Consider the following 144,179-nt stretch of genomic DNA (forward strand, 5'->3'; position numbering starts at 1 on the left):
TCTGCCTATACGGTTGTCCATAGCTTCAGGCCAGGGATAATTTCTAAAAATACATCATTAGGTGCTTTTGTCATTGTGTGAACATACAGTGCACTTACACAAACCTAGACAGTAACCTACTACACACCTAGGCTATATGGTAGTAATCTTATGGGACCACCATCATATGTTTGGTTAATCATTGACTGAAACGTTGTTATGTGGTACATGACTTTAGTTAGCAACACTGTTTTATGCACATAAAAAACATGTCTTCATTAGAAAAGAAGGTTTTATCTTTTTCAAAGTTACTTATCCTGTTTACTTATTTTAATTATGGGAGCAGCCTCTTTAATCTAAATGAATACACTAGGTACAATTTGATTTGACATTCGTTTCTACTTCCACAGGAATTCTCTCTCAATGGATAACCTTTTCTCATTTTTCCCAGATCAATCTCCATTCTCAGGTTGCTGGCTTCCATTATGACTTTACAGTGATAGAGGAAGGGCCAGGACTTCGGTCATGGGCTCCCTCAGCAATGCTGTAGGTCAGTGCTTCCTTTTCTCATCAGCCTCACTCTTTCCAGTGAGCTGAAAGGCTACAGCAGTCCTTAGGAATGAAGTAAATCCTGTTCTCCTCCTTCAGTGAGACAGCAGGGCAGATACTGCAGCACTGAGGGTTCCTGCAGCACTTGGTGGTGTCCTAGTGTCATTTGGCATTTTCTTTTCCAACTCTTCTCAACCTACTTGTGGGCTCAGAGAAATAGAAATAATGGGCTATCTGGCCAGTAAGTGTCTGCTCTGTAGTGAAGGAGGTAATTTATTCCTCTCTCATGACAACTCATTGTAAGAAAACAAGAGCAGGTAGGTGTGTGTGAAATTCTATTGCCTAGGTAAGCCTAGTGTCCAAAGGTCGAATTACCTTGAAGAGCTTCCAGGACTAAAATGGAGATAGGAATAAGAAAGCATTCATGGCCTCAGTTGGCCCGGGCACAAACCTTATCATTTCCCAAGGGCACTTTATGGAGGCCGCTCATTGGTCCATAGTTTCTCTTCTTCTCCTCAATCTGCTAAGAATTCAACTTTCATTTTCACTTGGCTCCTTGGGCTCTCTTCCTGAAGATCAGGACCCTGGTTTGCCGAGTGAATCCTGACCGTGTCTGCCGGCGGCCTGCCTTCACTCATCTCCAAGGAATCACAACTTCTCCATTGGTGTCTGAAGGTTTGTTGAGTAGTTCATAGAGGGCAGAGTTTGGGAGAGTTCAGAGGAAAGATCTGAATTTGCTTGGGTGAATTTAATTTGTGTTCAGGGAGCTGTTCCGAAGCAGGAGAAAGGTTCAGCTCACAGGCTTCCTGCAGAAAGTGCTGACTGAAGTACAGTTGGGATAATGTGGTCTTAAAAGAAGGGAAATTTGGGGCCAGCCCAGCTGGGTAGTGATTAAGTCACCCACTCCACTTTGGCAGGGTGCAGGCCTGCATGGCTCCTCGAGCCACACTGTGGTGGCATCGCACATAAAGTACAGGGATATTGGCACAGATGTTAGCTTAGGGCTACTCTACCTCACAAAAAGTAAAAATAAAAAAGGAAGAAAAGAAATGTGGAAAAGTGAAAAACTTTCTTTGTTTCATGGAGAGACTGTTATATCTCCAAGCTGAATTTATATGTCTCCTCCCCATTCTAAAGTTTTGAATTGTCCCTTGCGAAGGAGAACCAGACTCCTGGCTTTACCAGAGTTAGAAAGTCCCTTCCCCCAACAACAGGAGCACAGACAGAGGGATATTTGAATCCTAGTAGTTTAATGTCTATCAGTATAACAATCTAGTGTTTCCGTATGACTCTGTAGATAAATTCTCCTCACCTAGGCCTTTCTGTGCGTAGGAACCATGACAGAATGACACCTGGCATGGATTCACTTGTCCAGACACAGGAAATTGGTGCAGTTCCTTAAAAAATCACTAACCTTGCTCATTCTTCTCCATGAGCCACACCTGTCACAAAGAAACAAATCTCAGATTAGAGAGAGATCAGGAGTGAGAGGAAAATGAAGGTAGAATGTCCAGAAGTGGTATCTTTTCCAACTTTAATAAACAAAATGAGTTACTTGATTGATGTTAATGATATAAGAAGATGTCAGAAGAAGTAGTATGACAACAAGATCCTGAGACCCATGAGGGAAGGAAGTTAGAGTGTGGAAGTCTCTGTGTTCACTTTCACCTCCTAAAGAAGGTACGGCTACACCCATCTTACTCAGGCATACGGAGGACACCAGTCAAATCAGTTTTCTCCCTCTGAATTCCCCTCATGTGACCCAATGTTAGTTTATCAAAGTTGACTTTGGAGATTGTCACCTCTGCTGCACAATCTTGTCCCCCTCTCAGCCATAAGTCAGCTCCAGGCACCTGTCATCTGATCTGGTACAGTATGCCTCTGTCATGTGAGTTCTCCCGGGGATTTATGATTGATTTGTTACTTTTCTGCTCCAATGTTTCATTCGCTGGGATTATAAGGAGTTTATGTTAAACAGTGTTAGATGACTACCTGGCAAATTTGTCTTTGCATTTCATTTAGGAAAAGTGACTCCTTCCGTTTAACACCAGTAATTTGTGATTTCATCATGGTTACAGAAAGTTTTTAGTTTCAATGACAAAACAAGGAAATTCTGTCCATATCCTTGTTGTTTGGAATTTTACATATTTAATGTAATTTTTCACTTGTTCTTAGCTGGCTTCTGTGGAACATTTTGAGTTTGTATTCTAATCAGCTCAGATGTCAGAAGATCCATGTGTAAGGCGCAATCACCTGACACCTATGTCAGCCAACCGACCTGTGAATTCTATCAGGCAGACACCACTCATGTTCCCATATCTATCTCCCTGATTGCTGTGGAGCCCTTGGGACACTGCTTAGGCAGAGGTGGGGTCATCTTCCAAAGGAGAGGACTCCAGCTCCTCTGCACATTGCCCTTCTGTGTCCATCGTAGCAGCTTCTTTGTCATTAGCTCCTTGTAGCCCAATAGGAAAAGTATTTTCTAATCCCACAGAAGAAAGCAGGCTCTGCTCCTTCCTGCACTATAGGCTCTTGATGCATTGGTTAGATCTTCAGTGGGAAGAGAAATAATTTTAGACCTGCCCCCCATGTTTGCAACACAGCTTGAGTCATAAACAGATGTAGGCATTATCACGTAATATCTACCCCTGGTATAATGACTATCTCTGATCTTGCTATTCATCAGATTCTGATCTGAGCCGTAGTCCCTGCAGCCAGGGTCTAACTGCATATGACCTTTGGATTATTTTCAGTATCTGTACTATTAGCTGGATTACATTTCTGGTTCACCTTCAACCTCATTCTTTATCAGGTTTCCTTCATTTATGATGTATGTGGCACAGGTAGACACTTTCAGAAGGTCTAAATTTATCTCTATGCAACCTTCATAGCTTTTCCTTCCTTTGTGTGGAGCAAAGCGAAAATTTACTGGTTGCCTCATGCTGGAGATCTTTCTTTTACCATCAAACTTTGGAAACTATCAAGACAGTAATATCTACTGAGATCTTCTGTTTAATTGTTTATTGCCTCATAGCTCCTTTTGCCTGGAGCTCCTGACAGCACTCTTAATCCTAGCCAGTGGCCACAGGGCCATATTGAGTGCAGGGCAGAGAATAAGCATAATGGTGCTACATTCTGTGATCCTGCCTCTGACTGAGCACCAGCAACAGTTTGCAATCTGGATAACCATTTAGATCTATGTGACCTAATAAGACATAAGCTTCCAAGTTCACACAGCTTACCTGGGGGATACAGGATAGGAGTCACAGCATGCCTACATTGCTTCCTCAGGTGGGTCTCAGTGATGGATATTAGAGTGGTACAGGAAATGCTTTATCCCTCTCATCTCAGCTTTATGAAAAGCCAAACTAGGTGAACACATGTAAAGCTAGGTTAGATAAGCCTAGGACTACAAAGGACTGATTACCTTGTGAAAGCCCGTGAGCATAGCTTCCACACGCCTAAAACAGACATATTTGATTATAACAGTCACATTCCCTTTGTGAAAAAATGAGGTCTATGCTTACCACTGGCTTTTAAAGTCTATACAAAGTCTTCCCATACAAATCATTTTTTAGATCAGGCCACTTTTACGATCAAGGTAGCTGAACTTCCACTTTATTGTAACCCAGTAGATTTCCTAGAAAGAAAGAAATAAAAAAACTTACTAGGAGAAAACTACGCCAATATCATCTTTATAAGAAGAAAGAACTCAGGCCTGATGGAAACCCTTTGTTCCCACATACCAATTAAGTCGCAGTCCTATCCTTCTACCTTATCTCGTCTCTCACTCATTTGGTACTCTTCATTCCCTTCATCACCTTGTCCCTCAATGTGCATGCATCCTAACTGATCTCCTCAATTCCACTTTGGATCAATCTAACACTTCATACCCCAAGTGCAGAGCTAAATATGCTAACATAATTCATCATCAATGGTAATTTGTAGAATCATCTTGACAAAAATTTTGAGCCTTCTTTCTGAAGAATCAAATTCATTTCACCTGTGTTTTTACTGTTCCGCATACAACATGTGTGACCCTTTGAGGATATCCATACCATCTCCCTGTCTACCGTCCACATCCACACACACAATTAGGCTCCTATCAATGTCCTTGGCATCTTTCCAGGTCAAGTTGAAATCTCACCATTTATAAACACAAAGCTCCTCAGAAACAACCAGCTAGTGTGGCTTTCTTCACTTCCACAGGCCCGATTGCACGGGATATTAATTCAGTCTATGAAGTTTCCTCTGTTCGAGTTTGAAAAACTCGGTGAGGTAGGAGATGACAGACCTCTGAAGTAGGACCCCAAATAATAGGTTCATTCCAACTCTGTGAATTGAAGATAAATAACCTTTGTAAGTCACTTATTATCTCTATTTACACATCTGATAAAGGGTTTGATCTTCTCATGTACACACATACATTGTCACATGGTTATACGAGAAATCATCACAAATGTATAGCAAGTGATGGCAATGGTTACATTATAAATAACTTAGCCAGAGAAAGCTTTTCAGATATGACAACAGGTCTACAGAGAGTTCACTTAAGGATAAGCGTGAGTCACTCTGATATCAGGGGCAGCATTCCATGCTGAGAGAAGACAGCAAGTGTGAAACCCCAGAGGCATAAGTGGTTTGGGGCTCTTACCGTTGAGGATGTGCTTTTGGCCTGGGAAAGAACAAGCGGGATAGATGGTGTGTCACACAAGGATCTTGGTAGAAAAGTCTTCAGATCATCCTTTCATTCAGTGAAATTAAAGGAAAATACCAATCATTGCACAGATAAGGATGGAATTTCTCCTATGGTTTGAATAGGAGTAAAGTGTTTGAAATTACTATAAAAAGTCCTTTTTACCAGGTCAACAAGCTTCTTTGTTTCTCTACCTTTTCTTTTTGTCCTTCAATATTTTGGTCTTGGCCTGTCCTTGGTTTCTACATAATTAGTGTCATTTTATTCTTATCTTTCTTATTCTGCCCCTTTCACCTTTCGCAATCATGCAGGGATCTGTGAGTAGAGGAGCCTCAGAAGTCAGTCAAATAGGACAGGGGAGCATCTGTGATGGCTTCAGGAATCCTGGTGAACATAAAGGAGGAGGTGACCTGCCCCATCTGCCTGGAGCTCCTGACAGAACCCCTGAGCCTAGACTGTGGCCACAGCTTCTGCCAAGCCTGCATCACCACAAAGAACAAAGAGTCCAAGATTGACCAAGGAGGAGAGGGCAGCTGCCCCGTGTGCAGAATCACTTACCAACCTGTTAACATGCGGCCTAATCGGCATGTGGCCAACATAGTGGAGAGGCTCAAGGAGGTCAAATTGAGCCCAGAAGAGGGGCCAAAGAGAGATCTCTGTGTGCACCATGAAGAGAAACTCCAGCTCTTCTGTAAGGAGGATGGGAAGGTCATTTGCTGGCTTTGTGAGCGGTCTCAGGAGCACCGTCGTCACCATGTACTCCTCAGGGAGGAGGTTGACCAGGAATATCAGGTAAGAGACCAGGATGGAGAAAAGAGAGGGCAGAGAATGATACTTCATGGAAAATATCCACTTTGCAGTCTACTTTAATGACCTTGTCACGACAGCCCTGAGGCCTGTGATTTCTTTTCTTCCTATGTTCACCTTCTGAGGCCTGAAAGCCATTTCTGTGCATTCCTTCCAATTACAAAATGATAACCCTACAATACAGACTCTTAACCAGAAGTAGATATTTTTGTACCTTGTGCTAGTAGGTGGAGATTTGGTGCCCAAGAAGAGCTCTTATCATCTCTTTGAACAGGAGGGTTAACTGAGCAACTGGGTATATAAGGATATATGTTCTTTCCTTCCCTCGGGATCACGTTTCTTCTTCTAGGACAAAGAGAATCAGTATTCTCTTGGGAAGGGAATGCTGACTTCCACCACCTAAGTCTTAAAGAACACATTCACCACCTCAGGTTTTCTTCCAAGTCATAGATTCTAATCGCTATTCTCACAGTTCCTGTAAACTCTAGTTTCTCCGGAGAATAGCCTGATTTCATCCTCATTTATCCTATAATTTTATGTTGAGAAGCCCAGTGCTTGACTCTGGTTTGATTCCTCTCTTACAGAACAAGCTCCAGGCAACTCTGCAGGGGCTGAGGGCGAGGCAGCGGGAAGCTGAGGAGTTGGAAGCTGACATCAGAGAAAAGAGAACTGCCTGGAAGGTAGGAGGAAACACTTCCTGAGTGAGTTAGACTGAAATCTGGGCAGGACCTTTGGTGTTACTCAGAAGATGCTCCCTTCCTCTTTGTTCCTGACAGATGATATGTCCAAAATTCATTTGATTAGTCCTCTTCCTTATCCTTTCTGTGACAGGGTTGGGGGTTGAAAAGTGAACATATTCCAAATGGACATGGATACCAGGAGGGAGGTATTTACTTAGATGCACTCTCCGATGAGGATGGCTAGTGAATTCTGTTTTTTTCCTCATGGTTTTGAGCCTTTGACTCTTCTGGGGGATGACTTTTGGCAATGGCTCTTGGTTCTGTCCTCAGTGTTCAACTTTGGGCAGAGGCTAAGGGTGGGAGTCAGAACTAATGCAAGGAGGCTTGACTTTCCTGGAAAGCTGTGTGAAAACTCAGCCACACCCAGGTATCCACTTTGGCTCAGAGTTGACCTCAATAACACAGATTTTTGAGCATTATTTTGGAATATGCTGAAGAGAAAATATTAGGAAAAGTTGGCTTCTTCAAGCATTGCTCCCCTGCTTCTAAGTCACTTCCTTGTGAAAATTTCTTGAAGAAAATATTTCTTTTTTAGGCTCCCAGTCTCTGTCTGAGAACCTGAGTATATTTCTCTCTTTCTCATTCCTGAAGAATCAAATACAAAATGAGAGACAGAGTGTCCAGGCCGAGTTTAACCAAATGAGAGGCATCCTGGACTCTGAGGAGCAGAAGGAGCTACACAAGCTGGTGAGTGAGGAGGGAACTAGTCTACAGAACCTGGCTGAGTCTGAGAAGGAGCTGGTGGAGCAGAGGCAGTTGATGACAACTCTCATCTCAGATGTGGAGCATCGGTTGCAGGGGTCAACACTGGAGATGCTGCAGGTAAACTTGGGAAGAAACCTTGGTGTCTGAGATCTGAGAAGACTGAAGTTTTGTTTGCTTCTCCTCTGTATTGCTGTGTTCTTTCTGGTGGTGACATAAAGTTTCCTTGGGTCCTTCAGTACCCCATCCCTGTGTGTATTTAAGAAGTTATAGGAGTAATTGAAAGCTTGAATAACAAGGGAAAACATCAATTTTATTAATGTATCAGGTGCAGTGCGAAAATTTGACATTTGAAAGAAGATCATTTTTCTACAGTGATATTCCATAGGCCACTGTTATATGTGGTGTATGTGAGGCATTTATTAGGTACCTCTTTATGATCCAGCTTAGTCACAGATGAACAAATGCACTTTGAATTCCAAGAATTTTTTGTTGTTATTTTTTCCCCCATAGAATGAAGGTGAGTTTTTCCCACACTTTCTTTATTTTTTGAAAAAGATTTGTGAAGAATAGATCTTATTTATCTTTAAATATTCAATAGAATTCACAAGGTAGCTATCTCCCTCTGGGCTTGTCTTGTCGGAAAGCTGTAAAATATGTTTTTTCTTTATATTAAGTTTATTTTGACTTTTTACAGTTCTTGAGTCAGGTTTTGGTAAGGCATGTCTCTGTAAGACTTTGTCCATTCTGTCTAAGTTGTCTGGTTTGTATTCATATAGTTAATCATAATAATCCTTTATAAACTTTTTTATTTCAACAGCACTCACTGTAATATTCCCTCTTTTATTCCTGATTTTGGCGATTTGCTTTTTCAATTTTTTTCGTGGTGAGCTTAGTAAAGTTTGGTCAATTTTGTTGATTTTTTTCAATAACATACTTTATTATTTCATTGATTTATTATCTGTTTTTTCACCTTTCCATATCATTTACTTCTGCTCACATCTTTTAATCTCTTCGTTGTGTCCTCATGTGTGTATATGAAGGTGTGCATGTGTTTGTGTGCTGGGTTTCGTTTACTGCTCTTTTTTGAGTTTTTTTTTTTTTAAAGTGGATCCTAGGTAACTGATTTGAGACTGTGTTTTTTGGTATAGTGTTTAATTATAAATGCATTGCTTTAGTTGTATTTTATACATTTTGATTGTTTAGTTTTTATTTTCACTCAGTTCAACTTATTTTAAAATTTCCTTTGTTGTTTTTTCTGTTAACCCTTGGGATACTAGAAAGTATTTTGTCTAGAAAATTTTAGTGATTTCTTAATTTTTCTTCTGCTGTGGATTTCAAATTTAATTCCTCTGAAATCAGAGAACATATATTTTATTAATTCAATCTTTTAAATATATTGAACTTTTTTGTTCTTGTTCATGAAGAAAATTTGCCCTGAGGTATCATCTGTGCCAATTTTCCTCTATTTGTCATATGTACAATGCCACCACAGCATTTGATGAGCAGTGTGTAGGTTTGCTCCTGGAATATGTACTCATAAACCCCAGGGCTGCTAAAGCAGAGCACATGAACTTAACCACTACGCCACTGGGCTGGCCCTTATAGAGCTTTTCTATGAACTAAAATATTTTACATAGAATTTTTTCTGTGCAAATTTGATAGAATGTATATTCTGCATTCATTGGATGAGATGGTTTGAAAGACGTCAATTCCGGCAAGTTGGTTGATAGTATAGTCCATGTCTTCTAATTCTTCATGGTTTTTATACAAGCAATTCTCTCAGTTATGGAAGAGCAGTATTGATATCTCCACCTATTATTATTTAGTTGTCTGTTTTTCTTTTCAATTCTACTCTTTGTATTTTGAAGCTCTGTTGTTAGGTGTATGTATATTTGTTATTGTTATGTCTTCTTGACGCACTGATCTTTTATCATTATGAAATTCCCTTTCCATTGTCTCATAATATTTATTTTCTTAAAGTCTGTGTCATCTAATTTAATATACACATGAGCAATTTTATGATTACTACTTTATGGTATATATTTTTCTATATTTTTATCTTTTCCCTTATTCCTGCCTTTGAATCCAAAATATGTCTCTTGCAGATAGTAATAATTGAATCTTGCTTTTTATCCAATCCAGCAACATCTGCCTTTTAATTGGGGTATTCAGACAAAGATATTTAATGCAATTATTGATATTGTTGTATTTAAACTCTCCAGTTTGCTATTTGCTTTCTATATGTCTCCAGATTTTATTCTTCTCTTTCTGCTTAACTAGTTTCCTTCGTGTTACAAAAATGTTCTTAGTACAAAATCTAGCTTTTTCTTTTCTAATTGTACATTTTGGTGTTTTCCTTGTGTTTGCTTTAGTGCTTAGAATATGCATCCTATCCTATCATGATCTACTTCAGAGTAAAACAAACTTAGTTGCAGTAAAATATAGAAATTTGTCTCCCACACAGCTTCATTGACTTCCAGCAACAATGCAGTGATGCTGTTAATATGGGTACTTGATCCAGCGCAGAAAATGCCATGCAGATCTCAGAGTTTTTTGTAATAACTGAGAAGAGAAGGTCTCTTTGCTTCTGATGTTTATATCAGAGATGCATATATCCTTCATGAACTGAAAATAAAGTCAATATAGAGAGAATAAATAGAGTTTGGAGAAAGACATAGACCAGATCTTGATGGTGAGGTTTGAGCATCAAAATTAACCTTGAACTGCCCCCCAAAATCCATTTCTCTAGTTCATCTAGTTTTATTTGGTTTTTGCCATATTAAAACCAAAAAAACCCTAAAACGGAGAGCAAACCCATTTTCATGTCATGTGTAGACCCAGCCCTTGGCCTAGTTTTTGATGACATAGAGGAAGTAAGTCTGAGGTAAAAGAGACCAAATACATTGGTACATATCTGTTCAAACAAATAAAGCAATATCTGTGTGGCTGGCCCTATAGCCTAGTAGTTAAGTTTGGTGCACTCTGCATCAGCAGCCCAAGTTTGTGGGTTTGGATACTGGGCGTGGACTTACACCACTCATGAGCATCATGTCACAGCAACCTACTTACAAAATAGAGGAATATTGGCACAGATATTAGCTCCAGGCTAATCATCCTCAGCAAAAAACAAACAAACAAAATAAAACAGACAGACAAAAATATCTGTGATAATAAACAAGATCAGATGGCTACAGCTGCTAAGGATATGGATTAAACCAGCTTGGTAGAGGCTGATGTGTAGGGTAAAGATTGTAGTTTTTAAGACAGTGACCGAGTGGATATTGGTAACATCGTGGACAATGAGGTATAAGAGAGGAGACAATTTGGCTGAGGAATAGAAAGTTACCTATTGGATATCCTAACTCACTGGTTCCTGTGGCTTTTTTACTACTGAATGTATTAACTTGCATTTCAGAGGCAAAATTGAGTAAAAATAAACAGTTGGAATCATCTGCAAATGTGTGTGTTGAAGTGAAGGGAGTAGATGAGGTCACTTTTAGATAGTGTATAAAATGAGAAAAGAGAGATCTGAGAAATGCCTGTCTTAATACATTTATTTTCTTCCTCCCTCAGCAAAAACCATGCAAACCTCTTGAGGAATATTAAGATTATTTATCATAATATTTACCATCTTTGGACCTCCAAAGCCCTACATAATGCTTAGCAATTAGTAATATATCACTTTAAATTTCCATTGAATAAATGAAAACCCTATGAATTATTCAAGTAATCTCATGAGGAGCCTTATGCATTTAGGAAGAAAATTTTGGATCTCTTGTTTTCCTCCTAATGTGTCTTAGCTCCATAATCTGGAAACCTCGTGCTGCACTTCCATCAGGGTAAATCTGTTTCTACCTTTCAGGAAATCTGACAACCTCTCAAGAGCCTTCAGGAATGATTGCTCTGGGTTTTTCTTTACTTTTTGGCTCTCACATTGGGACCATCTCTACTCCCATCACATCAGGGATTGGTGGGGAAGTGATGAAGCTTTGTAAGTGGGGAGGGTATATCACTTCTTGATTCATATTTCCTCTTTTCTCCCTAGGATGTGAATGGCATCATGAAAAGGTATGTGAGAGAAACCAGACATGGTCCTTTCCTTATGTGTAGAGAGATTTAAAGCCATTAGAATTATCTGGTGGTCAATTAGGATTAAATATTGCTCAGGGTAAGAAAATTTCGGTGGAGTTTTATTTTAAATTTTTCTTCATAAGTCATGGCTTGAGTGTTCTCTAACTACTGAGAATGGACCAGATTCTCTGGAATTTAGGTGGTGGGAAGTGCAGAGTTTGGGTCAATAGCAGTGTTATGGACAAGGTATTGCAGTATCAAACCCCTGAGACTTCATAAATTTTTTCACCTTGCATCCCTATATCTAACTCAGGTTCCCTTATTTCATAGGCACTTGACATCTCCTGAGAAGGTCCTATCTTCTTTATCTTCCAAGCATCTAGATTAGGAGACACTTCTTTTATTTAAATTTCTGCCCTGGCAATTGAATAAACCAGGTCTTTCTATATGGTTTTGTTTAGATTTCCAAAAACAGACTTGAATCTCAAAGAATCTTTTGGCCCAGGTGCGAACAATTGATCTGTCTTTGTCATATACTTTGGAAGCCAGAATGGAAAGACAACAACCTTGTGTGTAATTTGCACACCTACGTGACAGCATCGAGCTCTTTCCAAACACATGAAATTCAGATGACTATCAGTTTGGTGTTCATAAAGTTGAGTGACCAAGTGTTTGGAACTGTTCCCTGAGAACATGAAATCTCAGATGCTATGCCGAGGCCCTCCCTACTGGGGAGCAGACCGTGAAGATCTTGGTCTCTAAACAGTATTCCCACACTTGATATGTTTCAAACACCCAGTAACCAGGTTCTGCAACGTCATTTTCTGGTCACGTCCTTGAGAAGCCACATCTGTGCAGTTGCCTTTCCACACATTAATCTTTTTTAAATAACAATATCTTGTTTTACCTGTTAAATCTATTCTTTCATATAATTTCACATCATTTCTAGGAAGTAGGGAGGGAGAGGCTAATGATATTATTTTGAAAGTAAGAATCTGTTCCTGAGAGGTCAAGATCTTTCCAAGGTCACACAGAGGGTAAATGAGAAGGTGGACATGAGCACAGTTCTTCTGGCTCCCAGGTCGGCACTCTACTATCTCCTTTCTCAGAGCTTTCAGGGAAGAAGGTTCAAATGAATCAGTGGGTGAAAAGATAGAAAGTTAATGGTTTTGGAGGGACAAAATGTCAGAGTTGTGTGGGTCAATTTTTGTCATCCCTAGGAGTGAGACCTTGACTCTGAGGCAGCCAAATCCTCTTCCTATGAAACAAAGGAGAGTGTCAGAGCTCCTGATCTGAGTGGGATGCTGCGACTGTTTAAAGGTGAGGAATGCTAGAGCAAGTGGGTGGCTGTTGGAATCTCGTGACAGCAGGGATAAATGGGGAAGACGGTACAATTTCTAGGAGTGGATAAAAGAGACAAACAAGGATGGATATCACATGCTGATTATGTGGTCAAATTTAATAGAGAGTGGACAAGTGTCTGGTTCATCCTCTCATTCACCAGTTCACTATCTTGACATAGTCTCCAACCCTTCCTTAATCTGGAGAGGAAATAGATTTCAGTGCAGACTCCTTACCTTATATTTAATATTATGGATTTTTGTCATTTCAGAGTTCACAGACAAGCAACGCTACTGGGGTAAGTAGAATTCACAGTATCCTCACGCTACCCTGTTCTCTTCATCTTTCAGAGCTGTGCATTTTCTAGCAGATCTCATGTTTAAGACCCATGTTTCCCCTCTAACACAGACATACACATTATGTTTCTGCAGTGTTATTTATCTCCCCAAGGAGAGAATAAAGTTCTTCCCAATTCCCACTCAAGTTATTTTCAACATCCCTCTCACAACATCATACATTTATGATGTGTGATAAAGCTACATCATATCTCTCACTCAACTCTAATTTTTCTACAGTTCGCATGAGACTGGATCCTGTCAACTCTAGGTTGTCAAATGTTTCCTTTTCTGAGGATTGGAGACAACTGAGACCAAACACAAATGTATATCAGCATGGAGATTATTATGATTATGGTGTTCTGGGTTCCCCAGATATCAGATCAGGGAAACATTACTGGGAGGTAGATGTGTCAGGGAAATCTGCGTGGATGCTGGGGGTATATAGTAGAATACTGCCTGAATTCAACTTGAGGGTTTCATTTAGACCAGGTGAAAATTATCAAAATGTTTACTCTAGATATCAACCTAAACATGGTTACTGGGTTATAGGGTTACGGAATCACTCTGAATATAATGCTTTTGAGAACTCTTCCTCCTCAGATCCCTTGATCTTAACCCTTTCCCTGACTGTTCCTCCCCTTCGTGTTGGAATTTTCCTAGACTACGAGGCTGGCACTGTCTCATTTTTCAATGTCACAAACCACGGGTTTCTCATCTATAAATTCTCTTCATGTCACTTTTCTCAGGGAATTTTTCCATATTTCAATCCTATGACATGTCCTGCCCCCATGACACTGTGCTTACCAAGCTCTTGAAGCTCCTTACACACTTACTCACTTTGTAGTGCCTCTTACCCTGGGTGCATTTAACACACAGCTAATTTGCAACATTCTCATCATCTTTTCCTCATTGCCTCCCTTTTTTCCATTTGAACATCCCTCATTCACCAATAGGATGTACAGTTTGCCTTGTGTCATATTTTTCCCAATATCATATTGGCATTAGGAGATAGTTTTATTTTATCATTGCCCTACTCTCAAGGCAAAAAGACTGAAGCCTCATAAAGAAAAATAAGTATTGAGGTAACACCTCTGCCAAATTTTTTCTGCCTCATTTCCTCTACCACTGACTGAGAAGATGAAGGAAGGCTTTTCAGTAATTTTTCTATATTATGGAAGACCTTGTATAGAAGTTATCCGCGAAAGAATGAGTCCTTAGTGGTATGTATGTTTACCCACAGTGCCCTTTATTCATGAAGGACATAAAGAGAAAATATCATAAATAATATGTACTAAGAGTGGAAGTTTTATGTCCAGAGTGTCTGTGTTCAAGTCTGTCTCTCCACATACTAGCAGTGTAACCTTGAATGATATACTTAAGTGCTGTGCTTATTTTCTTAGAATAATCTTTGTATAAGAACTGCACCATACTTAGGTCATTGTGAGTAGATAAATGTCATTAAGTATAAAGCACCTAAGTGTCTCAACTTAATAATTCATACTCGCTATACTAATTGCTGAAAAACGTGAGCTCTGTCAGTGTCTTATGAAACAGGTTTATGTTTACAGGGACAGCAGGATTCTTTTCACTGAAGTTTCATTTTTCAGGTCCCAGATACCACTGTATTGCTGTCAAGACTACTCCAACTCTGCCTGTGATACATAAGTGCAGTGTGTTCATGTGTGTGTGTGTTTGTGTGTATCACAATTAGAATTTTATTATAATTCTGGTGCTACTACATAATTGCCATTACCAAATGAACTAAAATTTATAGGATTTGGTTTCTTAATTATAAAAAAATATGAAATTTACTGAATGTAGTATTGTGAAAATTAAAAAACAATGTTTTCAGTAATTTCCATCATTTCTAGCACATAAGCAGTAATCTGATGTGGTGTCTATTATTTTTTGCCTCCTTCTCACTGTGACTGAAATGAAAGATTTTAAGAATTCATATTAGTTTACTTTAAACATTATTATCCTTGCCTTTTTTAAAGCAATACAATAACTTAAAGGATTACAATTTTTTAAATTTTAGCTTATTGTAAATAAATGTTTCTGTTTAGCCTCCCAGTCTTTCGTTTTTTTTTTTTTTTCTGAAGTACTTCTATGTCACCGAGTTGAATTTCAATTTGGGCTCTCTTTACCCAACTTGAAAAAGTTATTAGTCACAATGATACAGTAAGAGTCAGAAGTATAATTGTGGAATTTCTTAAGAGTGGTGTAGGTGTTTTGTGGGCTATGGTCAGCCTTACTTTTGCGGTGAAATGAAAGTTCTCAGACATGAAAAAGAAAGCCTGTTCTCCACCTTCTGTGAGATAGGAGAGGAATTATTTCTTCAGTGGATGTTCATTCAGCAAGTGGTTGGGACCCCCATGTCTTCTGGTATTTTTTATTCAAAACTCTTCCCTCAACCAAGTTCACAGTTAAAAAAAATAATAAGTGCACTGATTGGTCAAGTGGTATCTGCTCTCATCCCTGCTTGTCCCCAGGAATTCCCAACTTCCTCATCTTTGGATGACCTTTTGAAATGAAGAATTCCAAGGTGAATATGTCCAGTATTTTTTGTATGTGTGTGTTTGTCTGTATGTACACATCCATATCTCCATGCTCATCAACGGAATATTGAGGAAATTGATCTTCTAAATTTTCCCTCTGACCTCGGCAATCCTGTCACCCCATTGTTACAATGACTGAGGCTGTCACTAACTAGCTAAAATCTGTGCTCTTGAATTATGGAGAAATGAATCTACAGGGACATTCACATCTTCTCATTTAGTGGAATGTCCAGTCCTCCAGTTCAGGATGAAGTACCTAATTACAAGGAAATAAAGACCTGAATTTTCATATACAACCAAACAGATCTGCATACTGAGTGACTCTGCTTTTTAACAGAGGCTCATGGTCCTAAAATGAAGCCCTTTGGTAAAGAGAATATAGAAATTTTAAGTTGCTCCCAGTTACACTCTGTCTTCTCAGCAAACAACCAGAGAAGTTATCCTGGACTCAAAAATGTGGGTGGATACCACGTGTGGACTTGCAATGTGCAGATCCATTCTAGGGCTATTCTCTCCCCATCACCTCTGAACCACTGAGCATCACTCCTTCTGGTAATTCTGGGGCCTCAGGGCTGTGCTGGGCCATCAATGAAGCAGATGTCCATCCACAGTGAAAAGTTTGAGTGTACTGAGGAGAATCTCAGGGAATAAGGAAGATCCAACCTGCAGGATCATCCATAGACAATATGCATGCAGTAGAGTTAAGTAGCACGCAACTGTGACCAGTAGCCTCATCTGGAGACTTCACATCTTCAATGGAATAAACATGTAACCTGCACTCATTAACATGGGATTCCAGTGGCCTTATATATATATTTTTTGTTTATAATTACAAGTCAGCAATTTTTTTTTTTTTAAAGATTTTATTATTTCCTTTTTCTCCCCAAAGCCCCCCGGTACATAGTTGTATATTCTTCGTTGTGTGTTCTTCTAGTTGTGGCATGTGGGACGCTGCCTCAGCGTGGTCTGATGAGCAGTGCCATGTCCGCGCCCAGGATTCGAACCAACGAAACACTGGGCTGCCTGCAGCGGAGCGCGCGAACTTAACCACTCGGCCACGGGGCCAGCCCCAGTGGCCTTATATTTTGCTCGACGATGATGCTATGCAATCTCTTCATCCTGTGTTGCTCTCTGCACGGTGTCCAAATCTGGTTTGTTCTCACTCTCATCACCTACAGCTGGTACTCCCCTCTGCTGTGCTTTGTTCCCTCCCAGCTCAGGTAACTCTCATTTATTCCCAGGGGTGGGAAGTGAGGCAATTGTTTTTCTGCTCAGAAGCACTTTGAAACTAACCTGTACAAGTACATTCCTAGATACTGTAATAGTCAGGGTTCTCCAGAGAAACAGAATCAATATTATGTACGTGTAGACACATCGTTCAATAGATAGATCTTAAGGAATTAATTTATACATTTATGGTGGGTGAGAATCCAAAATCTGTAGGGAAGTATGGTAGGCTGGTGACCGAGGAAGGGTAGATATTGCAGCCCAAGTCATAAGGCAATCTAGAGACAGAATTCCTTTTTGAGGAGGTGGGGAGTCTTGTGTCTTTTTTCTTTTAAGACATCAATTGATTGGATGAGTCCCCCTTACCTTATGGTGGGCAATCTGCTTTATTCTATCTACTGGCTTAAATATGAATAGCATCTAGAAAATACCTTTACAGCAGCATATAGACTAGTGTTTGGCCAAATCTAGGTACTGTGGACTAGCCAATTTGACACATAAATTTATGTTCGCAGACACTAAGTGTTTTCAGTTAATACTGAGAATATCGGAGACTTGACAACATGAATATTATTATTTTCATGTTATGGGGTAAAAACTTCCTCCTAGTAGAGGAATAAATGGAAAGTATATTGCTCCTAAACTTTCTATTATGCCAAGTGGTCCTCTTTAACAAAATCATCAGTTTTATGGTATTTATATTTAATGTTGGTCATGAGTTAATTTTTGAGGTTTAATATATTGTAGGAGAGCTAAAATAAACTAATGTGTCAAAAGTGGCATCTGTGCCTTCAGAGGTGCTCTCAAAGGCCACAGGCATTCCTGTTCATTAAGTAACTCATGCTACTTTGCCCCAACAAGATATCTTATGGGTGATGCTGTAGCTATGGGGCCTGAAATCTGAAAATGTCAAGGCTATGTTGTGTTTGTTGCAGTTGAAGTGTTGTGTATTTGCCGTTTCCTCCCTGCGCTGAGCCTCCTGCTTCCCTTCTGAGTCATTAACTCTCAATTACCACTAGCTGGTGTCACAGGTGGAGGCAACTGCAGCAGCACGTGGTCTTCTGTGAAGCCCAGCCAAGGGTTTCCGGTTTGGGGAGCTATCCAGCCCCTTCCTGTCTCTGAATTGCTGTCTCCTTTCAAACAGAGGAAATTTACTCTTTGAAATAATTGAAGTGCAAATAAAAATAGTTAAAAAAATTACAGTAGAAAGAGAACATGATCATTTTACACACAAAATGGCAAAAGGCATCTATACCAACTAATGAAATTGTGAAGGAAAATTGATCAATTACTGACAACTAGACAATTTAATAATTGTTATACAATTCTAGCTAGTGATCTTTAGAATCTATGTTAAATGAATAATTTGAGTGACAAAAAAATGACTCCCTCTAAGGAGAAGTAGAAAACTCCACAGAACGAAAATAATGAGAAGATGGATATGCAAAAATATGAAATTATAAGTCTTCAATGTTCCTTTGACAGCCCAGCCTCTGGGTCATATCTGTAATCAGGGACAGCAGAGGACATCACTGCCTTCCCTCCTTCAGGAGAGAGAAGGAAATGAGGAGATTTGATGACCTTAAAGCCAAAGGGATCTGGGAAATCTGCCACATTTGCTTCTTGTACGTGGAAGTACTTAATGGTGTTTGTGAGTCTCCAGAGAAATTTCTAGTTCCCTCTTTGCCTATATAAAAAGGTCTTGATGATAAAACTCCTGCCCAGTTCTGCAATCTCTCCTCTCTTTACTCACCCCCCTTGAGCCCCATTCCCGGCCCTCCAGAAGCACCAACAGATCCCTGAACACAGCAAACTCCCTCATGCTGCTCCTGGGCCATGTCCGCCACCTAGAAGCAGAGCTTAACGGAGGACGTACCATCAAAGGAACATTGGTACTCTAGAAAAGACTTTCTAAAATTGGCAACATTTTAAAAAAACTTGAGATAATTGTAGATTCACAAACAGATGTAAGCAATAATAAAAAGAAGGCTTGAACAATTTCCCGCATTTTTCAGGTCCTTGATACACCTGCTAAGATTACGCCAGTTCTGCTTTTGATACACATAAACACACATATATCTCACAGCCGTATTTTTGTTTGTAGTGTTTTTAACAGCTTTAAGATAACAGAGGAGGACTAGCAACAGAAGTTAGCTCAGGGCTAATCTTCCTCAAAAAAATAAAATAAATAGAAAATAAATAAATAAAAAAGAGAGGTTTACAAAAGCAAAGATCTCTGTTTGTTTCTTGTACAAATCATTATTTCTCCATGCTGTTACTCTCGTGTTCTTCCTATTTTGTAGTTTTGATGTTCTACCATGCCAAGCTAAGCCAGAATAGCCTTTTATTTCAGATGCAGAAAACTGCTTCCTCCTTTCCTTCAGAGAAGCCTGAGACAGGAAACACGACTCTACCTCTTCATAATCACCCAAGCTACCAGTGACAGCAAGGAGAGATGAGACCTCTTATCTGGACTCATGATGGAGGGAAGAGATCTTAGGGGCTCTGCCAGGATAAGACCTTCTTGAAGATAATCTTTTCTACTACTAGTCCTGGTAAGTTCTAGCAAGGTGTTCACAATCTTCCTGATAAATTACCAGCCCTTTGGCCAGCCTGATAAGACAGGCTGGATGATCAGATGCTTTCCATCTCCGCAACTCTTCTCTGGTCACTTGTCTCTCTGGAGTTCCAGGCATAGGGAATTTGTTCTCCAATGAGGGCCACAGTTTACTCTTACTTCAGTAGTGTCCCATGACTTTCTGGTGAGAGGTCTTGCTTTAGAACTTGTTCTTCATAATCTCAGAAAGTCCTGGACAAGATGGTATATGTTAATTGTCTACTCAGTGACTAGTACAGGGCCCAGTAAAGAGGAGGCAATGAATTCAAATAAATTTTAATATGTTTGGTTAAATTCACAAGAGGAAAACCATACAACTGTGGAAAAATTTATCTTAACATTTACTGAACTTACATTAAATAATAAATACCTACAAAAGATTTCAGGGCTCAGGAGAGAAAGTAAACAAAGAGTAAAAGAGTAATGTAATATGCAAAAAGATGAAACTCACTATGGCACAAAAACACAACAAAGAGACAATAATAATAATAATGAACCAAATGGGTGATAATGGAGCAAAACATCTATGCACCCTAGGAAAGGGCTTTGCAATTTTAAACAGATTTCAGGATAGGTCTCAGTGTGGGAAGGTGAGTTAGAGAATACTCTTCAACAAAATGTTGTGTAAAAGGGTATTTTTATCCAGAGTGATTAAGGAACATAAAGGCAGCCAGTGTGGGGTGAGGAGGAGTAGGAGGTGGGGTGAGAAGAATGAGACCATAGCAGGGATGTGTAATGTGCACTCAGTAGGCCATGATAAAGATGGACTCACACTGAATAGCACGCCTTTGAGCAGAGATGTGACAAAATTGATGTATACGTTTAAAAATCATTCTGGCTGTTGCTGTGAACAGTGATGAGACATTACTGTGTGACCCCAATGGTAGTATTGGGGAGATCAGTGTGGAAACTGTTCCTGGAATATGCTTAAAAGACTTCATTGCATGAGACCTAATTTGAAGAGAATGCTATAGGATTTTGTGATGAACTAATTGTGAGAAAAAGGGACTAGACTGAGGTTAGCTATATGAAGATGGCCTCTGTTACCAAATGATTTCTTTGGAACTAATTTCCCTGGGAGCTAGAGTGCTTAGGGACACTGTCACTACTGTGGGGCAGATTAAAGCCTGTATGTTAAGGGATGGTTGAACAGGGCTCTCTCAGCACAGAGGAATGGGGGAGGAGTTGCAATGTTTCTGACTTTCCTCAGGTGTTGGATGCCAGGAACAGGTCCATCTTCCCATTGACAGTTCTTGACAGAGTAACAGGAGAAGTTACAAGGATGTTGGATAAACACCTAACAGGAGTTTTTATCTGCATTGTGAAGACCCTTTCATTTTTCTTGTCCTAATAAACAGATACAGAAAGCCTTTGTCTTCACAAAGGATGGAGTGAGATAAGGAACCTCAGGACCTGGTTGGTCCTTACCTTACTATAAAAATTTCTACATTGTACTATTTCCAAGGGGGAACATACATTTTGTCTCTGTGTCTGTCTGTGTGTCTTATATGAGAAGAATTTCAATCGTGTAATGCTTCTTCAATGATAGAATAAAAGTTAATGAATAAAGGAAAAGTAAGGACTTGTGTTATTTTCAGGGGAGCCATAAAAATGTACCACAAATGGGTGGCTTAAATAAAATTTATTTTCTCGTGACTCTGGAGGATAGAAATACGAGATGAAAGGTGTTGACCTAGTTGGTTCCCTCTGAGAGTTGAGTGGGTAGCATCTGTTCCATGTCTCTCTGCTAGCTCATGGTGGTTTAGTAGAAATCTTTGGTATTTCTCAATTTGTAGATGCAACACCCTGATCTCCGCTTGTGTCTTCACGTGGATTCACATGTGTGCATGTCTATCTGTGTCCAAATTTGCCTTTTTTATAAAGATACACTCATGTTGAATTTAGGCCCACCCTAAGGACTTCATTTTAACTTAATCATCTTCAAAGGCATGATTTTAAAATAAAGTTAGATAATCACACTCGGGAGTAGGACTTCAACAATTTTTTGCAGAGCACAATTCAACCTGGAGTAGCATTCTGTGTGTTTGAAACACGATAGACTTTATCTCTCCACTTTACGATATCCCTTATTTATTGAGATTTCTCTCCCATGACTGATGGATGCCTCATTTGAATTTATGTTCCTCAGATCTCTGTCTTGTGTGTGATCCTATGAGTATACTAACCTTCTTTCCCCTCAAGAAACATACACATTTAGGTGCCTATCAACATACTTGTCTTGTGTCCAGGCCAAGAAAAAATCTCAAATCTCTGAATACAAGACTCTCACAACCACTCAGTGAGTCTGGATCTCTGCACTTCTACATCCCCATAGCATTGGGTCTCAATCGAGTACTCGCTAACTTTACCTTTGTTTGTCTTTGTGAAAATCTGTGCAGTAGTGGAGAGAAATCTAAAGGAGGATCCAGAGGATGGTACATTCATCCCAACTCTATTGTAATAAAATGATCTCTATAAGTAGAATGATCTGTAAGCCATTCTACTTACTTACAATCAATCAATTCAAATAGAATCAATCTAGTCATTGATTCTATTTACACATCTGAAGAACGGGAGTACTCTTATTTGTCAAGGATATTTGTGTGAGGAATATATGGATGAAACTGATTTTTAAATTATAACTGTGATAAAACTATTACTGATAAATTACCTGCCTATTATTGTCCTTGCAATTTTTGTGGTTGTCTTTGGGGAATGAGTTTGAGGCAGGAGAAGGCTCTGTGTGTGGAGGTAAACATTTCTTGGCCTTTTGAAAATGGCTAATTGATGAAAGAAAAAAATGAGAAGCTAAGGAGAAAGGTATAATTATCTATGGAGAGATGAGAAGGTTCTAGCTTTGCACAGTCGTCAAACGTTGTGTTCCTGTGTATGATGCGCTGTTCCAGGTCCTGAGGATACATATTGAACAAAACCATTCCTGATCCGTGCACAGATTACATTTTAGGAAGAAGAGGCAGACATTTAATGAAAGATATTATATATTCTGTAGTAAAACAAAAGAGAGAGACAAATGGCAAATATACAGCAAGCAATAGTATAAGCAGTTTTGCTATAGGTGAGTTAACGTAGGTCTTTCTGATAAGAAGACTTGTAAGAAGAGACTGAAAGAGATGTGAGAGTGAGTTATGCTGACAACTGGGGAGAATCCTTCCATGCAGAGCAACAACCAAGTGCAAATGCTCTGAGAGAGCAGTCAGTATTGTTCTTTGAACATTGAGGATGTGTTTTCGTGATGGGAAAGAAAGGAAGGATAAATGCACGTTAGTAGGAGTACGCCAACTGAAGGTATAAAGACTCAAAAGACCATGTATTATGGTTCCTTTTTATGAACTGATAGGAAAATGCCAATATGGAAGATTAGTGGTTACCTGAAGCTCAGGTTCAGAATGGGAGTGACTCCTAACAAAATTAGGTTTGTTTTCAAGTGATGGAAATGTTCTAAAATGGCATTGTGATGATAGTTACACAGCTTCATAAATTGACTAGAAATTTTTGTATTGTATTCTTGAAACTAATGTATTTGATGTAAATATAACTCAATAAAACTGTTTTTAAAAGTGAGTCATATCAGGGGTTGGATCGTTCCATTTAGAGAGAAGAACAAGTGCGAAGGCCCAGGGGTCACAGTGAGTTTAGTGTATCTAACATGGAGCATATGGTTTGGGGTGGGGAAGAAAAGGCAGACATAGGAGTGTTGTACAAGGTTCTTGGAAGGAAAGGCCTCAATTTGTCCTTCTCTCCAGTAGGAGAAGAGAATCTAGCAATCACTGCCCTGGTTGGGTGATATTTGTCATACAACATAAACTGAGAGAAAAGTGTTTGATATGATGATAAAAAGCCCTTTTCATTGTCACTGACCTACTCCTCCTGTCTCTCTCTTCTCCTTTCTTTACTGAATAGTAATGTTTTGTCCTGTTCTAAATCTCTTCTCGATCAATGTCCTTCTATTCCTCTCTTTCTCATCCTGACCTCTTCAACATTCTCAGCCCTTCAGGGGACTGTGACCAAGAAGACCCTCAGGAGTCAGAACAGGAAGAAGTTAGGGGAGCATTGCAATGGATTTCTCAGCACAGGTAATTCTACAGAAGGAGGTGAGCTGCCCATCTGCCTGGAGCTCCTGACAGAACCCCTGAGCCTGGGCTGTGGCCACAGCTTCTGCCAAGCCAGTATCACTGCAAAGAAGGAGTCAGTGATCTGCCCAGGAGAGGTATACAGTTGTCCTGTGTGCCAGAGCAGAAACCAGCCTTGGAACCTCTGACCTAATCTGCACCTGGCCACCACAGTGGAGAGAATCAGGGAGGTGAGCATGAACCCACACAAGTGGCAGAATAGAGCTCTCTGTGAGCATGATGGAGAAAAACTCCATTTGTTCTGTAAGGACCATGAGAATGCCATTTGCGTGCTTTGTGTGATGCCTCTGGAGCACAACAGTCAGAAAGTTTTCTGCATGGAGGAGGTGGTCATGGAAATCCAAGTAGGCCCCAGGGTGGGAAAAATGGTATATAAAGTGATATGTTCATTTTTTTTGGTCCTAATTTATTACCCTTGTCATCATAGGACTGAGCCCTGCCAACCTTCCATACCCTTTGCTCAACTCTAAGGCTTGAAGGACATTTCTTTGCTTTCATTCATTTGCTTCATGAATAAGCCTAGACTACAAACTCTTAGCAAAGAGAATTTGGATGAGTGGAGAATTGCTTCCCAATGTAAGTTCTGATTTTCCCTCTGAGCAGAAATAGTTTTTGGATCATGGTTGTTTAGATGTGAGAAAACTGTCAATGAGAGGAAGGGACTTTCATGGCTTCAAGATCAGTTCTTCTAGGGAAAGAGAGATGCAGGCTATACTTGATGAAGGTATGGTAACTTGTATCTCCCAGGGTTAAGGAAGACATTCACCTCCTCAGATTTTTGTCTACATCCTAGATTCTACCTGCCAGTTTTATTTCTGTGAACTTCAGACTCTTGTGAGATGTGAGCCTGATTTCCTCCCTGTTCATCAGGTGGTGAGAAAGCTCATAACTTGACTCTGATGATTCCTTTCTCACAGAAGAAGCTCCAAGAAGCTGTGAAGAAGCTGAGGAAGGAGCAGCAGGAAGCTGAGAAGTTGGCAGCTCACATTATAGAAAAGATAGCTACCTGGAATGCAGGAAGAGCTTTTTCCTGAAGGGAGTCTTGAGACAGGAAACTGGGCAGCACCTTTGTCCAATCACAAAGAGGCCTCTTTTCCCTTGTTACCTGAGAATTAATGAGTTTAGAAGACATTTGATTAGTCCTCATTTCATTCCTTATTTGTTGGAGGTTGAGGGCTAAAGAATACTCATATCACAAGTGAATTGAAATATTTGGAGTTGAAGGCCCAGATGAAAGCAAGGTAAAAATGACTCCTGAATCCCATGTCGCAATTCCGTCATCAACTTTGAGCCTTGAATACTTCCAGAACACATATTGAGAAAGACCAAGTGTTCCCTTTTTAGGAAGTCTGGGTGGAGAGATTTAATACACAGTGTAGCGTGATCATCCAGGACACGTGTCTGCAACCCAAGCCTCCTGCAGGTATCACTTTGTGACTCAGGATTCGCCGTGATGAAGTAGACTTGAATATATCGCTTTGGGAGGAGCTCAAAGGAAAACAGCTGGAAAAAATGCTTTGCCAGGAAGTGCTCATGGATTTCACACCCTATTTTCTTTGAGAACCCACTGAGGGAAATACTTCTTGTCTTGACTCCCAGGCCCATACAAAGCAGTCCCTCAGCCAGACAGACTGAAGGCCACTTTCTCTTTTCCTCTCCAAAGAATCATATGTAGACTGAGAGACAGAGGATTCTGAAAGGTTTTATTGAAATGAGAGGCATCCTGGACAGTTTGGAACTGAGGTAGCTGCAAACAGCTGGAGGAAGATGAGGAGAGGGTGCTGGATAACTTGGTAGCAATTAAAGACCAGCTTGTTTAACAGAGTCTGTACATTAACGAGCTCATCTCAGAGCTGGAGTGTCAGATGTGGTGATCATCAACACACACACTGCTGGTGAGACTTGGGATGGAGCTCCTACCTACGAGATTTGGGGGAAAAGAGAGACAAAGTTTTCTTCCGTTTGAGTTCCTGCACTTTCTTGCTCCTGGTGGCATTCAAAGGTTCCTTTAGGCCTTCAGTTCCTCTTCCCTGTCATTCATTTCAAGGATCGTAGGGATAATTCAATGTAAAAATGTAAGAAAAATTTCCATTATTATTCATGTATAAAAGGCAGTGCAAAAATTTGGAGCAAAGATTCTTCGTTTCCATTAGCTAGAATTTGTAATGCCTCTCCTCACTAAGCCTAGCTAAAAGCAAACAACAGGAATCTTTGTTTATGTTTGATTTTTGCTGTTGTTGTTGAGGAGTGACAAATGTAAGGCTAGACTGTGTAATACCTGAGTGAGGGATGTGCATGTAGGAACATGTGTGTTTCTGTGTTTCTGTGTGTATATGTATATTTGTGTGTTTGTGATGGCTGGTTTGGGATGTGGGGGCAAATCTGTAGTCTTGATGGACGAATTGTACCTAGCATGAATGTTAAAGTGTTTTTTCTGTGGCATTGTTAGTTTAACCATGACCTTAAGCTATGAAATGTGTTGGGAAATTCAGGAACGTTCAAACTTTCTCTACTTAATTCTCATGATTATCCTTTGCTAGGTGAACAAGAATTTCTTTATTTACTTTTGTCCGAATAATGGGATAATCAAGGTCATCTGCTGGATCTTTAGCTTTGCCTTAATATATATATTCCTAGAGTTATAATTAACATGTTATGAAATCCACCCATGTTGAGTGCACAGTGGAAGGAATTTTAGTAAATATATTGAGTTGCTAAACCATGAACAAATTCAATTCAACATTTGTTGAAAAGAATCTCCCTTCCTCCACTGAATTATTTTGGCAACTTTGTCAAAAGACAATTTGCTCTGCATGTAAGGATTTTTTTTTCTGGATTGTGAATCTGTTACTTGGATCTATATGTCTATTCTGGCACTAATACTCTAAGCTTTCGATTACTGTGGTTTCATAGAATATTTTGAAATTGGGCAGGTTAAATGTTGAAAGTTTTTGAAAAAAAATTAAAACATTTCTCTCCTACTATTTCAGAGCAGTTCAATTCTAACTGGGTTATTTTCTATGGGGAGAATTTTAGCCATCCTTGAACCTGGGAACATATGGAGAATGCTAGCAGGTAGAGGCCAGAGATACTGCTAATTTTCCTACAATGCAAGGACAGAACACATGACAAAGAATTATCTGGGCCAGAATGCCAGTAGTGCCAAAGTTGAGAAACTTTGACCTGGGTCCTTTGAATTTCCCATGAAAATTTTGATGTAACTTGTTAAGTTTTATTAAAATGACTGCTGGAATTTTGATAGGTATTGGATGGAATTTAAAGGGAAATTTGAGAATTATTGTCATCATAACAATGTAAGATCTCCCCTTTTATTTAGATTTTCTTTAAACGCCATCAGCAAGATTTTGTAGTTCCAGCCCAAAAGTCTTTTACTTATTTTCTTCAATTTTTGAGTAGATTCTTTTTGACTCAATTATTTAAAAAGTCTTAATTTCTTATTGTATTTTTCATTATTAGTAATCAAAAATACTATAAATTTTTATATTGATCTTTTATCTCACAATATTCCTACACTCTTTTGCTAGTTTTAGTAGTTTCTGTGTGTGTGTGTGTGTGTGTGTGTGTGTGTGTTCTATTCATTGAGATTTTCTACATACTGGATCATGTCACCTGTAAATAAGTCCATTTTCACTTACTTTCCAAACTGGACAATTTAATTTCTTTAATTGCTCCCATTTCTTCTTTTCTTTTTTAGTTTTTTTCTTATCTGATCTACTAAATTCTTCCTATTTTCTGCTCTTCATCTTTCTCTATTTCATGTTTATGAGTGTGACATGTTTCCCATTCAAAACTGAATAGCCAGAAGTAATACTCAGTTGTCCAGTGATAACCAAGTAAAACCTGGGAATGACACTAACTCAGAAGATATATAAGCCCAGAAATAGTACAGAAATTTGACAATTTGAGTTCAGCAGACCACTTATTCCTGGAGCCAGATCGATTACTGGATGTTTCATTTATTTGCTTTGGTACAATCTACTTCCATCTCTCTCTGATAAAACCTGTTTAATTTTGTATTTGATCATTTGAAATAAACACAATGCTGAGTAATTTGTAAATGATTCCCTGTATTTGTTGACCTGCAAATGGATGATGGAAGTGAGGCAGCTCTCACACAATCACTTATTGTATAGTGGGACTGTTGATTTTGCATGTGGCTATTTAGTTTAGCCTTTAGTAATGACCCATAGGACTAAGAAATTCCAGTTAAAGTTGATAATAGAGGCTCATTCTTATTGCAACATAATCCAGCTTTTCAATTCCAAGCTAAAGTTAGTGCCAGAAAAGTCAAGAGGATGAAAGCACAGCATGAGTTATGACTGGGACTAATGAAGAGCCAGAGACTGAGAAAGCAGTCATACAAAGGTCTAATGGTAAACTTCTTACCTGATATAGGGCACAAGAATATCAATAATAATGTGTATTTGTTGGAATGCAAATTAGGGGAAAGGGGCAATAACCTGTTTTGAATTAACTGTAGGATAATGTCCACATGCTAACAAATAAGCTAAACACTTGGATACAAATCTGTAGGACTGGAAGGGATCTCTAGCTTTTGTAAATAGCTCATATATTTGGCCACAAACAAAGCCAAATCATGCAACATTTTAAGGAAGTAGTTGGGAAACAGAAATAACAATCATGGGAAATGAAGCCTGTGATTTTTCCATTCCTGAAGCAATTACAGACTTTAACATACAACCTGCAAGTCGGCACCTATTGGAAAGCTGTAGTCACATAATTGACATTCTCTATGATTTTCCTATGAGGGTGGGGGGCTGTGTACCCTTATTGACAAGAATAGATCTGGGGCAGCCATGTGGGCCAATCAAGAAACATTTTTAGTTTTGGCTCTTCTTCTTCAAATTGATATAATGTGTGATGGTCTTGTGGACTTTACCGTCCACGATCTTGAAAACTAGAAGTTCAGATGACAGTTTCTCTCTTGTCTGGACTATTTTTTGAGAATATTTGGAATGGATCATTTTATCATATATATATTGGTTGCCAGACCATGAGGAGCTACCTTTATAGTGATAAGGATGAAAATGAGAGAAATGCTGGTGCTGAAAGTAGATTTGAATAGTAGATGAGAGTTTAGATCTTCTACCCTAGAAAAGTGTTCTTGTTCAGTTCTTTTAGCAACTTTATTCATGTATATTACACTTAATTCATTTAAAATGTTTAATCCAATGATGTTTGGTATTTTCCATTATTAAAATATTAAAACAATTGTGACAAAACATGTAACATAAAATTTAGTACTTTAACCTTTTTAAAGTGTATACTTTAAGGACATCAATTATATTCACAGTGTTGTACACATATCTCCACTGTTTATTTCTATTTTTTTCATCAGCCCAAGTGGAAACTCTAACGGTTAGGCAATAACTCCCCTTTCCCCATTCTGCCTGACCCCACTTTCTGATAACTGCTAATCTAGTTTCTGCCTATATGAATTTCCTCCTCTCGGTACTTCTGTAAGCAGAATGACACAATATTGGTCCTTTTGTGTCTGGCTGATTTCATTTAGCATAATGTTTTTAAGCTTCATCCATGTTGTAGCATGTATCAGAGTTTCATTCCTTTTTTATGGCTAAATAATATTCCATTGTGTGTATACACTCCATTTTATCTATTCATCTGTTGATGGACATGGGTTGTTTCCACTTTTTGGCTATTGTGAGTAAGGCTGCAATGAACATTGGCATAAAAGTATCTGTTCGGGTTCCTGCTTTCAATTACCTTGAGTATATACCTGAGAGTGAAACTGCTGGATCATAATTTTAACTGTTCAGATTTTGCGGAACCCTCAAATTATTTTCTATATGACTACATCATTTTACACTCATACCAACAGTATACAAAGGTTCCAGGTTCTGCATATATTTGCCCATACTTATTAATTTCTGTGATATTTTTTGCCAGTTTAAAGAGTGTGAAGTGGTATCTCTTTGTGTTTTTGATTTGCATCTCCATTATGACCCATAACGTTGAGCATATTTTCATGAGTTTATTGGACATTTGTATATCTTTTTGGAGAAATATCTATTCAAATCCTTCCCCATTTCTTGAATTGGATGTTTTTGTTGTTGTTGTTGAGTTGTAGGAATGCTTTGTATATTCTGTATATTAATACCTTACCAGATATACGATTTGAAAATATGTTCTCCCTTTCTATGCATTATCTTTCTCACTCTTCACAGTGTCCTCTGATGCACAACAGTTTCTACATTTGGTGAGGTGCAATTTATTTTTCTTTTAATGCATGTGCTTTTTGTGTCATAGCCAGAAATTATTACCAAATTCAATATCATTAAGAGATTTCTCTATGTTCTCTTCTAACACCTTTAGATTTTAGCTTTACATCTTTACTGGATTTTAAATATTAATTTATGTGTGATGTAAGTCATCCATTAGTAATATTATTGTAACCATTGTAATATTGTTAGCACCGTTTTGGAAATAATTTGCTAAAAAATAGTAAAGAGGTGGCAATCAGCTAAGGGGTGGACTGCATGGGACGTTTGTGTTTGTGTCCAATTTCAATTCAAATGCCTTTTTTTTATATAACAATCTCTTGAATTACACTTGGTAGAACCATCTCTACCCTCAGTCCATGTACTTGGTTCGGGTTGATAAAATCAGTAGCATCCAGGATGTGTATGTCTCTCAATTCTATGTAAATCAGCATATTTGATTCCTATATGTTTACCAATGATGCAGTAATTATTTTAATTGTTTAATCATTGACCCAGTTCAGATCAGTGATATGTGCGCCTTAGAATTTTACTATCATGACTATAAAGAGAACTTCTCTTTTCTACGAGGTAGTATATAGAGATCGTCATTGAAACTAAGACATTCAAGTTGATGCTATATAGAGTTTTCAAAAAAAGACAACAGAGCAGGTAGAAAACAAAATTTTGAGAAGGAAGAGTAGATTCTGATGACAAGATTTTTGCTTAAACACATAGCTATGACTAAAGTTCTTCCTGCCCCCTGAATTTCTTCTTCTTTCTTTTAAATTTGTCATTTTTAGTTTAGTTTTTGACATACATAACCTCAAAAGAGCCTTGTGTAGAAAGTAAAATTTTTTCTGAAGATATAAAGCCAACTAGTAGCCAAGTCTTTGGTATAAAAGGGTTAGGCTGGAGAGGGGAAACCAACTATATTGGCACATTTCTGTTCAAAAAGATTAAGCAAATAATGGTTATGATGGGGAAAAGAAGATGACTAAAATACGTTGTGGCTATAGACTGGACTGCTTACTACAATATAGGGATTCCGGATAAGATACTATAATTTCTAAGATGGTGACTGAGGGGGTAATAGTAACATTCCAGACAATTGCATGTGAATAGTTTGGAAATATGATGTTACATTTTAGATTTTCTTAGGTGGTGGTCCATGTGGCTTATTTCATAGTTAAAAATTGATTAGATCACCTATAGGTAGTATGTAAGAGATGTAAAAAGTGAGGAGAGGGAGGCAAAGGGAAGATTTATTTGAAGTGCTTGTTTCCTTGTATCTGCAGCAAAACAATGTATACTTCTTGAGGACTATATGAATTATTCATCTTTCATTCCCCTTAACCTGGAATGATGTCTGGCAAATAGTAGATTTCACCTGTATTTGTCTCTAGAATAAATAAATACATAATGAGTTAAGGAGGTCTTCTCCTACATGTATTTAATACGTTAGTAGACCTCTTCTCTTCCTTTTAAACATATCCCATCTCCAGATATTTGAAGCATCTTTCTAACACCCTCACACGAGTCCTCAAGGGTGGTTGGTCTGAATCTTATCTCTACATTTTGTATCTCATATCCTGACCAGGTAGGGTCCATTTTTGTGTGAAGACAGAATTGTAGCCATGAGTGTTATGAGATCAATCAGAATTTTTTCAAACAAACCACAGGGCAGGGAAATTTGAGTATTACATTGTTTCTAATTGTTGATCACAGACCAAACTTGTCAATGGAAGGAAACTTGGGTGGTGGGAGGTCACAGAATTGAGGCCAATAAAAGCATTAGAAATGAGGGGTTACTCTATCAGAACCCCCACGAATTCACTTATTTTAGCCAAACTTCTGTCTCTGCCTCACCTCTTGTTTCCTATTTCTTAGGTACATGTATTATCACATCGAAGAACCTTTCCTTTTATATGTTAGCCCCCCAAATTTTTCACAAAAACAGCTCCTTTATACTTACTTTTCTTCCTGAAGATGGAAAAAATGAGATTTTTGAAGTTGACTTTCTTCGGATTTCTAAAAATTAGACTCAAATCTCTGGTAATAGTGGCTTTGTTCCTGGTGCCAATAATTAATCTCTTCATGCTTACACACTTTAGCATCTTGTAGGAAAAATGTTTTCTTATGGCAAAAGTTAACCACTCACCTGGCAGTATCAAGGTCTTCCCAAACTCATGAAATTCAGACCACTATTAATTTGGTCATCATGTCTTCTTCTTTTCCAAATATGTGTAACATTTCCCCAGGGAATGTGACCTGAAATGCTAATCTCTGGGCATCTGGACTGGGATAACAGGCTTTGGAGACCCTTCAGACTTTCAACACAGGAGCCCCACAGATGAAAACCTAAACTCCTCAGGAACCAGGTTCTGGAACTTCCCTACTACCATCTGCCTGGGACCTGGTTGAACCACTGAGATGGCAGTGACTTCTCCATGCAGCAAATACTTATTTTAGAGGCATGAAATACCTTTGAAAGGCAGAATTATTTCCTCTGATTTTATATTATTTTTAAGAGGTAGACAGTATGGCATAAATTTTTCCAGTTTATAAGGAAAGACGTCAGTTTCTTTGAGGTGAAGACCTTGCCAAGGTCATACAGAGGGTAAATGGAAAGGTAGACATGATCTTATTTCTTCTGGTTTCAGCATCAGTACTCTCACCTCCACGCTCCTCCAGGTCTTCAGTGAAGAGGATTTAAGTGCATCAGTGAAGTGACAGAGGAGGGAGACAGTGGTCTGTGAGAAACACAAGGTCAGAAGAGTGGCATGATCAATTTTTGTCTTCCTTAGGAGTGAGACCTGAACTTGAAAAAGACAAAAATAGTGTCCAAAAAACTGAAGCTTGCATTCTGTATTCAAGATCTGAGATGGATGCTGAAAGTGTTTAAAGGTGAGGAGAGCCAGAGGAAAGTTGTGGGCATAGGATTCTTGTAGTATCAGGGCAAAATGGGTGTTTGGATGTTGTTTCTAGATGAGGGTAAAAGAGAGGAGGTAGACCCGACAAGAAGAGAGAGATCCAGGGGCGGCCCCCTGCAGGCGGCCCAGTGTTTCGTCGGTTCGAATCCTGGGCGCGGACATGGCGCTGCTCATCAAACCACGCTGAGGCAGCATCCCACATGCCACAACTAGAAGAACCCACAACGAAGAATACACAACTATGTACCAGGGGGCTTTGGGGAGAAAAAGGAAAAAATAAAATCTTTAAAAAAAAAAAAAAAAAATCCGTGCTACAGATGTGATCAGATCTAAGGGGAAATGGCCAGGTTTCTGGTTTGTGCTCTCAATCACCAGTTCATAGCCCTCCCCTGTTCCCACTCTAGAGAGAGGATTGGTTTCAGGGTTTACTCCTTTGCTTCTAACAACATCATTGCAACTTTTGTCATTTCAGAGCTGAGAGAAGTCCAGTGCTACTAGAGTAAGAAGAAATTAGAGTCTTCGCATCTCCGTGTTCTGATTCCTTGTCTGAAGTTGCCATTACTAATAGGTCCCGTGATCTTAGCTTCAGATGTTCTCTGTTGGCCATTCCTCCCCAACATGTTGAGGTTTTGCTAGACTATGAAACAGGCTCTGTCTCATTTTTCAATGTCACAAACCATGTTTTACCCATCTACAAGTCTTCTAAATGTTATTTTTCTCAGACTGCTTATCCATATTTCAAACATTGGAAATGGGCAGCTCCCATGACTCTGTGGCTACTGAGTTCCTGAACCTTCTGCTTCTCTCATCCACTTCCTGTATTGCTCCTTGTTCTGGCTTTCATCTGTATACCTTTGTTCAAATGCACAAGTCACACCATCTCTTCCTTGTTGTCTTCCTTCTTTACTTTAGAACATTTACTCATACTTGGGATAGACAGTGTGCCTGGTTGGAGTTAGGAGAGGTGTTTATTTGCCATTTACCCTTTTTGTATTGTCGAGAAAGATGTCTAATCCCTGCTAATGATGGAATAGTATTGATATAACATGCCCCGCCCCCCCCCCAATTTCTCCATATTTACCTTTATCGCTGATCTGAAGAGACATGGAAAAGTCTGTCTGCCACCATGCACATTATCTAGGACAGTCCATAATCAATGTCCCTCCACATCAACAAATAAAAAGTCTTTGATTGTCCATTTGTTGCACAAGATACACTGGGTTCAGCAGAGAGTCAAAGAAAGGAACACATAAGCAGTATATGTACCCAGAGTAAAGATTTTATGTGCAGAGTGTTTCAATTCAGACCCTGTCTCTTCTTTTACAAGATGTGTAATGATGAATAAATTCAGAGTTTCTTTTTCATAAAATCAAATTGGGATTTAAAACTATGCCTAACTCTTAGATCCACATGTAAAACTAAGTGTCAGCGAAAAGCAGCTATTTAAGTGTCTTGCACAATATAATAAATATTTTGTCTCATGATTACTGAAAAGTAAAAGCATGTCAATGGCCTTTCTAACTGATATACATCCTTCAGAGGAACAAAAATTAATACTACTAAGGTCTCATTACTCAAGTTCACAGAATCTGCTGTCAAGACCACTCCAGTTCCAATCTTGTTCTATAGGACATTTTATACTGAGGTTAGGACTGTTATTAAGGCCTTTTATTGGAAATGATTTCGAAGGCTGAAAAAGTAGGGGTTTCCAAAAATCTATTCATCAGAGGGAACCATATGTAGGGACAGCTACCTTTAAAAGGGACAGGTTTTTGCTGTTCAGGGCTTTTCCTTGTGGTAAAACTCTTGAGTATACTCCACATATATAATCTTATGAACTTTTCTTTTTTAAACAGTTGCAAATTCAGGATGAAGAATAGACTTACCCAGGATAACAAAAGTACACATTTTCTTAAACATATGCATTATAAACTTGGGCAGCCTGTCACACAGAGCCAACATCAAGATAGAGAAGAGTCATAACTTGCCCTAGTGGAATGAAAAAGAAATTACTTGGTCTGGGAATGGTGTATACATACACATACACACACTCAGGTATATATACGATTATGTATAAAAATATACAGACATAGGATATGATTATCACAATTAATCTTCAAAAATGTGATATGAGGAAGGAATTCCTATGATGAAGTTGAAAGAATATAAAAACTTATGAGATATTCCCCAAGGTCCCATGGCTGAAGAGTAGAGGAGGCGGGATTAGAACCAGGTCTGAGTTTCTCCAGCTCATGTGCCTCCTCTGCAGTATACCCCACAAAGAAAAGTAGGAACCAGATTCCCTAAGATGTAGGGTAGGAGGGAGAACCTATAGGATGCTGATCTGCAGATGGATCTGGGAGCATCATGGGAAAATCTTGGGTGCCAGGAAACAGAGATTGATATGCTCAATCCATGTGGCTGTTAATGAAGGAGGAGCAGGTCGTGGTAATGGCTAAAAACAAGCTGGCTTCTTTCTGACCAGGGCACTCTTGCAGGTGACATGATGTAGAGGATAAACACTGGACAGTTAATAACCTGGAATTGAGCTCATTATCTAGTAATAATAGTTAAGAGCTGGACTTTGAATTTCATTCTCCAGTGATGTTGCTACTCAATGGCTCTTATTAAATTGAGCTTTACAGGATTCAGCTCATCATCAGAAATAAATATGCAAAGACTTATTTGATGGGCATATTGTGGGAATTAAATATTATAATGTTTGTAACAGCTCCCTCATTTCCTAGCACATAAACACTGGTCAAGATTAGTGTTGATTAGTTCTCTGTTATTTGAAATAATTAATTTTAAGAATGAATCTTAATCTGCCTTAAATATTAGTACTCTTGCTTAGCTTCGAAACACACTAACTTGATTAAAGAATCACAGATGATTACTTAGTTTCATATTTTTGAATAATAAATATTTTTTTAAATCTCCAAATGTCTCTATTTCAACTTACAGATAGTTATCTGAGTACACAGTTTTACTTTTTTCTCTAAATATTCTTTTTGACTTTGCTATTTAATAGTAAGTTGTCAATCAAACCGTCTTTTTTAAATTGTGGTAAAGACACTTAACATGAAATCTAGCCTTTTAACAAATTTTTAAGGAGTTGCTGTTCAAAAGATATCAAGTCTCAGTTAAGCGAGATAAAAAGTTCTAGAGATCTGCTGTACAACATTCTGCCTATCCAGTCATCCATCACTTAGGGACAGGGATACGTTCTAAAAATGCATCATCAGGTGGTTACATCATTTTGTGAACATCATGCAGTGTACTTATACAAAACTAGATGGTAGCCTACTAACACCTAAGACTTTATGGAACTAATCTTATGGGACCACCATCATGTATTTGGTTCATTATTGACTGAAGCGTTGTTATGCAGCACATGACTGTAGTAACAAACTGTGTTGTGCATATAATAAATATTTCTTCATTAGAAAAGGAAGTTTTATCTTCTTCAAAGGTACTTCTACTGTTTTTTATATTAATTACTAGAGCCACTTCTTTAATCTAAATGAATATACTAGACATAAGTTGATCTGACATATTTTTTTCTATTTCCACAGTAATTCTCTCTCAGTTGAAAACTTTTTCTCTGTTTGCCCATTCTTCAGGTTGCTGGTTCCCATTATGACTGCGGTGATAGAAGAAGGGTTAGGAGTTTGGTCATGGGCTCCCTCAGCAATGCTGTGGGTCCAGGTTTCTTTTTTCTGACCAGCCTCCCTCTTTCCAGTGAACTGAAACGCTACAGCAGTCGTCAGGAATGAATTAAAGCCTGTTCTCCTCCTGCAGTGAGAAAGTCAGGCAAACACTGCAGCACTGAGTGTTCCTGCAGTGCATGGTGGTGTCCTCCTGTCTTTTAGCATTTTTGTTTCCAACTCTTTACCAACCAACTTATGAGCTGAGAGGGGTAAAAATAATGTGCTCCTTGGCCAAAACGTGTCTGCTCTGGTCCCTGTTTCACAGGAAATTCTTCAGTTATCCATTCCAGGTTAGATATATGCTGTCTCTCTACACACACACACACACACACACACACACACACACAGTCCTCAGACTCTCATCCATGGGCATTGGAGACAATTGATTCTTATCCATAATCCTTCTAGCTTCTGCTTTCCTGTCATCCTGTTGCTACAGTGACTGAGGACATAACTCATTGAGGAAACCAGTTCAAGTTGTGAAACAACTTAAGGAGAAAAGTACCTGCATTAGCAAACACAAAGGACAACTTCAAGACACCCTTTTTATAACAGCATCTCCTGCCCCTAAATGAAGCCATTTCCTCGCAAAAGTATGAAGCCTATAAGTAGCTTCTTCTCAGCAACTGTCCTGAGAAAGTATTCTGGACTCAAAATAAAAAGTTTATAGGGAATCAATCATGGATTCTCTAATGAACAGGTCCTCTAAGTGGCAATTACTCTATATTGTATTCCTAGGAACTTAGGATTGTGTTACACCATGAATTTGGGAAATGGGTGTTTAAAATAAGAGTTTTCGGGGAGTTCATGGGAATCTCAGGGGATAAGCAGGCTTCACCCTGCATGTTCATCCGTGGACAATGAGCAGGCAATGGTATCTACAACAGTCACTAGTTGGTGAGCAGACATTTCTAAACCCTGAGGACCTGTGATCCTTTTTGGATTAGAGAATATGATTTGGACTCGATGATAGGAGATCCCAAAATTCATCTAATTTTCTCAAGGATGATGATGGAGGATCGATGGATTAGGATTCCTAATTTCTCTATATTGTTCATTCTTAGGTCTGCTTTTGATTTCATACCCTTTGCAACTCCACCATGTCTCCCAGTGCCAGGAACCTTGCCAGACCAGGTGACTTATCTAATCACCCAGGGGTAGAAAGTGAAGCATTCTTTATCTCCTCAGGGTAGTTTAGTTGGGGACATTGTTGAAGAGGGATATTAAAATTTAATTATCCAATTATTCACTGCCAGATTACAGAATATAATTGATTTTAAATTTTCTCCTTGTGTCCTATGACCCTGCTTAAATTACTTACTAATTCTAAAAGTTTCCTCTAAATCTATTTTGATACTCTACATAAACTGTTATGTCGTCTGCAAGTAGAGACCGTTTTATTTATTCTTTTCTGCTATTTATACCTTTATTTGTTTTTCTAGACCAAATTTATCGGCTAGGACATAAGTTGAATGATGAACATGAATGGTAAGTGGTGAATGTTTAACCTTGCCTCTCCTTCCTCGTGGGCCATATCTCCTGCCAAGGAACAGAGCTCAGCTGAGAGATCAGGGGTGATAGGAACATGTAGGAAGAATTTCCCTAAGGGATATCTTTGCAATGTTTAATGAAACAAAATGAGATACTTGATTGGTGTTAATAATATGAAAAGACATCAGAAGAAGTGACATGATAACAAGATCCTGAGACCAATGAGAAAAGGTTAAAGTAAGAGTGTCTCTTGATTTGACCCTCTCTCTTCCTCTGAAAAGCACAGTTCACTCCAGACTGACTCACTCAGATGATGGATCCCTGCCAAAGCTCTCTCATTTTTATCCTGACTTCCCCTTATCTGACTACATCTTACTGGATTAAGGTTGACTTTGGGTATTCTAATCTCTACAACATCCTCCTAGTACACTTCAAAATTCCAAGGCATTTTTAGGCACAGAGCTTTGGAAATAGCACAGTTCATCTGTGTCAGTATCATTATCATTATCACAGTTCACCTGTGCCACTTAAGACAGAGTTTTAGAATTTTACACTACTAAATACAGTAATACATAGTCTGGGTTTTCCAGAGAAACAGAACCAATATTATATATATATACATATACATATATATGTATATATTGGCTCACATTATTATGGAGGCTGAGAACTTCCTGAATCTGCTGTCATCAAGCTGGAGAACCAGGAAAACTGGTGGTATAATCAGTTTCTCTTTGAAGGCTTGATAAGCAGAGCAACCAGTTGTGCAAGTCCTAATCCAAGGGAGAGGAGGACCTAAGCCCCAGCTCAGACAGGCAGGCAGAAAAGGAAAAGGGGCAGATTCTTTTTTGCTCCTCCATTTTTTTCTATTCTGGCCTGCAACAAATTTGATGATGCCCACGCAAAATGTGGAGGAAAATGTAGTTTACTGAGTCAACAGGTTTGAATGTCTATCTCCTCTGGAAATATCCGAATGGACACACCCAGAAATAAACCAGTTTAATCTGGGGACCTCATGGCTAGTCCATTTGACTTGGAAAATTAGCCATCATGATTATGCTCTGCCTTTATTTTTCATATGCTATAATAAAGAGGTTATATGTTAAATAGTATTGGATACCAATGCCAAAAAATGACACTTCATAGCGTTTCATCTTCCCAGTCTAGGAAAAGTGTCATTCCAGCCATATTGAATCCACATTCTGAAAGTCAGCATCACTGTGCTTTGACTGTGATAAGCCCTCTCAGTTACCACCTGAGGCAATTTCAGATTTAGATAGCCATTCCCTCTCACATGACCTCATGGGATATAAACTGGCCAGATTCACTTAGCTTAGCTACTGGATGCAGGACAGGTAGAGAGCATGTCTATATGGCTCCCTCAGGTGAGCTTTCATTTTGGTACTCACCATGGTAAAGGAGGTTCTTCATTCCCACCTCATGACAGCTCACTTGTAAAGAAATAAGACAAGGTGGTTTTGTGAAATTCCATTGCCTAGGGAAGCCTAGTGCTCCAAAGGACGAATTATCTTGAAGAGCCAGAAAGAGCTTCCAGGACTAGAACTGAGACAGGAATAAGAATATAGCCACTCACCCATTTGGCCCAGGTGCAAACCTTGTCACTGCCCAGGGGCTTCATATGGAGGCCTCTAATTGTTCCATAGTTTCTATTGTCCTTTTCTGCCCTCCTTCAAGAATTTAACTTTCATTTTCACTTGCCTCCCCTGGATCACTTTGTGAAGATCAGGCCCTTGGTTTTTTGGGTGAATCCTGACCACATCTGCTACCGGCCTGCCTTCAAATCTCCAAGGAGACAGGGCTGCTCCGTTGGTGTATGAAGGTGAGTTGACTAGTTTGTAGAGGATGGAGATTGTGAGACTTCAGAGGAAAGAACTGAATTTGCTTGAGTGAGTTTAACTTGTGTTCAGGAAGCTGTTCTGAAGGCGGAAAAAGGCCCAGCTCACAGGTTTCCTGCTGAGAGTGCTGACTGAAGTGCAATCTGGGGGAGGGGTATTCTTAAAAGAAGGGAGGTTTGGAGAAGAGAAATTCTTTGTTTCTTTCATGGAGAGACTGTTATTTCTCCAAGCTCAGTTTATCTCTGTCTCCTCCTCGTTCTAGACTTTGGAAGTGTCCCTTGCTAAGCACAGCCAGACTCCTGGCTTTACCAGAGGTAGAAAGTCCCTTCCCCCAACAACAGGAGCACAGGCAAAGGGATCTTTGCATACTAGTGGTTTAATGCCTATCAGTGGAACAATCTAGTATTTCTGCATGACTCTGTAGATAAATTCTCATCACTTAGGTCTGTCTGTGCATAGGAACCATGACGAGTTACACCTGGCACCTCTTCACTTGTCTAGACACAGGAAATTGGTGAAGTTCCTTAAAATATTACTAAACTTTCTCATCCTTCTCTATCGGCCATATGTGCCACTAAGACACCAAATTCAGATGAGAGATCAGGAGCAAGAGGAGCGTGTAGGAAGAATGTCCAGTAGAGGTAACTTTTCTAACTTTAATAACAAAATGAGTAGCGTGATTGACGTTAATGATATAAACAGGGTTCAGAAGAAGAAGTATGCTAACAAGATCTTGAGACCCATGAGGGAAGGAAGTTAGAGTAAGGAATCCTCTGTATGTACTCTCCCTTGCTATAGAGTGTACAGCTGTACCCACCTTACTCAGGCATATGCAGGACACCAGTCAAATCTCTTTTCTCACTCTGACTTCCTCTCATGTGACCCAATCTTACGTTATCAAAGTTGACTTTGGAGATTATCTACTCTGCTACATATTCTTGCCCTCCGCTCAGCCATAAGTTAGTGTCAGGCACCTGACTTCTGAGCTCTTACAGTATGCCTCTGTCATGCCAGTTATCTCAGGAATTTAGAATTGAGTTTTTACTTTTCTCCTTCAGTGTTTTCTACGATTATAAGGAGTTTCTATTAAATAGTATTAGATGACTACCTGGCAAATAAAACATAGCATAATTTTGCTTCCCATTTTATTTAGGAAAAGTGACTCCTTCCATTTAACATCAGTAATTTGTGGATTCATCATGCTTAAAGAAACCATTTTTCTTTTCAGTGACAAACTAAGAAAGTTCTGTCCATATCCTTATTGTTTAGACTTTTACATGGTTAATGTCTTTAATGTCTCTTTTTACTTGTTCTTAGCTGGCATCTGTGGAACATTTTAAGCTCATATGTCAGAAAACCAGTGTGTGAGGTGCAATCACCTGACACCTATGTCAGCCAACTGACCTGGGAGTTCTATGAGGCAGACACCACTCATGTTCCCATATCTATCTCCCTGATTGCTGTGGAGCCCTTGGGACACTGCTTAGGTAGAGGTGGGGTCATTCTCCCTGTGAGAGGACTCTGTCTCTTCTGCCCCTGCCCTTCTGTGTCCAGTCTGGCAGCAGCTATTTTGACATAAGCTCCTTAGACCCCAAGTATCAAAATAATTTTCTAATCCTATGGCAGAAAGTATACCCTGCTCTTACCTGGATCAGAAAGTCTTGATGCATTGGTTAGATCTTGAACAGGATGAGAAATAATTTTAGTCCCCACCCCCCGGTTTGTGTCACAGCTTGACTCATAAAGAGAAGTAGGTATTATCATGTAATGTCTACCTCTGGTATAAAATCTACCTCTGATCTTGCTATTCATCAGAACCTGTTCTGGGCCATGGTCTCTGCAGCCAGGGGCTAACTGCATATGACCTTGGGACTATTTTCAGTATCTGTACGATTAGCTGGATTATAGTTCTACTTCACCTTCAGCCTCATTTTTACCAGGTTCCCTCATATATGAGGAACATGGCACAAAACATCTTTAGAAGGTCTAAATTCATCTCCATGCAGCCTTTATAGTTTTTCACTCCCTCTCAGAGCAAAGGTAAAATTTATTTGTTATCTCATGCTGGAGATCTTTCTTTTACCCTCAAACTTTGGAAAATACCAAGACATTAACATGTATTGAAATCCTCCCTTTTGTTTTTATTGCCTCATAGCCCCACTTGCCTGGAGCTCCAGAAAGAACTCTTCATACTAGACTGTGACCACAAAGCCATATTGAGTCCAGGGCAGAGAATAAGCATCACGCTGCTACCATTCTTTGATCCCCCGTCTGACTGACCACGAGCAGCAGTTTGCAATCTGGATGGTCATTTCCAAATATAAGACGTAATAAGACATAAACTGCCAGGTTCATGTAGCTTAGCAGGGGAATACTGGAAAGGAGACACAGCATGCCAGCATGGCTGACTCTGGTGAGTTCTCAGTGATAGATCTACAGTGGTACAGGAAACACTTATCCCTGTCATTTCAGCTTTATAAGAAGCCAAACTAGGTGAATGCATGTAAAACTACCATACATTAGATAAACCTATTGCTACAAAGAACTGATTACCTTGTGAAAATCCATGAACACTCCTTCCATTGGCCTCAGTTAAACACATCCTCTCAGCAATACTCAAGGATTGTTGATCTGGGTCTTATGTCTATATTTTCACGCCCATATTCTGACCATCTATTTATTCACATCAAATCAAAGGGTCCTGGGGGTGTTAGGAGGAAGGTGGGTAAAACTTTGTTGGGTAGGAGGGCTTATCACTCCTTAGAGAGTTGCCACAAAATATATGACATGAGTACTTAAATTTGAATTTCAGATAAACAACACACCATTTCTTAGTAGAAGGCTATCTTAAGTATTGCAGGGTGCATGCTTATACTGAAAAAAAAAATGTTATGTATCCAAAATTAAAATTTATCAATTTTTATTTTGTAAATCTAGCAATTCTATACTTGATACCTTTTCCTTCTTCTCCCAAGCATGTGATTAACATCATAAGAAGGTATGTGTGTGAGACCGGGTACTGTCAGTTTTGTGTGAAGACACAATTGTAGCCAGGAGTGTTATGAGATCAATCAGAATTTTTTAAAAAATCACAGAGCTGGGAAATTTGAGTATTACATTGTTTCAAATTGCTGAGCACAGACAAGAGTTGTCAATGGTAGGGAATTCGGGTGGTGGGAGCTCAGAGTCACAGAATTAGGGTCAATAGAAGCATAAGAAATGAAATGCTGCTGTATCAGAACTCCGTAACTTCACTCGTCTTAGCCAAACCTCAGTCTCTGCCTCAGCTCTTGTTTCCATATTTCTTAGGTACATGTCTTATCACAGGGAACAACCTGTCCTCTTTCTATCCCAGGGCCCCAAATTATTCACAAGGATAGCTCCTTTATATTCACTTTTCTTCCTGAGAATAGAAAAAATCAGATTTTTGGAGGGTTTTTTTTGGATTTCCAAAAATTAGACTCAAGTGTCTGGGATTAGCGGATTTTGACTTGGTGCTGATATTAATCTCTTCTTGCTCACGTACTTTAGCATCTTGTAGGAAAAATAGTTTTCTTATGTAAAAGTTGACTACCTATCTGGCAGTATCAAAGACTTCCCAAAAATGTGAAATTCAGACCACTATTAATTGAGTCATCATAACTTCCACTTTTCCAAATGAATGTAACGTGTCCTTTGAGAATGTGCCCTCAGATGGGAATCTCTGGGCATTCATACTGGGATAACAGTCTTTGGAGACCCTTCAGAGTTTCAACAGTGGAGTCCCACACATGATAACATTAACTCCCCAATAGCCAGGTTCTGAAGCTGCTCTACTGACCATCTTCCTGGGACCTCACATGTCTGGCCTCACCCTAGTCAAGCCACTGAGAGGGCAGTGATTTCTCCATGTATCAAATACTTTAGTTAGAGGCATCAGATACCTTTTAAAGGTACCATTATTTGATCTAATTTTATACTATTTTTAAAAGGTAGAGAGTATGGGGTTAACTTTTCCATTTTAGAAGGAATAGCCTGGAGTTTCTTTGAGGTGAAGATGTTCCCAAGATCACACAGAGGGTGAATGGAAAGGTAGACAAGAGTAGATTTCTACTCGGTACAGTGCCAGGGCTCTCCCTTCTTCCCCCTTAAAGATCCTCCATGAAGAGGATTTAAGTGCATCAATGAAGTGATAGGTGAGGGAGGCAGTGGTCTTGGAGACATAGAAGTTTGGAAGTGTGCAATGATCGATGTTTTTGTCCTCTCCAGGAGTGAGACCTGAACCTTGAAAGAGCCAAAAATGGTTTCCAAGACACTGAAGCATGCATTCCGAGTTCCAGATCTGACTGGGATGTTGCAAGTTCTTAAAGGTGATAAGAGCCAGGGGAATGGTGTGGGTGTGGGATTCTTGTAGTGTAAGAGTGAAATATGGAGGAGTGGATGTTGTTTCTAGAAGCGGGTGAAAAAGAAGTCGGACTGAGAAGAAAGAGAGCCACCCTGTGCTGAAGATGTGATCAGATGTAGTAGAGAATGTCCAGGTTTCTGCTTCGTCTTCTCATTTTCAAGTTCATAGCCTCACAGGGCTCCACTTCCCTGGACCCCCTCTAGAAAGAGGATAGGTATCAGTGTTTACTCCTTTGGTTCTGACAGCATCATTGCAAGTTTTGTCTTTTCAGAGCTGACAGAGGGCCAATGCTACTGAGATAAGAATAAATTTAGGTCTTCAAATCTCCATGTTCCGATCCCTTTTCAGAAGTTGTGGTTACTAATAGGCCTCATGATCTTAGCTTCATGCATTCTTCTCCAAACATACATAATACAACAATCCTTAAGTGTCCTACTCATCTCTGACCCCTGAACACTAGTTCCTCCTACTCAGCTCCCAGCGGTCATCCTCCCAATGTCAAAAGACATACCCATTTTCCATCCCTCACCTGACCCTGTAATTTTTCCTGCAGCCAATGTGATGCTAAATCCAGTCAATGCTCTTTGAAGTATTGTCCTATCTGTGGATCAGACAAGTCAGAGTTGTGCACACTTTTACATTGAGGAATATATATCCATGTGATATTTCTGCATTTGACATCTTGGACTGCTAGTGTTTCTCCTCGGGGAAATATTGCTGGAAAGCAGATGTGTCTAGGAAGATTGCCTGCGTCGTGAGGGTATACCATAAAGCAAGAAACCTCAGTAGATATTAGATCTCTCGGTTTGGTTTTGACCCAAATGTAAATTAGACAAATGTTTAATCCAGATACAGACTCTATATGGCTACTGGGTTATAGGGTTACAGATTTAATTTGGGTACAATGCCTTTGTGGACTCTTCCACCTCAGACCTCAAGGTCTTGACTAGTTCCATAGCTGTTCTTCCCCATCAGGTTAGGGTTTTCCCAGACTATGAAGCAGAAATTGTCTCATGATTTTTTTTTTGTTTTGAGGAAGATTTGCCCTGAGCTAACATCTGCCAGCAATCTTCCTCTTTAATGAGGAAGATTGGCCCTGAGCCAACATCTGTTTTCATCTGCTTCCACCTTACATGTAAGATGCATGCCACAGCATGGCCTAACAAGGAATGCACAGATCTGCACCCCAGATCCGAGTCAGTGAACCTCGCACCACAGAAGTGGAGAATGCCAACACAAGCACTATGCCACCAGGCCGGTTCCCTAGACATTGTTTAATTTTTCCATGTCACAAACCATGGGTCACTCATCTAGTCCTCTAAATGTCACTTTTATCAGATTGCTTATCTATTATTTCAATACTTGGAACTTTCCAGCTCCTGTCACTTGGTTCAAACACAGCTTCTGAAACTTCATCTTCTCTCATTTGCTTCTTGTAGTGCCCCTTGCCCCGGGTTTCATCTCTACACCTGAACTCAGCTCCACAATTTCCACCATATCTTCTTTCGTGTCTCCGTTCTTTACTAGAGAACTTTTACACATCCTTGGGATGTAAGAGTGTCTGTTTTGAGTTAGGAGAGATGCTTATTTACCATTTATCCTTTTGTATAGTCTCAAAGAAAGATGTCTACTCCCTTAAGATGGTACAGTATTGATATAATATGTTGGCTCTGCCATTTCTCCATATTTCCCTTTATCACTGATCTGAAGAGACATGGCAAAGCCTGTCTGCCTCCATCCTTGTTATCTGCAACAGTCCATAAACACCCTCCACCCATCATCACCAACTAAGGAGTCTTTGACTGTATGTCCATAAGGTGCCCAGGATACATGGGATTCATCAGGGAGTCAAGGAAAGGAAAATGTAAACAATATAAGTATGCAGAGTGAAGATTATCCTGTCTCTTGTTTTACAAGATGTATAATGATGAATAAATTCAGGGTTCCTTTTTCCTAAAATACAAATTGGGATTCATAACTATATTTAACTCTTAGATCCTTGTGTAAAACTCAGTGCCTCTCAATGTAAGGAAGCTATTTAAGTGTCCTGCACGGTATAATAAATACTTTCTCTGATGATTACTGAAAAGTACACGCTGTGTCAATATCCCCTGCCACAGACTTGTGTCCTTCAGAGGAACCATAGTTGATACTACTGAAGTCTCATTTCTCAAGTTTCTGTACTCCACGGTCAAGACCACTCCAGTTCCAGTCTTCTGCTATAGAACTTTTTACACCAAGGCTGGGATGGTTTTTAAGGCATTTCATTGGAAACAGGTCTGAAAACTGCTAGATCAGGGGCTTCCCAAAATCTGTCCAGCAGAAGGAGCCATATCTAGGGACAGCTACTTTTATAAGGGACAGGCTTCTGATGTTTAGTCTGTTTCCCTGTGGTACAACACATGAGTATACACCATGTAGAAAATCTTATGCACTTTTCTTCTCTTTTTTAACCAGCTTCAAATGAGCATGAGGGATAGACTTACCCAGGATAGCAAAGCTACACATTTTCTTAGAGGATATGCGTTATAAACTAGGGAAGCCTGCTGCCCAGCACCCACATCAAGATATAGAAGTGTAATAACCTGACCCAGTGGAATAAAATAGAAAATACTTGGTCTGGGAATGGTATACACACTCATGCACACACACATACATAAGTATATATATATGATTGTCTATATAAATATATATATATATATATATATACACATAGGATATCATTATCACAGTTAACCTCATAATTGTCAAGTGAAGAAGGGATTCCTATCAGGTAGTTGAAAGAATAGATAAACTTATGAGATATTTCCCATGGTCCCACAGTTAAAGAGTGGACAAGGCAGGATTAGAACTAGATCTGGGTTCCTCAAGTACACGTGCCCTTGCTGTAGTATACTCCCCCAAAGAAATATAGAAACCAGATTCCCTATGATGTAGGGTAGGAGGAAGAATGCAGGGGATCCAGATCTGCAGAAGTTGCTGGGGGCATCATAGGAAAATCTCAGATGACAGGAAATAGAATGTTTGTAGTAGCCTCCTCATTCCTAGCACATAAGCACTGATCCAGATTAGTGTTGATTAAACTTTTTCTGTGAATTGCAATAATTAATGTTAAGAAGAAATTAAACCTCTTTATACATTACTACCTTTGCTGAGCTTTGAAACAGACTAGCCTGATTAAAGAATCACAGATTATTTCTTAATTTCATATTTTTGCATAATAAATATTTGTTTTAATCTTCAAATATCTCTATTTGAACTTACAGATAATTATCTGAGTACATAATTCTAATTTTTTTCTGTAAAGATTCTTTTTCACTTTGCTATATAATAGTCTGCTATCAGTCAAACTGTATTTTTTTAATTGTGGTAAGGACATTTAACACGAGATTAACATAAGTTTTTATCAGTTTGCTGTTCAATAGATTTAAAGTTTCAGTTAGCAAGATAAATAAGTCTTAGGGATCTACTCTACAACATTCTGCCTATACGGTTGTCCATAGCTTCAGGCCAGGCATAATTTCTAAAAATACATCATTAGATGCTTTTGTCATTGTGTGAATATACAGTGCACTTACACAAACCTAGATAGTAACCTACTACACACCTAGGCTCTATGGTAGTAATCTTATGGGACCACCATCATATGTTTGGTTAATCATTGACTGAAACGTTGTTATATGGTACATGACTTTAGTTAACAATACTGTTTTGTGCACATAATAAACTTTTCTTCACTAGAAAAGGTTTTATCATTTTCAAAGTTACTTAGCCTGTTTTTATCTTAATTACTGGAACAGCCTCTTTAATCTAAATGACTATACTAGGTACAAGTTGATTTGATATTCTTTTCTACTTCCACAGTAATTTTCTATCAATGGAGAACCTTTTCTGTATTTACCAAGATCAATCTTCATTCTCAGGTTGCTGATTCCCATTATTACTACAGTGATAGAGGAAGGGTCAGAACTTTGGTCATGGGCTCTGTCAGCAATGGTCAAGGTCAATGTTTCCCTTTCCTGGTCAGCCACACTCTTTCAAGTGAGCTGAAAGGCTACAGCAGTCCTCAGGAATGAAGGAAAGCCTGTTATCCTGCAGTGGGACAGCAGGGCAGATGCTGCAGCACCGAGTGTTCCTGAAGTACAGGCTGGTGTCCCCGTGTCTTTTGGCATTTTTATTTCCAACTCTTTACCAACTTACTTAAAGGTAAGAGAAATAGAAATAATGGGCTACTTCGCCAATAATTGTCTGCTCTGTAGCAAAGGAGGTAGTGTATTCCCCTCTCATGACAGCTCATTTGTAAGAGCAGGTGTGTGTGTGTGAAATTCGATTGCCTAAGTAAGCCTAGTGCTCCAAAGATAGAATTACCTTGAAGAGCTTCGCGGACTAGAACTGAGAGAGGAATGAGAAAGCACTCATGGACTCATTTGGCTCAGGCACAAACCTCGTCATTTCCCAAGGGCCCTGTATGGAGGCCTCTCATTGGTCCATAGCTTCTCTTCTCCTTTTAAGTGCACTCTGCTAAGAATTTAACTTTCATTTTCGCTTGGCTCCTTGGGCTCTCTTCCTGAAGATCAGGACCCTGGTTTGCCGAGTGAATCCTGACCGTGTCTGCCGGTGGCCTGCCTTCACTCACCTCCGAGGAATCAGAACTTCTCCATTGGTGTCTGAAGGTTTGTTGAGTAGTTTGTAGAAGGCAGAGTTGGGGTGAGTTCAGAGTAAAAATCTAAATTTGCTTGGGTGAGTTTAATTTACGTACAGGGAGCTGTTCTGAAGCAGGATGAAGATCCAGGTCACAGGCTTCCTGCTGAAAGTGCTGACTGAAGTACAGTCTGGGATAAATGTGCCCTTAAAAGAAGGGAAATTTGGGGCCCGCCCAGTTACATAGTGGGTAAGTTCACCCACTCCACTTTATCAGCCTGGCGTTTGCAGTTTGGGATCCTGGGTGTGGACCTAGCACAGCTCCTCAAGCCACGCTGTGGTGGCATCCCACATAAAGTAGAGGAAGATTGGCACAGATGTTAGCTCAGTGACACTCTTCCTCAAGCAAAAAGAGGAGGGTTGGCAACAGATGTTGGCTCAGGGCCTATCTTCCTCACCAAAAACAAAAAAAAGGAAGAAGGGGAATTTGTAAAAGTGAAAAACTTTCTTTGTTTCATGGAGAGACTGTTATTTCTCCAAGCTGAATTTATCTCTGTCTCCTCCCTGTTCTATAGTTTTGAATTGTACCTTGCTAAGGAGAGGCAGACTCCTGGCTTTACCAGAAGCAGAAAGTCCCTTCCCCCAACAACAGGAGCAGGCAGAGGGATCTTTGCATCCTAGCAGTTTAATGTCTATCAGTGGAGCAATCTAGTATTTCTGCATGACTCTATAGATAAATTCTCAGCTAGGCCTGTCTGTGCGTAGGAACCATGACAGAGTGACACCTGGCATGGATTCACTTGTCCAGACACAGGAAATTGGTGCAGTTCCTTTAAAAATCACTAACCTTGCTCACCTTCTCCATGAGCCACATGTGTCACAAAGAAACAAAACTCAGATGAGAGATCAGGAGCAAGAGGAAAATGTAGGTAAAATGTCCAGAAGTAGTATCTTTTCCAACTTTAATAAACAAAAGGAGTTACTTGATTGATGTTAATGATATAAGAAGATGTCAGAAGAAGTAGTATGACAACAAGATCCTGAGACCCATGAGGGAAGGAAGTTAGAGTGTGGAAGTCTCTGTGTTCACTTTCACCTCCTGAAGAAGATACATCTACACCCATCTTTCTCAGGCATACGGAGGACACCAGTCAAATCCCTTTTCTCCCTCTGACTTCCCATCATGTGACCCAATCTTAATTTATCCAAGTTGACTTTGGAGATTGTCACCTCTTCTGCACATTCTTGGCCCCGCATCAGCCATAAGTCAGTGTCAGGCAACTGTCTTCTGATCTTGTACAGTACACCTTTGTCATGCCAGTTATCATGGGAATTTAGGATTGATTTGTTACTTTTCTGCTCCAATGTTTAATTTGTTGGGATTACAAGAAGTTTATATTGACCAGTATTAGATGACTACTTGGCAAATAAAACATAGCAGTTTTATCTTTACATTTCATTTAGGAAAAGTGACTCTTTCCATTTAACATCAGTAATTTGCAGTTTCATCATGGTTACAGAAACAGTTTTTAGTTTCAGTGACAAAACAAGGAAATTCTGTCCATATCCTTATTGTTTGGAATTTTACATAGTTAATGTCTTTTTTCACTTGTTCTTAGCTGGCGTCTGTGGAACATTTTGAGTTTGTATTCTAATGAGCTCAGATGTCAGAAGACTGATGTGTAAGGTACAATCACCTGACACCTATATCAGCCAACCGACCTGGGAGTTCTATCAGTCAGACACCACTCATGTTCCCATATCTATCTCCCTGATTGCTGTTGAGCCCTTGGGACACTGCTTAGGTAGAGGTGGGGTCATCTTCCAAGGGAGAGGACTCTAGCTCCTCTGCACATTGCCCTTCTGTGTCCATTGTGGCAGCTGCCTTGACGTTAGCTCCTTGTAGCCCATTATGAAAATAATTTTCTAATCCCACTGTGGAGAGCATGCTCTGCTCCTTCCTGCACTATAGGCTCTTGATGCATTGGTTAGATCTTGAACAGGATGAGAAATAATTTTAGGCCTGCCCCCCATGTTTGCAACACAGCTTGAGTCATAAACAGGTGTAGGCATTATCATGTAATATCTACCCCTGGTGTGATAACTATCTCTGATCTTGCTATTCATCAAATTCTGATCTAAGCCATGGTCTCTGCAGCCAGGGTCTAACCGCATAAGACCTTTGAACTATTTTCAGTATCTGTACTATTAGCTGTATTATACTTCTACTTCACCTTCAGCCTCATTCTTTATCAGGTTCCCTTCATGTATGATGTGTGTTGCACAAGTAGATACGTTCAGAATGTCTAACTTTGTCTCCATGCAGCCTTTATAGCTTTTCCCTCCCTTGTGCATAGCAAAGGGAAAATTTATTGGTTGTCTCATGCAGGAGAGTTTTCTTTTACCGTCAAACTTTGGAAACTATCAAGATGTTAATATCTACTGAGATCTCCTCTTCATTGTTTATTGCCTCATAGCTCCATTTGCCTGGAGCTCCTGACAGAATTCCTAATCCTAGACGGTGGCCACAGGGCCATATTGAGCGCAGGGCAGAGAATAAGCATAACAGTGCTGCCATTCTGTGATCCCCCCTCTGACTGATTAGCAGCAGCAGTTTGCAATCTGGATGACCATTTCCATCTATGTGACCTAATAATACATAAATTGCCAGGTTCACATAGATTACCTGGGGGATACCGGACAGCAGTCACAGCATGCCTACATGGCTGCCTCTGGTGAGTTCTCAGTGATGGATATTAGAGTGGTACAGGAAGTGCTTTATCTCTGTCATCTCAGCTTTATAAGAAGCCAAACTAGGTGAATGTCTGTAAAACTAGGTTAGATAAGCCTAGGACTACAAAGCACTGATTACCTTGTGACAGCCCATGAGCATAGCTTCCAGAGCCCTAAAAGAGACATATTTGATTATAAGAGTCACATTCACTTGTGAAAAATGAAGTCTGTGCTTACCACTGGCTTTTAAGGTCTATATAAAGTCTTCCTAGTAGAAATTATTTTATACATCGGGCCATATACTTAAGGTCTTCCCAGCACAAATCACTTTATACACTGAGCCATTTATACCATCAAGGCAGCTGAACTTCCACTTTATTGTAACCCAGTAGGTTTCCTAGAAAGAAAGAAATAAAAAAAACTTACTAGGAGAAGTGTAAGCCAATATCATCTTTATAAGAAGAAAGAACTTGAACCTGATGGAAACCCTTTGTTCCCACATATCCAAATAAGTCGCAGTCCTATCCTTCTACCTTATCTTGTCTCTCACTCATTTGGTACTCTTCATTCCCTTCATCACCTTGTCCCTCAATGTGCATGCCTGCTAACTGATCTCCTCACTTCCACTTTGGATCGATCTAACATTTCACACCCCAAGTGCAGAGCTAAATATGCTAACATAATTCATCATCAATGATAATTTGTTGATTTATGTTGACAAAGATTTTGAGCCTTCTTTCTGAAGATTCAAATTCATTTCACCTGTGTTTTTATTGTTGCAGGTACAACATGTGTGACCCTTTGAGGATATCCATACCATCTCCCTCTCTACTATCCACATCCACACACACATTTAGGTTCTTATCAATGTCCTTGGCATATTTCCAGGTCAAGTTGAAAATCTCTCCATTTATAAACACAAGGCTCCCCAGAAACTCCAAACTAGTCTGCATTTCTTCACTTCCACAGGCCCCATTCTGGGTTTTAATTGAATCCGTGAAGTTTCCTTTGTTCGAGTTTGAAAAACTCTGTGGAGTAGGAGGAGCCAGACCTCTGAAGTAGGACCCCAAAGATTAGGTTCATTCCAACTCTGTGAATTGAAGATAAGTAACCTTTGTGAGTCACTCATTATCTCTATTTACACATCTGATAAAGGGTTTGATCTTCTCATGTACACATATACATTGTCATATGATTATATGAAAAATCACAAATGTATAGCAAGTGATGGCAATGGTTACATTATAAATAAGTTAGAGCAAGTTTTTCAGATATGAGAACAGGTCTAGAGAGAGTTCACTTAAGGATAAGTGAGAGTCATACTGATATCAGGGGCAGCATTCCATGCTGAGAGAAGACAGCAAGTGTGAAACCCCAGAGGCATAAGTGGTTTGGGGCTCTTACCGTTGAGGATGTGCTTTTGGCCTGGGAAAGAACAAGCGGGATAGATGGTGTGTCACACAAGGATCTTGGTAGAAAAGTCTTCAGATCATCCTTTCATTCAGTGAAAGTAAAGGAAAATACCAATCATTGCACAGATAAGGAGGGAATTTCTCCTATGGTTTGAATAGGAGTAAAGTGTTTGAAATTACTATAAAAAGTCCTTTTTACCAGGTCAACAAGCTTCTTTGTTTCTCTACCTTTTCTTTTTGTCCTTCAATATTTTGGTCTTGGCTTGTCCTTGGTTTCTATACAGCTGGTATCATTTTATTCTTAACTTTGTATTTTTGTCCCTTTCCACATTCCCAATCATGCAGAGATCTGTGAGTAGAGGAGCCTCAGAAGTCAGTCAAATAGGACAGGGGAGCATCTGTGATGGCTTCAGGAATCCTGGTGAACATAAAGGAGGAGGTGACCTGCCCCATCTGCCTGGAGCTCCTGACAGAACCCCTGAGCCTAGAATGTGGCCACAGCTTCTGCCAAGCCTGCATCACTGCAAAGAACAAAGAGTCCAAGATCGACCAAGGAGGAGAGGGCAGCTGCCCCGTGTGCAGAATCACTTACCAACCTGTTAACATGCGGCCTAATCGGCATGTGGCCAACATAGTGGAGAGGCTCAAGGAGGTCAAGTTGAGCCCAGAAGAGGGGCAGAAGAGAGATCTCTGTGTGCACCATGAAGAGAAACTCCGGCTCTTCTGTAAGAAGGATGGGAAGGTCATTTGCTGGCTTTGTGAGCGGTCTCAGGAGCACCGTCGTCACCAAACATTTCTCATGGACGAGGTTGCCCAGGAATATCAGGTAAGAGACCAGAATGGAGAAAAGAGAGGGCAGAGAGTGATACTTCATGAGAAATCTCCACACTTTGTATTCCACTTTAATGACCTTGTCACTATAGCCCTGAGGCCTGTGATGTCTTTTCTTCCTAAACTCACCTTCTGAGGCCTGAAAGCCATTTCTGTGCATTCCTTCCAATTACAAAAGGATAAGCCTACAATACAGACTCTTAACCAGAAGTAGATATATTTGTACCTTGTGCTAGTAGGTGGAGATTCGGTGCCCAATAATAGCTCTCATTATCCCTTTGATAGGACGGTTAACAGAGGAACTGGGTGGATTGAGATATAAGTTCTTTCCTTCCCTTAGGGTCAAGTTTCTTCTTCTAGGACAAAGAGAATCAATCTTCTCTTGGAAAGGGAATGCTGACTTCCACCACCTGAGTCTTAAAGAACACATTCACCACCTCAGGTTTTCTTCCAAGTCATAGATTCTAAACAGCTGTTCTCACAGTTCCTGTAAACTCTAGTCTCTCTGGGGAACAGCCTGATTTCTTCCCCATTTATCCTATGATTTTATGCTGAGAAAGCCCAGTGCTTGACTCTGCTTTGGTTCCTCTCTTACAGAAGAAGCTTCAGGAAACTCTGCAGAGGCTAAGGGCGGCGCAGCGGGAAGCTGAGGAGTTGGAAGCTGACATCAGAGAAAAGAGAACTTCCTGGAAGGTAAGAGGAGACACTTCCTGAGGGAGTTAGAGTGAAATCTGGGCAGGACCTTGGGTGTCACTCCCAAGACACTCCCTTCCACTTTGTTTCCTGACAGATGATATGTCCAAAATTCATTTGATTAGTCCTCTTTATCCTTTCTGTGACAGGGTTGGGGGTTGAAAAGTGAACATGTCCCTAATGGACATGGATACCAGGAGGGAGGTATTTACTTAGATGGACTCTCCAATCAGGATGGCGAGTGAATTCTGTTTCTTTCCTGTCATGGTTTTGAGCCTTTGACTCTTCTGGGGGATGACTTTTGGCAATGGCTCTTGGTTCTGTCCTCAGTGTTCAACTTTGGGCAGAGTCTAGGGGTGGGAGTCAGGAGTAATGCAAGGAGGTTTGACTTTCCTGGACAGCTGTGTGAAAACTCAGCCACACCCAGGTATCCACTTTGGCTCAGAGTTGACCTCAATAACGCAGATTTGTGAGCATTATTTTGGAATATGCTGAAGAAAAAATATTAGGAAAATCAGCTTCTTCGAGCATTGCTCCCCTGCTTCTAAGTCACTTCCTTGTGAAAATTTCCCAAAGAAAATATTTCTTTTTTTGGCTCCCAATCTTTACCTAAGAGCCTGAGTATATTTCTCTCTTTCTCATTTCTGAAGAATCAAATACAAAACGAGAGACAAAGTGTCCAGGCTGAGTTTAACCAAATGAGAGGCATCCTGGACTCTGAGGAGAAGAAGGAGCTGCAAAAGCTGACGAGTGAGGAGGGAACTATTCTACAGAACCTGGCTAAGTCTGAGAAGGAGCTGGTGGAGCAGAGGCAGTTGATGACAACTCTCATCTCAGATGTGGAACGTCGGTTGCAGGGGTCAACACTGGAGATGCTGCAGGTAAGAATTGGGAAGAAGCCCTGGCCTCTGACATCTGGGAAGAATGAAGCCTAGTTTCCTTCTCCTCTCTATTGTTGTGTTCTTTCTGGTGATGTCATGAAGGTTCCTTGGGCCCTTCAGTATCCCTTCCCTGTTTGTATTTTAGAAGTTATAGGAGTAATTGAATGCTTGAATAACAGGGAAAAACATAATTTTTATTAATTTATCAGGTGCAGTGCAAACATTTTTCATTTGAAAGAAGATACTTCTTTTCCAGTGATATTCCATAGGCCCCTATTATCTGTGGTCTATATGAGGCATTTTTTAGGTGCCTCTTTATGAGCCAGCTTAGTTGCAGATGAACAAATGCACTTCGGATTCCAGGAGTTTTGTTTTTTCTCTCATAGAATGAGTTGAGTTTCTCCCACTTTTTCTTTATTTTTTGAAAAAAATTGTGAAGAACGGACCTTATTTATCTTTAAATATTCAATAGAAGTCACCAGGTAAGCTATCTCCCTTGGGCTTGTCTTTTTGGAAAGCTGTAAAATATGATTTTTCTATACATTAAGTTTATTTAGATTTTTTACAGTTCTTGAGTCAGGTTTTGGTAACTCATATCTCTGTAAGACTTTTTCCATTCTGTCTAAGTTGTCTGCTTTGTATTAATATAGTTAATCATAATAATCCTTTATAAACCTTCTGATTTCAACAGCACTCACCATAATGTTCCCTCTTTTATTCCTGATTTTGGTGATTTGTTTTTCACTTTTATTTTTGTGGTGAGTTTAGTAATGTTTGCTCAATTTTGTTGATGTTTTTCAAGAACAAACTTTATTATTTCATGATTTTTTATCTATTTTTTTAACCTTTAGATAGCATTTATTTCTGCTCCCATCTTTAATCTCTTCATTGTGTGTTTGTGTGTATATATGAAGGTATGCCTGTGTGTGTGTGTTGGGTTTAGTTTGCTGTTCCTTTTCTGTTTTTTTTTAAAGTGGATCTTAGATCAGTGATTTGAAACTGTCTTTTTTGATATAGTGTTTAACTATAAACGCAGTGCTCTAGTTGTATTTTATACATTTTGATTATTTAGTTTTTATTTTCACTCAGTTCAACTTTGTTGTTTTTCTGTTAACCCTTGGGACGCTTGAAAGTGTTTTGTTTAGAAAATATTTAGTGATTTCTTAATTTTTCTTCTACTGTGGATTTCAAATTTAATTCCTCAGAAATCAGAGAACATATATTTTATTACTTCAATCTTTTAAATATATTGAACTATTTTATTGTTGTTGTTAGTGAGGAAGATTGGCTTTGAGCTAGCATCTGTGCCAATATTCCTCTGTTGTTTGTATGTGGAACGCCACTACAGCATGGCTTGATGAGTTGTCTGTAGGTTCATGCCCGGAATCCAAACTTGTGAACCCCAGGACTGCTGAAGCAGAGCACGTGAACTTAACCACTATGCCACTGGGCCAGCCCATATAGAGCTTTTTTATGACTTAAAATATTGTATGTAGAATTTTTTCTATGTGAATTTGAGAGAATGTATATTCTGCCTTCATTGCGTGAAATAGTTTGAAAGATGTCAATTCCAGTAAGTTGGTTGAGACTATAGTCTGTGTCTTCTAATTTTTCATAGTTTTTATACAAGCAATTCTCTTAGGTATTGAGAAGGAGAAGTATTGAAATCTCTATCTGTTATTATTTAATTGTCTGTTTTTCTTTTCTATTTCATTTTGTGTATTTTGAAGCTCTGTTGTTCGGTGTATGCACATTTATTATTGTTATGTCTTCTTGATGCACTTGACCTTTTATCATTATGAAATTCCCTTCTCATTGTCTCATAATATTTACTTTCTTAAAGTCTATTTAGTCTAATTTAATATACACACAAGCAATTTTATGGTTACTACTTTATGGTATATATTTTACTATATTTTTACATTTTCCCTTATTCCTGTCTTTGAATCCAAAATATGTCTCTTGCAGATAGCAATAATTGAATCTTGCTTTTGATCCAGTCCTACAACCTCTGCCTTTTCATTGGAGTATTCAGACCAGGATATTTAATGCAATTATTGATACTGTTGTGTTTAAAGTCTGGAGTTTGCTATTTGCTTTCTATGTGTCTCCAGATTTTATTCTTCCCTCTCTCCTTAACTTGTTTCCTTTGTGCATTTTTTTGGTATTTTCCTAGTGTTTGCTTTGGTGCTTATAATATGCATCCTATCCTATCATGACATACTTCAGAGTAAAACAAACTTAGTTGCAGTAAAATATAGGAATTTGCCTCCCACACAGCTTAATTGCCTTCTAGCAACAATGCAGTGATGCTGTTAGTATGGGTACCTGATCCAGCTCAGAAAATGCCATGCAGATCTCAGAGTTTTTTGCGATAACTGGGAAGAGAAGGTATCTTTTCTTCTGACGTTTATATCAGAGATGAATATTTCCTTCATGAACTGAAAATAAAGTCAATATAAAGAGAATAAATAGAGCTTAGAGAAAGACATAGACTAGATCCTGATGACGACATTTGAGCTTCAAAATTAACTTTGTCTAAATCTATAACTGCCCCCCAAAATCCCTTTCTCTAGTTCATCTAGTTTTATTTGGCTTTTGTCATATTACAACAAAAAAACCCTAACACAGAGACCAAAACCATTTTCATGGCATGTGTAGACCCAGACCTTGGCCTAGTTTTTGATGACATAGAGGAAGTAAGCCTTAGGTAAAAGAGACCAAATACATTGGTACATATCTGTTCAAATAAATAAAGCAATATCTGTGTGGCTGGCCCTGTAGCCGAGTAGTTAAGTTTGGTGCACACTGCATCGGCAGCCCAGATTTGTGGGATTGGACCCTGGGCATGGACCTATACCACTCATCAGCATGCTGTGGCAGCAACCCACATAGAAAATAGAGGAAATTGGCACAGATGTTAATTCAGAGTTAATCTTCCTCAGCAAACAAACAACAAAAACAGACAAAAATATCTGTGATAATAAGGAAGATTAGATGGCTAGAACTCCTAAGGATGTGTATTAAACCAGCTTGGTGGAGACTGATGTGCAGGGTAAATATTGTAGTTTTTACCACAGTGACCAAGTGTATATTAGTAACATTATGGACAATGACGTATAAGAGAGGAGACAATTTGGCTGATGAATAGAAAGTTACCTATTAGATATCCTAAGTCACTGTCTCCTGTGGCTTTTTTCTACTGACTATATTAACCCGCATTTCAGAGGCAAAATTGAGTAAGAATAAACAGTTGGGAATCAACTGCACATGTGTGTGTTGAATTGAAGGGAGTAGATGAGGTCACTTTTAGATCGTGTATAAAATGAGAAAAGAGTCATTTGAGAAATGCCTGCAGTAATACATTTGTTTTCTTGTCCCCTCAGCAAAATCCATGCAAACTTCTTGAGGAATATTATGATTATTTATCATAATATATATCATCGTTGATCCTCAAAACCCTGCATAACACTTGACAATTATATCACTTTACATTTCCATTGAATAAATGGAAAAACGATGGATTATTCAAATCATCTCATGAGGAGCCTTATGCATTTAGGAAGAAAATTATGGATCTCTTGCTTTCCTCATAAATATGTCTCATCTCCAGAATCTGGAAACCTCATGCTGCACTTCCACCAGGGTAAAACCAGATTCTAACTTTAAGGAAATGTGACAGCCTCTCAAGAGCCTTCAGGAATGATTGCTCTGGGTGTTTTCTTCACTTTTTGGCCCTCACATTGGGACCATCTCTATTCCCACCACATCAAGTGTTGGTGGAGATGTGATGAAGATTTGTAAGTGGGGAGAGTGTATCACTTCTTGACTCATGTTTCCTCTTTTCTCCCTAGGATGTGAGTGGCATCATGAAAAGGTATGTGAGGGAGACCAGAGATGGTCCTTTCTTGCTGTGAAGAGAGGTTTAAAACCATTAGAATTATCTGATGTTCAAATAGGATTACATAATGCTCAGGGAAAGAAAATTTGGGTGGAGTTTTATTGTAAATTTCTGTTCGTAAATCATGGCTTGAGTGTTCTCTAACTACTGAGAATGTACCAGATCCTGTGGTAGGGAATTTAGGTGGTGAGAAGTTGCAGAGTTTGGGTCAGTAGTAGTGTTACGGAGAAGGTATTGCAGTATGAGACCCCTGTGACTTTCTAAATTTTTCACCTTGCATGTATGTATCTCACTCAGGTTCCCATATTTCCTAGACACTTGACCTCTCCTGAGAAACTCCTGTCTTCCCTATTTTCCAAGCACCTAGAATAGGAGACACCTCTTTTATATTTAAAATTCTGCCCTTGGAATTAAAGAGACCAAATCCTTCTATATGGTTCTGTTTAGATTTCCAAAAACAGATTTGAATCTCAAAGAATCTTTTGGCCCGGGTGCAAACAATTGATCTGTCTTGGTCCCATACTTTGGAAGCCAGATGGAAAGGCATCATCCTCGTGTGTAAATTTGCACACCTACATGGCAGCATCAGGCTCTTTCCAGACATATGAAATTTAGACCACTATTAGTTTGATGTTCATTTAGTTTGGTTTCCAAGTGTTTGTAATTGTTCCCTGAGAACCTGAAATCTCAGATGCCATTCCAAGGGCCTCCATACTAGGGAGCAGACCATGAAGATCTTCGTCTCTAGACAGCATTCCCCCACTTGATACGTTTCAAGCACCCAGTAACCATGTTCTGCAACCTCATTTTCTGGGCATGTCCTTGGGAAGCCACATCCATGCAGTTGCTTTTCCACACATTAATCTTTTTTAAGTAACAATATTTTTTTTTGTCTGTTAGATCTATTCATTCATATCATTTCATATCATTTCTAGGAAGTAGGGAGGGAGAGGTTAATGATATTATTTGAAAGGAAGAATCTGTTCCTGAGAGGTCAAGATCTTCCCAAGGTCACACAGAGAGTAAATGAGAAGGTGCACATAACACATTTTTTCTGCTTCCCAGGTCGGTACTCTACTATCTCCTTTCTCAGACCCTCAGGAAAGAAGGTTCAAGTGAATCAGTGGGTAAAAAGATAGGAAGTCAATGGTTTTAGAGGGACAAAATGTCAGAGATGTGTGTGTCAACTTTTGTCATCCCTAGGAGTGAGACCTTGACTCTGAGGAAGCCAAAACCTCTTCCTATGAAACAAAGGAGAGTGTTCCGAGCTCCTGATCCAAGAGGAATCTTGAGAGTGTTTAATGGTGAGGAATGCTAGAGCAAGTGGGTGGCTGTGGGAATCTTGTGACAGCAGGGATAAATGGGGAAGACGGTACAATTTCTAGGTGTGGATAGAAGAGACAAACAAGGATGGATATCATGTGCTGATTATATGGTCAAATTTAATGGAGAGTGGCCAAGTGTTTGGTTCATCCTCTCATTCATCAGTTCACTATCTTAACATAGTCCTCAATCCTTCCCTTAACGTGGAGAGGAGATAGTTTTCAGTGCTGAATCCTTTCCTTATATTTAATATTACTGATTTTTGTAATTTCAGAGCTCACAGACATGCGGCGCTACTGGGGTAAGTAGAATTCACAGTATCATCATGCTACCCTGTTCTCTTCATTTTCAGACTGTGCATTTTCTAGTAGATCTCATGTTTAACAGCCACATTTCCCCTCTAACACAGACATATATATTATGTTTCTGCAGTGTTATATATCTCCCCAAGGAGAAAACAAAGTTCTTCCCAATTCCCACTCAAGTTATTTTCAAGATCCCTCTCACAGTGTCATACATTTATGACGTATGATAAAGCTACATCATATGTCTAACTCAACTTTGTAATTTTTCTACAGTTCACATGACACTGGATCCTGTCAAGTCTAAATCAACTGTTTCCATTTCTGCGTACCGGGGACAAGTGAAACCAAACATACAAGCGCATTGGGGTTACAATTATGATCCTTATGGTTTTCAAGTGACACCAACGGAAAATACATATGAGAACGGAAATGATGATGATTGTGGTTTTCTGGGCTCCCTGGTTATCAATTCAGGGAAACATTACTGGGAGGTAGATGTGTCAGGGAAAACTGCCTGGATCCTGGGGGTATACAGTAGAATATATTCTGGATTCAACTTGAAGGTTTCATCTAAACAAGGTAAAAATTATCAAAATAGTTACACTAGATATCAACCTAAACATGGTTACTGGGTTATAGGGTTACGGAATCACTCTGAATATAATGCTTTTGAGAACTCTTCCTCCTCAGATCCCTTGATCTTAACCCTTTCCCTGACTGTTCCTCCCCTTCGTGTTGGAATTTTCCTAGACTATAAGGCTGGCACTGTCTCATTTTTCAATGTCACAAACTACGGGTTTCTCATCTATAAATTCTCTTCATGTCATTTTTCTCAGGAAGTTTTCCCATATTTCAATTGTATGACATGTGGTGCCCCCATGACTGTGTGCTTGCCAAGCTCTTGAACCTTCTTACAATGTCACTCAGGTTGTAGTGCCTCTTGGTTTGGGTGCATCTAAGACATTCATCTTATTTGCTCTGTTCTCATCATCTTTTCCTCACTGCCTTCCTTTTGTCCATTTGAACGTGCCTCCTTCACCAATAGGATGTACAGTTTGCATTGTATCTTATTTTTCCCAATATCATGTTGGCACTAGGAGATAGTTTTAACTCATTTTAATACTCTCAAGGAAAAATGACTGATGCCTCCTAAAGAAAAATAAGTATTGAGTAATACCTCTGACAAATTTGACTGCTTAACTTCCTCTACCACTGATTGAGAAGATGTGGGAAAGCTTTTCAACAATTTTGACATTATCAAAGACCTTGCATATGAGTTATCTGCAAAAGAATGAGTCCGTAGTGATGTGTTGGTTTACCCACGGTGCCCCTTGTTCATCAAGGACATAAGGAGAAAATATAATAAATACTATGTACTAAGAGTGGAAGTTTTATGTCCAGAGTGTCTGAGTTCAAGTCCTGTCTCTCCATATACTAGCAGTGTAAACTTAAATGATATACTTAAGTCCTGTGTTTATTTTCTTAGAATAATCTTGATATAAGAACTGCACCATACTTAGGTCATTGTGAGTAGATAAATGTCATTAAGTATAAAGCACTTGTGTGTCTATCTTAATAATTAATACTTGCTATATTAATTGCTGAAAATTATGGGCTCTGTCAGTGTCTCATGAAACAGGTTTGTGTTTTCAGGGACACTAGGATTCTTTTCACCGAAGTCTCGTTTTTCAGGTCCCAGATACCAGTGTATTGCTGTCAAGACTACTCCAGCTCTGCCTGTGATACATAAGCGTATGTGTGGGTGTGTTTGTATCACAGTTAGAATTTTATCATAATTCTGGTGTTACTACATAATGGCCGTTATCAAGTAAACTAAAATCTATAGGATTCTGTTTCTTAGTTGTAAAAAAATATGAACTTTACTGAATGCAATATTATAAAAATTAAAGAAATGAATGTTTTCAGTAACTTCCAGCATTTCCAGTACATAATCAATAATCCAACATGGTGTCTATCATTTTTGCCACCTTCTCACTGTAACTGTAATGAATGATTTTAAGAACTCATATTAGTTTACTTTCAACATTATTATCCTTGACTTTTTTAACGAAATACAGTAACTTAAAGGATTATAATTGTTTTAAATTTTAGCTTATTTTAAATAAGTGTTTCTACTTAGCCTCATGGTCTTTCTTTCATTTCTTTTTTTCTGCATTAATTCTGTGTTACAGAATCGAATTTCAATTTGGGCTCTCTTTACCCAACTTTAAAAAGTTATTATTCACAATGATACAGTAAGAGTGAGATGTACAATTGTGGAATTTCTTAAGATAGGTGTAGATATTTTCTGTACCCTGGTCAGCCTTAATTTTGCAGTGAAGTGAAAGTTCACAGGATTATGGGGAAAGCCTGTTCTCCACCTTCAGTGAGATAGGAGGGGAATTATTTCTGCAATGGAAGTTCATTCAGGACGTGTTGGGAACCCCCATGTGTTTTGATATTTTTATTCAAAACTCTTCCCCCAACAAAGTTCAGAGTTTAAAAAAAAACCAAGGAGTGCACTGATTGGTCAAGTGGTATCTGCTCTCATCCCTGCTTGTCCCCAGGAATTCCCAACTTCCTCATCTTTGGATGACCTTTTGAGATAAGCAATTCCAAGGTGAATACGTCCAGTATATGTTTGTGTATGTGTTTCTCTGTATGTACACATCCATATCTCCGTGCTCATCACCAGAATATTGAGGATGTTGATCTTCTAAATTTTCCCTTTGACCTTTGCTATCCTGTCACCCCATTGTTACAATGACTGAGGCTGTCACTAGCTAGCTAATATCTGTGCTCTGCAATTATTGCAAAAGGAATCTACAGGGACATTCACATCTTCTCATTTACTGGAACGCCCAGTCCTCCAGTTCTGGATGAAGTAACTTCTTACAAGGAAATAAAGACCTGAATTGTCATATACAACCAAAAAGATCTGCATATTAAGTGGCTCTACTTTTTTTTTTTTTTAAGATTTTATTTTTCCTTTTTCTCCCCAAAGCCCCCTGGTACAAAATTGTGTATTTTTAGTTGTGGGTCCTTCTAGTTGTGGCATGTGGGACACCACCTCAGCATGGCTTGATGAGCAGTGCTATGTCCTCGCCCAGGATTCCAACCAGTGGAACCCTTGTCTGCCACGGTGGAGCACACTAACTTAACCACTCAGCCACAGAGCCGGCCCCTGAATGGCTCTACTTTTTAACAGAGGCTCATGGTCCTAAAATGAAGCCCTTTGGTGAAGAGAATATGGAAATTTTAAATTGCTCCCCGTTGCACTCTGTCTTCTCAGTAAACAACCAGAGAAGGTATCCTGGACTCAAAAAGTTGGGTGGGAATTAAGTGTGGACTTGCAATGTGCAGATCCATTCTAGGGCTATTCTCTCCCAATAACCTCTGAACCACTGAGCAACAATCACTCCATCTGGTAATTCTGTGCTGGGCCATCAATGAAGTAGATGTGCACCATAGTGAAAAGTTTGAGTGCACTGAGGAGAATCTCAGGAAATAAGGAAGCTTCAACCTGCAGGATCATCCATAGACAATATGCATGCAGGAGTATCAAGTAGCATGCAACTGTGGTCAGTAGCCTCTCAATCTGGGGACTTAACATCTTCATTGCAATAAACACATAACCTGTGTTCATTAACATGGGGTTCCAATGACCTTCTATTTCGCTCGATGATGATGCTATACAATCTCTTCATCCTGTGCTAATCTCTCCATGGTGTCCAAATCTGGGTTTGTTCTCACTCTCATCACCTACAGCTGGTACTCCCCTCTGCTGTGCTTTGTACCCTCCCAACTCAGGTAACTCTCATTTATTTCCTGGGGGTGGGAAGTGAGGCAATTGTTTTACTCCTCAGAAGCACTTTGAAACTAACCTGTACAAGTACATTCCTAGATACTGTAATAGTCAGGGTTCTTCAGAGAAACAGAATCAACAGTATGTACGTGTAGACAGACAGTTTAATAGATAGATCTTAAGGAATTGATTTATGCAGTTACGATGGGTGAGAATCCAAAATCTGTAGGGCAGTGTGGCAGGCTGGTGACCCAGGAAGGGTTGATATTGCAGCCCAAGTCCGAGGCAATCTAGAAACAGAATTCCTTTTTGGGGGGGTGGGGAGTCTTGTGTCTTTTATTCTTTTTTTTTTTTTTTTGAGGATGATTATCTCTGAGTGAACATCTGCCAATCCTCCTCATTTTGCTGAGGAAGACAAGCCCTGAGCTAACATCCGTGCACTCCTTCCTCTATTTTTTATATGTGGGACACCTACCACAGCATGGCTTGTCAAGCAGTGCCATGTCCGCACCCAGGATCCAAACCGGCGAACCCTGGGCTGCCAAAGCAGAATGTACGCACTTAACTGCTGCGCCACCAGGCCACCGCCTTTGTCTGTTGTTCTTTTAAGGCCGCCACTTGATTGGGTGAGGCCCACCCACACTATAGTGGGTAATATGCTTTATTCTGTCTACTGGTTTAAATATTAATAGCATCTAGAAAATGCCGTTACAGCAACATTTAGCCAAATCTAGGTACTGTCGACTAGCCAATTTGACACGAAAATTTATCTTCACAGACACGAAGTTCTTTCAGTTACTACTGAGAATATCAGACACTTGATAACGTTGCTCTTATTATTTTCATGTTATGGGTTAAAAACTTCCTCCTAGCAGATGAATAAATGGAAAGTATATTGCTCCTCAACATTCTATTATGCCAAGTGGTCCTCTTTAACAAAATCACCAATTTTATGGTATATATATTTAATGTTGGTCATGAGTTAATTTTTGAGGTTTAATATATTGTAGGAGACCTAAAGTAAACTAACATGTCAAAAGTGGCATCTGTGCCTTCAGAGGTGCTCTCAAAGGCCACAGGCCTTCCGGTTCATTTAGCAACTCATGCTACTTTGCCCCAACAACATATCTTATGGGTGGTGCCACAGCTATGGGGCCTGAAATCTGAAAATGTCAAGGCTGTGTTGTGTTTGTTGCAGTTGCAGTGTTGTATTTTTGCCATTTCCTCACTGCCCTGAGCCTCCTGCTTCCCTCTGAGTCATTAACTCTCAACTACCACTAGCCTGTGTCACAGGTGGAGGCAACTGCAGCAGCATGTGTTCTTCTGTGAAGCCCAGCCAAGGTTTTCTGGTTTGGGGAGCTACCAGCCCCTTCCAGTCTCCAAATTGCTGTCTCCTTTCACACATAGGAAATTTACTCTTTGAAATAATTGAAGAGCAAATAAAAATACTAAAGAAAAATTACAGTAGAAGGAGAACATGATCATTTTACACACAAAAAAGTCAAAGGGCATCTATACCAACTAATGAAATTGTGAAGGAAAAATGATTACTGACAACTAGAAAATTTAATAATTGTTATACAATTCTAGCTTGTGATCTTTAGAATCTATGTTAAATGAATAATTTGAGTGATAAAAAAAATGACTCCCTCTAAGGAGAAGTAGAAAACTCCATATGACCTAAATAATGAGAGGATATGCAAAATTATGAAATTATAAGTGTTCAATGTTCCTTTTGACAGCCCAGCGTCTGGGTCACATCTGTAATCAGGCACAGCAGAGGGCATCACTGCCTCCCTCCTTTGGGTGAGAGAAGGAAATGAGGAGACCTGATGATCTTAAAGCCAGAGGGATCTGGGAAAGCTGACACATTTGCTTCTTATACATGTAAATACTTAATGGTGTTTGTGATTCTCCAGAGAAATTTCTAGGGCCCTCCTTACCTATATAAAAGGGTCTTGATGAAGAAACTCCTGCCCAGTTCTACAATCTCTCCTCTCTTTACTCATTGCCTTTGAGCCCCATTCCCAGTCCTCCAGAAACACCAACAGATCCCTGAAAACACCAGACTCACTCATGCTTCTCCTGGGCCATGTCTGCCACCTCAAAGAAAAGCTCAACGGAGGATGCACAATCAAAGGGACACTTGTATCCCAGAGAAGACTTTCTAAAGTTGGCAACATTTTAAAAAAACTTGAGATAACTGTAGAGTCACAAACAGATGTAAGAAATAATTAAAGACAAGCCTTGAACAATTTCTTGCATTTTTCAGGTCCTTGATAGCCCTGCCAAGAGTACTCCAGGTCTGCTTTTGATACACATAGACACACATATATCTCACAGCCATATTTTGTTTTAGTGTTTTTAATAGCTTTGAGAGAATTGACATATAAAAATTGTAAATATTTAAAGTGTACAACTTGATGTTTAAATATATGTATAAATTGTAAAATGATACCCACAATCAAGCTAATTAACAAATCCGTTCTCTCTACATAGTTACAATTTTGTGAGACTGTGTGTGAATGTGTGTGTACATATGTATGTGTTTGTGTGTGGTGAGTTAATTGAAGATATATATTCTCTTAGCAAATTTTTGTTGTTCAAACAGTATTGTTAACTGTAGTCACCGTGTGTTTTTATCTGTTTGGGCTGCTATAACAACCTACCTCAGAATGAGTGGATTATAAACAATGATAATTTATTTCTCACAGTTCTAGAGGCTGAGGAAATCCAAGATCCTCTTGCCACGTTCTGCTTCTGTGGCCCAAGGTTCACCAGTTTGCATCTCGGGTGTGGACCTACTCACAGTTTGCAGGCCATGCTGTGGAAGGCGTCCACATATAAAACAGAGGGAGATGGGCATGGATGTTTGCTCAAGACCAGTCTCCCTCAGCAAAAGAAAAGGATGATTGGCACGGATGTTAGCTAAGGTCTAATCTTCCTCAAAGAAAGGATCATCATGCCGGTCTGGTGAAGGCCATCTTCCACGTTGTAGACTCCCAACTTCTCATAGTGACTTCACATGGTGGAAGGAGCCAGAGATGTCTCTGGGGTCTCTTTTATTAAGGCACTAATCCCATTCAGGACATAATCACCTCTCAAAGGCCCCGCCTCCTAAAACCATCACAATGGGCATTAGGATTTCGACATATGAATTTGGAACAGGGTTGGGGGGAGGGGGAGGACAAAAACATTCATATGATCACACCATGCTGTACATTAGAACTCCAGAATTTATTCATCTTGAATGACTGAAATTTTATACCCTTTGAGAAAGATCTCTTCAGACCACTATCCTACTTTCTACTTCTTTGAATTTGGCTATTTAGATTCTATAGATAAGTGAGAGCATGCAGTATTTCTTTCTGTATCACAGGGAGACTTTTGTTACAGGTCCAGCATTGCCACATACAGGCCCTTATCATGGAAATTAAGTTCTATGATATACACTTCCTCATGTGCAAAAAGCACATAATGAAAATTACCTGATGAGCTGTTGTGAAAGTGAGCAATAAAATATTTTTAATTACTGCTGCTGTTTCCTAACACGTAATGAGTGATCTAGAATGGTGTCTATTAGTTGTTTTTCCAGGTCCCTTTACCCATGACTTGAAATAAATTATTTAAAAATACATATATAAACATAAATTTTAATTTATTTAAATTTAAATTTAAATATTTAAAATAAATTATTTTAAAAATATTTAAAACTTAGTTTACTTTCAAACTAGTTTTGGTTTGCCTTAAGTCATAGAATACCTTGCTTAAGCAATGAAATATATTTTAAAAAATTTTATCTAATTGTAAAATAAATGATTCAGCATTGTAAAATATTTTCTATCATCTTCAGAGCTGCCTCACCTTATAATTATAATAGTTTATTTCACTGAATATACTAATTAAAAGTAGATTTAATATTCGTATCTATTTTGTCAGTAATTCTATTTCATTGGAAATCCTTTTCTCTGTCTTCCTAGCTTCAAAAAATTATTATTCATGGCAATATAGGAAGAGTCAAGAGTACTTTGTGGGATTTCTCAACAATGTTGTAGCCAAACTTTTGTCTCTCCTGGTCAGCCTCCCTCGTGCCAGTGAGCTGACAGACTACAGCAGTCGTCAGGAGTGAAGAAAAGCCCTTTGTCCTCCCTCAATGAGAAGGGAGGAATTGTTTCTGCAGTGCTTGTTCACGAAGGGCTTGGTGGGATCCCCAAACCCAACTCTTTAAAAATACAAACAGCTCATTCCTCTTGAGTAAATACTACAAGGTGATTTACTGGGTTTTAAGGTCAATGTGTATTTTGTGTCATAACAAGCTACCAGATTTCCTTCAAAGTAGTCGTTCCATTTTTCATTCTCAGATTTCAGAAAGAAGAGGATAGTGTGAAGCATGGTGGTTAATACAGAGACATACAGTAGACCTGACATTTGGTACGTTCTATTTTTGATCTGTTAATCATGTTGACAACTGGAGGGCTCACTGTCTGTGTTTTTATGTGATGTGCATGGAACAGAATAGGGGACTTGATTGGGAGGGCCAAAGGAGATGAGCTCCATTGTACAAAGCCCTCCCTTCTCTCTAATACTTTTTCCTTCTCATGCCTCCCACAAATCCCATACCTATCCTTTGTCAGGCATATTCCAGCGATATTTCAGGTTTCATCCAAGACTACCACAATAAAGTGAATATCACAATCAAGCGAATCACACAAATTTTTTGCAATGTCTATGTCCAAAAAACCAATGTACATAGCTTAATAAAATAACTTTATTTCTAAAAAATCCTTACCATCATCTAACCCCTCTGGAGGTTATAATATTTTTGCTGTTGGAGGGTCTTTTCTCAGTATTGATGTCTGCTGACAGATCAGGGTGCTGTTTACTGAAGGTTGTGCAGGCTGTGGTAATTTCTTAAAATGAGACAACAATGAAATTTGCCACATCAATTGACTCTTTCATGTGTGATATCTCTGTAGCATGTGATGCTATAAGATAGCATTTTATTCACTAGAAGAACTTCTTTCAAAATTAGTGTAATCCTCTAAAAGCCTGCTGCTGCTTTATCAACTCAGTGTACGTAATATTTGAAATGTTTTGTTGTCATTTCAACAATTTTCACAGCATCTTCACCTGGAGTATACTCCATCTCAAGAAAACAGTTTCTTTATTCCTCTGTAAGAAACACTTCCTCATCCCTTAAAGTTTTATCATGAGATGGCAAAAATTCTGTCACATCCACAGCTCCTGTTATAATTCGAGTTCTTTTGCTATTTCCACCACATCTGCAGTTACTTCCTCCACTGAAATCTTGAACCCCTCAAAGTCCTCCATGAGAGTTGGGATCAGCTTCCCTCAAACTCCTTTAATGTTGATGTTTTTAGCTCTTCCTGTGAATCGTCAATCTTCTTAATGGAATCTAGAATGGTGAATCCTTTACACGACTTTTTCCATTTAATTTGCAAAGATCCATAGTGGAGTCTTATCTACGGCAGCTATAGCCTTACAAAATGTATTTCTTAAATAATAAGGCTTGAAAGTTGAAATTGCTTCTTGATCCATAGGGTACAGAATGAACTTTGTGTTACCAGACACAAAAACATTAATCTTGCTGTGCATGTCTCAGAGCTCTTGGGTAACCAGGTGCATTGTAATGAGCAGTAACATTTTGAAAGCAATCCTTTTTCTGAGGAGTAGTTCTCAATAGTGAGCTTACAATACTCAGGAAACCATGTTGTAAACACATGGGCCATCATCTAGGCTTTGTAGTTCCATTTAAAGAGCATTGGCAGACTATATTTAGTGTAACTCTTAAGAGCCCTAGGGTTACCAGAATGGTAACTGAGCATTGGCTTCAGCTTAATGTCACTAGCTGCACTAACCTCTAACAAAGAGACAGCCTATCCTTTGAATCTGTGAAGCCAGGCATTGAATTCTCCTCTCTAGCTATGAAAGTCTCAGATGGCATCTTCTTCCAATATAAGGCTGTTTTGCCTTATGGAGATGACTTCTTTCCTTAAACCTCATGAATCAACTCTATTGTCTTCAAATTTTTCTTCTGCAGCTTCGTCACCTCCTTCAGCTTTCATATAACAGAAGAGAGTTAGGCTATTGCTCTGCATTAGGCTTTGGCTTACCATAATGTTGTGGCTGGTTTGAGCTTCTAACCAAACTAAAACTTTGTCTGTATCAGCAATAAGTCTGTTTTGCTTTCTTATAATTTTTGTGTTCACAGAGTAGCACTGTTAATTTCCTTCAAGAACTTTTCCTTTGCCTTCAACCTGGCTAACTGTTTAGTGAAATAGTCCTAGCTTTCATCCTATCTCAGCTTTTGACATGCCTTCCTCGGTAAGCTTAATCATTCCTTATATTTGATTTAAAGTGAGAGATGTGCAACACTTCCTTTCACTTGTACACTTAGAGGTAATTTGGGGGTTATTAATTGGCCTGCTTCCAATACTGTTGTGTCTCGTAGAATAGGAAGGACTGAGGAAAGGGAGATTGTTGAGAGAATGGCCAGTCAGCGGAGCAGTAAGAACACATGCAACATTTATAGATTAATTTCACTGTCTAATATGGGCTCAGATCATGGCACCCTAGAACAATTACAATAGTCATGTCACAGATCACTGATCACAGATCACCAGAACAAATATAATATCAGTGAAAAAGTTTGAAATATTATGAGAATTACCAAAATATGACACAGAGACACAAAGTGAGCAAATGCTGTTTGAAAAATCGTGCCAATAAACGTGCTCAATGCAGGATTACCACAAATATTCAATTTGTAAAAGAACACAATACCTGAAGCATAATAAAGAAAGGTATGCCTGTAGTCTTTTCTCCTTTTGAATCTCTGATATGGCCTCATGTCCTGGGCCCCAGAGAACTAATGTGTTCCCTACAGACTCTGTGAGATGTTTGCATGGCATTCAGGTGCTTCTAGAATGTGAAGAAAGAGGTCTGTTTGGCGGGACAGAATGTAAAAGCTAGCTGATCTGGATCCCTCTCTTTAGACCTGAAGAACTCCTTCTTCCAGAAATCCAACTCCAGTACACATCATGCATTTCTTAGGAGGTTGAGATAGGTCAATAGGGGTTGTAAAGCCATGGATCTATATATAATTTGAAAATTGCAGCTACATAGAGGCCCTGAAGTTTTTGAGTTTGTCTATGAAGAGATTATAAAAAAAATCATCTGGAAAATGTAGGAAGGAATAAGAGGTCTAAGCAGGGATATGTGGGCAGGGAGAGTGCCACTGAAGTCCTGGGAACCTCCTCTGAAACATTAGGTTTAAGGTGTAGAGAAACCAGGAAAGAAATCAGAGCTGTCAGGGTAAAAGAAAACATGTGCTGAAAGAAACCAGAAGGATCTATGATCCTCCCATGACCAAAAGTCTGTTCCAGAGATAACCACATTGCTATGGTCCAGGTTCTGGTTTATTCTATTCTGAAAGCCCAAGGAATAACAAATCTACTTTAGGGCCCTGTGTTTCCCTCCAGTCCCTATGTCTGTTGGAGAAGAATCTATTGAAATGTCTCCCACATTGGGCTCACAACTTTTTACTGTTTACCGTCTTGAAAAAACACAGGGTATTGGAAGTAATGTGGTTAAAGAGCAGTTGTGCGGATAGATGAAAAAACAGGTACTGAGTAAGTATCTGAGTAAATCTTAGGAAAAGAACAGACAAGATATGAAAAATTGTTGCTTAAAATTTGTCAAGGGAGTTCATAAAATGTGTTAATACTAATAGGAGAATTTTATTATGTATGACAGCAACTACGTTGACTGAAACAACAATAGAATATAACTATGATAATCACCAGTATGTTCAATGTATTTCAAATATCCACGCTGTAATATTTTATGTCTTTGCATTTAAATATCACTCCCTATATACAACTCTTTGTAATAGATCTGAGCCCAGAAGGAACAACACATAAAAGGTCACTTTCTGCCTTCAGACAACTTATTGTTGTTGGGCACAAGGCTGGATGAGGAGGGAGACTCATTGACAGATAATTTATGAGTTCTTCTTTAATTTCTTCAATGATTCATTGGTTGTTCAGTAGAGTGTTTAATCTCCACATCTTTGTACCTTTCACAGATTATTTTCTTGTACTTGATTTCTTGTTTCATAGCATTACGGTTGGAAAAGATGTTTGATATGATTTCAGTCCTCAAATTTATTTGAGGCTTGCCTTGTTTCCCAACAATATGGTCCATCCTTGAGAATGTTCCTTGCGCACTTGAGAAGAATGTGTAACCTGCTGTTTTGGGATTGAATCTTCTATATACATTTATTAAATCCATCTGGTCTAGTTTTTCATTTAAATCTACAATTTCTTTGTTGATATTCTCTCTGGATGATCTATCCATTGGTGTAAGTGGGGTGTTGAGATCCCCTACTATTATTGTGTTGTTGTTAATATTTCCTTTTAGGTTTGTTAACAGTTGCTTTATGTACTTTGGTGCTGCTCTGTTGGGTGCATAAGTACTTGTTAGTGTAATGTCTTCTTGGTGGAGTGTCCCTTTTATCCTTGTATACTGCCACTCTTTGTCTCTCTTTACCTCTTTTATCTTGAAGCCTACTTTGCTTATATAAATATGGTGACACCTGCTTCCTTTGTTTGCCATTAGCTTGGAGATTCATCTTCTATCCCTTCACTCTGAATCTGTGTTTGCTTTGGGGCTGAAATGTGTTTCCTGAAGACAGGATATTGTTGGGTCTTGTTTTTTAATCCATCCTGCCATTCTGTTTCTTTTGATGGAGAATTCAAATTTACATTTAGAGAGATTATTGATATATGAGGTCTTAACACTGCTGTTTTATCACTCATTTTCTGGTTCCTCTGCATTTCCTTTGTTTCCCATCCCTGGAATTTGAACTACAAATTTGGTCAGGTAGTGTTCTATGCTGAGTTTTCTCCTTATTTATCATTTGTGTATCTCTTCTAATTATTTGTTTAGTGGTTACCTTGTTGTTTGTATGAAAAGTGTCATAGATGAGATAGTTCATTTTCTGATAGCCCCTTATTTCCTTAGACTAAGTTGTTTCCATCCTTTTCCTCTCTTCCTGCTAAGTTGTTATTGTCACATCTTATTCCATCTTATGTTGTGAGTTTGTGGTTAAAATGACAAGATGATATTGATTTTTGATGTTTTCCCTCCCTTTATCTTTAATGTTATAATTATGCATTTGCTAACCTGTTCAGATAGAGAGTTGCGATTTTCTGATTTTATCTATCTACGGATCAACTTACTAAGGGCATGGAAAACCCTTTAGTTTTTTTATTTTGCAGGTATGAGGGCCTTCTTGAGGATTTCTGGTAGGGAGACCTTGTGGCAATGAACACCCTTAACTTTTGTTCATGTGGGAAGGGTTTTATTTCTCCATCATATTTGAAGGATATTTTCCCTGGGTAGAGGATTCTTGGCTGAAAGTCTTTGACTTTCATATTTTTGAATATATCATCCCACTCTCTCCTAGCCTGTAAGATTTCTGCTTAGAGATCTGCTTACAGCCAGGTTGGGGTTCCTTTGTAGGTTACTTTTTTCTTTCTTGCTGCCTTTAATATTTTTTCCTTGTCCTTGACTTTTGCCTGCTTTACTACTTTATGCCTTGGAGTTGGTCTTTCTACATTGATATAGTTTGGAGATCTATTGGTCTCTGTCACATGGATTTCCAGCTCTTTCCCCACATTTTGTAAGTTCTGAGCTATTATTTCTTTGAACAAGCTTTCTGCTCCATTCTTCTTCTCTTCTCACTGTTGGATAACTATAATTCTTATGTTTCATTTCCCTAATTGAGTTGTATATTTCTCAGAGAGTTTCTTCATTTCTTCCTAGTCTTAGATCTCTCTCCTCCTCTATCTGAAGCCTTTGTATATTTCTGGCCTCCATACTGCTAATTCTGTTCTGCATAACATCAGCTCTACTGTTCAGAGACTCCAGATTTTTTTAAACTCATTCATTGTGTTTTTTATCTCCAACATTTCTGACTGATTCTTTATAGTTTCAAGCTGTTTTGTGAAGTAACTCCTGAACTCGTTGAATTGTCTTTGTATATTTTCTTTTAACTTCTTGAGTTTTTTAAGGATAACTATTTTGACTTCTTTGCCATTTAGGTTATAGACTTCTGTGTCTTCAGGATTGATTTCTGGGTACTTGTCATTTTCCTTCTGTTCTGGAGATTTAATAAATTCTTCATGCTGCTTGATGAAGTGGATTTGTGCTTCCACATAGAGATAGAATTTGGTCAGAGCTTCCACTTGCTGTCATTTGGGAGAGGAGGCAGGAGCTATGTAACCTGCACCAACCAGGATCCCCATCAGCTGTACATATCTGAGCCAGGGCTTCTACTTGAGAAAGCAGCAGCCCTGTGGGGTCTCCCACCAACTGTGGGAACAATAACATGGGTGTCCTGAGCTATTGCTGCCTACTCTTACAGACCAATCTAAAAATGCCCACCCCCCCTTCTGGACCACAGTGCTGTTATGGGCTTTCATGGCAGCAGGGAACTTGTGCAACAAGACTCACAGCTCTGCCACAATCTGTTCTTAGGTTACATGAGCTTATGTACTTGGTGTATGGGGCCTTGCAGCTGGGTTTAAGCCATTGCCGCTCCCTGGGAACATGATGGAATTTTGGGCTCTCCCCCTAGTTAAGAGAGTGATCACATGGGGCCTCAGAGTTGTTTACACCTGCTTCCACAGGCCCAGAAGTCATACTCCTTCCTTCAGGGATGCTATGTTACTGTGGACATTAGAGGCTGCTGGGTGCACTTTCGCCTGGGCTCCAACTACACCCCCATCTGCTCCTAGGTTACACCAGCCTGCTCCCACAGTCCCATTGGGCTGTACTTTTCCCTTTGGGACCACAGCAGAACAATGGGCATTTAAGGCAGCTGGGGGTTTGTTCAACCTTACTTGTAGCTGGGCCATGGTCTGCTCTAAGGTTGCAGACTTTGTTCTTGGTAGGCAGGGCCTCCCCACTGGTCCAAGCCCGAGTCATGCCCTGGGGCTGTGGTGGGACTGTGGGCTTACCCACTGAACCAAAGAGCAATCACGGGGGGCTCAGGGCTCTGTTACCTGTTTCTATACTTGTGCCAAGATGCATGCCCACCCTTGGAGCTACAGCAGTGCTATGAACACTTCTGCCATGAGAGCAGTCACTCATGGGTACTTGACTGTCTGAGGGCTGGAGAGTTCTCACCTATCTCTGCCACTGCTCCTGGGGTAGTCCATCCACCTTCTTATGTATACAAGCATGGGTATCTCAACTGTCCTGAGGTGCTACATGGGTCTCCTCCATTGATCAATGAATGCCCATTTAATTGTAGTTCAAATGGAGAGAGACCAAGAGAACTGCTTGCTCCCCCATATTGCTCTCACATTTGCTTTTCACTGATGGTGTGGAAAGGACCAAATGTTTTCCAAAGGAAATGGGGAAAAGTGGACAAGTTTTGGAGATGAGAGTGTTACTCAGTGAAAGATTACACTGGAACAGCAGCACCATCTATCAAGCTCCAAATTCTCACCTTCCTCCTAGTTGCTCGGTAAATTGGAAATGACATGGTTTTACCACAATTAGTCCCTGTAAGCCTTCCTCTTCTGGCCTGCCTAGATAAGAGCAAAGCTGGTAATTAACTGATGCAATTCTAATATTCAATAACTTTGTGGAAATATTTTGTCAATAGGCTATTACTGAAGAAACTCTTTTTAATTTTATTTTTACCTTTCACCATGACAGCCACTTTACTCACTGTGCCAGCTCAAGTTTACAGGGCTTTATAACTGATTATCTTTTACATCACACTCTGTATTACAAGACTTCAGGCGCCAGCCCTTGCTAGATCATTTGTTTATCCCAAGAGATTTCCTTAGTATCTGAATATAGGATAAGCTTAACTAATAATTATAGGATTGAATTGAAATTCTGAATATTCAGGCAAGCCGTAGAATTCATCTTTGAATTTGACATCCTTCTTATTCAAATATTCTTGCTGGAGTAAACTGTGATAGGATAAGGATGGACTGATTGGGTGTCTAGCTGGTAAAGGCCCCAGAATATACTGAAACTTGAGTCTCCAATGTATCCTACCTGGTGCCCCCCTAATGTTACTCTTCTTGAGTTGCTCTTCTGCTTCTAAGAACTTAACTTTCACTTCTCATGCAGCTCCTGTGGGAGAACTGCTCTGTGGAGAGCAGGCATCTGCCTTGATGAGAGAATCTTGACCACAGCTGCACCTGATCTCCACTGAGTCAAGACTCCATCACTTCTCCTGAAGGTCTATAAGGAAGTTAGTGAGGGCAAAGGTCAAGAGGCTTTGGGAGGATCAGATTGAGTGTGTTTGGATGAGTTTAATTTGTGGTTGTGAAGTTACTATGAAATAACAAAAAGAACCAGCTCGTAAGTTTTCTGCTCAGGTGGCAGAAGAAGTGACATTGAGTCCTGGGGAGGAGTGACCTTTAAAAACGAGAGTTTTAGGGCTGGCCCGATCAGGCAGAAGTTAATTGTGCACGTTCCGCTTTGGCAGCCCTGGATTCACCAGTTCAGATCCAGGGCGCAGACATGCCATGGCTTGTCATTCCATTCTGTGGCAGGCTTCCCACATATAAAGTAGAGGAAGATGGGTACAGATGTTAGCTCAGGGCTAGTCTTCCTCAGCAAAATGAGGAGGACTGGCGACAGAAGTTACCTCAGGGCTAATCTTCCTAAAACAAAAATAAAGAAATAGAAAATAAATGAAAAAGAGAGGTTTATAAAAACAAAGATCTCTGTTTGCTTCTTGTAGGAATCATTATTTGTCCATACTGTTACTCTCATGTTCTTCCTATTTTGTAGTTTTGGCATTCTACCCTGCCAAGGTAAGCCAGAATAGTATTTTATTTCAGATGCAGAAAACTGCTTCCTCCTTTCCTTCAGAGAAGCCTGTGACAGGGAACACGACTCTGCCTCTTCATAATCACCCAAGCTACCAGTGACAGCAAGGAGAGATGAGACCTCTTATCTGGACTCATGATGGAGGGAAGAGATCTTAGGGGCTCTGCCAGGATAAGACCTTCTTGAAGATAATCTTTTCTACTACTAGTCCTGGTAAGTTCTAGCAAGGTGTTCACAATCTTCCTGATAAATTACCAGCCCTTTGGCCAGCCTGATAAGACAGTCTGGATGATCAGATGCTTTCCAACTCCACAACTCCTCTCTGGTCACTTGTCTCTCTGGAGTTCCAGGCATAGGGAATTTGTTCTCCACTGAGGGCCATGGTTTACTTTTACTTCAGTAGTGTCCCATGACTTTCTGGTGAGAGGTCTTGCTTTAGAATTTGTTCTTCATCTTAGAAAGACCTGGACAAGATGGTATATGTTAATTGTCTACTCAGTCACTAGTACAGGGCCAAATAAGGAGGAGGAAATGAGTTTAAATAAATGTTAATATGTTTGATTAAATTCACAAGAAAAACATACAACTGTGGAAAAATTTACATTAATATCTACTGATCTTACATTTAACAACAAGTACCTAGAAAATATTACAGGGCTCAGGGGAGAGAAAGTAAACAAAAAGAGTAATGTAGTATGCAAAAAGATGAAACTCACTATGGCACAAAAAAACACAACAAAGAGACAATAATAACAATAAACCAAATGGGTGATAATGGGACAAAAGGTCTATGTGCCCTGGGAAAGATCTTTACAATTTTAAATAGATTTCAGGATAGGTCTCACTGTGGGAAGGCGACTTAGAGAAGAGTCTTCAACAAAATGATGTGTACAAAATATATTTCTATCCAGAGTGATTAAGGAACATAAAGGCAGCCAGTGTGGGTTGAGGAGGAGGGGGAGGTGGGGAGAGAAGAATGAGGCCATAGCAGGGATGTGTAATGTACACCTCAGTAGGCCATGATAAAGATGGACTCACACTGAATGACATGCCTTTGAGCAGAGATGTGACAAGATTGATGTATATGTTTAAAAATCATTCTGGCTGTTGATGTGAACAGTGATGAGACATTACTGTGTGACCCCAGTGGCAGAATTGGGGAGATTGGTGTGGAAACTGTTCCTGGAATATGGTTAAAAGACTTCATTGCATGAGACCTAATTTGAAGAGGATGGTATATGGACTATACTGAGGTTAGCTATATGAAGATAGCCTCTCTTACCAAATGACTTGTTTGAAACTAATTTCCCTGGGAGCTAGAGTGTTTAGGGACACAGTCATTAATGTGGGGCAGAATAAACCATACATGTTAAGGGATGGTTGAAGAGGGATCTCTCAGCACAGAGGAATGGGGGAGGAGTTGCAATGTTTCTGACTTTCCTCAGGTCTCCTGATGTCAAGAACAGATCCATCTTCCCATTGACAGTTCTTGACAGAGTAACAGGAGAAGTTTCAAGGATGTTGGATAAACACCTCACAGGACATTTTATCTGCATTGTGGAGACCCTTTCATTTTTGTTGCCCTAACTATACAGATTCAGAAAGCCTTGGTGCAGACTAACCGGATGGAGTGAGATAAGGAACCTCAGGACCTAGTTGGTCCTTACCTTACTATAAAAATTCCTAAATTGTACTATTTCCAAAGGGGAAGATATATTTTGTCTCTGTGTCTGTCTGTGTGTCTTATAAGAGAAGAATCTCAATGGTGTAATACTTCTTCAATGACAGAATAAAAGTGAATGAACAAAGGAAAAAAAGGACTTGTGTCATTTTCAAGGGAGCCATAAGAATTACCACAAATGTGTGGCTTAAATAAAATTTATGTTCTCATGATTCTGGAGGCTAGAAATACAGGACAAAAGGTGTGGGCCTGATTGCTTCGTTCTGAGAGTTGAGTGGGTAGGATCTGTTCCTTGTCTTTCTGCTAGCTTACGGTGCTTTGCTAAAAATCTTTAGTATTCCTCAATTTGTAGATGAATCACCCTGATCTCTGCTTGTGTCTTCACATGGGTTATCCATGTGTGCACGTCTATCTCTGTCCTAATTTGCCCTTTTTATAAAGACACAGTCATGTAGAATTTAGGCCCACCATAATGACTTCATTTTAACTTGATCATCTTCAAAGACATGATTTCAGAATAAAGCTCCATAATCACACTCTTGGGATTAGGACTTCAACATCTTTTTGGGGAGCACAATTCAACCTGGGCTAGCACACAGTGTGTTGAAACAGGATAGACTTTCTCTCCCCACTCTATGACCTCTCTTATTTATTGAGATTTCTCTCCCATGACTGACAGGTGCCTCATTTGAATTTATGTTCCTCAGATCTCTGCCATGTGTGTGATCCTATGAGTATACGAGCATTCTTTTCCTCCAAGAAACATACACATTTAGGGGCCTATCAACATACTTTCCTTGTGTGCAGGCCAAGAAAAAAAGTCCCTACATCTACAATGACAAGGCTCCCACAACCACCCAGTTGGTGTTGATCTCTGCATTTCTACATCCCCGTAGCACTGGGTATCAATGGAGTACTTGCTAACTTTACCTCTGTCTGTCTTTGTGAAAATCTGTGTAGTAGTGGAGAGAAATCTAAAGGAGGATCCTGAGGATGGTAAGTTCACCCCAACTCTTAACTATTGTAATAAAATGATCTATATAAATACAATGATTTGTAAGTCATTCTCTTACAATCAATAGATTCATTTAGAATCAACTAGTCGTTGATTCTATTTATATATCTGAAAAAAGGGAGTACTCTTATTTGTCAAGGATGTTTGTGTGAGGAATACATGGGTAAAAGTGATTTCTAAATTATAACTATTATAAAAATGTTACTGATAAATTTCCTGCCTATAATGGTCCATGCAGTTTCCTTGGGTGTCTCTGTGGAATGACTTTTAGGCAGGAGAAGGCTCTGTGTGTGTAGGTAAACATTTCTTGGATATTGGAAAACTGTTAATTGATGGAACCAAAAAAATGAGAAGCTAATGAGAAAGGTCTAATCATCTATGGAGAGATGAGAAGGTTCTAGCTTTCCGCATTCATCAGACATTGTGTTCCTCTGTATGATGTGCTGTGTCAGGTCCTGAGGATGCATACTGAACAAAACCATGCCTGATCCTTGCATAGATTATTTTTTAGAAAGAACAGATAGACGTTTAAAGAAAGATGTTATATATTCTGTAGTAAAAAAAAAAAGAGAGAGAGAGACAGATGGCAAATATACAGCAAACAATAGTATCGGTAGTTTTGCTATAGGTGAGTTAGAGCAGTTTTTTCTGATAAGTGGACTTGTAAGAGGAGACTGAAAGAAACATGAGAGTGAATCATGCTGATATCGGGGGAGGATCCTTCCATGCAGAGCAACAACCAAGTGCAAACGCTCTGAGAGAGCGGTGGGTACTGTTCTTTTAACATTGAGGATGTGTTTTTGTGATGGGAAAGAAATGAAGGATAAATATACCTTAATAGGAGTATACCAACTGAAGGCATTAAGACTCAAAAGATCATGTATTATGATTCCTTTTTATGAGTAGATGTGAAAATGCCAATCTAGGAGATTAGTGTTTGCCTGAGACTCAGGTTCAGAATGGGAGTGATTGCTCATGAAATTGAGTCTGTTTTCAAGTGATGGAAATGTTCTAAAATGGCATTGTGATGATAGTTATACAGTTTCATAAATTGACTAGAAATTTCTGTATTGTATTCTTGAAATTAATGCATTTGATGTAAATATAACTCAATAAAACTGTTTTTAAAAAGTGAGTCATATCAGGGATAGGATCATTCCATGCAGAGAGAAGAGCAAGTGCAAAGGCCCAGGGGTTACAGTGAGTTTAGTGTATCTAACACTGACCATATGTTTTGGGGTGGGGAAGAAAAGGCAGACATAGGAGTGTTGTACAAGGTTCTTGGAAGGAAAGGCCTCAATTTGTCCTTCTCTCCAGTAGGAGAAGAGAAACTAGCAGTCACTCCACTGATGGGGTGATATTTGTCAACAACATAAACTATGAGTAAAGTGTTTGAAATGATGACAAAGAAGCCTGTCAATTGTCACTGACCTACTCCTCTTGTCTCTCTCTTTTCCCTTCTTTACTGAATAGTAATGTTTTGTACTGTTCTAAATCTCTTCTCAATCAATGTCCTTTATATTCCTCTCCATCTTATCCTGCCCTCTTCAACATTCTCAGCCCCGCAGGAGACTGTGATCAAAAAGAACCTTAGGTGTCAGAACAGGAAGAAGTGAGGGGAGCATTGCAATGGATTTGCCAGTACAGGTAATTCTACAGAAGGAGGTGACCTTCCCATCTTCCTGGAGCTCCTGACAGAACCCCTGAGCCTGAACTGTGGCCAAAGCTTCTGCCAAGCCTGTATCACTGCAAAAAAGAAGGAGTCAGTGATCTGCCCAGGAGTGGAATGCAGCTGTCCTGTGTGCCAGAGCAGACACCAGCCTGGGAACCTCCGACCTAATCTGCACCTGGCCACCACAGTGGAGAGAGTCAGGGAGGTGAGAACAAGCCCACACCAGTGGCAGAAGGGAGCTCTCTGTGAGCACCATGGAGAAAAACTCCATTTGTTCTGTAAGGAGTGTGAGAAGGCCATTTGCAAGCTTTGTGTGATGTCTCCGGAGCACAATAGTCACCAAATTTGCTTCATGGAGGAGGCGGTCATGGAAATTCAGGTAGGCCCCAGGGTGGGAAGAAAGGGAAACATTGTAATTAAAGTGATATGTTCATTTTTCTTGTCCTACTTCATTACCCTTGTCATCATAGGACAGAGCCCTGAAAACTTTCCATACCCTTTGCTCAGCTCTAAGGCTTGAAGGACATTTCTTTTCTTTCATTCATTTGCTGCATGAATAAGCCTAGACTACAAACTCTTAGCAAAGAGAATTTGGATGAGTGAAGAATTTCTTCCCAAATTAAGTTCTGATTTTCCCTCTGAGCACAAATATCTTTTTTAGAACATGGTTGTTTAGATGTGCGAAAAGTGTCAATGAGAGGAAAGGACTTCCATGGCTTCAAGATCAGTTCTTCTAGAGAAAGAGAGATGCAGGCTATACTTGATGAAGGGATGGTAACTTGCATCTCCCAGGGTTAAGGAACACACTTACCTCCTCAGGTTTTTGTCTACATCCTAGATTCTTCCAGCCAGGTGTATTTCTGTGAACTTCCGACTCTTCTGAGATGAGACTGATTTATTCTGTGTTCATCAGGTGCTGAGAAAGCTCATAACTTGACTCTGATTCTGTCCCCAGGCCTGGCCTGATGTGTCACCACGTAGACGAGGTTGCTTAACTCCTGCTGCTTCCTCAGCGCTCAATCACTGGACGTCTTCCCATCTTTTGGGCTCACTGCTGCAGGAAGTCTATTCCAGTCAAGGGTCCAAGCAGAGCAAGGGTGGGGAGAAAACATCACTTCAATGCCCTTTTCCATTAACTTGGTCATAGTGGGTCTTGGGCCCACTAAACATAAACGAAGGGTCGCTGTGCTCCTCTGCTCCTGGGCCTTGCTGAATTTTGGATGCTGTTCGCTGGAGGTGGTCGGCAACTCTGGTAAGTGGAGAAACTAGGTCCCATGGCAAGAAGCTGCTGTTCTCACTCCTGGCACCTCCTGAGCCCTCTGGTACCAGGCAGCCAGCAGCAGAAATTCTACCAGCCTTTCAGAAAGCTTCTCGAGGATAATTACCAAAAAGTGATGGCTGCAGGGCAGAAGTACGAGGTCTACCAAGGCGAAGTACAGGCCTTCTGCAAACAGGTGCTCCAGGAGCAGAAGCGCGCAGGTGCCTGCTCGTATGATGTGAGCAGGCTCCCTGTTGGGAGCAGCTGGGTGCCCCTGTACCGTGAGCGTTGAGAAGGCCACTTGCAGCTCCAGGCTGCGGGATGAAGGGTCTTGGTCCTCAGATGTTTCCTGTCTACAGGCCTTCAATTTCTCCTGGGCAAGAGCAGGCACCACTGCAGCAGCCTTCTGCTGCTTCAGCTTTTGCTCACAGAGTTTGTCATCGTTGCGCACTCCAACAGGCTCGCTGAGCTTTTTCTCTAGCTGTAGTACTTCTGTGGGGATAGCTGCGTGCAGGTCACAAGACTCTTTGACAAAATTCTCAATAGCTAAAGGGATGGTAAGTTTACATAGCCTGGTCTACTGACTAACTTCAACACAGGCCTTCAAACAAGTCTTCTTAAAATCCAGCAGCTCGAAGATCCCCTTCTTTGAGGGCTCTGCGTCATATGCTTTCTGGACGATGTGTCTCAGCACAACAGCGAGCCCTGCTCTGTAGAAACTGTCTGGTCCTTCTACCACTGCAGGTAAACAGCAATTCTGGACTATCTGTGGAAGCTCTTGCCTCGAGATAATCTGGATTTGAACATGCTGGGACAATACATTTTTAAGTAGTGAAGTATCTGTGATGTGGATTAAGGCTGCCCCAGCTAGAGAAGCCCAAGGTGACCTGGCCTACGTGCCAAACTATACGACCCAGTGGACTTTTTTTATGGTATGAATTAGGACTGCCCCAGGGAGAGAAGCCCGGGGCATCCTCACCTGCATGCCGATCTATATGGCCAGATTCGTATCTAAAGTTATATGACCGCACAATAACCAGACCCCATCTGCACTGAAATCATTTAATGACTTTTTACATCATCTTTTCTTTTTTTTCCAGTAAAAATAAGTCACGTACCCATGCCTTATAAAATTAGCCCTAACCCTCAACTCAGGGCAGCAGCAGGAGCTCTGACTGCCCGTGGGTCTTGTCCCCACGCACCAGCTCTGCCTGCCCATGGGTCCTGTCCCCATGCCAGCGGGGGCAGCAGCAGGGGCAGCAGCAGGAGCTCTGACTGCCCGTGGGTCCTGTCCCCACGCACCAGCTCTGCCTGCCCATGGGTCCTGTCCCCATGCCAGCGGGGGCAGCAGCAGCAGCAGCAGCAGAAGCTCTGCCTGCCCATGGGTCCTGTCCCCATGCTATTCCACACTATTCTATAAATAAAAGAGCACTACTGCCAGATCTTGAGAGTCTAAGAAATCTTTCTTTCGACTCCTCGGCTCACCGATCCCGCATCATCTGCACTTTTTCCAGTGAGGACTAAGGAAATCTCAAAGCTTTTTGCAGTCACAGTATGATAACAAAAATAAAGTTACAGATGTGTGAAGAGGAAAGATACATCATTCTACTTGGTGAGAAAAATCCAGGTACAGGTATTCTTCTGTAAGATTTTTCTTAATGCCTTTCATTTTCTTCTTGCATTGGGTCACCTGTAGTTGTCTGGGGATAACAGCCCTGCGAAGATCTGACAACGCTGGTCTTCCCAAAGTGCTTCTGTGACTCCACAGTTTTGTGATTCCACAATATAATAACTGGGATGATATATTCATTCACTCATGAGTAATGGATTGTCCTGGTCCTGGCGGCCACGCCCGGCGCAGGCCTCCAGCTCCGCCTCCCAAGTCTCAGCCCACCGGCCACTCGCCACCAGCCAAGCCGCCGGAGGGACGCCGGGACGCGGACCCGGAGCAGGCGCGCCGGCCGAAATTCATAATCCGGCGCGCCGGAAGGACAGCTTGTGTCACTTCCTGCCGTCACGCAGCCACAACGCTCTCCCGCGCCGGGCCGCGGGAACTTTTGTGCTTCACCTGAGGGCCCGCGGTGGCCGGGCCGATTGTGATTGGCCGGCAGGAGCGGGCGGCGGCGGCGGCGGGGCGGTGAGTGCTGGGCCTGCGCGGCGGGCTGGCGGCGGAGCGTCTGTGGAGCATGGAGAGGTGGGCGGACCGAGCCGCCCTGGGCGGCCTGCGCGGGCCCCGGGAGCGACCGTTCGCAGTGTTCGTGCAGGCCCCTCGTTCATTTATTTTAGCAACTTTATTCATGTATATTACAATTCGTTCATTTAAAGTGTATAATTCAGTGATGTTTGGTATTTTCCATTCTTAAAATATTAAAACAATTGTGATAAAACATGTAACATAAAATTTAGTACGGTAACCATTTTGAAGTGTATAATTCAGGGACATCAGTTACATTAACAGTGTTGTACACAAATCACCACTGCTTATTTCTAATTTTTTTTCATCCACCCAAACAGAAACTCTAACCGTTAGGCAATAACTCCCCTTTCCCCCTTCTCCCTGACCCCACCTCCTGATAACTGCCAATCTAATTACTGCCTGTATGAATTTCCTCCTCTCCGTACTTCTGTAGGCAGAATCACACCATATTGGTCCTTTTGTGTCTGGCTGATTTCATTTAGCATAATGTGGTTAAACTTCATCCATGGTGTAGCATGTATCAGAATTTCATCCGGTTTTGATGGCTGAATAATATTGCATTGTGTGTATACACTTCATTTTATCTGCTCATCTGTTGATGGACATGGGTTGTTTCCACTTTTTGGCTATTGTGAGTAATGCTGCAATGAACATTGGCATAAAAGTACCTGTTTGTGTTCCTGCTTTCAATTACTTGGAGTATACACCTCTGAGTGAAATTGCTGGATCATAATTTTAACTGTTCAGCTTTTTGCGGAACCCCCAAATTGTTTTCCATATGACTGCATCGTTTTCCATTCATACCAGCAATATAGAGAGTTCCAGGTTTTGCATATCTTTGGCAATACTTGTTAATTTTTATGATACGTTTTGCCGTTTCAAAGAGTGTGAAGTGGTATCTCCTTGTCCTTTTGATTTGCATCTCCCTCATGACCCATAATGCTGAGCATATTTTCATGAATTTATTGGACATTTGTATATCTTTTTGGAGAAATATCTATTCAAACTCTTTCCCCATTTTTTTTTTTTTTTTTGAGGAAGATTAGCCCTGAGATAACTGCCGCCAGTCCTCCTCTTTTTGCTGAGGAAGACTGGCCCTGAGCTAACATCCGTGCCCATCTTCGTCTACTTTATATGTGGGACGCCTACCACAGCATGGCATGCCAAGCAGTGCCATGTCCGCACCCGGGATCCAAACCGGTGAACGCTGGGCCACTGAAGTGGAAAGTACCTACTTAACCGCTCCACCATTGGGCTGGCCCCAATTTCCTCATTTTTTGAATGGGATGTTTTGGTTTTTGTTGTTGAGTTGTAGGAGTTTTTTGTATATTCTGTATATTAATACCTTAACAGATATATGATTTGAAAATATGTTCTCCCTTTCTATGCATTGTCTTTCACACTCTTCACAGTGTCCTTTGATGCACAACAGTTTTTACATTTGGTGAGGTACAATGTATTTTTCTTTTACTGCCTGTGCTTTTTGTGTCATATCCGGAAATTATTACCAAATTCAATATCATTAAGAACTTTCTCTATTTACTCTTCTAACAGGTTTATGGTTTTAGATTTTAAGTTTAAATCTTTACTTGATTTTAAGTAATAACTTATGTATGATGTAAGTCATCCATTAGTAATATTATTGTAACCATTGTAATATTGTTAGCATCTTTTTGGAAATAATTTGCTAAAAATTAGTAAAGAGGTGTCAGTCAGCTAAGGGGTAGACTGCATGGGACATTTGTGTTTGTGTCCAACTTCAATTCAAATACCTTTTTTTTTTTGTAACACTCTTTTCAATTACACTTGGTGGAACCATCTCTACCCTCAGTCCATGTACTTGGTTCGGGTTGATAAAATCAGTAGCATCCAGGATGTGTATGTCCCTCAATTCTATGTTAATCAGCATACCTGATTCCTATATGTTTACCAATGATGCAGCAATTATTTTAATCATTTAATCGTTGACCCAGTTCAGGTCAATGATTTGTGTGGCTTAGAATTTTATTATCATGATTATAAAGAGAAATTCTCTTTTCTATGAGGTAGTATATTAGAGATCATCATTGAAACTAAGACGTTCCAGTTGATGCTATATAGAGTCTGCAAAAAAAGACAACAGAGCAGGTAGAAAATAAAATTTTCAAAAGGAAGAGTAGATTCTGATGACAAGATTTTTGCTTAAACACATGGCTAAGACTAAAGTTCTTCCTGCCCCCTGGATTTCTTCTTCTTTCTTTTAAGTTTAAGTCATTTTTGGTTTGGTTTTTGTCATATATAACCCCAAAAAAGCCTAGTGGAACTTTTCTGCAGATATAAAGCCAACTGGTGGCCAACTCTTTGGTACAAAAGGGTTAGTTTGGAGAGGGGAAACTATATTGGCACATTTCTGTTAAAAAGTATTAATCAAATAATGGCTATGATGGGGAAAAGAAGATGACTAAAATAAGTTGTGGATATAGAGTAGACTGCTTACTACAATATGGGAATTAGGATAAGATACTATAATTTCTAAGACAGTGACTGAGGGGATAATAGTAACATTCCGGACAATTGCATGTGAATAGCTTGGAAATAGTATTTTAGGTTTTAGATTTTCTTAGGTGCTGGTCCCTGTGGCTTATTTTATACTTAAAAATTGATGAGATCACCTATAGGTAGTATGTAGGAGATGTATAGAGTTAGGAGAGGCAGGCAAAGGAAGCGTTGATTGGAAGTGCATGTTTCCTTGTATCTGCAGCATAACAATGTATACTTCTTGAAGACTATTATGAATTATTCATCTTTCATTCCCTTTAATCTGGAATGATGTCTGGCAAATAGTAGATTTCACCTGTATTTGTCTCTAGAATAAATAAATACTTAATAAGTTAATGAGGTCTTCTCGTAGATGTATGTAACACATTAGTAGGCCTCTTCTCTTCCTTTTGAACGTATCCCATCTCCAGATACTTGAAACATCTTTCCAACATCCTCACATGAGTCCCCAAGGATGGTTGGTCTGAATCTTATCTCTACATTTTGTATCCCATATTCTGACCAGGTATGGTCCATTTTTGTGTGAAGACAGAATTGTAGCCATGAGTGTTAGGGGATCAAGCAGAATTTTTTCAAACAAACCACAGGGCTGGGGAATTTGAGTATTACATTGTTTCAAATTGCTGATCACAGATGAAAGTTGTCAATGGTAGGAAATGTGGCTGGTAGGAGGTCACAGAATTAGAGCCAACAAAGGTATTAGAAAGGAGGGGTTACTCTATCAGAACCCCATGACTTTAGTCATTTTAGCCAAACCTCAGTCTCTGCCTCACCTCTTGTTTCCTATTTGTTAGGTACTTGTATTATAACAGGGAAGATCCTTTCCTTTTATATTCCAGGCCCCCAAATTTTTCACAAAAACAGCTCCTTTATACTTAGTTCTCTTCCTGAAAATAGAAAAACTAAGGTCTTTGGAGGTGGCTTTCTTTGGATTTCTAAAATTAGACTCAAGTTTCTAGTAATAGTGGCTTTGTTCCTGGTGCCAATAATTAATCTCTTCATGCTTACACACTTTATCATCTTGTAGGAAAAATGTTTTCTTATGGCAACAGTTGACTACTCACCTGGTAGTATCAAGATCTTCCCAAACTCATGAAATTCAGACTACTATTAATTTAGTCATCATATCTTCTTCTTTTCCAAGTATGTGTAACATTACTCCAGAGAATGTGACCTGAAATGCTAATCTCTGGGCATCTGGACTGGGATAACAGGCTTTGGAGACCCTTCAGACTTCGAGCACAGGAACCCCACACATGACAACCTAAACTCTTCAGGAACCAGGTTCTGGAGCCTCTCTACTATCATCTGCCTGGGACCTGGTGGAACCACTGAGATGGCAGTGACTTCTCCATGCAGCAAATAGTTTTTTCAGAGGTGTGAAATACCATGGGGGTAAAAGAGAGGAGGTAGGCCTGACAAGAAGGGAGAGATCCTGTGCTACAGATGTGATCAGATATAAGGGGGAATGGCCAGGTTTTTGCTTTGTGCTCTCATTCACCAGTTCATAGCCCTCCCCTGTTCCCACTCTAGAGAGAGGATTGGTATCAGGGTTTACTCCTTTGCTTCTAACAACATCATTGCAACTTTTGTCATTTCAGAGCTGAGAGAAGTCCAGTGCTACTACGGTAAGAAGAAATTAGAGTCTTCACATTTCCATGTTCTGATCCCTTTTCAGAATTTGTCGTTATTAATAGGTCCCGTGATTTTAGCTTCAGGTGTTCTCTGTTGGCTGTTCCTCCCCATCATGTTGAGGTTTTGCTAGACTATGAAACAGGCACTGTCTCGTTTTTCAACGTCACAAACCATGAGTCATTCGTTTACAAGATCTCTAAATGTCACTTTTCTCAGACTGCTTATCCGTATTTCAATCTTTGGAACTGGGCAGCTCCTGTGACTCTGTGGCCACTGAGTTCCTGAACCTTCTGTTTCCCTCCTCCACTTCTTGTAGTACTCCTTGTTCTGGCTTTCATCTGTATACCTGTGCTCACCTGCAGCAGGTATACCATCTCTTCCTTGTTGTCTCACTTCTTTCCTTTAGTACATTTACTCATCCTTGGGATAGACAATGTATCTGGTTGGAGTTAGGAGAGATGCTTATTTGCCATTTACCCTTTTTGTATTGTCAAGAAAGATGTCTAATTCCTGCTAACGGTGGAATAGTATTGATATAACATGTTTTCCCTCCCATTTCTCAATATTTCCGTTTATTCCTGATCTGAAAAGACATGGAAAAACCTGTCTGCCACCATGCACTTTATCTAGAAGAGGCCATAATCAACCTCCCCCCACCAACAGCAACCAAGGAGTCTTTGTCCATTTGTTGCACAGGATATACTGAGTTCACCAGGGAGTCAAAGAAAGGAAAACATAAGCAATATATGTACCCAGAGTGAAGATTTTATGTACAGAATGTTTGAGTTCAAACCCTGTTTCTTCTTTTACAAGATGTGTAATGATGAACAATTTCAGGGTTTCTTTTTCGTAAAATCAAATTGGGATTTTAAACTATGCCTAACTCAGATCCATGTGTAAAACTAAGTGTCAATGAAAAGCAGCTATTTAAGTGTCTTGCACAATATAATAAATATTTTTTTCTCATGACTACTGAAGAGTACAAGTATGTCAATGGCCTTGGCAACTGATATGTGTCCCTCAGAGGAACAGTAATTGATACCACTAAGGTCTCATTTCTCAGACTCCGCTGTCAAGACCGCTCCAGTTCCAGTCTTGTTCTATAGAACATTTTATACTGAGGTTGGGACCGTTATTAAGGCCTTTATTAGAAATGGTTCTGAAGGCTGCTAAAGTAGGGGTTTCCAAAAATCTACTCACCAGAGGGAGCCATATGTAAGGACAGCTACCTTTAAAAGGGACAGGTTTTTGCTGTTCAGGGCTTTTCCTTCCATATATATATGGGGTATACTCAAGCGTTTGAGGAAGATTATCCCTGAGCTAACTACTGCCAATCCTCCTCTTTTTTCCTGAGGAAGCCTGGCCCTGAGCTAACATCCGTGCCCATCTTCCACTACTTTATATGTGGGACGCCTACCGCAGCATGGCTTGCCAAGCAGTGCCATGTCCGCACCTGGGATCTGAACTGTCAAACCCCGGGTCACCGAGAAGCAGAACGTGCAAACTTAATAGCTGCGCCACGGGGCCAGCCCCAAAGGTCCACATTTTCTTAGAGGATGTGCATTATAAACTTGGGCAGCCTGCCACACAGCGCCCACATCAGCATATAGAAGGGTAATAACTTGTCCGAGTGGAATGAAAAAGAAAGCACTTGGTCTGGGAATGGTGTATGCGTACACACTCATACTCACACACACACACACACACACACGCACACACACACTCTCAGGTACATATATAACTATGCATAAAAAATATATAGACATAGGGGCTGGCCCCGTGGCCGAGCGGTTAAGTTCGTGCGCTCCGCTGCTGGCGGCCCAGTGTTTCGTTGGTTCAAATCCTGGGCGCGGACATGACACTGCTCATCAAACCACGCTGAGGCAGCGTCCCACATGCCACAACTAGAAGGACCCACAACGAAGAATATACAACTATGTACCGGGGGGCTTTGGGGAGAAAAAGGGAAAAAATAAAATCTTAAAAAAAATATATATATATGTATATATATATATAGACATAGGATATCATTATCACAGTTAATCTTTAACAATGTCATATGAAGAAGGAATTCCTATGAGGAAGCTGAAAGAATTTAAAAACTTATGAGATATTCCCCAGGGTCCCATGGCTAAAGAGTAGAGGAGGCAGGATTAGAACTAGATCTGAGTTTCTCCAGCTCAGGTGCCCTCTCTGCGGTATACCCCACAAAGAAAAGTAGGAGCCAGATCCCCTAGGATGTGAGGTAGGAGGGAGAACCCATGGGATGCTGATCTGCAGATGGATCTGGGAGCATCATGGGAAAATCTTGGGTGCCAGGAAATAGAAGTTGATATGCTCAATCCATGTAGCCATTAATGAAGGAAGATCAGGTCATGGTAATGGCTAAAAGCAAGTTGGCTACTTACTGACCAGGGCACTCTTGCAGCTGACATGATGTAGAGGGTGAACACCAGACAATTAATAGCCTGGAATTGAGATCATTTATCTGATGATAATAGTTAATAATCTGAACTTTGAAGTTCATTCTCTAGTGATGTTGCTATTCAATGGCTCTTATTACATAAACTTTACAGGATTCAGCTCATCATCAGAAGTAAATATACAAAGACTTATTTGATGGGGATACTATGGGAATTAAATATTAGAATGTTTGTAATAGCTTCCTCATTTCCTAGCACTTAAGCACGTATTAAGATTAGTGTTGATTAATTCTCTGTTATTTGAAATAATTAATTTTAAGAATGAATCTTAATCTGCCTTAAATATTAGTACTCTTGCTTAGCTTTGAAACACACTAAGTTAATTAAAGAATCACAGATCATTTCTTAATTTCATTTTTTTTTTCCTTTTCTCCCCAAAGCCCCCCAGTACCTAGGTGTATATTCTTCGTTGTGGGTCCTTCTAGTTGTGGCATGTGGGATGCTGCCTCAGTGTGGTTTGATGAGCAGTGCCATGTCCACCCCCAGGATTCGAACCAACGAAACACTGAGCCGCCTGCAGTAGAGTGCATGAACTTAACCACTTGGCCATGGGGCCAGCCCCCTTAGTTTCATATTTTTGCGTACTAAATATTTCCTTTTTTAAAATCTTCACATATTTCTATTTCAGCTTACAGATAGTTACATGAGTACACAGTGATTCTATTTTTTCTCTAAACAGTCTTTTTTATTTTGCTTTTTAATAGTCAGATATCAGTCAAACTGTTTTTTTTTTAAATGTGGTAAGGACACTTAACGTGAAATCGAGCCTTTTAAGAAATGTTTAAGGAGTTGCTCTTCAAAAGATATAAAGTTTCAGTTATGGGAGATAAAAAGTTCTAGAGATCTACTGTACAACATTCTGCGTATATAGTCATCCATCACTTAGGCACAGGGATAGGTTCTAGAAATGCATCATCAGGTGATTTCATCATTTTGTGAACATCATACAGTGTACTTATACAAACCTAGATGGTAGCCTGCTACACACCTAAGACTTTATGGAACTAATCTTATGGGACCACCATCATGTATTTGGTTCTTCGTTGACTGAAACGATGTTATTCAGCACAGGACTGTAGTTAACAAACTGTGTTGTGCACATAATAAATATTTCTTCATTAGAAAAGAAACTTTTATCTTCAAAGGTACTTCGATTGCTTTTCATTTTAATGACCGGGGCCACTTCTTAAATCCCAGTGAATACACTAGACATAAGTTGATTTGACATTCTTTTCTATTTCCACAGTAATTCCCTCTCAACAGAAAACTTTTCTGTTTGCCCATTCTTCAGGTTGCTTGTTCCCATTACGACTGCGGTGATAGAAGAAGGGTTAGGAGTTTGGTCATGGGCTCCCTCAGCAATGCTGTGGGTCAAGGTTTCTTTTCCCTTACCAGCCTCACTCTTTCCAGTGAACTGAAAGGCTACAGCAGTCGTCAGGAATGAAGTAAAGCCTGTTCTCCTCCTGCAGTGAGAAAGTCAGGCAAACGCTGCAGCACTGAGTGTTCCTGCAGTGCATGGTGGTGTCCTCGTGTCTTTTAGCATTTTTGTTTCAAACTCTTTATCAACTAATTTAAGAGCTGAGAGAAATAAAAATAATGCACTCCTTGGCCAAACAGTGTCTGCTCTGGTCCCTGTTTCACAGGAAATTCTTCAGTTATGCATTCCAGGTTAGATATATGCAAACACACACACATACACAAACACACACAAATACACATACACACAGTCTTCAAAATCTCATCCATGGGCACTAGAGAAAATTGATTCTTATCCATAATCCCTTTCACTTCTGCTTTCCTGTCATCCTGTTGCTACAATGACTGAGGACGTAACTCATTGAGGAAACCAGTTCAAGTTGTGAAACAACTTAAGGAGAAAAGTACCTGCGTTAGCAAGCACAAAGGGCAAGTTCAAGACACCCTTTTTATAACAGCATCTCTGGCCCCTAAATGAAGCCTTTTCCTCATAAAAGTATGAAGCCTACAAGTAGCTTCTTCTCAGCAACTGTCCTGAGAAAGTATTCTGGACTGAAAATAAAAAGTTTATAGGGAATCAATTGTGGATTCTGTCATGAACAAGTCCTCTAAGTGGCAATTACTCTATCTTGTATTCCTGTGACCATAGCATTGTGTTACACCATGAATTTGTGAGATGCGTGTCTAAAATGAGAGTTTGGGGGAAGTTCATGGGACTCTCAGGGGATAAGCAGGCTTCATCCTGCATGTTCATCGGTGGACAATGAGCAGGCAATGGTGTCTACAACCGTCACTGGTTGGTAACCAGACATTTCTAAACCCTGAGGACCTGAGATCCTTTTTGGAGTAGAGAACATGATTTGTACTCAATGATAGGAGGTTCCAAAGATCATCTGATTTGCTCAGGGATGATGATGGAGGATCTATGGATTCTGATTCGTAATCTCTCTATATTGTTCCTTCTTAGGTCTGTTTTTGATTTCAAACCTTTAGCTAATCCCCTGTGTCTCCCAGTGCCAGGAACCTTGCCAGACCAGGTGACTTATCTCATGACCCAGAGGTAGAAAGTGAAGCATTCTTTATCTCCTCAGGGTAGTTTATTTGGGGACATTGTTGAAGAGGTGTATTAAATTTAATTGTCCAATTATTCACTGCCAGATTACAGACTGTAATTGATTTTAAATTTTCTCCTTGTGTCCTATGACCCTGCTTAAATTACTAATTCTAATAGGTTCCTCTAAATTTATCTTGATAGTCTATATAAACTGTTATGTCATCTGCAAATAGAAACTGTTTTATTTCTTCTTTTCTGCTATTTATACCTTTATTTGTTTTTCTTGCCTAAATTTTTGGGCTAGGACATAAAGTTGAACAATGAACATGAATGATGAGTGTTGAATGTTTAACCTTGCCTCTCCTCCTCCTTGGGCCATATCTGCCGCCAAGGAACAGAGCTCCCCTGAGAGATCAGGGGTGATAAGAACATATAGGAAGAATTTCCATAAGGAGTATCTTTACAACGTTTAATAAAATGAGATGCTTCTTTGGTGTTAATAATATGAAAAGACATCAGAAGAAGTGACATGATAACAAGATCCTGAGACCCATGAGAAAAGGTTAAAGTAAGAGTGTCGCTTGAGTTGACCCTCTCTCTTCCTGTGAAAAGCACAGTTCACTCCAGACTGACTCACTCAGATGATGGATCCCTGCCAAAGCTCTCTCACTTTTATCCTGACTTCCCCTTATCTGACTACATCTTACTGGATTAAGGTTGACTTTGGGTATTGTAACCTCTACAACATCCTCCTTGTACACTTCAAACTTCCAAGGCATTTCTAGGCACAGAGCTTTGGAAATATCACAGTTCATCTGTGTCACTAGCATTATCATTATCACAGTTCACCTGTGCCACTTAAGACAGAGTTTTAGAATTTTACATTACTAAATATAGTAATACATAGTCTGAGTTTTCCAGAGAAGCACTACCAATATGATATATAGAGAGCTATATAGATCATATACACCTATATAATATATTGGCTCACATTATTATGGAGGCTGAGAATTTCCTGAATCTGCTGTCGTCAAGCTGGAGAACCAGGAAAACTGGTGGTATGATCAGTGTCTCTCAAGGCTTGAGAACCAGAGCAGCCAGTGGTGCAAGTCCTAATCCAAGGGAGAGGACGACCTAAGCCCCAGCTCAGACAGGCAGGCAGAAAGGAAAAGGGGCAAATTCTTTTCTCCTCTACCATTTTGTTCTATTCAGGCCCACAACAAATTGGATGATGCCCAGGCAGAATTGGGAGGAAAATGAAGTTTACTGAGTCGACAGGTTTAAATGTCAATCTCCTTTGGAAATATCCACTCAGACACACCCAGAAATAGTGTTTAATCTGGGGACCCCATGGTTAGTCCAGTTGACATGGAAAATTAGCCATTACGATTATTTTCTGCCTTTATTTTTCATATGCAATAATAAAGAGATTATATGTTAAATAGTATTGGATACCAATGCCCAAAAAAATGACACTTCATATAGTTTTATCTTCCCAGTCTAGGAAAAGTGTCATTCCAGCCATATTGAATCCACATTCTGAAAGTCAGCATCACTGTGCTTTGACTGTGATAAGCCCTCTCAGTTACCACCTGAGGCAATTTCAGATTTGGATAGCCATTCCCTCTCACATGACCTCATGGGATATAGACTGGCCAGATTCACTTAGCTTAGCTGGTGGATGCAGGACAGTAGAGAGCATGCCTGTATGGCTGTCTCAGGTGAGCCTTCCTTTTTGGTACTCACCATGGTAAAGGAGGTTCTTCATTCCCACCTCATGACAGCTCACTTGTAAAGAAATAAGACAAGGTGGGTGTGTGTGAAATTCCATTGCCTAGGGAAGCCTAGTACTCCAAAGGACAAATTACCTTGAAGAGCCAGAAACAGCTTCCAGGACTAGAACTGAGACAGGAATAAGAATATAGTCGCTTGCCCATTTGGCCCAGGCACAAACCTTGTCACTTCCCAGGGGCTTCATATGGAGGCCTCTAATTGTTCCATAGTTTCTATTGTCCTTTTCTGCCCTCCTTTAAGAATTTAACTTTCATTTTCACTTCCTCCCCTGGATCACTTTGTGAAGATCAGGCCCTTGGTTTTTTGAGTGAATCCTGACCACATCTGCTCCCAGCCTGCCTTCAAATCTCCAAGGAGACAGGGCTGCTCCATTGGTGTGTGAAGGTGAGTTGAACAGTTTGTAGAGGGTGGAGATTGTGAGACTTCAGAGGAAAGAACTGAATTTGCTTGAGTGAATTTAACTTGTGTTCAGGAAGCTGTTCTGAGGATGGAAAATGGCCCAGCTCACAGGTTTCCTGCTGAGAGTGCTGACTGAAGTGCAGTCTGGGGGAGGGGTGGTCTTAAAAGAAGGGAGGTTTGGAGAAGGGAAATACTTTGTTTCTTTCATGGAGAGACTGTTATTTCTCCAAGCTGAATTTATCTCTATCTCCTCCCAGTTCGATACTTTTGAATTGTCCCTTGCTAAGGACAGCCAGTCTCCTGGCTTTACCAGAGGTAGAAAGTCCCTTCCCCCAACACCAGAAGCACAGGCAGAGGGATGTTTGCATCCAAGTAGTTTAATGTTTATCAGTGGAACAATCTAGTATTTCTGCATGTCTCTTTAGGTAAATTCTCATCACCGGGGCCTCTCCGTGCTTAGAAACCATGACGGAATGACACCTGGCACTTATTCACTTGACCAGACACAGGAAATTGGCACAATTCCTTAAAAAAATCACTAACCTTGCTCATCCTTCTCCATCAGCCATACGTGCCAGAAGGAGACCAAATTCAGATGAGAGATCAGGAGCAAGAGGAGCATGTAGGAAGCATGTATGGAAGTGGTAACTTTTCTAACTTTAATAAACAAAATGAGTTACTTGATTGATGTCACTGATATAAACAGGGTTCAGAATAAGAAGTATGCTAACAAGATCTTGAGACCCATGAGGGAAGGAAGTTAGAGTAGGGCATCCTCTGTATTTACTCTCCCTTGCTATAGAGTGTACAGCTGTACCCACCTTACTCAGGCATATGCAGGACACCAGTCAAATCTCTTTTCTCACTCTGACTTCCTCTCATGTGACCCAATCTTACGTTATCAAAGTTGACTTTGGAGACTATCTACTCTGCTACATATTCTTGCCCTCCACTCAGCCATAAGTTAGTGTCGGGCACCTGTCTTCTGAGCTCATACAGTATGCCTCTGTCATGCCAGTTATCACAGGGATTTAGAATTAAGTTTTTACTTTTCTGCTTCAATGTTTACTTTGCTAAGATTATAAGGAGTTTATAATAAATTATATTAGATGACTACCTGGCAAATAAAACATAGCATAATTTTGTTTTCTACTTTATTTAAGAAAAGTGCCTCTTTCCATTTAACATCAGTAATTTGTGGATTCATCATGCTTAAAGAAACCATTTTTCTTTTCAGTGACAAACTAAGAAAGTTCTGTCCATATCCTTATTGTTTAGACTTTTACATAGTTAATGTCTTTAATGTCTTTTTTTGCTTGTTCTTAGCTAGGATCTGTGGAACATTTTGAGCTCATATGTCAGAAGACCAATGTGTAATGTACAATCACCTGACAACTATGTCAGCCAACCAACCTGGGAGTTCTATGAGGCAGACACCACTCATGTTCCCATATCTATCTCCCTGATTGCTGTGGAGCCCTTGGGACACTGCTTAGGTAGAGGTGGGGTCATTCTCCCTGTGAGAGGATTCTAGCTCCTCTGCCCCTGCCCTTCTTTGCCCATTCTGGCAGCAGCTGTGTTGACATAAGCTCCTTAGACCCCCACTATCAAAATAATTTTCTAATCCTACCTGGACTGTAGGCTCTTGATGCATTGATTATATCTTGAATGGGATGAGAAATAATTTCAAGCCCCAACCCCAGGTTTGCATCACAGCTTGAGTCATAAACAGAGGTAGGCATTATCATGTAATACCTACCTCTGGTATAAAATCCACGTCTGATCTTGCTAGTCATCAGATCCTGTTCTGGGCCATAGTCTCTGCAGCTAGGGGCTAACTGCATATGACTTTTGGACTATTTTCAGTATCTGTACTATTAGCTGTATTACACTTCTAGTTCACCTTCAGCCTCATTCTTTATCAGGTTCCCTTCATGTATGATGTATGTGGCACAAGTTGACATCTTTAGAAGGTCTAAATTTATCTCTATGCAGCCTTTATAGCTTTTCCCTCCCTGTGTAGGTCGAAGGTAAAATTTATTTGTTATCTCAAGCTGGAGATCTTTCTTTTACCCTCAAACTTTGGAAAATATCAAGACATTAACATCTACTGAAATCTTCCCTTTTGTTATTTATTGCCTCAAGGTCCAGAAAGAACTCTTCATATTAGATTGTGAGCACAGGGCCATATTGAGTCCAGGGCAGAGAATAAGCATCACAATGCTACCATTCTGTGATTCCCCTCCTCTGGCTGACCACCAGCAGCAGTTTGCAGTCTGGAGGGTCATTTCCATCTATGTGAGCTATTAAGACATCAACTGCCAGGTTCATGTAGCTTAGCTGGGGGATACTGGACAGGAGTCATAGCATGCCAGCATAGCTGCCTCAGGTGAGTTCTCAGTGATGGATCTACAGTGGTATAGGTAATACTTTATCCCTGTCATCTCAGCTTTATAAGAAGCCGAACTAGGTGGATGCATGTAAAACTATCATATGTTAGATAAGCCTATTGCTGTAAAAACTGATTACCTTATGAAAATCCATGAGCACTGCTTCCAGTGGCCTAAATTAGACACATTTGTTAATAAGAATAACAATTCCTCTTGTGAAAATTGAGGTCTGATCTTACCAACTGGCATTTAACATCTATACATAGTCTTCCCAGTTCAAATGCACTTTACACTTTAGGCCATTTTTATTATTGAGGCAGCTGAATGTCCACTTTATCGTAACCCAGTAGATTTCCCAGAAAGAAAAAAAAAATACTTACCAGAAGAAGAGTAACCTAATATCATCTTTACAGGAAGAAAGAGCTCAGGCCTTCTGGTAACCTTTTGTTCCCACATATCCAATCTGTGTCTCATTCCTATCCTTCTACCTCATCTTGACTCTCATTTTCATCTGCTGCTCTCCATTTCCCTCGTCACCTTGTCTCTCCAGATATCATCATCTCTCCTCTGAGCAACTGTGCATTCCTCCTAATTGATCTTCCCAATGCCACTCTGGATCCAACCAATATAATCTTTGTAAGTCACTTATTATCTCTCTTTACACATCTGATAAAGGATTTACTTTTCTCACATACACACATACACTGTCATATATTATGTCATGATAATAAGAGAAATCATCACAAATGTATAGTAAGTGATGGTAATGGTTGCATTATAAATAAGTTAGAGCAGGTTTTTCTATGAGAACACATCTAGAGAGAGTTCACTTAAGTATAAGAGTGTGTCAAGCTGATATCAGGAGCAGTATTCTATGCTGAGAGAAGAACAGGTATAATAGCGCAGAGGCATAAGTGGTTTGATGCTTTTAACACTGAGGATGTGTTTTTAACATAGTAAAGAACAAGCAATAGATGGTGGGTCACATGAGGATCCTGGTAGAAATGGACTCAGGTCATCTTTCATTCAGTGAAAGTAAAGAAAAATATCAATCGTTGCACAAGTATGGATGGGATTTGTCATGTGATGTGAACTGGGGGTAAGTCCATGAAATTATTATGAAAGTCCTTTCTACAAGGTCACCAAGCTCCTTTCCTTGTTTCTCTCCCATTTCTTTCTTGTTCTGTGATATTTTGGTCTTGTCTCATCCTTGATGTCTGCACAATTAGTTTCCTTTTGTTCCTACCTTTCTTATTCTGTCCCCTTTTACCTTCCCAATCATGCAGGGATCTGTGAGCTAGAGGAGCCTCAGAAGTCAAGACAAGTAGGACAGGTGAGCAGCTGCAATGGCTTCAGAAATCCTGATGAACATAAAGGAGGAGGTGACCTGCCCCATCTGTCTGGAGCTCCTGACAGAACCCCTGAGCCTAGACTGTGGCCACAGCTTCTGCAAAGCCTGCATCACTGCAAACAACAGGGACTCCAAGATTGGCCAAGAAGGAGAGAGCAGTTGCCCTGTGTGCCGAATCAGCTACCAGCTTGGGAACCTGAGGCCTAATCGGCCCATGGCCAACATAGTGGAGAGGCTCAGGGAGGTCAAGTTGAACCCAGAGGAGAAACAGAAGAGAGATCTCTGTGTACGTCATGAAGAGAAACTCCTGCTTTTCTGTAAGGAGGATGGGAAGATCATTTGCTGGCTTTGTGAGCGGTCACAGGAGCACCGTGGTCACCACACATTCCTCATGGAGGAGGTTGCCCAGGAATATCAGGTAAGAGACCAGGATGGAGACAAGATAGAGCAGAAAATGATACTTCATGAAAAATCTCCACTTTGCTTTGGACTTTAATTACCTTGTCACCATAGCCCTGGAGCCTGTGATCTCTTTTATTCCTATCTTCACCTCCTGAGGCCTGAAAGACATTTCTGTGCATTCCATCCAATTATAAAAGGATAAGCCTACGATAAAGACTCTTAGCCAGAAATAGACACTTCTGTACCTTTTGCTAGTAGGTGGAGATTTGGTACCCAAGAAAAGCTCTAATCACCCTTTGAACAGGGGGGATAACTGGGCAGCTTGGTGGATTGAAAGATAAGTTCTTTCCTTCCCTCAGGATCAGGTTTTCTCTAGAACAAAGAGAATCAGTCTTCTCTTGGTGAGAGGATGCTGATTTCTAACACCTAAGTCTTAACACATTCACCATCTCAGGTTTTCTTCCAAGTCATAGATTCTAATTATTGTTCTCACAGTCTCTTTAAACTCTAATCTCTCTGGAGAATAGCCTGATTTCTTCCCCATTTATCCTATATTTTTATGCTGAGAAAGCCCAGTGCTTGACTCTGGTTTGATTTCCTTCTCACAGAAGAAGCTCCAGACAGCTCTGGAGAGGCTGAGGAAAGAGCAGCAGAGAGCTGAGAGCTTGGAAGCTGATGTCAGAGAAGAAAGAACTTCATGGAAGGTAGGAGGAGACACTTACTGAGGGAATTACGTGAAATCTGGGCAAGACCTTGGCTATTAGTCACAAGAAGCTCACTTCCTCTTTGTTCCCTGACAACTGATATGTCCAAGATCATTTGATAGTCCTCTTCCTTACCCTTTCCCTGATAGGGGTGGGGATTGAAAAGTGAACTTGTCCAAATGAACACAAACATTTGGAGGGAGGTGTTCACATAGATGGACTCTCTAGTGAGCATGGCTAGTGAATTCTGTGTTCCTTTGCTGTCATATTTTTGAGCCTTTTACTCTCCTCAGGGAAGACATTTGGCAATGGTTCGTGGTTCTATTGCAGTGTTCAACTTTTAGCAGAGGGTTGGATTAGGGGTCAGGAGTAATGCATAAAGTTTTGTTAATCCTGAACAGCTGTGTGAAAGCTGACCCATACCCAAGTATCCACGTTGGCTTAGGGTTTGTCTCAATAATACAGATTTGTGGGCATTATTTTCGAATATGGTGAAGAGAAAATAACAAGAAAAGTCAGCTTCCCCAAGAATTGCTCCCCTGCTTCTAAGTCACTTCCCTGTGAGAACTTCCCAAAGAAGATAGTTCTTTTTCTATCTCCCAGTCTTTGCCTGAGAGCCTCAGTACCTCTCTCTCTTTTTCATTCCTGAAGAATAAAATGCAAAATGAGAAAAAAAGTGTCCAGGCAGAGTTTAATCAAGTGAGAGTTTTCCTGGACTCTGAGGAGCAGAAGGAGCTGCTGAAGTTAAATAAAGAGGAGGCAGATATTCTACATCACCTCGCTGAGGCTGAGAATGAGCTGGTCCAGCAGAAGCAATTGGTGAGCGCTCTCATCTCAGATCTGGAGCATCGGTTGCAGGGGTCAACAATGGAGATGCTGCAGGTAAGACTTGGGAAGAAATCCCATCACCTGAGATATGAGAAAATGAAGACTAGTTTCCTCCTCCTCTGGATTGCTGTGTTCTTCCTGACGGTGACACTAAGATTTCTTTGGTCCTGCAGTACCTTCCCTGAAACTATTTCAGAAGTTATAGGAATAATTGAATGGATAAGTAACAAGGGAAAATCTCAATTTTTATTAACTTATCAAGTGCAGTGCAAAAATTTGACCTTTGAGAGAAAATTCTCTTTTTTTTCCAGTGATACTCTATAGGCCCTTGTTATCTGAGGTCTATGTTAAGCATTTATCAGGTACCTCTTTGTGATCTAGCTTAGTCACAGGCAAATAAAGGCACTTCAGATTCCAAGAGTTTTTGTTGCTGTTTTTTTCCCCTGGTAACATGAGTTGAGATTTTACTTTATTTTTTGAAAAAAAATTTCTGAAGAACTGATCTTGTTCATCTTTAAATATTCATTAGAATTCACCAGGGAAGTTATCTCCCCCTGAGATTTTCTTTTTGGGAAGCTTTAAAATACTGTTTTTCCTTATATTAGGTTTATTTTGATTGTTTATAGTACTTGAGTCAGTTTTTGGAAAAGTTTGTCTTTGTAAGAATTGGTCCATTCTGTCTAAGTTGTCTGGTTTGTATTCATAAAGTTAATCGTAATAATACTTTATAAACCTTTTGATTTCAACAGCGCTCAGAGTAATGTTCCCCCTTTTATTCCTGATTTTGGTGATTTGCTTTTTCACTTTTTTTTGTGGTCAGTTTAGTAATGTTTGGTCAATTTTGTTGATTTTTTTCAAGAACAAGCTTTATTATTTCATTGAACTTTATTTTTTACCTTTCTATATCGTTCATTTCTGCTCTCACCTTTAATGTTTTCATTGTGTGTGTATGTGTGTACATGCAGGTGTGTGTGTATGTGTGTGTTAGGTTTAGTTGGCTGTTTCTTCTCTAGTATTCTTTAAAGTGGAAACTTAGATCACTGATTTGAGACTATCTTTTCTGATATAGTCTGTAATGATAAATGCATTGCTTTAGCTGTATTCTATACATTTTGATTATTTAGTTTTTGCTTTCACTTAGTTCAGCTTATTTTCAGATTTCCTTTGTGACTCTCTTGTTAACCCTTGCGATACTTGAAATTGTGTTGTTTAGTTAAAAAAATATTTAGTGATTTCTTAATTTTTCTTCTGCTGTTGGTTTCCACTTTTATTCCTCTGTAATCAAAGAACATATATTTAATTATTTCAGTCTTTTAAATGTATTAACCCTTTATTTTTGTGTGAGGAAGATTGTTACTGAGCTAACATCTGTGCCAGTCTTCCTTTATTTTATGTGGAGTGCTGCCACAGCATGGCTTGATGAGCAGTGCTAGGTGCATGCCTGGGCTCTGAACCTGTGAATCCCAGGCTCCTGAAGTGGAGCAGGCAAACTTAACCACTACATCACCAGCCCGGCCCCTGTATTGACACTTTTTTATGACCTAAACCATTGTATGTAGAATTTTTTCTATGTGAATTTGAGAGAATGTATATTCTGCATTCATTTGGTAAAATGGTCTAAAGATGTCAGTTAGGGTAAATTGGTCAGTAGTATACTCCATGTCTTCTAATCCTTGATCATTTTCATGTAAGCAATTCTCTCAATTATTGACAGGGAGAGGTATTCAGTTATCCAAATATTATTATTGAATTGTCTCTTTTTCTTTTCAGTCTCTGTATTTTGAAGCTCTGTTGTTAGGTGTATGCACATTTATATTTCTTATATCTTTACATACTGAACATTTTATCACTGTGAAACTGTACTTTCATTCTCTCAAAATATTTATTTTCTTAAAGTCTATTTTGTCTAATATTAATATAGACTTGAGCAATTTTATGATTACTACTTGTATGGTAGATATTTTGCTATATTTTTACCTTTATCCTTATTTCTGTCTTTGAATCCAAAATATGTCTCATGCAAATAAGAGTAATTAAATCTTGCTTTTTATCCATTCTCGAAATCTTTACCTTTTAATTGAAGTATTCAGACAATATTATTTAATGCAATCGTTGATATTTTTGTGTTTAAATTATCCAGTTTGCTATTTGCTTTCTATATGTCTCCTGTAGATTTTATCCTTCTCTTTCTCTTAACTAGCTTCTTTTGTGGTAAACAAATGTTTTTAGTACAAAATTTTGCTTTCTCCTTTTCTAAATGTACTTTTTTTAGTTTTTTCCTAGTGTTTGCTCTAGTGCTTGTAATATGCATCCTATCCTATCACAGTCTACATGAGATTAACATGAACTTAGTTCCAGTAAAATACAGAAATTTGCCATCAACATTGCTACATTTCCTTCCAGCATCAACACAGTAATTCTTTTAATATGGGCACCTGATCCAATGTAGAAAATGCCATGCAGATCTCAGAATTTCTGTAATAATAGAAAAGAGACGTTCTCTTTTCTTCTGGAGTTTATATCAGAGATTCATGTTTCCTTTATGAAGTGAAAATAAAGTCAGTATAGAGAGAATAAATAGAATGTGGAGAAAGACACAGATCCTAATGACAAGTTTTGAGCTTCAGAATTAAGCTTTGACTAAAGCTATAACTGCCCATAAATCCTTTTTTCTACTTAATCTAATTTTATTTGGTTGTTGTCATATTATAACAAAAAAGTTTGAACACAGAGAACAAAACCATTTTTATGGTATTTGTAGACCCAGCTGTTGGCCTAGTTTCTTGTGACATGAAGGAAGTACACCTGAGGTAAAAAAGACCAAATACATTGGTACACATCTGTTCAAAAAAAATATAAAACAATATCTGTGTGGCTGGCCCTCTTGCCTAGTGGTTAAGTCAAGTGCCTTCTGCTTTGGTGGCCTGGTTCCATGGGTTCAGATCCCAGGAGTGGAGCTACATCACTTGTCAGCCATGCTGTGGTGGTGACCTGCATACAAAATAGAGGAAGATTGGCACAGATGTTAGCTCAAGGCTAATATTCCTCAGCAAAAAAACAAAACACACAAAAAAACCATATCTGTGGTGATGAAGAAGATCAGATGGCTAAAACTGCTAAAGATGTGGACTAAAGCGACTTATTAGAGACTGATGTGCAGGGTAAATGTTATAGTTTTCAGGACAGTGGCCAAGTGGATATTGGTAACATTATGGACAATGGGGTATAAGAGAGGAGACAATTTGGCTGGTGAATAGAAAGTTACCTATTAGAAATTCTAAGTTACTGGTTTCTGTGGCTTTTTTACTATTGAATATATTAATCTGTATTTAAGAAGCAAACAGGTAAAAATGAAGAGTTGGGAATCAATTACACATATGTGTGTGTTTAATTAAAGGGAATAGATGAGGTCATCTTTAGATAGTATGTAAAATGAGAAGAGAAAGACTTGAGAAATGCCTAGATTAATATATTTGTTTACTTGTACCCTCAGGAAAAACTGTGCAAACTTCTTGAGGAATATTATTACTATTTGCCCATTTTTTATTCTCTAAAGCCCTGCATAATACTTGAGAAATAATAGTATGTCACTTTACTTTTCCACAAAATAAAGGAAAAGACTATGAATTATTCAAATTGTCTTATGAGGAGCCTTATGCCTTTTGAGAAAAAGTTATGGGGGCCTCTTTTTTTTCCTAAAAATCAGTCTCATCTGCAGATACGGGGAATCTCATGCTGTGCTTCCACCAGGGTAAAGCTGTTTCTATCTTTTAGGAAATGTGACAACTTCTCAAGAGCCTTCAGGAATGATTGCTCTGGGTCTTTATTTTTGGCTCTCACATTGGGACCATCTCTATACCCACCACTCCAGGGGTTGGTGAGGATGTGATAAAACTTTGTTAGTGGAGAGAGCATATCGTTTCTTAACTCATGTTTCCTCTTTTCTCCCTAGCATGTGAATGACATCATGAAAAGGTATGTGAGGGCGACCAGAGATGGTCCTTTCCTGCTGTGAAGTAAGGTTTAAAGTCATTAGAATTCTCTGATGGTCAGTTAGGACAAAATATTGCTCAGGGCGGTAAAAGTTTGGGTGGAGTTTTTATCTTAAATTTCTGTTCACACATCATGGCTTAAGTGTTCTCTAACTATTGAGAATGGACCAGATTCTGTGGTAGGGAATTTAGCTCTTGGGAAGTCGCAGAGTTTGGGTGAGTAGCAGTATTAGGGACAAGGCATTGCAGTATCAGAACCTTGTGACTTCCTAAAATTTATTCACCCTGCATGCCTGTGTCTGATTCAGGTTCCCATATTTCTTAGGTGCTTGACCTTTCCTGAGAAGGTCCTGTCTTCTTTATCTTCCAAGACATCTCTTTTATATTTACCTTTCTGCCCTGGGAATTGAAGAGACCAGGTGTTTCAGTATGATTCTGTTTAGATTTCCAAAAACAGACTTGAATCTCACAGAATATTTTGGCCTGGGGCAAACAATTGATCCAACTTGGTCATATACTTCAGAAGCCAGGATGGAAAGGTGACATCCTTCTGTCCATATTTGCACACCTACATGGCAGCATCTAGCTCTTTCCAAACACTTGAAATTCAGACCACTATTAGTTTGGTCTTTATAATGTTTGGTTTCCAATTGTTTATAATTGTTCCCTGAGAATCTGAAATCTCAGATGTTATTTTGAAGGCCTCCCTACTGCGGAGCAGACTCTGAAGATCTTGGTCTCTAGACAGTATTCCCACAATTAATATGTCTCAAACACCCGGCAACTAAGTTCTGCAACCTCATTTTCTGGTCATCTCATTGGGAACCCACATCCATGCAGTTGCTTTTTTACACGTTAATCTTTTTTAAGTAGCAGTATCTTGTTTTGTCTGTTAAATCTTTTATTTCATATAATTTCATATGCTTTCTAGGAGGTAGGGTGGGAGAGGTTAATGATATTATTTGAAAGGAAGAATCTGTTCCTAAGAGGTCAAGATCTTCCCAAGGTCACACAGAGGGTAAATGAGAAGGTGGACATGAGCACAGGTCTGCTGGCTCCCAGGTCAGCAGTTTACTGTCTCTTTTCTCAGAGCCTCCAGGTAAGAGGGTTCAAGTGAATCATTCAGTGAAAAGATAGGAAGTCAGTAGTTTTGGAGGGACAAAAAGAGTTGTATGGATCAATTTTTATCTTCCCTAGGAGTAAGACCTTGACTGTGAGGAAGCCAAAAACTCTTCCCGTGGAACAAAAGAGAGTGTGCCGAGTTCCTGACCTGAGAGGGATACTGCAAGCATTTAATGGTGAGGAATGTTAGAGCAAGGGGGTGGCTGTGGGAATTTGTGATAGCAGAGGCTAAATGGGGAAGAGGGTACACTTTCTAAGTCTGGATAGAAGAGATAAAAAGGATGAATATCATGTGCTGATTATATGATCATATTTAATGAGGAGTGGCCATGTGTCTGATTTATCCTCTCATTTACCAGTTGACTATCTCACCATAGTCCCCAATCCTTCCCCTAATCCGCACAGGAAATAGCTTTCAGCACTGACTCCTTTCCTTATATGTAATGTTATGGATTTTGTCATTTCAGAGCTCACAGACGTGCGACGCTACTGGAGTAAGTAGAATTCACAGTATCATCATGCCTACCCTGTTATCATCATCTTTCAGAATTGTGCATTTTCTAGTGGATCGCATGTTTAAGACCCATGTTTCCCTTCTAAAACACACATCCATATTATGTTTCTGCAGTGTTATATATCTCCCTCAAGAACAGAACAGAGTTCTTCCTAATTCCCACTCAAGTTATTCTCAAGATCTCTCTCACAATAGCATACGTTTATGATGTATAATAAAGCTACATCATATCTCTCACCCAACCCTGTAATTTTTCTACAGTTCACATGACACTGGATCCTGTCAACTCTAAATCAAATGTTTCCTTTTCTGCGGATCGGAGACAAGTGAGACCAAAGACAGATGCATATCAAAATTACAATTTTGATGATTGTGATATTCTGGACTCACCAGTGAGACCACGGAGAAATGCATATTGGGATTATGATGATTATGATGTTCTGGGCTCCCAAGTTATCAGATCAGGGAAACATTACTGGGAGGTAGATGTGTCAGAGAAAAGTGCCTGGATTCTTGGGGTATATAGTAGAAGAAGCCCTGAAATCAACATGAAGATTTTATTTCAAGAAAGTGAAAATTATCAAGATAGTTACTCTAGATATCAACCTAAAAATGGCTACTGGGTTATAGGGTTACTAAATTGCTCTAAATATAATGCTTTTGAGAACTTTTCCCCCTCATGTCCTTCGTTCTTAACCCTCTCCTTAACTGTTCCTCCCTTTCGTGTTGGTGTTTTCCTAGACTATGAGGCTGGCACTGTCTCATTTTTCAATGTCACAAACCATGGATTTCTCCTCTATAAATTCTCTTCATGTTACTTTTCTCAAGAAACTTTTCCATATTTCAATCCTATGACTTGTCCTGTCCCGATGACTCTGTGCTCGCCCACCTCTTGAGCCTTCTTATACCCTCACTCACTTTGTAGTGCCTCTTGCCTTGGGTGTATTTAACACACTCAGGTCATTTGCGACATTCTCACCATCTTTTCCTTGCTGCCTCCCTCTTTTTCCACTTGAACATCCCTCATTCACCAATAGGATGTACAGTTTTTCTTGTGTCATATTTTTCCCAAAATCATGTTTGCATTAGGAGAGAATCTTAATTCATCATTTTCCTTCCTCCCAAGGAAAAATCACTAATGCCTCATAAGGAAAGATCAGTATTGAGGTAACACCTCTGCCAAATTTTTACGGCCTCATTTCCTCTACCACTGACTGTGAATATGAAGGAAAGCTTTCCAATAATTTTTGTACCTTATCGAAGACCTTGTATAGGAGTTATCCATGAAATAATGAGTCCTTTTGGTGTGTCAATTTACCCATGGTGCCTCTTATTCATCAAGGAGTAAAGGAGAAAATATAAATACTATGCACTAAGAGTGGATGTTTGTATCCAGAGTGTCTGAGTTCAAATCCTGTCTCTCCACATACTAGCAGTATAACCCTGAATGACGTACTTAAATGCTGTGTTTATTTTCTTAGAATAATCTTAGGATAGGAACTGCTTCATACTTAGGATCACTGTGTGAAGACAAATGTCATTAAGTAATAAATATTTGCTCTACTAATTACTGAAAAATATACGCTGTTTCAGTGTCTCATGAAATAGTTTCATTTCTTCAGGGGTTCTAGGGTTCTTTTTACTGAAGTTTCATTTTCCAGATCCAAGATACACTGCTCTGTTGTCAAGACTACTCCAGCTCTGCTTGTGATACATGGAGGGGGGTGTGTGTGCGTGCCTATCACAGTTAGAATTTTATTATAGTTCTGATGTTGATACACACTGGCCATTATCAAGTAAACTAAAGTCTATCAGGTTCAGTTTCTTATTTGTAAAAAAAAATATGGAATTTATTGAATGTAGTACTGTGAAATTTAAAAAACAGAATTTTTTCAATAACTTCCGTCATTTCTAGCATTAAGCAGTAATCCAACATGGTGTGTATCATTTTTTGTCTCCTCCTCACTGTGACTGAAATAAATGATGTTAAAAATACATATTAGTTTATTTTCAACATTAGTACTATTGCTTTTTTAAATAAACAATAACTTAAAGGATTACAATTTTTTTAATTATAGTTTATTGTAAATAAGTGAGTCTGTTTAGCCAGCCCATCTTATTATTTTTTCATTTTCTGCTGTAATTCTCTGTCATGAAGTTGAATTTTAATTTGTGCTCTCTTTACCCACTATTACAAAGTTATTCTTCGCAGTGATACGATAAGAGTCAGAAGTAGAATTGCTGAACTTCGAATGATGGTGTAGGTGTTTTGGGTGCCCTGGTCAGCCTTACTTTTGCAGTGAAGTGAAAGTTCTCAGGGACGAAGAGGAAAGACTGTTCTCCACCTTCAGTGAGATAGGAGGGGAATTGTTTCTTCAGTGGAGGTTCATTCAGGATGTGGTGGGATTCTCCATGTATTGGGTATTTTTATTCAAAACACTTCCCTCACCCAAGTTCAGAGTTAAAAAAAAACAAGAAGTGCACTCATTGGTCAAGTGGTATCTGCTCTCATCCCTGCTTCTCCCCAGGAATTCCCAACTTCCTCATCTTTGGATGACTTTTTGAGACTAAAGATTCCGAAGTGGATATTTCCAGTATATGTGTGCTTGTGTGTATGTGTCTGTATGTACACATGCATATCTTCATGTTCATCAGTGGAATCTTCAGGAAATTGGTCTGAATTTTTCCTTTGACCTCTGCAATCCTGTCACCCCATTGTTACAATGACTGAGGCTCTCACTCATTTGCTAAAATCTGTACTCTTGTATTACTGACAAATGACAGTACAGGGAGGTTCATGTCATTTCACTTACTGGGATGCCTGGTCCTCCAGGTCAGGATGAAGTGCCTAGTTATGAGGAAATAAAAACCTGAATTTTTATATACAGCTGAAAAGATCTGCACACTGAGTGACTCTAGTTTCTTTATTTAATTTAATTAATTAATTAATTTATTTATTTTGGTGAGGAAGATTGGCCCTGAGCTAACACCTATGCCAATTTTCCTCTATTTTATGTAGCATGCCACCACAGCATGGCTTGATGAACCTTGCTAGGTCTGTGCCTGGGATCCAAACCCACGAACCCTGGGCCACTGAAGTGGAGCATGCCAACTTAACCACTATGCCACCAGGCTGGCCCTGTGAATCTACTTTTTAACAAAGCCTTGTGGTCTCAAAATGAAGCCGTTTACTGAAGACAGTATAGAATTTTTAAGTTGCTTCCAGTTGCACTCTCTCTTCCCAGTAAACAACCAGAGAAGGTAACCTGGACTCAAGAAGTCTGGTGGGTACCAAGTGTTGATTTGCTTTCTGCAAATAAGGTCTAGGGCTTTTCCCTCTCCATCAGCTCTAAACCACTGAGTAGCAATAACTCCATCTGCTATTTCTGGGGCTTCAGGACTGTACTGAGTCACTAATGAGGCAGATGCGCATCCGAAGTGAAAAGTGTTAGTGGGCTTAGGAGAATCTCAGGGAATAAGAAATCTTCAACCTGTGGAATCTTCAACAGACAATATGCAGGCAGCAGTATCAAGAGCCATCACCAGATGGTGATCAGTAGTTTCTCTATTTGGGGACCTGAGATCTTAATTGAAATAAACATGTATCCTGCACTCATTAATATGGGATTCCAGTGACATTCCATTTTGCTCTGTGATGATGCTGTACAATCTCTTCATCCTGTGGTAATCTCTCCATGATGTCCAAATCTGGGTCTGTTCTTAATCTCAGCACGTACAGCATGTACTCTGCTCTGCTGTGCCATGTACCTTCCCAGCTCAAGTACCTATCATTTGTTTCCCTGAGGTGCGAGGTGTGGCAATTGTTTTTCTCCTCAGTGTCACTTTGCCACTACACTGTACAGGAACATTCCTAGACCCTCTAATAATCAGGGTTCTCCAGAGAAACAAAACCAATAGGATGTACATGTAAATAGATCAATAGATAGATCTTAAGGAATTGACTTATCCAGTTGTAGAGGGTGACAATCCAAAATATGCAGGGCAGTTTGGCAGGCTGGTGAACCAGGGAAGAGTTGATGTTGCAGCCCAAGTTTGAAGTCTGTCTGGAGCAGAATTACTGTTTTGGGGGGTGGGGAGTTTTGTGTCTTTTTTCTTTTAAGCCTTTCATTTGATTAGATGAGGTCCACCTGCATTATGGTGGGCAATCTGCTTTATTCTGTCTACTGGTTTAAATATTAATAGCATCAAGAAAATAACCTTACAGCAACATTTAGACTAGTGTTTGGCCAAAACTAGGTACTGAGGCCTAGCCAACTTGACACATAAATTTATCTTCACAGACACTGAGTGTTTTCAGTTAGTACTGAGGATTTTGGAGACTTAATAACATAGCTCTTATTATTTTCATGTTATAGGGTAAAAACTTCCTCACAGTAGATAAATAAATGGTACATATATTGCTCCTAAACATACTGTATGCCAAGTGGTCCTCTTAAATAAAATCATAAATTTTATGCTATATCTGTTTAATGTGTGTCATGAGTTCATTTTTGATGTTTAATATATTGTAGGAAAGTTAAAGTAAACGGATGTGTTAAAAGTGGCATCCATGTCTTCACAGGTGTTTCAGATGTCACAGGCCTTCCTGTTTGTTAAGCAAATCATGTCACTTTGCCCCAACAAGAACAAAAATATCTTAATCTTCTTCACTGACTGAGAGAGCGGTGCTGTAGCTATGGGGCTTGAAATCTGAAAATGTCAAGGCTGTGTTGTGTTTGTTGCAGTTGCAGTGGTGGGTATTTGCAGCTTCCTCCCTGCCCTGAGCCTGCTCCTTCCCTTCTGAGTCATTAACTCTCAACTACCACTAGCTGGTGTCACAGGTGAAGGCAACTGCAGCAGTATGTGGTCTTCCGTAAAGGTGGGCAAGGATTTCACCTTTGGGGAGCTATCCCAGCCTCTTCCTGCCTCTAAACAGCTGTCTCCTTTCATACAGGGGAGACTTACTCTTTGAAATAAGTGAAAAGCAAATAAAAATACTAAAAACAAAATGACAGTAGAAGGAGAATGTGATCATTTTACACACAAAAAAGGCAAAAGATATCTATACCAGCTAATGAAATTGTGAATGAAAAGCGGTCTATTACTAATAAGTAAACAATTTAAAAATTGTTTTACAATTCTAGCTAATGATGTTTAGAATCTCTGTTAAATGATTAATTTGAGTAATATAAAAATGACTTACTCTAAGGAGAAGCATACAACATCATAGGACCAAAATAATAAGAGGATGTTCAACATTGGGAAATTATAAGTCTTCAATGCTCCTTTTGTCACAGCCTCTGGGTCACATCTGTAATCTGTAATCAGCAACAACAGAGGGCATCACTGCCTGCCCTCCTTCAGGAGAGAGAAGGAAATGAGGATACTTGAGGACCTTAAAGCCAGAGGCATCTGGGGAAGCTGCTACATTTGCTTCTTGTATGTGTAAATATGTAGTAGTATTTTTATACTCTGGAGAAATTTCTAGTACCCTCTTGCCTATATAAAGGAGTCTTGATGATAAGACTGCTGCCCAGTTCTGCAGTCTCTCCTCTGTGCACTCATCTCCCTTGAGGCCCATGCCCGGTCCTCCAGAAATACCAACAGATTGCTGAATACACCAAACTCAGTCATGCTCCTCCTGGGCTATGTCTGCCACCTACAAGAAAAGCTCAATGAAGAATTTAAAATCAAAGGAACATTTGTAGCCTAGAGAAGTCTTTCTAAAATTGGCAATATTTAAAAAAAAACTTGAGATAACTGTGGATTCACATGCAGATGTAAGATATAATACAAAGATAAAACTTGTATGATTTCTCCCAGGTCCTTGATACCTCTGTCAAAATTACTCCAGTTCTGCTTTCGATATACACACACAAAATGTTCGTCTCACAGCCATAGTTTTGTGTTTAGTTTTTTTAACAGCTTTGAGATAACATGGACATATACAAATTGTAAATATTTATAGCGTAAAGTTTGATGTTTAAATATATGTATACATTGTAAAATGATCACCACAATCAAGCTAATTAAGAAATCCATCACCTCTACAGAGTTACCATTTTGTGAGTATGTGTATGCCTGTGCACATGTGTGTGTTTGTGTATAGTAAGATTTGATTTAAGATATATATTCTCTTAGCAAATTTTAGATATACAAACAGTATTGATAACTAGTCACCATGTGTTTTTATCTGTTTGCACTACTGTAACATACTACCTTATGTTAACTGCTGTAACATTATACTACCACAGAATGAGTGCCTTATAAACAACAGAAATTTATTTCTCACAATTCTGGATGCTGGGAAGTTCAGGATCAGGGTGCCAGTCTGGTGAAGGCCATCTACCGTGTTGTAGACTCCCAACTTCTTGTCTCCTTATATGGTGGAAGAAGCCAGGGATCTCTGACATCTCTTTTATTAAGGAACTAATCCTATTCATGACACATGAGGTACTTCCTTGCCTTCATGACTTAATCACCTCCCAAAGGCCCCACCTCCTAAAATCATCACATTGGTCATTAGGATTTCAATATATGAATTTGAAATTGTGTACCCTTTCACCAACATCTCTTCATCTCCTCCTCCAATCTCCTGGCAACCACCATCCTACTCTCTACTTCCATGAGTTTGACTGTTTTTGATTCTGCATATAAGTGAGATCATGCGGTATTTCTCTTTCTGTATCACAGGTAGACTTTTATTATAATTCCAGTCTTGCCATATACTGGCCCTTATCAAGTAAGCTAAATTCTAAGAGATACACTTCCTCATTTGCAAAAAACACAAAGTGAAAATTACCTGCTGTTGTCTCCTAACACACAAGCAGTGATCCAGAATGGTGTCCATTAATTTTTTTCTGATTCCCTTTACCTATGACTTGAAATAAATTATTTAAAAAATACATATTAGTTTACTTTCAAAATTAATACCTTTGCTTTGTTTTATGTAATAGAATAACTTGCTTAAGTAGTCAAAGACATTTTAGAAAATTTTGTCTAACTGTAAGAGAAATATTTTAGCATTTTAAAACTTTTATCATCTTCTTAGCTGCCTCATCTTATAATAGTTTATTTCACTGAATACACTAATTAAAAGGTGACAATATTCTTTTCTTTCTTTGCGAGTATTTCTGTTTCATTGGAAATCCTTTTCTCTGTTTGCCTAGCTTCAAAAAATTATTATTCATGACAATACAGGAAGAGTCAACAGTACTTTGTGGGATTGCTCAACAATGTTGCTGACCAAACTTTTGTTTCTCCTACTTAGCCTCACTCCTTCCAGTGACCATGTAGACTATGGCAGTCTTCAGGAATGATGAAAATCCTCACACATTCAAAGGAGCTAGGCATCTCTGTGGAATCTCTTTTATCAAGACACTAATCCAATTCATGACACATGAGGCACTTCTCTGCCTTCATGAGTTAACCACCTCCCAGAGCCCCCGTCTTCTAATACCAGAACATTAGGCATTCATATTTCAACATGCAAAATTGGAGGGGGTGGGACACAAACATTCAGACCTTAGCTGTACGCTGTACATTAGACCTCCAGAAATTATTCATCTTGCATAACTGAAATTTTGTACCTTTTCACCAACATCTCTTCATTTCCTCCTCCCCTCAGCCCCTGACAAACACCATCCTACTCTCTACTTCCATGAGTTTGACTATTTTAGATTCTACATATAAGTGAGATCATGCAGTATGTCTCTTTCTGTATCACAGGGAAACTTTTATTGCAATTCCAGTGTTGCCACACACTGGCCCTTATCAAGTAAATTAAAATCTATGAGATACACATCCTTATTTGTGAAAAACATAATGAAAATTACTTGATGAGCTATTGTGAAAATTAAACAGTAGAATATTTTTAATTACTGCTGCTGTTTCCTAACACATAAGCAGTGATCCAGAATGGAGTCTATTATTTTTTTATCCCTTTACCTGTGACTTGAAATAAATCATTTAAAAATGCATATTAGTTTAGTTTCAATATTATTACCTTTGCTTTGTTTTAAGTAATAAAATACCTTGTTTAAATAATTAAAGATATTTTAAAGAATTTTACCTAATTGTACAATAAATATTTTAGCATTGTAAAACATTTTTTCTTATCATCTCCATAGCTGCCTTGTTTCATTTTATAATTATAATAGCCTATTTCACTGAATATGCTAATTAAAAGTTAATTTAATATTCTCCTCTATTTTTGAAGTAATTCTGTTTCATTGGAAATCCTTTTCTCTGTTTGCCTAGCTTCAAAAAATTATTATTTATGACAATACAGGAAGAGTCAAGAGTACTTTGTGAGATTTCTCAACAATAGTATAGGCCAAACTTTTGTTTCTCTTGGTCAGCCTCAGTCTTTCCAGTGAGCTGACAGACTATGGCAGTCCTTAGGAATGAAGAAAAGCCCTTTTTCCTTCCCCAGTGAGAAGGGAGAAGAATTGCTTCTACAGTGTTTTTTCTTGAAGGGCTTGGTGGGATCCTATATCCGGCCTTCTAGAAATACAAACAGGTCATTCCTCATGAGTAAGGACTATAAGGTGATTTATTGGTTTTTAAGGTTAGTGTGTATTTTATGTCATAGCAAATTGCCAGGTTTCTTTCAAAGTGGTTGTCCTATTTTTCATTCTCACAGTTCATAAAGGAGAAGAGGATATTATGGAGTAAGGCATTTAATGCAGAGATATACAGTAGACGTGACATTTGGTATAGTCTACTTTTGATCTGTAAGTCTTATTGACAACTGGAGGGGAGTGGAGGGCTCAGTATGTGTGAATGTGTTTATGTGGCGTGCACAGGAGCAGGGTAGGGGAATTGATTTTGAGGACCAAAGGAGATGAGCTCCCTTGTCCAAGAGCCTCTCTTCTCTCTAATACTTCTTCTCATGCCTCCCATAAATCCCATAACTGTCCTTTTATAGGCATACCTCGTAGATTTTGTAGGTTTGGTCCCAGACCACCACAATAAAGAAAATATTACAATAAAGCAAGTCACATAAATTTTTTGTTTTCCCAGTGCATATAAAAGTTACGTTCACACTAGACTGTAGTCTATTAAGTGTGTAATAGCACTATGTCTAAAAAAAACCAATGTACATCCCTTATTGCTGAAAAATGCTACCCATCATCTGAGCCTTCAGCAAGTCCTAATCTTTTTCCTTGTGGAGGGTCTTTTCTTGATGTTGGTAGCTGCTGACTAAGTATGGCAGTGGCTGCTGAATGTCAATGTGTCTGTGGCAATTTCTTAAAATGAGACAACAATGAAATCTGCCACCTCGATTGACTCTCCCTTTCACGAATGACTTCCCAGTAGCATGTGATGCTGTTTGATAGACTTTACCCACCAACAGAATTTCTTTCAAAATTGGTGTAATCCTTTCAAACTGTGTTTCCCTTTTATCAACCCAGTTTATGTAATATTTTAAACACTTTGTTGTCATTTCAACAATCTTCACAGCATCTACACCTGGAATGTACTCCATCTCAAGAGACCACTTTCTTTGCTCATCCATAGGAATCAGCTGCTCATCCATTAAAGTTTTATGAGGAGATAGCAGCAATTCTGTCACATCAATATGCTTTGCAAAGATCCATCAGAGTAATCTTATCTATGGCAGCCAAAGCCTTACAAAATATATTTCTTAAATAACAAGGCTTGAACATTGAAATTACCTCTTGATCCATGGGCTGTAGAATGGATGTTGTGTTAGCAGGCATGAAAACAGTAATCTTGTGCATCTCTTATCGTTCTTGGGTAACCAGATGCATTGTCAATAAGCAGTAATTTGAAAGGAATCTTTTCTTCTGATCAGTAGGTCTCATATATATAGGCTTAATATACTCAAGAAACTATGTTGTAAACAGACGTGCTGTCATCCAGGATTTGTTGTTCCATTTATATAGTACAGGCAGAGTAGATTTAGCATAATTCTTAAGGGACCTAGGATTTTCAGAATGGTAAATCAGCATTGGTTCAACTTAAAATTTCTATCTGCGTTAGCTCCTAACAAGAGTGTCAGAGTGTCCTTTAAAGCTTTGAAGCAAGTCATTGAATTCTCTTCTCTAGTTATGAAAGTCTAGATGGCATCTTCTTCCAATATAAGGTTGTTTTGTTATAGAGAGGTCTTCTTTCCTTAAACCTCAAGAATCAATATATGCTAGCTTCAAACTTTTCTTCTGCAGCTTCCTCACCTCTCTCAGCCTTTGTAGAATTGAAGAGAGTTAAGACGTTGCTCTGGATTAGGTTTTGGCTTAAGGAAATGTGGCTGGTTTGACCTTCTATCCAGACCACGAAAACTTTCTCCATATCAGCAATGTCTGTTTCACTTTCTTATGATTTGTGTGTTCACAGAGTAGCACTTTTAATTTCCTTCAAACACTTTTTCTTTACATTCACAACCTGGCTAATTGTTTGGTACAATAGGCCTACCTTTCAACCTGTCTCAGCTTTCGACATGTCTTCCTCACTAAGCTTAATAATTTGTAGCCTTTGATTTAAAGTGAGACATGTGTCTCTCTTCTTTTCACTTGAAACTTAGAGGTCATTTTAGGGATATTAACAGGCTAAACTTCAATATTGTCGTGTATCAGGGAATAGGAAGGCTTGAGGAGAGTGAGAAAGTTGGAGGAATGGCTGATTGGTGGAGCAGTCAGAACACACACAACATTTATCAATTAATCTCACTGATTTATATGGGTTCAGTTCATGGCACCTCAACCAATGAAAATAGTAACATCAAAGATCTCTGATCACAGATCACCATAACAAATACAATAATGATGAAAAAGTTTGAAATATTGTGAGAATTACCAAAATGTGACACAGAGACACAAAGCAAGAAAATGCTGTTGGAAAAGTGGGGTCGAGGAACTTGCTTAATACAGGGTTGTCACTAACCTTAAATTTGTAAAATAACACAATATCTGTGAAGCAAAATAAAGCAAGGCACGCCTATAGTCTTTTTTCCCTTTGAATCTCTCATCTGACCTCATGTCCTGGGACCCAGATAACTAATGGGTTCTCTGTGAGATGCTTGTATGAGGTACAAGTTCTTCTGGAATGTGAACAGAGAGATCTGTTTGGCAGTAGGGGTATACAAGCTGGCTGTTCTGGATCCCTTCTCCTTAGCCTCCAAGAACTCTTTCTTCCAAAACTCAAGACCCAGTACTCGGTACCTATTTTTCAATAAGTTGAGATATGGCAGTTTTGTGCCGTTAAGCCTTGGGTCAACTTATAATTTAAAAATTGCAGGTATGTAGAAAACCTGATGTTTTTAAGCTTGTCTGAGAAGCTATTATAAAATATTCATCTGGAAAATGTAGGAGGGAATCATAGGCCTAAAAGAGGATGGGAGGGCAGGGAGAGTTCCACTGATGTCCTGGGAACCTCCTCTGAGACATTAGATTTAAGATGGAGTGAAGCCAGTGAGGAAATCAAGCTTGCCAGGACACAAGAAAATGTGGGCCAAAAGGAAACCTGAAGGAAGCGTGCTCCTTCTCCCCCCACCCAAAGTCTATCCCTGAGCTAACCACATTACCAAGGTCTAAGTTCTAGCTTATTGCGTTCCGAGGGCCCAGGGAATAATAAATCCTCCTTAGGGCTCTGTGTTTCCTTAAGTCTCTATATATCCTGTTGGAGAGGAGTTATGCAAGATCTCCCATGTTGGGCCACGATTTTTTTACTGTTTACAGTCTGAAAAAACCACAGGGCACAGGAAGTAATGTGGTTAGAGTGTGGTGATGTAGATAGATGAAACAACGGGTATTGCATAGGTATCTGAGTCAATCTTAGGAACAAGGCAGAGAAGATATGAGAAGTTATTAGTTAAAATTTGTCAAGGGAGTTCACGTGTAAATATAAATGGTAATACTCATTGCAGAATTTCATTATGTAGCATACCAATTATGATGATTATAAGGAGAAGAATAGAATATAACCATGATTATCATCAATGTGTTCAATGTAGTTAAAATGATATCTACAGTTATAGAACTGCATGCCTTTCTATTTAGATATCACTCCCTACGTAGAACCTTTTGTAATAGAGCTGAGACAAAATGAAACAACATAGCAAAGGTCCCTTTCTGCCTTCAGATAACTTACTGTTGTTGGGCACACGGCTGGATGACTAGAGATACTCATTGACAGTATTATGTGATAACAAAGATGATAAAGAAAAATATGCAATTTATATAAAATGTGGAAGATTATCACTGCATTTGAAAAGCACCATGAGTTGATTTATTGTTAGAACAAATTTTGTTCCTACCCAAGAAACTGCAACTGTCAATATGGCTCAGAAATTATGTCTACATAATTTTCAGTTCCTACTTCATATATATAAGTGAATCAAGAAGAGTGTATGAGAAAAGGTTAGCTTACTCTTCTGAGGGTTACAAACAGTACCAAGATATCTGTGTTTTAACTGGAAAAACATCCACTTCTCAGTGCCCTACATGTTTCACATTAGCTAACGTGTGAAGATTGGTGAGCTCTGCCCTTCTGTCTGTCAGGGACCCATGTCATGGAGCTTCCACAATCTTGTAACTGTAACATCTGGAACATGTAGTTAGAACAAGCACACAACAGATAATAGAGCAGGAGAGTACGTATAGGAAATATAAAATGTTTCAGTTCTGTTTTTGATTGATGGTGTAGAAAGGACCAAATGTTTCCCAAAGGAAGCAGGGAAAAGTGGACAACTTTTGGAGGTGTGAGTGCTGCTCAGTGAAAGATTATACTGGAACAGCACCATCTATTAACCTCCATGTTCTCACCTGCCCCCTGGTTGCTGGGTAACATGACACTGACACAGTTTTACCACAATTAGTCTCTGGAAGCCTTCCTCTTCTGGCCTGCCTGAATAAGGAGCAGAAACAGATAATTAACTGATGGACTTCTAAGATTCAATAATGTTGTGAAAATATTGTCTCAATAGGCTCATACTCAAGAAACTTTTTTTAGTTTTATTTTTACCATTCACAGTGACAGCGACTAATACTCACTGTGCCAGCTCTAATTTACAGGGCTTTATAACTGATTATTTTTTCCATCACACTCTGCATTACAAGAGGTCAGGTGCTGCCAAGTTTTTCTGGATCATTATTTTATCCCTAATGACTTGCTTAGGATCTGAATATAGGATAAGCTTAACTAATAATTATAGGATTGCATTGAAATTCTGAGTATTCAGGCAAGCTGTATAATGTATCATTGTAATTCACATTCTTCCTATTCAAATGTTTTGCGGGACTAAACTGGGAGACGAATAAGAAAGCAGTGATTGGGTGCCTTTCTGGTACAGACTCTAGAACATACTGAAGCATTACCCTCCGCTGGTGTCCTACCTGGAGCCTCCCATTGTTATTGCTTTTAAGTTTCTTTTCTGCTTCTGTGGTTTCGTTTCTTGTTTTTAAGTTTCTGTTCTACTTCTTGTGTTTCATTTTCTCTTCTACAAATTTAACTGTCCTTTCTCACCCAAACCCTGTGGGGAAATTCCTCTTCAAGAAGAGGCTTCTGTCTTAGAGAGTGAATCCTGCACCTGATCTCCATCAAGTCAAGACTACTCCACTTCGCCTAAAGGTGTGTAGGGTAGTTTGTGAGGGCAAAGGGCAGCAGTCTTTGGGAGGGACAGAATGAGTGTGTTTGGGTGAGTTTACTTTGTGGTTCTGAAGCTACTCTGAATTAACAAAGAGAGCCAGCTTGTAGGGTTTCTGCTGAAGTGGCAGAGGAGGAGAGCATTGAGTCTGGGAAAGGAGTGACCTTTAAAGAGGGGAGGGTTAAAAAGACAAAGATCCATGTTTGTTTCTTGGAGGGACCATTATTTCTCCAGGCTGTTATCCTCACTATTTTCATTTTCTGTAGTGTTGACTATCTACCCTGTGAAGGTGAACACCTTTCCCTTGCTTATTACTTCAACTCCTTACTCAATTTTTCTTCGCACAGAGCTAAGACAAGGAATTTGTCATTTCTCAACAAGAACCTCCTCTTAAACTCACCTCTGAACATTTTGTTCCTTGATTTCTATGTTACATATGTTTTGATGTGTACCATCTTTTCCTCTCATTTTTCAGTGGTCATGAGTCTGTGCCTTACACCTGGACAAGGTTCACAGATGGTATATATTATCCACTCAGTTCTAGTACAGGGCTCAATAAATAGGAGGAAATTAATTTCTAAAAATTTTTGGTATTTCTGATTAAATTCACAAGAACAAAAGCATACAGCTATGGTGAAAAAATTGTATTCATATGTACTGAACACACAATAAAAGTTAAATGCTTACAAAAGATTATATTCTGGGTCAAGAGAGAAAAAGTAAACAAACATAAAAGAGTAATGTAGTGTGCAAAAAGATGAAACTCACTATGGTACAAAAGTACAACAAAGAAACAACAATAATACACTGAAAGGGCTGTAATGGGGCAAAGGATCTATGAGCCCTGGGAAAGGGCTTCACAATTTTTAACAGATTGGAAGTTAAGTCTCAGTGTGGGAATGTTATTCTGAGCAGAGTCTTCAAGGAGATGATGAATTTAACATGGATTTTTCTCCAGAGTGATTAAGGAACATAAAGGCAACCAGTGTGGGTTGGGGAGGAATAGGAGGTGGGCTGAGAGAGATGAGGCCATAGCAAAAGATGTGTAATATGCACCTAAGTAGACTATGATAAAGATGAATTCATGCTGAATGACATTCATTGGAGCAGAGGAGTGACAAAATTGATGTATATTTTAAAAATCATTCTAATTGTTGGTATGAACAGTGATGAGAGCAGACTATGTGAGACCAATGACAGTTGTGGGGAGACCAGTGGGGAAGCTATTCCTGGAATTTTTGTGAAAGATTCTGTAATTTGAAGTGAGAGCTATACTATTGTCTGTGAACTGACTGTGAGAGAAGAGATAAGACTAGGGGTAGCTTTCTCAAGATGATTTCTGCTACCAAATGACTTCTTTGAAACTAATTGACCTGGGAGCCAGAGTGCCTGGGGACAGGGTCATTAATGTGAGGGAGATTAAACCCTGGAATCTAAAGGGTGGCGGAAGAGAGAGCTCTGAGTATAGAGGAATGTGGAGGAGATGCAATGTTTCTGAGTTTCCTCAGGTCTATGGATGCCGAGAACAGGTCCACCATCCCATTGGCAGTTCCTATCTCAGGGAACAGGAGAAGTTTCAAGGATGTTGGCTCAAGCCCTCAGAGAGCTTTTTCTCCACGTTGTCCTCAATGGGGAGAAACATTCATTTTTCTTGTCTAAACTGTACATATACAGAAAGCCTCTGTGCAGACCATTGGGAAGCAGTGAGATGGAAATTCAGGACCTAGTTGGTCCATACCTTACTGTAAAAACTTCTACATTGTCCCATCTCCAAAGGGGAGCATATATTTTGTTTCTGTATCTGTCTTTCTATCTTAGGTGGGGAGAATTTCAATGGTATATTGCTTCTTCAATAATAGAATAAAGAATGAATGAAGGAAAAATAAGCATTAATATTATTTTCTAGGGCTGCCATAAAAAGGCACCACAAATGGGTAACTTAAATAAAATTTATTTTCTCATAATTCTTCAGGCTAGAAATACAAGATGAAAGGTGTAGGTAGGGTTGGTTCCTTCTGAGGGTTGTATGGGAAGGATCTGTTCCATGTCTCTCTGCTAGCTTATGGTATTTTGCTGGAAATTTTTGGTGCCCCTTGATTTGCACATGTATCTCTCTGCCTTCTGCCTTTGTCTCATATGGATTCTCCACATGTGCATGTCTGTCTGTGTCCAAATTTCCCCTCTTTATAAAGATATTGTTGTGTTGAATTTAGGCCCGCCCTAATGATTTCATTTTAACTTGATCATCTGCAAAGCCATGATCTCCAAATAAACTTACATTCACACCTACTTGGGGTTAGGACATCAATATCTTTTTGGGGAACACAAGTCAACCTGTAATAGCACTTAGCATGTTTGAAACAGGATAGACATTATCTTTCCACTCTATGATCTCCCTTATTTATTGAGACTTCTCTCCCGTGACCAGCGGATGCCTCATTGGAATTTATGTTCTTCAGATCTCTGTCATGTGTGTGATCCTATGAGTATATGAACCTTCTTTTCCCTCTAAAAACATACACCTTTAGCAGTTATCAACATCCCTGCCTTATGTCCACGTCAAGGTAAAATCCCAACATCTACAAATGCAAGACTCCCCAGAACCACCCAGTTGGTGTTGATCTCTGCATTTCTACATGCCCATAGCATTGGGTATAATTTTAGTACTTGCAATCTTTACCTCTGTCTTTGCTAAAATCTGTGCAGTAGTGGAGAGAACTCTGAAGGAGGATCCCGAGGATGGTATGTTCACCCCAACCCTACATATTATAATAGAATGATCTCCATAAATAGAATGATCTGTAAGTCACTTGACTCTATTTATACGTCTGAAGAAAGGGAGTACTCTTATTTGTCAAGGATTTTTATATAAGGAATAAATAGGTCAAAGTAATTTGTAAGTTGTAACTGTTATAAAATTGTTAATGAGAGAATTACCTCCCTATTGTGGTTCTTGCAGTTTCTGTAGGTGCCTTTGGGGAATGAGTTTGAGGGTGGAGAAGGCTCTGTCTGGGACAAGTGTGTGGAGGTAAACACTTCTCAGCTATTGGAGAACTGCTAATTGATGAAAAGAAAAAATGATAAGCTGATAAGAAAGGTCTAATCATCAATGGAGAGATGAGAAAGTTCTAATTTTACATATTCAACAAACATTGTGTTCCCATGTGTGATGCACTGTTCCAGGTACTAAGGATACATAGTGAACAAAACCATGCCTGATTTGTGAATGGATTACTTTTTAGGAGGAAGATGTAGACGTTTAAAGAAAGATGTCATATAATTTGTAATAAAAATAAGAGACATATGGCAAATGTACAGCAAGTGATAGTATTGGCAGTTATTCTGTAGGTGAGTTAGAGCAGGTCCTTCTGATAAGAGGACATGTACAAGGAGACTGAATGAAATGTGTGAGTGAATCATGCTGACATCAGGTGAGAATCAGTCCATGCTGTGAAAAAAGCAAGTGCAAACTCTCTGAGGCAGCAGTGCACTTTGTGCCTTTAACACTGAGGATGTGTTTTTGCCATAGGGAAAGAGAGGCAGGATAGATACATCTCAATAGCAGTATGCCAAGTGGAAGAATTTAGACTCAAAAGACCATGTATTATGATTCCTTTTCGTGAATTGATGTGAAAATGCCAATCTATATAAACACAAAGGAGATTAGTGGTTGCCTGAGTCTCACTTTCAGAATGGGAGTAACTGCTCATGGCATTAGCTTTGTTTTCAAGTGATAGAATTGTTCTAAAATTGGATTGTGATAATAATTATACAGTTCCATAAATTGACTAGAAATTATTTCATTGTACTCTTGAAACAAATGCATTTGATGTAAATATAACTCAATAAAACTGTTTTTAAAAAGGAATCGTGCAAATATCAGAGGTAAAATAATTCTGTGCAGAGAGAAGAGCATGTGCAAAGGCCCAGGGGCAACTGTGGGGTTAGCATATCTACCTGGAGCGTGTATTTTGAGGTGGAAAAGAAAAGGCAGACAAATGATGTGTTGTATAAGGTTCTTGGTAGCAAGGGCCTAGATTTGTCCTTTTCTCCAGTCAGAGAAGAGAAACTAAGAATCATTGCCCTGATGGGGTGAAATTTGTCATGCAACATAAACTAAGAGTAAAGTGTTTGAAATTATGACACAGAGCTCTTTTCATTCTGTCACTAATCTGCTCCTCTTCTTTCTTTTCATTTATTTGTTGAATATTAACATTTTGTCTTCTTGTAAATCTCTGCACAATCAATATCCTTTCTATTCATCCTTTCTTATCCTGCCCCCTTCAACATTCCCAGCCCTGCAGGAGACTGTGAGCAAGAAGAGCCCCAGGAGTCAGGACCAGAGGAAGCAAGGGGAGAATTGCAATGGATTTTTCAGCACAGGTAAATCTTCAGAAGGAGGTGACCTGCCCAATGTGCCTGGAGCTCCTGACAGAACCCCTGAGCCTGGATTGTGGCCACAGCTTCTGCCAAGCCTGCATCACTGCAAAGATCAAGGAGTCAGTGATCCACCTAGGGGGAGAGTGCAGCTGTCCTGTGTGCCAGAGAAGATACCAGCCTGGGAACCTCCGGCCTAATCCGCACCTGGCCACCATAGTGGAGAGAGTCAGGGAGGTCAACACGAGCCCACACAAGTGGCAGAAGAGAGATCTCTGTGAGCACCATGGAGAAAAGCTCCATTTGTTCTGTAAGAATGATGCGAAGGCCATTTGCAGGCTTTGTGTGCCGTCTCTGGAGCACCAGGGTCACCAAATATTCTTCATGGAGAAAGCGGTCATGGAAATCCAGGTAGGCCCCAGGGTGGAGGAAGTTATGGCAGAATGTTATCTAAATTGAAACCATCACTTTTCTATCCTACTTTATTATCCTTGTTGTCATAGAACTGAGTCCTGCAACCTTTCCATACCCTTTGCTCAGCTCTGAGGCTTGAAGGACATTTCTGTGCTTGCATTCATTTCTTTCAAGAATAAGCCTAGACTACAAACTCTCAGCAAAGAAAAGTCAGATGAGTGGAGAATTGTGTCCCAAGATAAGTTCCGACTTTCCCTCGCAGCAGAAGGGTTTTTTTGGAAACATGGTTGGTTGGACATGAGAAAAGTATCAATGAGTGGAAAAGACGTTCCTTGCTGCAGGATCAGTTATTGTAGGGAAAGAGAGACTATTCTTGATGAACTTGTATCTCCCAGGGTTAAAGAGTATATTCACCTCCTAAGATTTTTGTCTACATCCTAGATTCTAAATTTTAGTTTTGTTTCTGTAAACTTAATTCTCCTCTGAGATGAGCGTGATTTCTTCCCCCTTTCTCCGGGTGCTGAGAAATCTCATAGCTTGACTCTGATGATTCCTTTCTCACAGGACAAGCTCCAGGGAGCACTAAAGAAGCTGAAGAAGGAGCAGCAGGAAGCTGAGGAGTTGGAAGCTGATGTCAGAGAAGAGAGAGCTACCTGGAAGGCAGGAAGAGATTTTTTCCTGAGGGAGTTCTGAGACAGGAAGCTGGGCAGCACTTTGGTCCAATCACACAGAGGCTCCTTTCTCTTTATTACCTCAGAATGAATGTGTGTGGAAGACATTTGATTAGTCTTCATTTCATTCCTTCTTTGTTGGATGTTCAGGGCTGGAGACTAGACATATCACAAGTGAATCCATGTATTTGGTGGCAAAAGCATAGAAGGAAGCAATATAAAAAGAACTCATGAATCCCATGTCCCTTTTCCATCATCAACTTTGAGGCTCTGGCGCTCCCAGAACACACGTTGAGAAAGGCCCAGGGTTCCTTACTCAGGAGGTATGGGTGGAGGGGTTTAATACACAGTGCAGCATGATCATTCAGGACATGTGTCTATAACCCAGGCCTCCTTCGGGTGTCACTTTGTGTCTCAGAATGCACCTTGATAGAGCAGGTGAGAATATATTGGTTTGGGAGGAGCTCAGGGGAAAACAGCAGGAAAAATGGCTTTCCCAGGAATTGCTCATTGATTTCACCTCCTATTACTGGAACTCCCTGAGGAAAAGGGTTCTTACCTTGGCTCCCAGGCCCACACAACTGACGGTTTCTTTCTCTTTTCATTCCCAAAGAATCATATGCAGACTGAGAGACAGAGGATTCTGAAAGGGTTTAATGAAATGAGAGGCATCCTGGACAGTTTGGAGCAGAAGGAGCTGCGAAAGCTGGAGGAAGATGAGGTGACTGTGCTGGAGAACTTGGTAGCAGCTAAAGACCAGCTGGTCCAACAGAGTCAGTACATTAAAGAGCTCATCGCAGAGCTGGAGCGTCAGACGTGTGTATCATCAATAGACACACTCCAGGTAAGCCTTGGGATTGAGCTCCTACATAGAAGATTTGGGGGAAAACACAGAGACTTAACGTTTCTTCCCTTCTGGGTCCATGCACTTTCTTCCTCCTGATGATGTTAAAAGGTTCCTTTGGCCCTTCAGTGCCTCTTCTCTGTCATTCATTTCAGGGCTCATAGGAATAATTCAATGTGCAAATGGGAAGGGAAATTCCCATGGTTGTTAATTTATAAAAGAGAGTGCAAAAATTAGGAGAGAAGATTTTTATAGGCTCTCATTAGCTAGTATTTATAAGGCCTCTCTTCACTAAACTTAGTTACAAGCAAACAACATGAATCTTTGTTTATGTCTGATTTTTTTATTGTTGAGGAGTGAAAAATGTGAGGCTAGACTATGTGATACCTGAGTGAGAGATGTGCATGTATGAATGTGCATGTGTTCTTCTGTGTGTTTGTGTTGGCTGGAGAGGGATGGGGGGGCAAACCTGTAGAGACTTGATGGATGAGGTGTGCCTAGCATGAATGTTAAACTTTTTTCTATGGCAATAGCAGTGTACCTGTGATCTTAAGGTGTGAAGTATGTTGCGAAATTCAGGAAATTTCAAATTTTCTCTGCTTTATTTCTTGCCGTTCTCCTTTGTTAGCTGAACAAGAGTTTCTTTACTTAACTTTTGTTCCAATACTGGGGTAATCAATTTTCATTTGCTGGATCTTTACCTCTGCCTTACAAAAAAGCAATATTTCTTGCTGTATTACTTACACATTATAAAATCCAAGAATTTTTGTTCATGATTGTTAAACCATGAACAATTCAGTTCAAAATTTGTTGAAAAAACTTTCCTATCCTCCACTGATTGATTTTGGCACCATTGTTAAAAATCAGTTTGCTGTAAATGTAAGGATTTGTTTCTGGATTATCAATCTTCTGCATGGATCTATATGTCTTTTCTGGCAATAATTTTTTGAGCTTTTGATTACTGTGGCTTCCTACAAAACTTTGAAATTGTTAGGGTAAGTCTTCCAACTTTGTTCTTCTTTTCCAAAATTGTTTGAAAAAAATTTGAAACAATTTTATTCAATTCTATTTTGAAATATTTTTTATTTAAGTCTATTGCTCTCTGTGGGAACAATTTAACCACCCTGGCATCAGGGAACATTTGGAGAATGCTACTGCCATCTAGTAGGTAGAGGACAGAGATGCTGCTAATTCTCCAATGCACAGGGCAGACTCCATGATGAAGAATCATCTTGGTCAGAACGCCAGTAGTGCCAAAGTTGAGAAACTCTGCCCTGGGTGCTTTGAATTGTCCATGAAAATGTTGAGGTGTCTTGTTCATTTTTGTTAAAAAGCCTGCTGGGATTTTCATAGGCATTGTATGGAATTTAAAGAACAATTCAAGGAGTGTTGTCATCCTAATAAAATCTCTCCATTTATTTAGGTTTTCTTTAAACTCTATCAGCAATATTTTGTAATTTCCAGCACAAAAGTCTTTTACTTATTATCTTCAATTTTTGAGTTGATTATTTTTGAAACTACTATAAATAAATATTTTAATTTCTTATTGTATTTTTCACTGCTAGTAATAAAAAATACAATAGATTTTTATATTGATCTTGTATTGCACAATATTCCTAAGCTATTTTGCTAGTTTTATTAGTGTGTATGTGTGTTGTCTGGGAGGTGGGAGAATCCTCCTCTCATTTTCCTTAAGGTTCTCATGGCTGGTCAAATGATTAAAAAGGCACATTAGCAGGAGAAAATCAAACAAAGTTTAATAACATGTATACATGGGAGGAACTCAGGAGAAACTGAGTAACTCAGCCAACTGGCCGAGGCTGCCTGTTTAAGTATCTTCAGCAACAGACAAGGAGGACATTTGGGGTAGTGATTTGGGACTTTAAAGGGGAGGAAGGCAACTCACATGGAAATGGAAAAGCAGATGTTTGGTAAATAGAACTTTGATAAGAGTGGGCTTAGCAAGGAGACTCCCAGGACACCAAAACCCAGAATTATCTATGGTGATGGACTGTCCTGGGCCTAGCCCTTCATTTTAAATTTCTTTTAAGTGGTTAGCGGGGAAAGGTTTAATGTTCTTCCTGAGTCTGAGCCTTTATTGTTTTCAGCTCAAAATAATCCACATACCAGAGGGGAGCATCTTGGGGCCTGCCCTGAATCCCATCAGCATGTTCCTTGAGATTTTCTACATACCGGATCATGTCATCTATAAATAAATCCAGTTTTGCTTATTTTCTGATATTGTTTCTTTTATTTCCCTTATTTTTTCTTTCCTTTTTCAGTTTCTTCTTATCTGATCTAATAAATTCTTATTTTATGCTTTTCTTCTTTCTCTATTTCATATTTATGAATGTGACATTTTCCCATTAAAATTATTCAAAAGTAATATTCAGTTGTCTAGGGATGACCACATGAAACCTCAGAGTGACACTAACACAGAAATGCATAAGCTCATAAATAGCACACCACTGTGATCATTTGAATTCATCAGATCTGCTATTCCTGGAGTCAGATAGATTACTGGATATTTCATTTATTTGTTTTAGCACAATCTACTTTCATTTCTCTCTGATCAAGCCTGTTTGATTTTGTATTTGGTCATTTGAAATAAACACAATGCTGAGTAATTTGTAAATGATTCCCTGTATTTATTGGGCTACAAATGGAAGATGGAAGCGAGGCAGCTCTTACACAATCACTTATTGTACAGTGGGACTGTTGACTTGATGTGTGGCTATTTTGTTTAGCCTTTAGTAATGACCCATAGGACTGAGAAATTCCAGTTGAAGTTGCTAATAGAGGCTGGTTCTTTTCACAGCATAGCCCAGCTTTTCAATTCCAAGCTAAAATTAGTGCCAGCAAAGTCAGAGAGGATGAAAGCACAGCATGAGTTATGACTGGGACTAATGAAGAGCCAGAGACTGACAAAGCAGTCATACAAAGGTGAAATGGTCAACTTCCTACCTGAGATAGGGGCACAAGAATACGCTATTAATGCCTATTCATTGGAATGCAGATTAGGGAAAGGGGCTGATAACCTGTTTTAAATGAACTCTAGGATAATGTCCACATGCTAACAAATAAGTTAAACTCTTGGATACAAATCTGTCTACTGGAAGAGATTTCTAGTTTTTGTTATAGCTCATATAATTGGCCATACAAAAAGTTAAATCACACAATATTTTTAGTTGGGAAAGGTGAATCACAATTGTGGGAAATGATGCCTGTAATTGTTCCATTCTTGAGGCAATATACAGACTTTAATATGCAACCTGCCAGACTGTACTTGTTGGAAAGCTATGGTCACATATTGGAAATTCTCTACAACTTTCCTCTTGGGTAGGGCCATGCACCACTACTGACAGGAGTAGAGCTGAGGCAGACGTGTGGGCCAATCAAGAAACTTTTTCAGTTTTGGCAATTCTTCAAATTGTTATAACGTGTAACAGGCTAGTGGTCTTTACTCCCCAGTTTTGCCAACCAGGAGTTCAGATGACAGTTTCTCTGTAATCTGGACTATTTTTTGGCAATGTTTGGAATGAATCATTTTATCATATATACATTGCTTGCTGGACCATGAGGAGCTGGGTTTAGACTGATACGGATGAAAATGACAGAAATGCTGGGCTTAAAAGTAGAGTTGAGGAATAGATGACAGTTTAGATCTTTTACCCTAGAAAAGGGCTCATATCCATTTATTTTAGTAACTTTATTGAGATATAATTCACATATCATACAAGTCATTCATTTAAAGTGCAAAATTCAATAGTGTTTGGTATATTACATTATTAAATTTTTAGAACAATTGTGGTAAAACATATAACATAAAATTTGTCATTTTGACCATTTTAAAGTACATTAATTACACTTACAGTGTTGTGCAAAAATTGCCACTACTGACTCCTAAATTTTTTTCATCAATTGAATTGATAATTGCTGTAGAAATTAAGTAATAATTCCCCACTCCCCATTCCCCCTGACTCCAGTTCCTAATAACTGCTAATCTACTTTCTGCCTATATGAATTTGCCTATTCTAGGTACTTCTGTAAATGGAATCACACAATACTGGTCCATTTTTCTCTGGCCTATTTCATTTAGCATAATATTTTCAAGCTTCATCTTTACCGTAGCATGTTTACGAACTTCATTCCTTATTATGGCTGCATAATTTCCCATTGTGTGTATATGGGGCCTTTTGTTTATTTATTCATCTGTTGATGGACATGGGTTGTTTCCACCTTTTGGCTATTGGGAATAATGCTGCAATGAACATTGGCATAAAAGTATCTGAGTCCCTGCTTTCAATTCCTTTGCATATGAACCTTGGAGTGGAATTGATAGATCGTAAAAGTAATTGTTTAGCTTTTTGAGGAACCATTAAACTGTTTTCCATAGTGGCCACATCATTTTACATTCATAGCTGCAATGAATGGACCAGGGTTCCAATTTCTACATATCCTCAGAAACGCTTATTACTTTTTATGAGTTTTTTGCCATCCTACAGAGTATGAAGTGGTATCTCATTGTGGTTTTAATTTACATTTCCCTGATGACCAATAATGCTGACCATCTTTTCATATGTTTATTGGACATTTGTATATCTTTTTGGAGAAATATCTATTCAAATCCTTTCCCCATTCTTTGAATTGGGCTGTTTGTTTTTTGACTGTTGTTGAGTTGTAGGAGTTCTTTGTATATTCTGTATATTAATACCTTATCAGATATATGATTTGCAAATATTTTCTCCCTTTCAGTGCATTGTCTCTCACTCTCTTCAGAATGTCCTTTGATGCACAAAACTTTTTACTTTTGTGAGATCCAATTTATCTATTTTTCTTTTATTGCCTTTGTTTTTTGTGTTGTATCTCAGAAGTTATTAACAAATCCAATATCATGAAGAGTTTACTCTATGTTTCCTTCCAACAATTTTATAGTTTTAAATCTTTAATTGATTTTGTTATAAATTATATATGATGTAAGTCATCCATTTTTAATTTTATTATAACCATTGTAATATATTTAGCCATTAAAAAATATAATTTGGTAAATAGAGTGAGGAGGTGGCAGTCAGGTAAAGGGTGGACTGCATGGGACTTTTGTTTGTCTGTCCAATCTCAATTCAAATATCTTTTTATGTTTTTTGTAACAACCTCTTGAATTATCCTTTGTGGAATTATCTCAACACTCAGTCCATGTAGTTGATTATGGTTGATAAAATCAGTAGCATCAGGAGAGTGTATGTTTCTCAACTCTAGGTAAATTGGCATATATGATTCCCATTTGTTTACCTCTGATGCAGTAATTATTTTTATCATTTAATCATTGACCCAATTCAGGTCAATGATTTGTATGTCTTAGAATTTTACTGTCATGACTAGAAAGAGAAATTCTTTTTTCTGTGGGGTAAAATACCAGAGTTTACCATTTAAACCAAGACATTCAAGTTGATGCCATATAAAATCTGAAAAGAAAGTCAATGTAGCAGATAGAAAATAAAATTTTGAGAAAAAAGAACAGATTCTGATGACAACATTTTCACTTAAATATGTAGCTATGACTGAAGTTCTACTTGCCCCCTCAATTTCTTCTTCTTTCTTTTAAATTTAAGTCAGTTTTAGTTGGATTTTTGTCATATACAATAATAATAATAATACTTTAAAAAGCCTACTACAGAAAATAAAACTTTTCCTGAGGATGTAGAGTCAACTAGTAGTCAAGTCTGTGGTGTACAAGGAATGAGGGTGGAGAAGAGAATACCAAATATATTGGCACATTTCTGTTCAAAAAAATAAAGTATGTAATGGTTATGATAGGGTAAAGAAGATGGCTAAAAGAAGTTGAGGATATGGATTGTACAATTTGGAATTTAGGGTAAGATACTGTAGTTACTAAGACAGTGATCAAAGGGAAATTAGTAAGATTCTAGACAATGGCATGTAAATAGTTCGCAAATAATAGGTTACATTTTAAACTTTTTTAGGTGCTGGTTCCTGTGGCTTATTTCATACTTAATATCTGATGAGATCACCTATAGGCAGTATGTAGGAGGAGTATACAGTAAGTAGAGGGCAGCCAGAGAAACATTTACACAAAGTGCTTATTTTTTGTACCTGCAGCAACACAATATATACTTCTTGAGGACTATTATGAATTATTCATCTTTGATTCCCCAGAGCCTGGAATGATGTCTGGCAAATAGTATATTTCACCTTATTTGTCTCTAGAATAAATAAAAGCATAATGAATTAATAAAGTCTACTCATAAATGTAGTTAAAACAATAATAGACCTCTTCCTATTAAATATATCCCATCTTCACATACTTCAAGCATCTTTCTAACATCCTCACATGAGTCCTCAAGGATGGTTGGTCTGGGTCTCATCTCTACATTTCATCCCCCATATTCTGACCATCAATTTATTTAACAAATCAAAGAGTGCTAGGGATGTGAGGAGAAAGTTGGGTAAAACTTTGTAAGGTAGGAGGGCTTCACATCCTTCAAGGTTGCCAGGAAAAATATGGAATGTATAGTTAAATTTGAATTTCAGATAAATGACACATCATCTCTTAGTAAAAGGATATCATATTTTGCAGAGGTCATGATTATACTAAAGCATATTGTTATTTTTCCAAAATTAAAATTTAAGTAGCCATTTTTATTTTGTAAATCTAACAATTCTATGCTTAGCTCATGTTGTCTCTCTTCTCCCCAGGATGTGAACAACCTCATAAGAAGGTATGTATGTAAGACCAGGTATGGTCCATTTTTGTGTGAAGGCAGAACTGTAGTCATGAGTTTTATCATGAGATTAATCACAATTCAAAAAGAAATCACAGAGCTGGGAAATTTGGGTATGATATTGTTTCAAACTGCTGATCACAGATTACAGTTGTCAATGGTAGGAAATTTGGGTGGTGGGTGGTCACAGAATTAGGGCAAATAGAAGCATTAGAAATGAGGTGTTGCTATATCAGAACTCTATGACTTCACTCATTTTAGTCAATCTGTCTCTGCCTCAGCTCTTGTTTCTATATTTCTTAGGTGTGTATCTTATCACGAGAAGGAATTTGTCCACTTTATCTACCAGGTCCCCAAATATGCCAGAAGGGAATTTACTTTTCTTCTTGAGAATGGAAAAAACAAGATCTTTGAGGGTGGTTTTCTTCATATTTCCAGAAAATAGACAAGTCTTGGGGAATAGTGGGTTTGGTCCTGGTACCAATAATTAATCCCTTCTTGAACACTTTAGCATCTCATGGCAAAAATGGTTTTCCTGTGTCTAAAGTTGACTACATACCTGGCATTACCAAGGTCTTCCAAAACACATAAAATTCAGGCCACCAATAATTTGGTCATCATAACTTCTTCTTTTCCAAATGTTTCTAATATTTCCCAAGAGAATGTCCCCTCAAATGTTAATCTCTGGGCATCTGTACTGGGATAACAGGCTTTTGAGACTCTTCAAACTTTTAACACAGGAGAGCCACACTTGATAACCTAAACCCCTTGGTAGCCAGGTTCTGGAGACTCTCTACTGACCATCTGCCTAGGACCTCACATCTCTGGCCTTCCCCTGGTAGAACCACTGAGATGACAGTGACTTATTTTTGTATCAAATACTTCTTTTAGAAACATCAAATACCTTTTAAAGGCACCATTATTTCATCTAGTTTTATATTATTTTTAACAGGTAGAAAGGATGGGGTTAACTTTTCCATTTTAGAAGGAAGAATCTGGAGTTTCTTTGAGGGGAAGACCTTCCTAAGATCACACCGAGAGTAAATAGAAAGGTAGACATGAGCATATTTCTTCTGGTTGAAGTGTCAGGGCTCTCCTCTCCCCTCTCTTCAAGCTCCTCAGTGAAGAGAATTTAAGTGCATCAATGGAGTGATAGGTGAGGTGGTCTTGGAGAAGCATAAGGTCAGAAGTGTATGACGATCAATTGTTGTCTTCTCTAGGAGTGAGACCTGGACCTTGAAAAAGCCAAAAATGGTTTCCAAGAAACTGAAGCGTGCATTCAGAGTTCCAGATCTAAGTGGTATGCTGAAAGTGTTTAAAGGTGAGGAGAGCCAGGAGAAGTGTGTGAGTGTGGAGTTCTTGTACTATCAGGGCAAAATGGGAGAGTGGATGTTATTTCTAGATTAGGGTAAAAGGGAAGAGGTAGGCCCGGCAAGGAGAGAGAGATCCTGTCTGAAGATGATCAGATCTAAGGAGGAGTGGCCAGGTGTCTGCTTTATCCTCTCATTCACCAGTCCATAGCCTTATAGGGCTCCCCTCCCCTGACCCCACTCTAGAGAGAAGACAGGTGTCAGTGTTTACTCCTTTGCTTCTAACAACATCATTGCAACTTTTGTCATTTCAGATCTGACAGAGATCCAATGCTACTGGGGTAAGAAGTTCCAGGGTCTTCAATTCTCCATGTTCTGATCCCTTTTCAGAAGATGTAGTAACTATTGGGCCCCATGACCTTAGCTTCATGTTCTTCTCCAAACATACGTAATAGAACGGTTCTAAAGTGTCCTACTCATCTCTGACTCATCAACACAAGTTCTTGCCAGTCAGTTCCCAATATTCCTCCTCACAATGTCACAAGACACAAGTACTCTACATTCCTAACGACCCTGTGATTTTTCCTACAGTTGATGTGATGCTGAATCCAATCAACGCTATTTCAAGTATCATTGTATCTGCGGATCAGAGACAAGTGAGAGTTGTGCACCCTTTTATGTTTGGGAATATATTTCCATGTGATTTGTCTGCTTTTGATATCTTGGGCTGTCAAAGTTTCTCTTCAGGGAAATATTATTGGGAAGTAGATGTGTCTGGGAAGACTGCTTGGATCCTGGGGGTATGCAGTAACAAACGGAAATTCAATAGACAAAAGAGTTCTGGGTTTGCTTTTGAATCAAATCTAAATCATCCAAATGTTTATTCCAGATACACACCTCAACATGGCTACTGGGTTGTAGGGTTACAGAATGAATCAGAGTATAATGCCTTTGAGGACTCTTCCACCTCTGATCCAAAGGTGTTGACTATTTCCATGGCTGTTCCTCCCCATCGTGTTGGGGTTTTCCTAGACTGTGAAGGAGGCACTGTCTCATTTTTCAATGTCACAAACCATGGGTCACTCATCTACAAGTTCTCTAAGTGTCGCTTTTCTGATCCTTCTTATCCATATTTCAATCCTTGGAACTGTCCAGCTCCCATGACACTGTGTCCACCAAGCTCCTGAGCCGCCTTCTTCCCTCACCCATTTCTTGTGTCCGTTGTCCTGGGTTTCATCTCTATATGTGAGCTCATCTGCACCATTCACACCATCTCTTCCTGACGTATCCCTTCTTTGCTTTAAAACTTTTACACATCCTTGGGCTGTACAGTGTATCTGGTTCACATTATGAGAGATGCTCATTTACCATTGTTTGTGTTCTCAAAGAAAGGCATATAATTCCTCCTAAAGGCAGAGCAGTATTGATATAACATTTGCCATCCCATTTCTTCATATTTTCCTTTATCATTGATCTGAAGAGACTTTGCAAAGCCTGTCTGCCACCATGCACATTACCTAGGACAGTCCGTAATCACCCTCCACATACCAAAAACAACTAAGGAGTCTTTGGGTGCATGTTTATTTGTTGCCTAGGATATACTAGGTTCATCAGAAAGTCAAATAAAGGAAAACATAAGCCATATATGTACCGAAAGTGAAGATTTTGTGTACAGAGTGTTTGAGTTCCTATCCTATCTCTTCTTTTAAAGATGTGTAATGATGAATAAATTCTGGTTCCCTTTTCCTAAAATACAATTTCAGATTTAAAACTATACTTAACTCTTAAATCCTTGTGAAAAACTAAGTGTCACTCAATGTAAAGCAGCTAAGTGTCCTGTAAATTATAATAAATATTTTCTCTCATAATTACTGAAAAATGCAAGCTTTGTTAATGTCCTGTGCAACATGTTTGTGCCCTTTAGAGGAAGAATAATGGATTCTACTGAAGTCTCATTTCCTAACTTCCCAGACTCCACTGTCAAGACTACTCCAGTTCCGGTATTCTTCCATAGAACTTTTTATGCTAAGGCTGGGATTGTTTTTAAGCTCCTTTATTATTAATCAGTTAGAATACTGCAAAAGTATGTTTCCAAAATATGTTCAGCAGAGGGAGCCATTTCTAGGAACAGCTACTCCTATAAGGGGCAGGCTTCTGGTGTTCAGGCCTTTTCCTTCTGGTAAAACAGTTGAGTATATACCATACATGTAATATTATGTACTTTTCTTTTCTTTTTTAACCGGTTTCAAATTCAGGATGAGGGATAGACTTACCCAGGATAGCAAAGGCACAAATTTTCCTAGAGAAGTATGTATTATAAACTAGGGCAGCCTGATGCAGAGAGCATTCATAAAGATACAGGGAGGTGACAATAGAAAGTACCTGGGCAGGGAATGCTATATACATACACATGCATACTTACACTCACACCCCCACACACATATATAATTATGTGTATAAATGTATATAAATAGGGGATTTTTATCCCAGTTAATCTTCAAAAATGTCATAAGAAGGAGGAAATCCTATCAGGTGGTTAAAAGAATATATAAGTTATGAGATATTCCTGAGTGTCCATGGCTAATAAGTGGAGAAGGCTGGATTAGAATTAGTTCTGTGTTTCTCCAGCAGGGGTGCCCCTCTCTGCAGTACATCCCTAAGTAGGAGCCAGAGTCTCTAGGATGTGGGGTAAGAGTAAGAACCCAAGAAATGCTGATCTGCAGAAGCAGCTGAGAGCATCATGGGAAAATCTTGGGTGCTGTGAAATAGAGGTTGATATGCTCAATCTATATAGCCTTTAATGAAGCAGGAACAAGTCATGGTAATGACTAAAACCAGGATGAATTACTCCATGACCAGGGTTCTCTTGCAGTTGACATGATATAGAGGGTGAACACTGTGGATACTTAATAGCCTGGACTTTGAAGTCAGATAGAACTTTGTTATCTAGTGATGTTGCTAATTACTGGCCCTTATTAAGTTAAATTTAATTGGATTCAGTTTATCATCAGAAATAACTATAGTAAGACTTACTTGATAGGGATATTATGAGAATTAATAATGAAATATTTGTAATAAATTTCTCATTACCTAGCATATGAGCACTGATCCAGATTGGTGTTGATCAATTTTTTTCTGTGATTTGAAGTAGTGTTCAGAATGTATATTAATCTACTTTAAATATTAGCATCTTTGCTTTGCTTTGAAATAGAATAACTTGATTAAATAATCACAGATCTCATTTCTTAATTTCATCATTTAAATAAGAAATTTGTATTTCCTTATATCGTCATATGTGTTTATTTCAACTTACAGATAGTTATCCGAGTACACAATTCTATTTTTTGCCATAAACATTCTTTTTGACTTTGCTATTTAATAGTCTGATATCAATTAAACAATCTTTTTAAAATTGTAGTAAGGACATTTAACATGAGATCTAATGTCTTAAGAAATTTTTGAAGAGTTTCTGTTAAACAGATACAAAATTTCAGTTAGGTAAGATAAATAAGTTCTAGAGATCTACTGTAAACATTTTCTCTATAGAGTAGTGCATCAATTAATGACAGGGATACTTTCTGAATGCATCATTAGGTGATTCCATCTTTCTGAACATATAGAAAATACCACCTATGCAAATGTCATAGCTTACAACACACCTAGTCTATAAGGTACTAATCTCCTGGGACTAGCATCGTTTGTGAGGTTCATTGTTGACTGAAATGTCATTATGTGGCACTGACTATACTTAAGAATACTGTAAGTGCACATAATAAATATTTCCTCATAATAGAAGGAAGTTTTATCTTCTTCAAGGCTTTTTAGTCTGTTTTTTATTTTAATTTTTGGAACAGCCTCTTTAATCTAAATGAATGTACTAAGTTGATTTTACATTCTTTTCTATTTCCATGGTAATTCTCTCTCAATTGTAAACTTTTTCTTGGTTTTCCCAGATCAATCTCCATTCTTCAGGTTGCTGGTTCGCATCACAACTTAGAGTGATAGAGTAGGGGTCAGGCGTTTGGTCATGGGCTCCCTCAGCAATGGTGTAGGTTGGTGTTTCCTTTCCTGGTCAGCCTCACCTTTTGCAGCTAGCTGAAAGCCTACAATAGTTCTCAGGAATGAAGTAAAGCCTGTTCTTCTTCAGTGAGACAGCAGAGCAAATGTTGCTGCAGTGCATTTTCATGCAGCACATGATGGTGTCCCTGTGTGTTTTGGTATTTTCATTTCCAGCTCTTTCCTAACCTACCTATGAGCTGAGAGAAATAGAAATAATGGGATACTTGGCTAAATAGTGTCTTCTCTGATCCCTGTTACACAAGAAATTCTTCAATTCTCCATTCCAGGTTAGATGCATCCAGTCTGTTTACACACACACACACACACACACCCCCACCCTCAAAGTCTCATCCATAGGCACAGGGGGAGATTGATTCTTATCCATATTCCCTTTGACATCTACTTTCCTGTAACTTTATTGCTACAATGACTGAAGCTATAACCCATTAAGGAAACAAGTTCAAGTTGTGAAACAAGTTAAAGAGAAAAGCAGTTGAGTTAGCAAACACATCAGAAAAATTAGAAACATCCTTTATTTAACAGCATCTCCTGCCCCCAAATGAAGACCTTTCCTCATAAGAGTATGAAGCCTGTAAGTAGTTTCTTCTCACAAAATGTCCTGAGAAGGAATTCTGGATTCAAAAAGTTCATTGGGCATCAAATATGGGTTCTCTCATGAACAATTTCTCTGAATGGAAATTACTTCATCTTGTATTTCTGGGACCTTAGGATTGTGTTGGGCCATGAATTTTGGAGATGGGTGTCCACAATGAGAATTTTGTGGGAGTTCAGGAGAATCTCAGGGAATAAGTAGGTTTCACCCTGCAGGTTCATCCATGGACAATGAGCAGGCAGTAGTATCTATAGCCATAACTGGTTGGTGATCAGAAATTTCTAAACCCTGAGGACCTGATCCTTATTGGAATAGAGACACATGATCTGCACTCAATGATATATGATTGCCTGTAAACAGTCATTGCAGGAGTTGAAATTACAGTGGCCCATGTGACTGTCAGTGGAGTGGAAACAACAGGCACTGTGGCTTGCACAAATATGAGCAACTGCAACAGGAGCAGGAGAAAAAATGCATGTGTCTTGCTCCCTGCTCATATCCCAGTGGATCCAGCACACACTGCCTCTCCTTCACCCCTGGAAGGGGCCATATCTTTCCAATAGCTGTGATAATATATAAAACTCAGATATGCCTGGCTGGGATGGGGGACGCTGACCTGAGTTTTTAAAATACACTTGCTAGCACCAAAGACCAGAGGTTACACAGAAACCAGCAACAACAACCTCTCCCTGCATAAATACTGCTCCTTCAAAGCAGTGGCAGGTGGAACCTGTGACCAGAGGCTTCAGGAACTGTAGAAGAACTGGTCACCCAGATACCAATAGCTCAGTAGCAGTGGAGGCTGCATAGAAGCCACAAGGGCCCCATGCCCCAACTGTGACAGCCACACCCATGAATCCAGCACCCCTGGCAGTGGTACAACAAGCACCTCCAGAAAACCCAGGAGCAGCAGCATGGATGGTGCATGGCACAGCAGCATCTGAGCTCATGGAGAGCCCACACACAGCCAGTGGAGTACCATGAAACACACTTTACCCATGAAGCAGCATAAGTGCTTTCAGACCCCAGTGGTGACACCTGAGACATCAGCAACATTATTAGCAGTAAGGCATCAGTAACCTCAGAGGCATAAGTGGCACAGAAAGCACACCCATGACACCTCTAGCACAGGCAGTGGAGGGTGTAAAGTGCAAGCTTTCAAATGTGAGCAGAATAAGCTCAGAATCAAAGTAACCAAAGCTGTACCCAAATAAGAAAGGTGATTACTACCAGAAACACACCAGCAGAGAATCAATTCATCAAATACCATGAAGCCCTACTGTAATATAGAAAAACAGAAAGAGAATGACAATTTTCCAAAAATCAAACTTGAAGTCACAGAGGTCTACAATCCAACTGACAGAGAATTCAAAATAGATGTCATAGAGAAACTCAGTCTGTTACAAGAAAACTCAGAGAGTTCAATAAGCTCAGGAATAAAATTAATGAACAGAGGGAGTACTTCACCAAAGCAATTGAAACTGTAACAAAAAAGCAAAACAAATAGAAATTAGGAGATGAAGAACTCAATGAGATGAAAAATAAGAAAGAAAGCATTAAAAATAAAACAGAATATATGGAAGAGAGAATTAGTAAGCTGGAAGACAGAAATCTAGAAATAATTCAGGCAGAGGAGAGAGAACTAAGATTAAAAAACAAATGAAATCTTCTAAGAAATATCCAACTCAATTAGGAAAAGTAACATCAGGATTACAGGTATCCCAGAAGGAGAGGAGAGGGAGAAAGGAGCAGAGAGCTTGTTGAAAGAAATAATAGCTGAGAACTTCCCAAACCTGGGGAAAGAACTGGACGTGCAATTACATGAAGCTAATAGAACTCCTACTTGCCTCAATGCAGAAAGACCTTCTCCAAAGCATGTAATGTGAAGACTGTCAAAAGTCAATGACAAGGAAAAACATATTAAGGGCAGCAAGAGAGAAGAATATAAAGTAAAAAGGCACTCCAATCAGGCTTTCAGCAGACTACTCAGCAGAAAATTTACAGGCTAGGAGAGAGTAGAATGTTATATTCAAAATCTTGAAAGACAAAAACTGTCAGCAAATATACTCTATCCTGTGAAATTATCCCTCAGATATGATGGAGAATCAATGTTTCCCAGAAAAACAAAAACTGAGGGAGATCATCACCACTAGAACTGCCTTACAAGAAATGTTTAACGGAGCTCTCCTACCTGAAAGAAAAAGGCAAAGGTTTACAAAACTTTGAGCAAGAAGACAAAAAGACAGAAAATTGCAGCTCTTTATCAGAATAGATTAGTAAACACCTAATTGTAACATAAAGCATAAAGGGAGAGAAAATATCAAAAATAAGTATAATGACTTCAATTTGGTCACAAACTCACAACACAAAAAATAATAATTTGTGACAACAAAAACAGAGAAGGGGAAGAGGGAAGGGATGCAACTTGAATAGGCTATTGAAAATTAGAGGCTCTCAGAAAAAGGACTATCTCTTCTATGAGATCTTTTATACTAACTTCATGGTAACCATAAAACAAAAAATCAGAGTAGAGTCATAAATAATAAATGAAGAGGAAACTGAGAAAAAACATCACAGAAAATCAATATACTAAAATGACAGACAGAATTACAAGGAAAAAGAGAAAATGGAAATATAGAACAAGCATAAAATAAAAGATAAAATGACAATATTAAGCTCTCATATATCAATAATCACTCTAAATGCAAGTGAATTGAATTCACCAATCAAAAGACACAGAGCCGCTGGACAGATTAAAATACAAGACCTAACCACATGATGCACATCCAAGAAACGCATCTTAGCTCTAAAGCCAAATAAAGGCTTAGAGTGAAGGGATCAAAGATGACATTCCAATCAAATGGGAAGCAAAAGAAATCTAGTGGAGACATACTTATTCAGAGAAAGCAGACTTCAAGACAAAAAAAGATAATGAGAGATAAATTTGAGCATTATATAATGATAAAAGGGACATTCCACCAAGAAGACATAACAATCATTAATATATATGCACCTAACACAGGAGCATCAATGTATACAAAATAACTATTAATAGACCTAAAGAGAGAAATTGACAGCAACACAGCAATGAGAGGACTTTACCATACATTTACGTCAATGGATAGATCATCCAGGCAGAAAGTCAACAAGGAAATAGTGATCATAAATGAAACACTAGACCAGATAGGCTTAATGGATATACACAGAACATTTCATC

At 39.3% G+C, this 144,179-nt stretch overlaps 4 protein-coding genes, 2 long non-coding RNA genes and 2 pseudogenes across 61 annotated transcripts; 6 read left to right on the forward strand and 2 right to left on the reverse strand.

Annotated features, from left to right (window-relative positions):
• Positions 1-1,086: 1,086 nt before the first annotated feature.
• LOC139083971 (E3 ubiquitin-protein ligase TRIM34-like) lies at positions 1,087-15,299 on the forward strand. Its single transcript, XM_070624277.1, is given in 9 exon segments — positions 1,087-1,203; positions 5,536-6,016; positions 6,616-6,711; positions 7,363-7,593; positions 11,522-11,544; positions 12,768-12,823; positions 12,826-12,867; positions 13,160-13,186; positions 13,464-15,299. Coding segments are annotated over 8 exon segments (1,476 nt in total). The 5' UTR covers positions 1,087-1,203; positions 5,536-5,593; the 3' UTR covers positions 14,042-15,299.
• A 4,138-nt stretch (positions 15,300-19,437) lies between these two features.
• Positions 19,438-33,580, forward strand: LOC139083972 (uncharacterized). Its single transcript, XR_011541187.1, has 3 exons — positions 19,438-19,566; positions 32,847-32,946; positions 33,445-33,580. It is a non-coding gene; the product is annotated as an uncharacterized lncRNA (long non-coding RNA).
• Positions 33,581-34,059: 479 nt separating this feature from the next.
• Positions 34,060-39,899, reverse strand: LOC139083974 (uncharacterized). The gene is made up of 3 exons (XR_011541189.1): positions 39,768-39,899; positions 34,859-34,961; positions 34,060-34,188 (listed from the first exon to the last, which is right to left on the reverse strand). It is a non-coding gene; the product is annotated as an uncharacterized lncRNA (long non-coding RNA).
• Positions 39,887-64,068, forward strand: LOC103553684 (E3 ubiquitin-protein ligase TRIM22-like). Of its 7 annotated transcripts, none has more exons than XM_070624256.1 (10): positions 39,887-40,013; positions 44,278-44,378; positions 52,757-52,903; positions 53,545-54,025; positions 54,628-54,723; positions 55,374-55,604; positions 59,459-59,481; positions 60,709-60,809; positions 61,103-61,129; positions 61,407-64,068. In XM_070624256.1, the coding sequence occupies exons 4-10, from the start codon at positions 53,603-53,605 to the stop codon at positions 62,036-62,038; spliced, it is 1,533 nt and encodes a 510-aa protein (XP_070480357.1). In that variant the 5' UTR covers positions 39,887-40,013; positions 44,278-44,378; positions 52,757-52,903; positions 53,545-53,602; the 3' UTR covers positions 62,039-64,068. The 7 variants fall into 7 exon arrangements, with proteins under 7 accessions (XP_070480357.1, XP_070480355.1, XP_070480358.1 ...); XM_070624254.1 differs by lacking the exon at positions 52,757-52,903 and adding an exon at positions 48,987-49,086 and having other exon boundaries at positions 39,888-40,013; XM_070624255.1 differs by lacking the exons at positions 39,887-40,013; positions 52,757-52,903 and adding exons at positions 42,304-42,442; positions 48,987-49,086.
• Positions 44,775-45,568, forward strand: LOC139083970 (E3 ubiquitin-protein ligase TRIM22-like; annotated as a pseudogene).
• Positions 64,069-83,006: 18,938 nt separating the features above from the next.
• LOC103554400 (glutathione S-transferase C-terminal domain-containing protein-like) lies at positions 83,007-85,259 on the reverse strand (annotated as a pseudogene).
• An 82-nt stretch (positions 85,260-85,341) lies between these two features.
• Positions 85,342-110,385, forward strand: LOC103565910 (tripartite motif-containing protein 5-like). Of its 50 annotated transcripts, none has more exons than XM_070624216.1 (12): positions 85,448-85,586; positions 89,329-89,561; positions 89,786-89,812; positions 96,913-97,010; positions 97,451-97,658; positions 100,702-101,184; positions 101,777-101,872; positions 102,524-102,754; positions 106,653-106,675; positions 107,890-107,990; positions 108,282-108,308; positions 108,590-110,385. In XM_070624216.1, the coding sequence occupies exons 6-12, from the start codon at positions 100,762-100,764 to the stop codon at positions 109,222-109,224; spliced, it is 1,536 nt and encodes a 511-aa protein (XP_070480317.1). In that variant the 5' UTR covers positions 85,448-85,586; positions 89,329-89,561; positions 89,786-89,812; positions 96,913-97,010; positions 97,451-97,658; positions 100,702-100,761; the 3' UTR covers positions 109,225-110,385. The 50 variants fall into 50 exon arrangements, with proteins under 50 accessions (XP_070480354.1, XP_070480346.1, XP_070480326.1 ...); XM_070624208.1 differs by lacking the exon at positions 89,329-89,561 and adding an exon at positions 92,683-93,970; XM_070624209.1 differs by lacking the exon at positions 89,329-89,561 and adding an exon at positions 92,683-93,970 and having other exon boundaries at positions 96,918-97,010.
• Positions 110,386-121,617: 11,232 nt separating this feature from the next.
• Positions 121,618-138,169, forward strand: LOC103565912 (E3 ubiquitin-protein ligase TRIM22-like). Its single transcript, XM_008542112.2, has 8 exons — positions 121,618-121,918; positions 126,231-126,722; positions 127,290-127,385; positions 128,010-128,240; positions 134,955-134,977; positions 136,201-136,301; positions 136,605-136,631; positions 136,882-138,169. The coding sequence occupies exons 2-8, from the start codon at positions 126,300-126,302 to the stop codon at positions 137,475-137,477; spliced, it is 1,497 nt and encodes a 498-aa protein (XP_008540334.1). The 5' UTR covers positions 121,618-121,918; positions 126,231-126,299; the 3' UTR covers positions 137,478-138,169.
• The last annotated feature ends 6,010 nt before the right edge of the window (positions 138,170-144,179 follow it).

Source organism: Equus przewalskii, chromosome 6 (assembly GCF_037783145.1).
Source record: "Equus przewalskii isolate Varuska chromosome 6, EquPr2, whole genome shotgun sequence".
NCBI classification, from domain to species: domain Eukaryota; kingdom Metazoa; phylum Chordata; class Mammalia; order Perissodactyla; family Equidae; genus Equus; species Equus przewalskii.

What these genes read in the sequence shown, in the direction of transcription:
- LOC103565912 (XM_008542112.2), top strand. Translation starts at nt 126,300, where the DNA reads ATGGATTTTTCAGCACAGGTAAATCTTCAGAAGGAGGTGACCTGCCCA. An exon ending in AAGCGGTCATGGAAATCCAG is followed by an intron (nt 126,723 to 127,289) that starts GTAGGCCCCAGG and finishes CCTTTCTCACAG; the next exon opens with GACAAGCTCCAGGGAGCACT. An exon ending in GTGAACAACCTCATAAGAAG is followed by an intron (nt 134,978 to 136,200) that starts GTATGTATGTAA and finishes TGTCTTCTCTAG; the next exon opens with GAGTGAGACCTGGACCTTGA.
- LOC103565910 (XM_070624253.1), top strand. Translation starts at nt 100,762, where the DNA reads ATGGCTTCAGAAATCCTGATGAACATAAAGGAGGAGGTGACCTGCCCC. An exon ending in AGGTTGCCCAGGAATATCAG is followed by an intron (nt 101,185 to 101,776) that starts GTAAGAGACCAG and finishes TCCTTCTCACAG; the next exon opens with AAGAAGCTCCAGACAGCTCT. An exon ending in AGACGTGCGACGCTACTGGA is followed by an intron (nt 108,309 to 108,589) that starts GTAAGTAGAATT and finishes ATTTTTCTACAG; the next exon opens with TTCACATGACACTGGATCCT.
- LOC103553684 (XM_070624256.1), top strand. Translation starts at nt 53,603, where the DNA reads ATGGCTTCAGGAATCCTGGTGAACATAAAGGAGGAGGTGACCTGCCCC. An exon ending in CAACACTGGAGATGCTGCAG is followed by an intron (nt 55,605 to 59,458) that starts GTAAGAATTGGG and finishes TTTTCTCCCTAG; the next exon opens with GATGTGAGTGGCATCATGAA. An exon ending in AGACATGCGGCGCTACTGGG is followed by an intron (nt 61,130 to 61,406) that starts GTAAGTAGAATT and finishes ATTTTTCTACAG; the next exon opens with TTCACATGACACTGGATCCT.